Genomic DNA, 144179 nt, shown 5'->3' with positions numbered 1-144179 from the left:
AAATGATTTTCTTTCCAATAGCAAATGAATTGACTCTTTTGTGTGCCTTTCTCTCAAAAGAAAAAACATCTAACAATTTTTTAAGTGACTTGGATTTTTTTCCCCCTTTGAGTCATATACTTTTAGTAGAAAATGCTCTGTTTTCCTCTAATAGTATATTAAGCCTTTTGATGTCTGATTTTTTTTTCCAATGAGGGTGAGGAGGAAGGCAGGCCAGCCTTGGGCAGGGTCCCAGAGGCTGGGAGGACAAGAGGAAGGTCTTTACTCACAGCAGTTGGGAGGGGATAAAGCCAGAGGGTGCGTGTAAAACTCTACCGGGGAGGTGTGGCAGGGGTTAATTATTAATCTGGAGAAGCAAAATCTTGTCATCAAGTCCAAGGGGCAAATTCAGAGCCAAAAACAGAAGATGAAGTCAGAGATCAGGAACTCAGTAAACTCAAGTACATTGATTAAGGAAGGTATGAGGTGAAAGAGTCCAGCACAGAATGAAATAGACTGAGCCCCAGAGTTCACCCCCCCCCCCCCCCCCCCCGTTATGAGCTAAGCCTGGGTCAGGTTTAGTCAAGACATGACAGCAGCAGCCCAATGGGATCCAGTCTCTAGTGCTCAATGAATACTTTTCAGGCAAGAATGATTTATTGATTAATCAACAATACATGTGAAGAATATATAAGAGTTAGTAGAATATGCATACGGCCAGCATTTAACAGCTTTCTTGAAGAGAGGCAGAAGGGGGAACAAAGTGTGAATGTGGACATTTAAAATTCACTAACACTTCAGACACAGTGGTTTACTCTAGACTTTCTCTTGCCACCAAAGACAGCATCTAACCTAGTCATTTCAAGAGTTTCAACTGTTGTTTAGAAATAAGAGGTTCTTATTCCAAAATGAAGAAAAATCTAGTATCTCTCTTTTTTTTTTTTGTAACAATTATTATTCTTCCTGCTTCCGAGCCCCCGAGTTTAGAACTCAGAAGGGAATGAGTCAGGGTTAGTTCCACAGTCCTCATCTGTAACAAGGGCTATAAAATCTTATGCCTGAGTCTGAATCAGCTGATCTGGCTGAGGGAGCATCTCCAGCCCTTGGTAACTGAGGTTGTGTAGAAGAGCCACATCCACACATGTTCACGTGAACAGAGCACGCCCTTCATGTGGTACTTGGACCAGCCACAGTGCATCACCTGAGAGTTCACTGGAAAGTAGACTGGCAGGCATGGGGAGACACCACAGGCCATCTGAATGACATCTCATTACCATGGCTCTGAAACAGGCTCCGCAAACCACAAACAATAGATGGGAGACTCTCCTCCGGGCAAGTCAGTCAGAAATCGCTCTGCGTTTACCCACAGTTTTATTCAGCTCTCCCATATCTCAATGGATTCATCTTATAGCCAATCACATATATTTTTTAAGAACCCAAGAGAAAAAAGAAACATCTCAAAGTGCCCTATTACTAAAAGGTCTGAGGAATTTCTTTCCTAAATGGCCACAACTTTATCATCAGGAGCAGTAGCCTCAGCTAAGGAACATTAGTATCCATCCAGATTTTTGGCCATCGTTGTGGCAAGAAGTTTATCACAATTAAACAACAGCTGGCCGGAGTTTCCTGGTGGTTCGGTGGCTTAAGAATCCAGTTTCGCCACGGCTCTGGCTCAGGTTGCAGCTGTGGCATGAGTTTGATCCCTGGCCCAGGAACCTCCACATGCCAAGGGCCCAGGCAAGAAAGAAAAGAAAAGAAAGATCCCCTCCTTTTCTAAGAAAACGATTTCGCCATTAATTTTCACGACGCGAATAGACTGCCTCTGCCGAACACTTCGATCCCCGGAATAGAGAGACGAAGAGACGAGACGAGAGAGGAAAGATATGAGAAGTGTAAAGGACAGGACAGGAAGGAACGGAAGTGACAGTGACGGAACGGAAGGAACCGGAAGAAATGTGCAAGAGGAAAGAAAGTTAAAGTAACTAGTGTATAAGGACAAAGAAAGCTAAGCACAAGAAAGAAAGGAAACGAGGCGACACAAGAAAGCATCCCCTAAATGATGTCTTCTCAAGCAGAGAGAAAGAAGTAAGAAAGACAAGTAAAGACTAGCTAGAAAGAAAAGAGGAGAAAGAAAGATCCATGACCTTCAAGCAACCACAAAGTATCAGAAATCACCAACAACGTTCACATGAAAGACAGGAGAAGAGGAATACAGAAAAGTATATAACAGCCAAAATCTTAACTCTATCATAGCACCAAGTAGAGTAATGAAAAGAAGACTAATCGAGCGAAGAAAGCTGTGTAGAGAAGAAGATTTAGGATAAGATTCAGCTAAGAAATGAGTTACGAGAGAAGAATTCAAAGAAAGAATTAAACTAAGATCTTCAAAGACAAGAGAAAGAAAACAGAAAGAGATATTAGCAGAAAGATAAGAAAGGAAAGAAGAGGAGTATAAAGAAATGGAAAGAGTTTTCGTTTAGTCACGACTCTCCAGAAGAGTAATATTAAGACAAGAAAATAGAAAAAAGAAGGAATACAGAGAATTATAAGCTGCATGAAGAAGATAACTGAAAAGAAACAGAAAGAATAGAAAGAAAAGAAAAGAACGGAGATAGCGACATCCAGGAGAAGAAAAGAATTTCACTCCAAGAAAGATCAGGAACACTTGAAGAAAGGAATTAGAAAGAAAGAAAGTAGAAGAAGTAGAGAAAGTAAGAAAAGATGTAGGAAAGAAGAAAGATTAGAACGAACAGAATGAAAGAATAGAATAGAAAAGATCCTAAGAAAGGAGAAAAGAAAAGAACAAGAAAAGAGATACGAAGATAGAAAAGAAGGAAAGGGAAAACTAGGAGAAAAGAGAAAGAAAAAGAAGAAGAAAAGAAAAGAAAGAAAGAAAAAAGAAAAAGAAAGAGAAGAAAGCAGAAAGAAAGAAAGAAAGAAAGAAAGAAAGAGAAAGAAAGAAAGAAAGAGAAAGAAGGAAAGAAAGAGATTATAGTTGGCAGTGGGGAAATAGGCACCAGGGAAAACAGGGAAACTCTCTTATCTGGTTCATAGCCTGAAAGCAGAGGCAGGAAGTTCTACTGACTTTAAACACAGAAAGATACAGTAACCTGACCTAGTGACATTCATATTTCCTGCTTCCTCCTACACGTATTAGTGAATTATGACAGAATTTAACTCCTTTAGCTGAGAACTATTTCCTTCCTTGTTGTGCCACCTCACTTCATGGTCAGTTTTAGGGACAGGAAAGGCAATGATTTCTCAATGGAACACCACTACTTCGCATATTAACAAAAAATATTTTTCAAGCACCTGTCTGCACAAGGCAATGGAATAAAGATTCCATTCCACAAGTTAAATCTCTTCCCTGTGCAGCTTTTCTAAGCACCCACGATCTATTTCAGACCACAAATTATACGTCCCTTCAAACAGAGCCATTTTCATTTTTGTTGTCAAGGATGAGACCACAGCAAACAATAGTGTCTGAGGTAACAGTTTTTCTGGCAGGAGCTTGTCCCTGATTATTACCTCTGCACTCTGGGGAATAAAGGATCTCACAGGCTTAGGAGGGGACATTAGCTTAAACAGGAGGAGAGCAATAAAGAGGATAAGGGATTTGAGCACAAGGTGATAAAGCCTAGGAACAGATGGCTCGATGAAGAACGCTAAAGAGGGTTTAAGATATTGATCTGTATGCTGCTTTCCACGTTCTTCACCAAAGCTAGAAAAATTATTACCATACTTTTAGGAGTTTAGCCTGAATGTCATTATATGGCAGGAATTGTAAAGACATAAATATAACTGTTTGAGAACAAATATCTCAATAAGTGGCCATAACTGCAGCTTTCGTTTTAGAGTGGACTGTATTCCAGGCACAGAAAACTAAAGGATTGATGATGATTTTCTCACTTAATCCCCTCACCCTCTCTTCTTTTAACCCTAGGTTTCAGTGAAGTTTAATAAAACACCGTGCCTGAGCTGAGTTGCAGAAAGTCCAGCATATGATCGACCTCAGGAAGGACTGACTAGAACCAAGGACTCACATGTCTCCAGGATTCTCTACAGCCCTTGTCACAAATGAGTTCTTTCTACATTTCAGCCTCATTTGCTTCCAGCACAGACTGGCTTCTTTCACACAAGAGGGAATAACAACTCCAGAGCCTCACAGCTCACAGTGCTCACCACCAGAGAAGACGTGAGACCAGCTTTCTCTGTGCAAGTTTTCAAAATCTGGAAGAAGGTCTCTGATTGGACCACAGTGGGTCAGGTGCCCATTGTCAGACCAACCACTTATGGCTATTGTGGATGGTGAAACATTGGGTCAAGTGTCCAGCCCTAGACAGATGTATGTGGCCAACGACTTGGAGTCGTATAAGGACATGGAAGCCTCCATAAGAATTACCTGATTGGAGAAGGAGATGTGGTCATAGGCTGTGCTCATACTTGGAACAAAACAGTAATGGGGAAGCAGAGCGGGGAGAGACTTAGAGGGATGCAAAGGACTCTGGAGAGCTCTGGAGCAAGAGTGGCCTTGAGTGAGGCCTCGAGTGAGAGCCTTCCAGTGCTCCCCAAGGAAGAAGCACATGTCCCCTTCTTTAGAACATTTCCTAGACTTTGCACACAACATTTCTGCTTATATCATTGGCTAAAACGTGGTCACATGACCACATCCGGCTGCCAAGAAAAGTAATAAAGGTATTTTTATTCTGAGTGGCCATTTGCCAAGTTAAAAGGAGAGATTCTGGGAGTTCCTGTTGTGACTCAGTGGTAACAAACCCAACTAGTATTCACGAGGACACGGGTTTGATCCCTGGCCTTGCTCAGTGGGTTAAGGATCCAGCATTGCCGTGAGCTGTGGTGTAGAGCAAAGATGCGACTTGGATCTGGCATTGCTGTGGCTGTGGCGTAGGCCAGTAGCTACAGCTCTGATTTGACCCCTAGCCTGGGAACTTCCATACGCCACAGATGCGGCCCTAAAAAGACAAAAAAAAAATTTTAATAAAAAAGAAAATAAAATGAGAGATTCTTTTCTTTCTTTTTTCTTTTTTTTTGTTTTTTTTTGTTGTTGTTGTTTTTTTGCCTTTTCTAGGGCTGCTCCCGTGGCATATGGAGGTTCCCAGGCTGAGGGTCTAATCAGAGTTGTTGCCGCCAGCCTACACCAAAGCCACAGCAACTCGGGATCCAAGCCTCATCTGCAACCTACACCACAGCTCACAGCAACTTTGGATCCTTAACCCACCAAGCAAGGCCAGGGGGATCGAACCCACAACCTCATGGTTCCTAGTCAAATTCGTTAACCATTGCGCCATGACGGGAACTCAGAGAGATTTTTTTTTTACTAAGGAAGATCACCAAGAATAACTGAAGGAAACCAGCAATATATGTCAAAGGCCATGAAATGAACATTTACTATTTTGTCTGACTATCCCAGTGCTTATCTTTTTGGGAAATATTTCCTCTCCAACTGCAACCATGCAATTTTGGAGGGACTTGCCCACAACAGTATTCCACTTCCCTGGCCGCAGAGATGACCTCATGATACAAGTTTTTTCAAACATAACATCCCCATCCACCTTGACCTCAATAATGAGCACAAAGATGACACATAACCCATAAATTTCCCCTATCAGAGCCCCTCCCTGGGATTTTCTAGCTGGATTTTTCTTAGGTTGTGAGGTCATAAGGATAGAGGCTCAGGGCTACTTAAGGCTATGTTTGAAATATTGTGACGGCAACTTAAAAGATTAAAGCCAACACACACAGAGAAGCAGAGGTGAAAAGTGAAGAGAAAGAAACAAGGAGCCCCTGGATGACATCCGAGCTCTTGGAGCCAGTTAGTTATGAGAACAACTTGACTCCTGCCCTTTCTTCAGTTTGGCAATCCAAGCCAATACCTCCCCCTTTCTTGCTTAAGTTCATCCCATTTGGGTTTTTTTAAATTTGGGATCAAAGGTGTACTTATATTTGGAGTTCCCGTCGTAGCTCAGCAGTAACGTACCTGACTAGTATCCATGAGGACGTGGGTTCGACCTCTGGTGGGTTAAGGATCCAGGGTTGCCATGAGCTGTGGTGTAGGGCGCAGACAAGACTCGGATCCCACATTGCTGTGGCTGTGGTGTAGGCCAGCAGCTGCAGATCTGATTCTACCTCTAGCCTGGGAACTTCATATGCTGCGGATGTCGTCCTAAAAAAATAAAAAAATAAATTTAAAAAAGGATATTTATATTTAAATTTTATTTAAATTTAAAATATTTTAAAATTCGCAATTTCTAGACAAAGGTATATTGTACAGCTCCCTGGAAAGGAGCTTGGCAGTACCACACTCACTGCTACAGGTGTTTGCTCTCTCTCAAAGAGCTCACTGCAAAATAATTTTTCATAAAAGTGAAAATCCTCTTCAGAATTCTTTTGATTAGTGAGAACAGGTATTAATGTAGGTCTTTTGTAAAAGCAAAACGGTGTATTACACTTTTCAAAAGCGAGGGACACTTGTAATCCATACTCCTAATCTTGGATCAGTCAATTCTAAAAGCTGATGCCAACGTCAAATTTAAAATGTAAAATTAACTTTTAGAAACCTCTTCTCTAATTCCTTCCATCACTATGCCAAACTTTCGCCACCATATTCCCTTTATAATCATTATCTTGCTCCTTCTCAAAAGATGATCTAGACCCTACTTCACAGAGAAATTTGAAACCTGGGTGTAAGTGGGAAGGCATTTCCTTAACCCCCAGGCCCTACATTTATAGACCTACCGACTGAAGTGGAACCATCCTTATCTTACACAAGTTTCGGATAAAAGCCTGTGGAGGAAATGCTGCTTCTAGTCAACGTTAATCCCCCAATCTCTGCCCCAGTTACTATGAGTTACCATCCCCCAGCCCCCTCAGGGAATTTATGCCATTAATATTCCATTTCTTTTCCACCTGGATATTTTTCATTTCGCTTTCTCTCTTGGATCCCTCCATACAGCCCATATCACTCTTAGCTTTAAACAACAAAGCAAAAAACAGTCCCATAAAACATTAGCTAGATCCAACATTCTCCCTCACAGCCAAGCTTTTTTTTTCCCCCCCTTTGGCCACCCTAGAGGCATACAGAAGTTCCCAGGCCAGGGATGGAACCCTCCCACCCCACCGTACCAGTGACCCAAGCTGCTGCAGTGACAATGCCAGATCCTTAACAACTGTACCACCGGAGAACTCCACAACAAAGCTTCTTGAAGTGTATACCACACCTCCTGTCTTACTTCAACTCCCCGTAGCTTTTCAACCCACTTAAGTTTGGCTTACCTTCCTACAAGTTCATCGAAACTGCTTTATAAAAAGGTCACCAGTATCTGCAGCACCTGTAATTGTCACATTTTTAATGCTTACTGTTATTTATTTATGAATTCCTTTTCTTCATTGACTATAGTGGTTACTGCACATTTATAATTATTACATTATATAGATTTAGTTCATTTGATTAGATTATTATTTTAAATATTTCATTTCTGGGGTGAAAGGATTTTTATTTCATTTTTGAAGTGGTTGCTACTTGTTTAGAGAAACTATTTATTATATTTGTATGCTGATCTTTTCAGGCTGCTCTGATTGGTTTCAACAGTTTGCCCATTTATTTTCTTGTCTATGTAGATCATCATGCCATCTTCGAGTAAAAACAATTTTCTTTTTACAGTCTGTATACTTCTTATTGTTCTCACATGAGCATATTGATTTGCCTTCTGATAAATGTTGAATAGTAGTGATGAATTCCCTGGTCTGGAGATTCATCCAAGGTTGCACTATTAAGTATAATGTCTGCATATACATTAAGAACTCCTTATAGGAGTTACTGTGTGGCTCAGTGAATTAAGGATCCAGTGCTGTCAGTGCAGTGGCTCAGGTCATTGCTGTGGCACAGGTTGGATCCCCTGGCCCCAGAACTTCCACATGCTGCTGGCGTAGCCAAGAAAAGAATTTTTCTCTCTATTCCTTTTTTTTTTTTTTTTTTTTGCTAGGAATTTTTATTCTTTATTCAGGAATGGATGTTGAATTTATCAAATCCCTTTTATCCACCTACTGAAGTGATCTTTCCCCCTTCTGTATATTAATCTAGTGTACTGTATTTAAAGACTTTTTTTTTTTTGGTCTTTTTTGCCATTTTTTGGGCCACTCCCTCGGCATATGGAGTTTCCCAGGCTAGGGGTTGAACTGGAGCTGCAGCCGCAGGCCTACACCGGAGCCACAGCAACGTGGGATCCGAACTGCGTCTGTGACCCACACCACACCTCACAGCAACACCGGATCCTTAATCCACTAAACAAGGCCAGGGATCGAACCCGCAACCTCATGGTTCCTAGTCGGATTCATTAACCACTGCGCCACGACGGGAACTCCTTACAGACTTTCTAATATTGAACCATTCTCTAAACCTGGAATAAATCCTACTTGGTCATGATGGAGTATTCTTTTACTACATTATTGATTTTGTTTGCTAAGTTTTAAGATTTTGCACCTGTATTAATAAGAATGGCCTGTATAGTATTTTCTGGTGCTTATTTGTATATTTTTGATATCCTGACTTGGCCAGGTTATAAAGTAAGGGGAAGCATTTTCTTTCTTTTTCTGTGCTTTTAACCTAGGCTAAGTTATAATTATTTCTCTTTCTTCAGTTTTGGAATGTAAGCTCAGTGAGAGCAAGAGCTGGGCTTGTCTCATCGTTTGCAGTATTCGCAGTACCTAGAATAATGCTTAACGCCTGGCAGGGGCTCAAAAATAATTAGGTAAATGAAGCTCTCCCTGCAAAGCTAATGGATAGCATGGTGACTATAGCTAACAATACTATATCATGTGCTTGAAAATTGCTGAGAGAATAGACCTTATGTGTTCTCTTCTCACACACACATAAATGGTAATTACGTGACATGCTGGAGTTGTTAACAAACATTTTACAACATACAAGTGTACCAAATCATCGCCCTATACTCCTTAAACTTACATAATGTTATATGTCAATTATATCCCAACAAAGCTGGAAAAATGTAATAAAGCTCCTTTCCACTTCAATCTCTCAAGAGACATAGCATCTTTTGACTGTACTGATCATTTTCTGGTACCTCCTAATCTCCCTAAGTTGTAAACTTCTTATATGATTTTTAATTGTATACTTGATTGTGCCTTGAAAAGGGGAAATCTAATGAATATTTTTTTAAATACATTGATGAACACTTAAGTGATATGGAAGGGCACTGCAACACTGTTTTTTGTTTTGTTTTGTTTTTTGTTTTGTTTTTTGTGTTTTAGGCCCACAGGTGCAGCACATGGAAGTTCCCAGGCTAGGGGTCGAATCAGAGCTACAGCTGCCGGCCTACGCCACAGCCACAACAGTGTCAGGTCCAAGCCACGTCTGTGACCTACATCACAGCTCGTGGCAATGCTGGATCCCTGACCCACTGAGTGAAGCCACAGATTAAATCCGAGTCCTCATGGATACTAGTTGTATTCATTTCCACTGCCCCACAACGGGAACTCCCAACACTGAATTTTAGATGAGATACATGGGCAGGCCCAAACAAAACTTTTCTTCAGTGACAGCTACTCACATTGCATTCCTCACTAACCTGGTCTTGCTCTTTCTTGCTCAATGTTCCTCTGCTGTCCCGCAGAGCCTGTTACTGACGTGCTTTCCTTTCCACCACCATAAAATATACCTGTCCTATTTTTTATTTCCTCAGGGCCTATGGTTTCAGCCAGCAAATCAAACTAATTTTCATTAATAGAGAACAGTAACTGAAGAAGCCAAAAGGAGCACAGGCTTAGGCAATAAAGATGCACTCTTAATAAAACATCGTGCTTTTTCTGATTATAAAATACATATTTATCAGGGAAGAAATTCACCAAAATAAAATAAAATAAAAATCACACCAAAAAATCCCCGAGAAGTCATGAGTTTTTTTGTGTGTTAATGTAGCACAGCAGTTAAGAGCCCAGACTCTACTGCCTAAGCTTGAATCCCACCTCTACAACTTTCTAGCTGTGTGACCTTGAGCAGATTGCCTAATCTCTCTGTGCTTCAACATTATCATCTGTAAAATGGGAATGGTGACAGAATCTATTTTTGATCTGAAGATTAAATGAATTAACATACAGAAGGTGTTCAAAACAATCCCTGGCACATAGTAAGGTCTCCGTAAGTGTCCGCTATTATTGTTTTGGCAAATATCCTTCCAGACAGATAAGGCAAGGATATGTCTATAAAAACACATACTTTTAAAAATATTGGGGATTTCCCGTCGTGGCACAGCAGAAATGAATCTGACTAGGAGCCATGAGGTTGAGGGTTCAATCCCTGGCCTCACCCAGTGGGTTAAGGATCTGGCATTGCCATCAGCTGTGGTGTAGGTTGCAGACGTGGCTCAGATCTGATGCTGTTGTGGCTGTAGTGTAGGCTGGAGCTGTAGCTCTGATTGGACTCCTAGCCTGAGAACCTCCATATGCTGCAGGTGAGGCCCTAAAAAGCAAAAAAATAAAATAAGTAAATAAATAATAGTTCCCATTGTGGCTCAGCGGGTTAAGAACCCAACATAGTGCCTGTGAGGACACGGAATCAATCCCTGGCTTTGCTCAGTGGGTTAAGGATCCAGCATTGCTGTGAGCTCTGGTGTAGGTTGAAGATACAACTCGGATCTGGACTTGCTGTGCGGTGGCATAGCTCCAATTTGACCCCTACCCTAGGAACTTCCATATGCCACAGATGCGGCCCTAAAAAAAAAAGTGCAAACCCTCTGAGTATAACACACTAGCATGTGGTAAGGACTGTGATAAATTGGAGAATTCATGCATCACCTGAAGCATTAAAGTTCAAATTATGAAGTAACACTATTATATCCGGCCAACAAAAGGTGAAGTTTCAATTCTGCCCATAGGTTTACCAGTTCGAGACAACCACTGTTGAAGAATATTAAAATGTGGAAAAATATTCATGGTATACTTCTCTTTTGCTTCTCAGGGCTGCACCCAAGGCATATGGAAGTTACCAGGCTAGGGGTCAAATTGGAGCTATGCCACCGCACAGCAAGTCCAGATCCGAGTTGCATCTTCAACCTACACCAGAGCTCACAGCAATGCTGGATCCTTAACCCACTGAGCAAGGCCAGGGATCAAACCCACATCTTCTTGGATACTAGTTGGGTACTTAACAGGAACTCCCAAGGCTTTGCACTTTTAGTTTACTAGCTAAGCTTTTTACACCCAGCATGATTTTTAATAGTTGCCTATTCTTTTACGCTATGACTAGGCCATACTTAAGTAGTTTCTACTGTTAAACATATAACTTGTTTCTCACTACTATAAACAATGCTGTAAAGAACATCCATAAATACAAATCTTTTTTATACATTCTTGTCTCTTTTCCTGAGAAAAATCTTCTAAAAAATAGAGATGCTGGGTTAAAGATTGAATATTTTCAAGATTTTTAATACATATTGCTAAATTGCCTGACCAAAAAAATCATACCACTTTACATTTCCACTGGCTTATTTCCTTGTGCAGTTACTGATACTGCCCAGAAAAGGTCTACTAAACAATTATAAGCCTCTTTTAAATATGGCCTTTTGAGGAAAAAATTCTTTTTTTCCTCCAGGCATCTAATCTCATTCTTTTCCTTGCTGTCCAGACCACCAAGTGAAATGGTCAGGAGAAGATAAGAATCTTAGCTATGTCCTTAAATGATATCAACATTACCCAACTGTCTCTCTGTGCCTCCAAGAACTTGCCAGTGGTAAATAATAGGAGTAAGGTATGGAATATCGTTAGTCTCTCCTAACCTCCATCATTAGGGTATAAAATTAACATCAGTTTAATTTTTACTGTAATTGTTAATAGCAGCTATCATCTACTGCACACTTTATTATGTTTGGGTGCCATAATAAGCTCTTTACTTTCATTAATCCTCACAGTAGCCCAGGAGATAAGTATTATTATAAGTATTAAAACAGATAAAACCAAGGGTCACACAGGTTAAATAAACCCATTTCAAGTTACATGATCATTAGTGGCAAAGCCAGAATTCAAGCCTCGACTAGCCTAACTTCAAAACCACAATACTAAAATGTCTCTAAAGCATACGGCATATTGTTATTAACAGTAAATCTCTTTCGTTTAACACTTTTAATTTCTCAAGAGAAATTCTTTTTTTCTTTCCTTTTTCTTTTCCTTTTTTTGCCTGCACCTGCAGCATGTGGAAGTCCCTGGGTCAAGGCTCAAATTGACCCAAGCCGGGAGTTCCCGTCATGGCTCAGTGGTTAACGAATGCAACTAGGAACCATGAGGTTGCAGGTTCGATCCCTGGCCTTGCTCAGTGGGTTAAGGATCTGGCGTTGCCGTGAGCTGTGGTGTAGGTTGCAGATGCGGCTTGGATCTGGCTGTGGCTGTGGCTGCAACTCCAATTAGACCCCTAGCCTGTGAACCTCCATACGCTGTAGGTGCAGCACTAGAAAAGACAAAAAGACAAAAAAAAAAAAAGTCAAATTGACCCAAGCCACCGCAGTGACAACATCAAATCCTTCCTTAACCCACTGCATCAGAAAAGAACTCCTCAAAAGTATTTCACGGCATTCCCATCATGGCTCAGTGGAAATGAATCTGACTAGCATCCATGAGGACACAGGTTCTATCCCTGGCCTTGCTCAGTGGGTTAAGGATATGGCATTGCCATGAGCTGTGGTGTAAGTCACAGACATGGCGAAGATCCCGTGTTGCTGTGCCTGGTGGTGTAGGCTGGCAGCTACAGCTCCGATTCGACCCCTAGCCTGGGAACCTCCGTATGCCTCGGGTGCAGCCCTAAAATGACCAAATAAATAAATAAATAAATAAATAAAAAGATTTTACATACGTATTTTGGTGCTGATGATTTTAAATCTGTGGAACATAACGAAGAGGCATTCTGATCAATTCACAGATTAGGTAACTGAGGCCGTTACAAGAAACACATCTCACATGGCCACTGCTCTCCATTAAGATCATAACCAGTACTGTACTTGCATTAGAACTTAAAAATTACTCACATGAGCACTTTGAGTTAGGTGTACATGACAGCCCCATACATCTCCCACACACTTAGGCTTCTCCTAGCTGTAGGAGGAATGCCAGTTACAGAATTATGACAGCAGTTCTGGCCTACTCCAAACCATCCTCATTCAGCAAGTTTGTTCTTTTTCTGTTCTCCGCTGACAGAGCTACTTTAAAAAAAGAAATAATTTTTGCAAACATTTGAGGCAGCTCAGCCCTCTGGCATTTAGCATAATAGGACTCTGCCAGAATAATCTAGAAATCTGTTTTCCAATGCTTGTATAAAAGTTCTGGAGTTTTTTATGATTAAGTTTTGGGGGTTGTTATGGCATAAGATTAGGCCAAAAATGTAAATATAAACGTAGGCCCTGACTTGCCCAAAATAGTATATTTTGAATACGAGTTTTATTTTATATTTATTTAGGGGCTTAAAAAAAAAAGTCAATATGGGAGTTCCTACTGTGGCACAGTGGGTTAAGAACTCGACTGCAGAGACTCAGGTCACTGCAGAGGTACAGGTTCGATCCCTGGCCTGGCACAGGTTGAAGGATCCAGCACTGCCACAGCTGTGGTTTGGAGTCAGTCCCTGGCCCTGGAACTTCCATATGACAAGGGTGCGGCCATTAAAAAAAAAAAGTCAATATGGGAGTTCCTGGTGGCCTAGCAATTAAGGACTCAGCATTTTGACTGCTGTGGCTCAGGTTACTACAGTGACTTGGGTTTGATCCCTGGCCCCAGGAACCTCCACGTGCTAGGGGCATGGCAAAAGATAAAAATCTATATGATTTAGAGCACTAACTAAGTTCACTGCATACTTAATTTTAGCAGCTTTCTTCATAAGATCGATGCACAATAAAATGTCATATTAAGCCTCTGTTTCAATGTTCTCAATCTTTTCGATCTCAGGAACCCCCCCCCCTTTTTTTTTCTTTTGTCTTTTTGCCTTTTCTAGGGCCTCTTCCTGCGGAACATAGGGGTTCCCAGGCTAGGGGACTAATCAGAGCTATAGCCACAGGCCTACACCACAGCTCACAGCAACGCTGGATCCTCAACCCACTGAGCAAGGCCAGGGATCAAACCTGCAACCTCATAGTTCTTAGTCGCATTCGTTAACCACTGCGCCACAACGGGAACGCCAGGAACCCCTTATACTGAAAAATTATTGAGGACCCCAAGAGTTTTTTTTATAATGTGGGTTATAGCTATTGACTTTTACCATATTAAAAATTAAAACCCAGATATGTTTAAACCATTTATTAATTCATTTTAATATAAACCCATTATATGTTAATAAAATAAACCCATTATATGTTAACGTAGGTAAACATGTTTTAAGAAAAACAACTACATTTTCCAAAATAAAAAAATTAGTAAGAGGATGGCATTATTTTATATTTTTGCAAATCTCTTCAATATGTGACTTAAGGCATCTGGATTCTCCCTCATATCTGTTTCTGCATTCAATTTGTAGTGATATGTTATTTTAAAAGGTTGAAATATTTGAAGAAAATTCAACCTTACACAGACACATAGTTAGAAAAAGAGGGAATATTTCAGGGGCTTCTTCAAATAATTGTGGATATCCTTCTTTGACACTACACCAACACTCAACAAATAGTGCTTTCAAAAGGTTAGTTGCTATATGGAATATGAAAGCATATCAATGAACTTTTCTACATTAAAACCTATTACTCTATCATGCACTTTGAAGAGGTAGTTTACCCACGCTTATTTTGTAACATCATGCATTGGTCATGGACTTCATGTGTGGCTCTCAACATCACACATTGGTCATTTGAAAAATATTGGGCCACTGAATTACCCAGGTCTTCCAAATGTTATCAAACTTCATTGTATAATATGAAAATATTACATTTGTGAATGTGATCTCATTGGAAAACATTTAAGTTCTGGGAAGCAGTTAAGTTCACAGTGGCAGATTCAACCTTCCCAAAATTCCTATATTTGTTTGAAAGCCCAGATTTTATTATTGGCACAAATCTGATCAATTGTTTTTCTTGAAGTGATAGGCTCACTTTGCTCATTTTTGAGAAAACACCTGCCATTTGCCCATCCCTCAATATCCATAGATTGTCAGTCATTATTTCAAGTAAAAATGGTATGCCATGACCAAAAAAGTGGCTAGTTCAAGCCACAATTCAAACAATCACACAAATACTTTCCCACAAAACAACCTTCATACCTTGGTATACAGCAAGAGTGCTTATGTGCACTTATTTCATCACCTAGCACACAAAAAACACATTTAATGAAAATAATTTTTCCTGCTTCATCAAGAACAGTCTTAAGTGAAACTGGCCTTTCTTGTTTGCTTGCTTGCTTTCTCTCTTCCTTCTTCCCTCCTTTCTCTCCCTACCTCATTCCTTTCCTTCTTTCCTTCCACCCTTCTTTTTTTCTTCTTTCTTTCCTTCCTTCTCCCTTCCTTCCTTTCTTCCTTTTATCACTCTTCTTTCCTTCTTTCTTTCCTCCTCTCCTCCCCTCCCCACTCTTTCTTTCTGTAAGTTCCAGGCAGTGAAGTATACAATGACTACTAGCATACGGTTTGGTGCCACTGTTTAATTTGTGCTAAGGGACTAGCAGTTTTATCAACCATTGCTTTTACAATATCAATGCAATATCAACAGGGGGAGGCATATTACATCAAAAATTTTTCTGACAGTTGCTTAACCCTGCAACTACTATAGCCACTAATATACTGTACCACTACAGTAATCACCAACTACTATACTCAGCAATATTCTTTCTATCTTAAGGTCAGCTGATTAGCAACCTTAATTCTGTCTGCATTCTTAATGCCCCTAGGCCATCTAACATGATATATTATTCATAAATTCCAAGGATTCTGATCCTAATGTGAACATCTTTTGAGAGGGGGGCATTTTTCGGCTTACCATTGTTAGTTCCACCCATACTTGAGTTAACATCTCATAGACAGGCAGGCACCATAGCACAACACCACTATTATATGACCCTTATGTGCTTTGTAATTTCCCAGTGTTCGCTCTTTGTGACTCCCTAAAGTGGTTCATAATAAAAATTTTTAAGTGAAAAAGACCTAGGAGGAGAGATTAATTGGGTATACAGTATTCAAGTCCAGAGCTAGGCTTGGAAAAGATTGAGCCCAATGGTGTTACATCCGGGAAGAAAAGGGCAAGACCAAAAAAATCCCCAAGACCAGCCTCAAAGAACAGAACACAGCGTAGAGGTGTGGATGTTAGGTGTGCCCTCACTTACAAAACACAGTGATGTTTTGGAGTTCCCGTCATGGTTCAGTGGTTAACGGATCCGACTAGGTACCATGAGGTTGCTGGTTCGATTCCTGGCCTTGCTCAGTGGGTTAAGGATCTGGCGTTGCCGTGAGCTGTGGTGTACGTCGCAGACTCGGCTCGGATCCCGCATTGCTGTGGCTGTGGTGTAGGCCGGCGGCTACAGCTCTGATTAGACCCCTAGCCTGGGAACCTCCATATGCCTTGGGAGCAGCCCAAGAAATGGCAAAAAGACCAAAAAAAAAAAAAATACAGTGACATTTAGAACATCTAATGTCCTCTTACATAGAACTGCCAACTGCCTGGATTCTGGTCTCTAGAAAAGAGAAAAGCAACATGCCAACCATATCCCTAGCACAAGAGTTACCGTATATGTGTTTCTACTATCTCCCTTAGGTTTAAGTCTTTTTTTACGGTTGCAATAGTAGTAGGCACTCAATTAATATTACCACCGTGTGCCAAGGACAGTACTGGGTAGGAGTTTAATTCTCCTCTTCACAATGAACTTGCAGCGTAGCTAACAATATCTTCATTGGACAGATGGGGACACTTGTCCAGGGAGTCAAGCCACACAACTGGTGAAGCTTAGATTGAAATGCTGGTTGCTTTGGGGTCAAAGTCAGTTTCTCTTCATGACATCACACCGCCTCCTTCATTAAATATCTTTACCTGCTCCTTGATCACAAATTGTTCTTTTGTGAGAATTTGCCATGGTATTATGTTCTTTATCATAACTTTTGATTTGTGTGTTTATCTTTTCTTTTTTCTTTTTTTTTCTTTCTTTTCTTTTTTCTTTTTTTTTCTTTTTTTTTTTTTTTTGGCTTTTTAGGGCCGTACTTGTGGCATATGGAGGCTCCCAGGCTAGGGGTCAAATTGGAGCTACAGCTGTTAGCCTACACCACAGCCACAGCAACGCAGGATCTGAGCCACATCTGTGACCTACACCACAGCTCACAGCAACACCAGATCCTTAAACCACTGAGCGAGGCCAGGGATCAAAACTGCAACCTCATGGTTCCTAGTCGTATTCTTTCCCCTGCACCACAATGAGAACTCCCTTATTATTTACTTATTTATTTATTTATTTAGGGCCACTCCTGTGGCATATGGAAGTTCCTAGGCTAGGGATTGAATTGGAGCTGCAGTTGCCAGACTACATCATAGCCACAGCAACATCGGATCCAGGCTACATCTTTCAACCTATACCACAGCTTGTGGCAACACAGAATCCTGAACCCACTGAGCAAGGCCAGGGATCAAACCTGCATCCTCATGGATACTAGTCATATTCTTAATCTATTGAGTCACAACAGAAACTCCTCATCATGACTTTTATGACTCTTCCATAATCCAAGAAGTTAAGCCATATTATGTAACCAATCATTTTTCCATTGTTGAAAATTTTGTGATAATAAATAAAGTTATGGTGAATGTAAGTAAAACTTATTTTAATGGAATAATCCACAAGGGAATGAATCCAGAAAGATATATTATGAAATTAAGATACACTTTAAAGTTGATTTTCATATAGATTAAAATCATTAATCTTACTTAACAAAAACAAATATTTGCCCCACACAATTTATAAACACCTAAAAAACTGAATCATTTGAGCTCATGTATGTCTTTAATTCATTTCTAGAATTAAATTATTCATCAAGTAAGATTTAAACTGAATCTACATAAATATTCTATTGTCCAAACCTTTAAAAGTAATGGCTAACTGCTCTTCTACTGTTCATATTTATCCTAGAGACACAAAATAATTTTTAAATTAGGTATTTTCGGAGTTCCCGTCATGGCGCAGTAGTGGTTAACGAATCCGACTAGGAACCATGAGGTTGCGGGTTCGATCCCTGCCCTTGCTCAGTGGGTTAAGGATCCGGCGCTGCCGTGAGCTGTGGTGTAGGTTGCAGACATGGCTCGGATCCTGCGTTGCTGTGGCTCTGGCGTAGGCCGGTGGCTACAGCTCCGATTTGACCCCTAGCCTGGGAACCTCCATATGCCACAGGAGCGGCCCAAGAAATAGCAAAAAGACAAAAAAAAAAAAAAAAAAAAGACAAAAAAAACTGGGGGGAGAAAGAAGTAAAACATACATTAAAAAAAATAAATAAATTAGGTATTTTCTTTATTTGGGGATATTTTCAAGCACATATGAGAAAATAAGAGCTAGCAAAAATTAGATCAATTGCAAAAGAACAAAGGGTGGGGGAAAATGTATACATGTAAGAATAACTTGATCCCCATGCTGTACAGTGGGAGAAAATAAAATTAAAAAAATACAAAAAAAATACAAACATACATGCAAACATAAAAAAAAAATAGATCAGATATGGTCCAGTCAACTCAATATTTTATTTCATGAAAGTGATACTAGAGATCATTTCCTAAGAATGTATGCTCGCTGTCCTTAATAGGTCTCAAAATGTTCAATAAGTAACACAAAATATCACACCCACTCGTTTTTAAAACAAAAGCGGGTTATCTCATTGCTTATTTTTTAATAGGAAGCGTAAAAGGACTGTCTATAGATGGTGGATTCAACACAAGTGTTACCTTGTATAAATCCCACTAAAATGGCAATAAAGACATATGTCTTTAGGAACAAATAGAATGAGAGAAAAGATAACAGCAATAAAATCTTGAAAGTTTAAGCTTGTGGTCCTTCACCTAAGAATTCTCCTAAATCAGATATTACTATTTCTGTGATTATGTCCCCTTTTCTTTCCCAATGTGTATTTTGTATTTCTCTCCTTCTCCACCTTTTATCAGACTTGCCAAAGGCTTGTTGGTCTTTCAAAGAATCAGTTTTTGGAATACAATCAGGCATATTGTTTGTTATTTGTTTTCAACCTCATTATCCCTTTAATTCCATCCTTCTGCTTTTTTTAAGGGTTGTTGTTCATGAGCTCAGTAAGAATTATAATCATTATAACACTTCCGGATGATACTGAAAGCCTGTTTCTTCATCATCAGGGATTCAAATACATTTGATGATTTAATACAACGTACACAAAAATTGCTCAGAGTAAATAAAATCACACAGTTATATTTTTTCAGATTTAAGAGTTGTTAAAGGTTTAGCTTAGATCATATTTCTGCATATATATATGATGGCTAAGCCTATCCTAAGAGCTAAAAACACAAAACTCTTAACAAAATCGGATGTGTAATGACCAGATAAACTCACTCATTGCTTACCTGGAAGTCAAGGAAATGTGGCAAAGAAAACTATTTGTAACAATTCAGTGTTACAATCTATCTATTAAAAAACTCATCTACTCCTTCCATCTTTATACAGGTGAAAAATAAGAATTTAAAATGTAAAGCAGAGGCAAGACGTATTAACCTGTGAAGATATATCTTCAATTATGTGTCTTTAGGAGCCCCCACCATGGTGCAATGGGTTATGAAAGTGTCTCTGCAGTGACAGGAACACAATTTCCATCCCCGGCCAGTGCAGTGGGTTAAGGATCTGGTGTTGATGCAGCTGTGGCATCAGTCTCTGCCTGGGAACTCCATATGCTGCAGGTCGGCCAAAAAAGAAGAAAAAAAAATGTGACTTTAAATTGATAGAAAAAAGGAAACAGCATTAAAATAGATAAGTTATACATCACTATATTTATGCAGTAGCTGTAGCCCTAAACATAAAATTAACCAGCAGTGCCAAGGGCATGAGTATTAGTATCAAGAATTATTATATCCAGATTCAAGTTCTAGTTGAAAATAAGATAACATTTGTTATTGAACTAAGCCTTTAAAATCAGAAATATTATTCAATAGCCACATGCAAGAGTTGAGGGAAATTTGGGGGGAAGCGGGACCAAAAAAAGCACTGAGAAAGAACTTATTTTCTAGAGAACTCCGCCAATATTAGAATTAAATGTTTTAATTAGATAGCAATTTATTTGCTTTCTTGTAACATGGCATCTTCTCTTGTTTGTGTTTTTACAGTTTTGCATATATTAAACAACAAAAACAAGCCAATTTTATATTTTATATGATCAGTATATTATAGCATTAGGATCAGACCAATAGGAGTACCTGCTGTGGTGCAGTGGGTTAAAGGATCCAGCGTTGCTGCAGCTGCATCCCAGATTCAGTCCCTGGCCCAGGAACTTCCATATGCCATGGGTGCAGCCATTTAAAAAAAAAAAAATCAGATTAATAATACAAACCCAAATACTTATTCTTCAAGTAAGTATTTGGGTATGCTGATTTTTTAAACTCCCTACAATATTACAGCGAGTTCTAGAAAATATTAAAATGTGAACAAAAGCCTTTATCTTACAGAAGGTATAAACATCAATTATAAAGAAGAGATACAAACCTTTTTTAGTTAAAATATAATTAACGTGATTACAAAAACATTTCCAATAAAGCAGAGGCAATAATTATATTGCTTGTAGTTCTATTTAGAGTTCATTGAACAATTAAAAACAACTTCAAAAAGAAATACAAAGACAAATCCCTATTATAGAAATGAAATAAATACAAGCTATGTTTAACCCTTGGATATTGATGCAGTATTTGCTTTTCCCCAATCTAAGCTTAATTCCTATGGCATATACAGGGTGGATTGGAAAAGTAAGAAGCTAAAAATTGGCTATTGCAGAGTTCCTGGTGTGTGGCATATGAATCATATAGTAACAATAGAGTTGAAAGGGAAAGGCATTTTGTTTGTTTGTTTCTTTGTTTTGCGTTTCAGGGCTACACTTGCGGCACATGGAGGTTCCCAGGTTAGGCCTCCAATAGGAGCTGCAGCCGCCGGCCTATTCCACAGCCACAGCAAGGCGGGATATGAGCCAAGCCTGCAATTTACACCACAGCTCACGGCAGTGCCAGATCCTTAACCCACTGAGTGAGGCCAGGAATTGAACCCGAAACCTCATGGTTCCTAGTCAGATTCGTTTCCACTGCACTATTACAGGAACTGCAGGGAAAGGCAGTTTTCCACGACAAAACTGGCTTTTCCTCCAGTCTTCTCCATCTCAGTTAACGGCAGCTTCACCCTGCTGTTCATTCAGGCTACAAAACCTGCTATCTTTCCCTGTCTTATATATCCTTCATCCAAACCACCTAATACTGTCACAGTCTCCAGAATCCAACCACTTCCCCACCATCTCCATCTCCTAACTAAGACCTCCCACCTCTCACCTGGATTATTGTAAATGCTCCTATCTAGTCTCCCTGCTTTTTGCCTTTGCTCTCTGCAGTTTATTCTCAACTCAGCAGCCAGATCAACCCCCTCCTTAAAGCTCTCCAGTGACTTCTCATCTCATCCAAAATAAAAGTCAATGCCCTCCCAATAGGGTTGAGCTTTCCCCAAGTTTCTGTCTTTCACCCTCATTGCCTCAAAGTACAGCTACTTTGCTCTTTTATGAACAGATGACTCCCACCACAGGGGTTTTGCAAAACTGCTCTTCCTTTGACCTGAAAGGTTTTTTACTTGGGTACCACATGGCTTATTCCTTCCACTTCGTTGAGGCTTGTGCTCGATGTCCACTTCTCAGTGAATGATTCCCTGACCACCGTATTTATAACTACGAACTTTATATGCCACAATACACCTTTATCCTCCTTCTTTTTTTTTTTTTGTCTTTTGTCTTTTTTTGTTGTTGTTGTTGCTATTTCTTGGGCCGCTCCCGCGGCTTATGGAGGTTCCCAGGCTAGGGGTTGAATCAGAGCTGTAGCCACCGGCCTACGCCACAGCCACAGCAACGCAGGATCCGAGCCGCGTCTGCAACCTACACCACAGCTCACGGCAACGCCGGATCATTAACCCACTGAGCAAGGGCAGGGACCGAACCCGCAACCTCATGGTTCCTAGTGGATTCGTTAACCACTGCACCACGACGGGAACTCCTATCCTCCTTCTTTAAACCTGTTTTGTTTTTCTCTATAGAATTTATCACCATTTAATTACCATAAATTTTACTTATTTTGTTTATCCAATTATCCTCTCTAGACTGTAAACTCCTTGAGATGAGGAATTTCTATCTGCTTTGTTCAATGCTTTATTTCCATAGCTAGCACATAGTAGGTATTCAAAAAATGCTTGTTGAAAGATAGAATACACTCTCCATATACTCCAGTAACCAGTGTTGAGAATTAGATGCTTACTATATAGGTGACTCAGAAAATTTCTGCTAAGAACCACACAGAAAAATGACTTTATGGAAGTTAAATGTTATTAAATTTAGATGTTTTAACTCAATTAAAAATGCTAGCAGCATTAAACATCCACATAAAAATTAGACCACCATTCCTTTTACCTCTTCCCTATATTAAGTCTTAATGCCATTACTTTACTTCCAGAAAAGAATTATTCCTAAATATCCTGCAGGAGCTAGCAAAAGAATTTTAATAGAGATACTCTGCCCCTACATTTATTCAGTCTTCCCTCAAAAAGTTGATGCAATCCACGCCCCCTCCAACAAGAGTTTAAGAGGGATATACCCTTTTTCTTGCCCCACTTAAGGAAATACTTTAACCAAAATTTAAGAAAACAAGAATAAATTATCTCCAGAAACCTATGTAAAGAGAGAAAATGTTCTAAGAATGTCAAAAACAGCAACTAGAGAGTCTCATACTAAGTGAAGTAAGTCAGAAAGAGAAAGACAAATACCATGCTATATCACTTAGATGTGGAAACTAAAATATGGCATGTTATGATGGAGCATGACGGAGGATACTGTGACAGAAAGAAAGTATATGTGTGTGTATGTGTGTCTGGGTCACTTTGCTGTATAGTAGAAAATTGACAGAACATTGTAAACCAGCTATAATGGAAAAAATAAAAATCATTTAAAAAATAAAAATAGGAGTTCCCGTTGTGGCGCAGTGGTTAACGAATCCGACTAGGAACCATGAGGTTGCAGGTTCAATCCCTGCCCTTGCTCAGTGGGTTAACGATCCGGCGTTGCCGTGAGCTGTGGTGTAGGTTGCAGACGCGGCTCGGATCCCTCGTTGCTGTGGCTCTGGTGCTCTGGTGTAGGCCGGTGGCTACAGCTCCGATTGGACCCCTAGCCTGGGAATCTCCATGCCGCGGGAGCGGCCCAAGACCAAGAAATAGAAAAGACCAAAAAATAAATAAATAAATAAATAAATAAATAAATAAATAAATAAATAAATAAATAAAAATATGGCACAAATGAACCTATCTACAAAATAGAAACAGACTCAGAGACTTGTGGTTGACAAGAAGGAGGTGGGGGAGGGAGAGGGACGGACTGGGAGTTTGAGTTCAGTAAAGGCAAACTACTACATTTAGAATGGATAAGCAATTGAGGTCCTACTGTATAGCACAGGGAACTATATCTAGTCTCTTGGTACAGACCAAGAGATGGATAATAACATATAAAAGGGATGTATATATATATGTAGGACTGGGTTACTTTGCTGTATAGCAGAAATTCGCAATTATAAATCAACTACACTTTTTAAAAAAAGTATTTGCAAAAAACATCAGACAAATGACTCTATTTCCATGGCTAGTACATAGTAGGTGTTCAATAAATGGTTGTTGATAGAACTAATACCCTTCACAAGTCCTCTAGTAACCAGTGTTGAGAACTAGATGCCTTATGCCATTTTGGGGCCTCCATACCAGTGCTAAAGCATGACGCCATTAGATTTGTATTAATATTTCGCTCCCAGCAATTGAAGAAGACATACAATATGAAGATATAAAACAATGATTTCCATACGCAAAAGATTTATGAACTGAGGTTTTCTAGTTCATTTCCTTCATTTGAAAGACAAAGGCCTGGTGAGCTTAAATCATCTCTGAAACTCATCTAGACATTAGAAATGAAACATATTGTAAATCAGATCACCTGGCTCCAATTCAGTATTCTTTTCATTCTATCATAGTACTCTCTAAACTTGAGTGTTCCTCTGACCAGGAATTCTATAGCATTTGAGTTTAAATTACTACATCATAACTAAAAAGTCTAATTTCCCAATATTATGCCCAAATTAAGTTGTGGTGTATCTAGTTGTTGCTATATTCTTTCAATAATATCTAGAAATTAAAAGAAAAAAAACAATTTCACTATTCATTGCACATTTCATGCCATGAACAGAGGAAACTGTCACTTGCAGTATAGTATTCTGGTATAAACCTGGATTCCGCTGTTCACATCTCCACGTTCAAATCCCAATTTTGTCACTTAGCAGAAATCTTAGTCTCTCTAAGCTTCAGTTTTCTCATTTTTAAAAAGAGGGTAGGCATTTCCTCATGGCTCAGCAGGTTCAGGATCTGGTGTTATCACTGCTATGGCGTGGGTTAGATCCCTGGCCCAGGAACTTCCGCATACTGTGAGCATGGTCAAAAATAAACAAAATATAAAAAGAGAGTAACAACACCACTTATGCCATTGAGTTGTGAGAATGATGCATGGAAAGTATTCAGCACATGGCCTAAAACATACATATTCATATTGACATATCAAAGATCACTTGCAATCTAGATATGAATAGAACTTATAATCAGATTCCCATCTTTCAGATTTTAGACTTTATATTTATTAAACTAATCTCCTAAATTGAATGCTTGATGATTTGAAACTTAATTAGCAATTAGTTTTACCTAGTGCCTTAAGAAATTAAAAAATTTATACAGTGGTTAATTCATGCAACAATTCAGTAAGGTTTAAAGCCAAAACAGATTAAACTGAACATTAAAGCATTTTGTAGTCTATTTTGGCCCAAAACAATGCATTTTCCCTCATTTGTGTAACCAATACTCAGTGTACCATCACCCAACGTTACAAAAAGCCTGTTACTCATACCTTCTTGGTGGTTCAAGGGCGCCCTCTGGCTGAGTGCTAAAAAAAATTCAAAGCTAATTTTTTTTAAGCCCATGATTTTAAGTAAAATTCTTCATCAACAATTCTGTGAAGGTAATTCTTTCATTAATCACTGCTAGTAGATTGTCACAGAAGACAAATGTCATTTGTTAGTGCCAGAATGCTCAGGTCTTATATCCCTGCAATTTACCAAGCAATTGGAAAGATAACTCATGCTATTTTCCCCAGAATTCATTTCACATCATTCAAAAAAACTGTTGGCATGAATTACCTAGATAAGTATATTGATCTCTTTGTTTCTTCTGTCCATGCAAAACTCTATACTTTATTTAACATGCCATTGTATCACTTTGCCTAGTAATGAGTATCACCAACATTAAACATTTATTGGGTATCTCTTTGTACTGCATTAGGTGAAAAGGATAGAGAAAAAAAAATTCTCTATCCTCAAAGAAACGACAACTTATTTTCTTAAAAAAGGATGTGAACAAAGAAATATAGGGTAAGATGCCCACTGGAAAAGAATATGCTTCTCTCAATTTGCTCCTTTCTGTGTTACCTCAGGAAAGTTATTTAACTTGTCTTAACCTCAGTTTATCTGTAATAGGGAGACGACACTCACCTCAAAGAAAAGCTGCAAAAGTCAACTGAGATATTTGTAAAATATTCAATATATAGTAAAAGCTCAGTAAAAGGTGGTTGTTTTTATTTGTTGATATTAAGAGAAGTCATATATAACAGCATCCTACATTAAATTTCATTTGCTTCAAATAGAAAGTTGTATAAATGAAATATTTTGTATCACTTTTTTCTTTATAGTGAAGAAAAATAAGTGCTCCTGATCAAATGCTTGGTCAAGACAATATCGAGTCATTTCCAAAGGAATTATTTCATTATTAAAAAAATAAGGAGTTCCCATTGTGGCTCAGCAGTAACAAATAACTCCTAAATAAAAAATTAAGGAGTTCCTGTTGTGGCTCAGCAGTAACAAATCTGACTAGTATTCATGAGGACAAGGGTTCGATCCCTAGCCTCACTCAGTGGGTTAAGGATCCAGCATTGCTGTGAGCTGTGGTGTAGGATGGCAGCTGCAGCTCCGATTGGACCCCTAACCTGGGAATTTCCATATGCCAAGGGTATGGCCCTAAAAAGCAAAAAAAAAAAAAAAAAGAAATACAATTAAGACTCCCTTACTACTAATGAAATTTAGGAAATTTAGGAAAATGTATTTTCTGGTACTTACTTCATATGGCTTGTCTATTCTTTTGAAATATCTAAATTGTTAAAAAAAATTGCATTGCATTTTATAGTAATCCGCAATGCTCACACAAAAGCAGCCCATGAACAGAATCATGATCATAAAAGTGATCTTAGTAATTTCTAGTTCATTTTTTGTTCTTTTTAGAAATAAGAACTTATTATGAATCTCCTTAACATCACAAAGCACTTTTTTATTTTTATTTATTTATATTTTTATTTTTTAGGGCCACACCCACAGCATATGGAAGTTCCCAGGTCAAATTGGAGTTGTAGCTGCAGGCCTACCTACGCCACAGCCACAGCAACTCAGGATCCGAGCTGTATCTGCAACCTACACCATAGCTCATGGCAATGCCAGATCCTTAATCTACTGAACCCGAGTCCTCAGGGATACTAGTCAGGTTCGTTGCTGCTGAGCCACAACAGTAATTCCTTTTTATTTTTTTAAATAAATTTTATTGGAGTATAGTTGACTTAGAAAGTTGTGTTAGGGAGTTCCCACTGTGGTACAATTGGTTAAGGATCTGGCATTGCCACAGCTCAGATTCAATCTCAGGCCCAGGAACTTCCATATGCTTTCGGGTTCGGCCGAAATAGAGAAAAAAAGAAAATAGAAAGTTGTGTTAGTTTCAGGTGTACAGCAAGGTAAATCAGTTATACAAATAAAAGAATCCTCTTTAGATTCTTTTCCCATATAGGTTATTACACAGAATTGAGTAGATTACCTTGTGCTATATAGTAGGTCATTGTTACCTATCTATTTTATACATAGTAGTGTGTATATGTCAATCCCAACCACCTAATTTATCCCTTCTGCCCCCTCATTTCCCTCTTGGTAACCATAAATTCAGTTTCAAAAATCTTCGAGTCTGTTTTTGTTTTGTAAATTCTTTTGTATCATTTTTGGTTAGAGTCCGCATATTGGTGATCTCAGATGATATTTCATTTCTCTTCACTTACTTTACTTAGGATGATAATTTCTAGGTCCATCTATGTTGCTGAAAATGGCATTATCTCATTCTTTTATGGCTGAATAATATTCCATTGTATATGTGTACCACATCTTTATCCAATCCTCTGTTGGTGGACATTTAGGTTGCTTCCATGTCTTGGTTATTGTAAATAGCTCTGCAGTGAACATTGGGGTGCATGTATCTTTTCAAATTATGGTTTTCTCCAGATATATGCCAAGGATTGGGACTGCTGGATCATATGATAGTTCTATATTTAGTTTTTGAAGGACCCTCCAAATTGTTCTCCATAGTGGTTGCACCAGCTTACATTCCCAACATTGTGGAAGGATTCCCTTTTCTCCACACCCTCTCCAGCATTTGTTGTTTGTAGACTTAATAATGATGGCCATTCTGACTGACTGATGTGAGCTGGTACCTCATTGTAGTTTTGATCTGCATTTCTCTATTAGCAATGTTGAACATCTTTCATGTGTTTTTTTGGCCACCTGTATGTCTTTAAAAATCACTTTTAATTCATCCCGTGACTTTTAAGGAGAACAAGCACAAAAAATTTTTTTATTCAGTTTCTACGTGGGGCAACATAAATAGTAGAACTAAACACAGTAAAAAATATTCACCAAGAAAGAAAAAAAAAAAAACGAGCTGGAGTTCCCATCGTGGCTCAGTGGTTAGCGAACCTGACTAGCATCCATAAGGACACAGGTTCGATCCCTGGCCTCGCTGAGTGGGTTAAGGATCCAGCATTGCCATGAGCTGTGGTGTAGGTCGAAGATGTGGCTCGGATATGGCATTGCTGTGGCTCTGGCTTAGGCCAGTGGCTACAGTGCCAATTGGACCTCTAGCCTGGGAACCTCCATATGCTGCAGGTGCAGCCCTGAAAAGACAAAAAGACCAAAAAAAGAAAAAAGAAAAAAAGAAAACAATAGCTAAAGCTAGCTAGGCTAATGACTACACGTACTGTCTCACTTAATTCTCACACTAACCTGATCTAGGCGCTATTTTCTCCATTTACAAGTGGGAAAACCAAGTCACTAATTGGTTATGTAACTTAGCAGAGTCCTGCAGTTAGTACAACTAGCAGAATCAAATTCAGGCCACCTGATTTGAAAACCTGCAATCTCAATCTCTATATACATTTCTATTACTTTAAAGTAATTTTCTTAACTACCCATGAGTCTGACATAAATAAATGAATGTATAAATAAATGGGGGGGGGAGAGGATAGTTCTTTTTTTTAACAGAAGAATTCCAAATAATAACTATAGAAGGAATGAGGGAAATAATTACTATTAGGTAAATACCAATTGTTGCAGGCAAGAACCATCAGTGGATTCTAGTCAAAATTAACACGCACATGGTAAGAAATAGGATATTTGAAACTCATTGGGGCATCTCTTCATATGATATTTATTAATTACAAAGAGAAAAGTTGTACATTTACAGTGGAGAAACCCAGCAGATACCACCTAAACAAAGCAACCAAAGTTAACATCACAGCCAGAAAGGTAGAATCACTGTAATTACCGAATGTACAAAACCCTCTATGCAAATATTTTTTTACTTAATGATTTAAAGCTCTTCAATGCTTTCACTATCGTAAAGTTTGGTACCAAACTATCAACTATGACAAAAACAACAAAATTCTGTTTGATTCGCAGTGGGTAGACACTAAGTCTCTGAAATCACTTGATGCATTTTTCCTAAGTTTTGTCTTCGTAAAAACTTTATGCTTTAAAAAATTATGATGGAGAAGGCCAGATATTCCCATTAACAACTCTTAATATTGTCTAATAATGCAAGATAAAGTTATTATGTAAATTATATTTGAAAGCTATAGTTTACAAATTCTGAAATTCTATTTTAAAATATTGTCGTCAAAGGGGACTAAAATATGCCATATGTTAAAAAAAAAAGTTGAAAGGTATGTGTACCTTTAGATTTCAAATACTTAAAGCTGATCTTTATTTTATTATTTTTTTTTTTGTCTTTTTGCCATTTCTTGGGCCGCTCCCGCAGCATATGGAGGTTCCCAGGCTAGGGGTCGAATCGGAGCTGTAGCCACCGGCCTACACCAGAGCCACAGAAACGCAGGATCCGAGCCGCGTCTGCAACCTACACCACAGCTCACGCACCGCAACGCCGGATCTTTTAACCCACTAAGCAAGGGCAGGGATTGAACCTGCAACCTCATAGGTTCCTAGTCGCATTCGTTAACCACTGTGCCACGACGAGAATTCCTCAATCCTATTTTTAGATGTATGGGAACACAGAAGAAGTTCTTAATCTTGAGACATTTTAATTTTTTTTTTTTCTTGCTGCACCCATGGCATATGGAAATTCCCAGGCCAAGGATGAAACCTGTGCATCAGCAGTGACCCAAGCAGGCTGCAGGGGCAACACTGGATTCTTAATCTACTCTGCCACAGCAGGAACTCCTAAAACGGCTTCTTTTCATTTTCTTCAGAAACGAAATAGGCTGCCAAACTTCAGGACCATCACAGCATCCATTAAATATATACCAAATATTTGGTACAAAATGCTTACATTCCATTAAACATTGTATCTTATCCACATATAAAATAACACTGCCACTGACATCAGTGGAATTTCATGGGCAATGGAATGAGTCAGTAAGTCTTTTCAAAATAGGCATTTTCCTCCTCCTCTAAAATGTTATAATTGTCCAAATATAAATAAAGGCTGCAGTTTCCATGAATTACTAACAGACTGACTAATGTCTTAAAAAATCACAAAGTCCATGGACAAGACTTTGTCACCTTGTTCTTTCTAAAAAAATGCTTAAAATGGAAAAAAATCTGAAGTCCAAATTATATGTAAGAAAAAATAAAAACCAAGTAATATATAAGGATAAAAATGAATTTTCAAACTTTGGTAACTTACAGGACTCGCAGTTACTTCATTTTTCATTAGCATTGGTTTGCTGTATTCTATAGTGTAAATAATATATTTAAAATAAAATATTTCATATATTTAAATTTTCAAATAACATTTTAAATTAATAATAGAGTTTTCAGATGACATTAGATTTTTCTCAAATGTTTACATTTAAAGATTAACATTTGCTTTTTTTTTTTGTCTTTTTGTCATTTCTTGGGCTGCTCCTGTGGCATATGGAGGTTCCCAGGCTAGAGGTCTAATCAGAGCTGTAGCCGCCGGCCTACACCACAGCCACAGCAACGTGTGATCCAAGCCGAATCTGCGACGTACACCACAGCTCACAGCAACGCTGGATCCTTAACCCGCTGAGCAAGGCCAGGGATTGAACCCACAACCTCATGGTTCCTAGTCGGATTCGTTAACCACTGAGCCACGACGGGAACTCCACACATTTGCATTTTAATATAATTTTCCTTCCAAAAATGTATCTCAAAAATAGAAGACGAAAAAAAAAGCCCAAAGGGAAGTCTTATTTAGGTGTTAGAAAAATTGAAAAGGAAAGAAAATAAGCACATTTTCACAATTTCAGAGGTGACAAAAATCTATGGTATTTCAAATGATTTTCCACCGCTCAAAGTATTTGAAAATTGTATACAAAGTTTTATAAAGTACTCTTAACAACCAGATTCATGTTAATGTGTTCTGTGCCTAGTTTTAATTGTATACTTCATATGCTGTAATGAAAGAATATCTATTTGGTGGAGTTCTTTTGCGGTGCAGCAGATTAAGGATCTAGCTGTGGCCCGGTTGTATACCTGGCCCAGGAACTTTAATATGCCCGGGATGCAGCCAAAAATAAATAAAAGTCAGTAAATAAATTTATTCACCAATGATTTTTTGTAAAGAATATTGATTTGTTAATGTTGAACCTATTAATTAAAACTATGACCCCCAACAAATACTGGTCACTTTGTGTGTGTGCGTGTGCTTTTATGATAAAGACAAAACTCCTTATATTCACTGGCAACTATAGTCTGATTCCTTGCAATTGTTTCTTGTTCCTGATTTTATAATTCCCCAAGGAAATGGTGAGGAACATTAACTTTTACCCTCCTTTTCCAGAAATAGTATGATGAGGAGAAGACCTGAGGGGTATAAACACAAATGCAAACATTTGGAAGTTGATGGCTTTAAGATTCATCTTGTTGCTACGTTTTTGTCGTTTCTTAAATCAAAATCTTGAGGTTTTTTTTTTAAATCCCCACGCTAGTTTACTTTAGCCCCACCAAATACATGCCCCCTACCCATTTTTGACCTTGTTAACTCCGCTCCTGCCCGCAGTTTCAGCGTCGCAGGTCCACAGCACCCCGCGCGAGCTGAAAACCCCGGAGTCCAATCGCCCAAGGGGCCGAAAACTGGGTGGCTTTGGGCTCCGGGGGATCCAAGGCCTGCGAATTCCGGCCACAGACCTCAGCTCCGGGCCCTTCTGGGCGAACGGAGGCGGCTCCCAGAACATCCCTAAAGGGCGTTTCCTTTGTTCATTTCCTCAACAATATCAACTCAATTTCTGATGCCCCTCAGCCTTTGGAAAACCAGTTCAGGTCTCACTTATCAGGGCTGTGTCCTCACCTTGTTAAGGACCCAAAGAAGCCGGGAAAGGTTAACCTCGGCCACTATTTGGCAAACGCGGCGTGAGATTTACCAAATGCCTTCCCTCCGAGTTCCGAGCATCCGCCTGGAGCCTAAGGCCACCTCCCTTCTTTCCATCCTTCACTGCCACCCAAGAAAGCTTTAATGGCAAATAGAGACCTCGGCCACGTTCTGCTATTCTTGCCTCCGAGCCAGCCCTACGCCAAGTTCCTCTACACCGCGAGGCGCCACCCTCTCCCCAAGCAGGCAGGAGGGGCGTCAGGCCACTGCCGGGGCACCCCGGGCCCAGGGCCGGGAGTGGCCTGAGAGCCCAGGCTTTAAACACCTCCGGGCGGGAGGTGTGTCGAGAATCACGTCCGGGCCGGGCGGCTCAGGGTGTCTCAGGCAAATTCTTCCATCCAGCGAGGAGGCTGGGTCCTTGGGACCGCGTAGCGGAACTACAACTCCCAGGACCTCTGCTGCCCGGACTTCCGGAAACCAAAGCCGGACTGGGAGGAAGCCGCAGAGACCCGGCCAAGAGGCGGGGGGTTAATCTAGCAAGAAAAAAGGGGGGCGGGAAGGGCTATAGGGCTAACCTGTCAATTCGCCACCATGAACGTAGTTTTTGCTGTGAAGCAGTACATTTCCAAAATGATAGAGGACAGCGGACCGGGTATGAAAGTACTTCTCATGGATAAGGAGACGGTGAGTTTGCTTTTGCTCAGTATTTGTGAAAGAAGCCTCCCTCCTTTTTAATAGCTGGTCCCATTCCACTGTAGGATTTAGTATTTAATTAAAGATTTGTAAGTCAGGGTCAGTTCAGTGTGGAACTGAAAGGTTGCATAAACCTTGCTTAGAAGGTTTTCGGTCTGAATGGCTCTAACCACTGCCAGAGATTCTTCTTATACTCAGAACAATTTATTGGAATCAGAAATCCTTTTCTAAATGCCTCTGCCAAGAAATAATATATGAGAGAGAGCACTTGGAAGACTTTGGAATGATCCTGTTATTTCCACTCACTGTTGTGTTTTTAGAGGAAAGCTGTTAGGACTCAAACTTAGATGACAGGGTATTATTTGTTGGTCACAGATTTTTTTAAACTTTTTAGGGTGATGGCAAATTTTTTATTTGGAAATTTATGGGTCGTCTGTATTCAGAGAGAGCACTTCATTTTGGTACATTACTTATGATTTTAGATGCTCTGTAAATTTATTACGTATGTTAGTATTTAAGTTATCCAAGTAAGTATTAAATGAAAAAAAAATTTAAGTCTTAGGTATTGCTGCTTGTTTTTATTATCCTGGACTAGCAAAATATTAGTTAATGCTTTTTCTTTACAGACTGGCATCGTGAGTATGGTATACACACAATCGGAAATTCTCCAGAAGGAAGTGTACCTTTTTGAACGCATTGATTCTCAAAATCTAGAGATCATGAAACACCTCAAGGCAATTTGTTTTCTTCGACCTACGAAGGTACTACATAAACTGAGCTGCCATCTGGCTAGGCAAATACCAGCACACTATCATCTGAAAGTATTATGAAGGCAAAATAAATTTGTATTATCATCATTTGTGGCATCATAATTATCCTGGTTTATCAGAATTATAACCATGACTCTCTCCACATTCCTTACAGCCAGATGTCTTTTAGGTTCTCAGCTACTTCCAAAGTCACTAACTACCTTAACAGAGACCCAGACCACTTTATTTCTGGATTAACCGCCATACATATGCCACTAAACAAAAATGCCGTTGAATCTTACATACTTAGTGGCTGCAGTCTTTATCATTTTATTCACATCTATACTCAGGAAGCTCTAATGGCTCAATTTTACCTCCATGATTAAATCTATATTTAGTATCTTCCTTTAGCTGGTCTTTTCTGCCCTTATGTATCCAACTTCCTGTACCTTACCTCTGCTCTCCTCCACTGCAGCCAGGTAGGCCTTTTTATCATCCTTCTACATGTTCATTCCTGTCCTCTATTTATTTTCATCCCCTAATTAAAGGTTCTTTAGCCATCAGTCAGTTTTCGTCCATTATCTTCTAAATCTCACTTGAGTCCTCCTTTTAAAATGCTTTACTGTTTCAGTCTTATTTTGTATATTCTCTTGCTTTATATTCATGTTCTTCCAACTCCAGTGTATTCTTTTACTATGCTTGTACATTATGCACTTTCCAAAATACAAATCTAACCATGTCACCACACTTGAAATCCTCAAATGATTTCTCATTGCTTTTATGATAAAGACAAAACTCCTTAAGTGTGGCCTGCAAGGCCTAGTGTGGTATAGTTCCTACCATTTCTACAGCGTAATTTCAAATCATTCCCCCTTTTGCTCTTAGCCACACATTAATCCTTCAGTGTACTATATTCCATCATGCCACAGCATCTTTGCACTTGCTCTTCTCTTTGCCTGGAACTTCTTCACTTCCTCAAGCAATCTTTCCTGGTCTCGCTGACCAGGTCAAACCCTCCTCTTATAAGCACTTACTGCTCCATCTTCCCCTCCCTGTCACTTGTTATGATTGACGTCTCATATGCTTTGTATGATTAATTAATACGTCTCACCTACCAGCAGTAAGCTCCAGGAGGACAGAGATGGTGTTCATTTTTTCACACTGTTATGTCCCCAGTGCCTGCCACATAGTGGATACTCAGTAGATAGTTCTTGGAGTTCCCGTCATGGCATAGCAGAAACGAATCTGACTAGGAACCATGAGGTTGTGGGTTCAATCCCTGGCCTTGCTCAGTGGGTTAAGGATCTGGTGTTGCCGTGAGATGTGGTTGCAGATGCGCCTCGGGTCTGGCGTTGCTGTGGCATAGGCCCACAGCTACAGCTCAGGTTCGACCCCTAGCCTTGGAACTTCCCTATGCTGAGGGTGCGGCCCTAAAAAAGAAAAAAATACATAACTTTTTTTTTTTTGTCTTTTTAAGGGCCGCACCCGTGGCATATGGAGGTTCCCAGGCCAGGGGTCCAATCGGAGCTACAGCTTACAGCTGCCAGCCTACACCACAGCCACACCAGTGCCAGATCTGGGCCACACAGACCTACACCATAGCTTATGGCAACGCCGGATCCTTAACCCACTGAGCAGGGCCAGGGATTGAACCCACAACCTCATGTTTCCTAGTCGTATTCGTTTCTGCTGCGCCACAACAGGAACTCCAAAAAAAAATTGTTCTTGAATTAACGAATACATTAATTCTGTTACAATAGTTTCCGATTGTTTCAAATTAGTCATGGGAAATTTTGGTTCTGAGAGGAATCTTAGAGATTGTCTCATCCATCATTTTCCAACATTTTTAATCAGAGAACCTCTTTCACATATATATATGTGTGTATATATATACTCTTGTACTCAATATGTTCTTAAAAACAATTTTTCTTTAAGATTATATTATGAAGTTAATTTCTAATGTATTTTTTAATCTATATTACAGTTTTTAAAGCCTTTTTCCCATTTAACGAGCAATGTACAATGCTTATGTTACATTGCTTTTAATTCTGTAAGGAAATTATGATTTTTTAACATTCAAAAATGATATTTTATTTATAGTTTGGGGACCAACTTTATACTGAAATGTAACCATATGTTATAGTGTCACAAATAGATAAAACTTGCATTATGACATTATTTAATTGGAATTCTTATGTTTCGACCATATGAAAATCAACTGGTTTTTAGTTTTTGATTTTGTATTTTATTAAACTAATGTACTTATACAAATACTTTACAAACATTACAGTTGTGCAGTCTTACTAAGCTAAAAGCTCAAGTGAATATAATTAACTTCTTTTGAATGTTGGTTTTTATTTTTGATTATTTATTTATTTATTTATTTAGTGGTCTTTTTGTCTTTTTAGGGCCGCACTACGGCATATGGAGGTTCCCAGGCTAAGGGTCAGATGCGAGCACAAAAACACGGGATCCGTGTTTGTGACCTACACCACAGCTCACAGGAACAGTGTGTCCTTAGCCCACTGAGCGAGGCCAGGGATCGAACCTGCGTCCTCATGAATGCTGGTTGGGTTCGTTAACCACCGAGCTACGACAGGAACTCCTGAATGTTGGTTTTTAAAGGAGTAGACACACTTTGATATTCTATATAAGAATTTTAATCAGATGAATACAATTTATAGACAAACAGCTTGAGGCAAAAATTGCAGAATTATTATCAATTTTGTGTTGCACTACAACATCTGTGTTCTCTCTCTCTCTCTCTCTCTCTCTCTCTCTCTCTCTCTCTATATATATATATATATATATATATATATGTATTTTTTTTCTTTTGTAGCCATCCCATGGCGTGTGGAGTGCTCAGGGCAGGGATCAGATCCGAGCCACAGTTGCAACCTACACTACAGTGGCAACACTGGATCCTTAACCCACTGTGCCAGTCTGGGATCGAACCTGCATCCCAGTGCTCCAGAGATGCCGCCAATCCCATTGTGCCACAGTGGGAACTCCTCTGTCCTCTCTATTTTTTAATCTTAATTTGGTCAAGGCAGTTCAGCTAGCTAATATTATAGGTATATGCTTTCTGATCATTATATTTAATGTATCTCTTCTTTATCCCCAGCTCTCACCCTTCCCAACATGCACACACATAATCTAGACCTCAGCACACAGGAGACTCTCAGTAAATACTTAAATATATCAATGGATTATTTATTACTTTTTCACCTAAGCAATTCTCCTCATATTTTGTTTGTTTGTTTTTTCTTTTTTTCTAGGAGAATGTGGATTATTTGATTCAGGAGCTCCGAAGACCCAAATATAGTATATATTTTATTTGTAAGTATGTTATTTCGCCTAATCAATCATGAAACTATATCCTAACTAATATGTTTTATTGGGTACTTCATATCTTAAATAATTGCATTGCATCCATCACTATAAGAATCTTTTTTTTTTTTTTTGGTCCTTTCAAAATGTTAAAAGTGTTGGACCAACATTCTATTTCAGAGAGCTAAATGTGATTTCCATTCGTCATTGATTGCTTAGGTTAAAAAAATTAAAAAAGATTTTTTTTTTCTTTTTAGGGCTGCACCTGCAGCATATGGGAGTTCCTAAGCTAGGGGCCAAATGCAAGCTGCAGCTGCAGGCCTACACCACAACCACAGCAACACCAGATCTGAATCACATCTGCGACCTATGCTGCAGCTTGTGGCAATGCTGGATCCTTAACCCACTGAGTGAGGCCAGGGATCAAACCCACATCCTCATGAATACTAGTTGGGTTCTTAAGCTGCTGAGCCACAATAAGAACTCCAAAAAATTTTGAGGTTTTACTTTGCCTTTCAAGATTCTTTGTAATTCAGAAGTTGTAAGTAGGGAGTTCCCTGGTGGCCTAGAAGGTTGAGGATCTAGTGTTATCACTGCTGTGGCTTAGGTCACTACAATGGGTTTAATCCCTGGCCCGGGAACTTTTGCATGTCATGGGTGCAGCTGAAAACAAAAAAAGCAAATAAAAACACAGTTGTAAGTAGCCAAATTTTACATCCTACCTTTGCAGAAAAAAATATATATATATACTTACTCCTATTTTATACTTTTATGAACTGAGGCACAGAAGCTGATTTATTTGGAAGAAGGATACACTTGAGTTTGTTGGAAAAGCAGAGATTTACCTTACATACCAGATGAAAACATTCTACTTCTCTTTGCTCCTTTATGTAATACTTGAAAGTACAAGTCACCAGGTAGATAACTTGTGTATAATTTTGGGGGCAAGGGGAGGAGGAGTGGAAGCCTAGGATAAACTAGGTTTGTGAATACTATACAATTGATAGATTTTTTTTGATGTAATAGATTCTGCTTTGGCAGTTATATCTGTTCTCCTCTAGATGTCACTATTTATCTTTTTAGCATTAGTATAGTTTATTTGGTACAATTTTCAAAACCAAGGATAAAACTCAATAATCAGTATGTAGGGCATTTGAGAAGTTTTAAAGCTTACTCGAAGGCTTTGGAGTTTCAGAGTTTAGACTGTAGTCTAAGACATGCATACTTTCTTCAGCATATACAATTTAATAATGGTACCAAAAGTTAACATTTGTCATAATGTTAGAAGACATTGTATTATAAAAACTCTCCCATATATATTTTTAATTTTTTTTTCTTTTTTAGGGCTGCAGGTGTGGCATATGGAAGTTCCCAGGTTAGGGGTTGAATTGGAGCTGCATCTGCCAGGCACAGGCACAACCACAGCAATGAGGGATCCAAGCCATGTCTGTGACCTACACCACAGCTCAGGGCAGCTCACTGAGCAAGGCCAGAGATTGAGCCCAAATCCTCATGGATACTAGTTGTGTTGGTTACCGCTGAGCCACGATGGGAACTCCCTCATGTATTATTTTATTTGCCCTTAAAACAACCCCAAGAGGGAGTTCCCATTGTGGCTCAGCAGTAACAAACTCAATTAGTATCCATGAGGATGCTGGTTTGATCCCTGGTCTCACTCAGTGGGTTAAGGATCCAGTGTTGCCATGAGCTGTGGTGTAGGTTGCAGATGGCGGCTTGGATCTGGTGTTGCCGTGGCTGTGGCTAGGCTAACAGGTGCAGCTCCAATAGCCCCCTAGCCTGGGAACTTCCGTATGCCACGGGTGCAGCCCTAAAAAGACAAAAAGGAAAAAAGAAAAAAAAAAAACCCAAAAGGTAAAAGAAAATTTTATTAGTTTCTGTCATGCCACTTTTGTTTTTATTTTATTTTTGGCTAATAATCACACGTTTTCTTTTTTAATTAAACTTTTTCTTTTGAGATAATTTTAGCTTCACATATAGGAAATAATGCATAGATCCTGTATATCATTTACCCAGTTTCCCCCAGTATAATGTCTTACATAACTGTAGTACAATATCACCAGGGCACTGACATTGATACAGTCAGGGTACAGAACATTTCCTTCTCCATAAGGATCCCTCAGCCTTTTACAGTCACATCTACTTCCCTCCCACCCCAGCCTCCTTAGTAACCCCTGCCAAACACTAATAAGTTATCTATTTCTATAATTTTGTTATTTCAGGAATGTTATAAATGGAATCATATGGTATATAACCTTTTGGGATTGGCTTTTTTCGATTAGCATAGTTCTCTAGAGATTCATCCAGGTTGTTGTGTATATCAAATAGTTCATTCCTTTTTATTACTGAGTAGTATTCCATTTTCTGGATATATCACAGTTTGTTTAACCATTCGCCTGTTGAAGAACATCTGAGTTGTTTCTAGTTTGGGCTAATACAAAAAAGTTGTTGTAAATATTCATGTACAGGTTTGTGTGAACATAAATCTTCACTTCTCTGTAGTAAATAATTTCCAGGGCAGTTTCTGGGTCACATGGTCATGGCATGTTTAATGTTTTAAGAAACTGCTAAGTGTTTTCTGGCATGACTATGCCATTTTACATTTCTACTAGCAGTGTACAGGTGATCCAATTTATAGCCTCACAAGCATTTGGCGTTGTCCCTGTTTTTTATTTTGGCCATTCTAATCTATGTCTAGTCATTCCAGTATTTTTTAGTCTGGTTGTAAGCTAGATACTTAGGATAAGAAAGTACACAAACTTTGTATTCAGTGGCACACACAGCACAATGGGATAAGAACCCAACGAGTATCCATGAGGATGCGGGTTCAATCCCTGGCCTCACTCAGTGGGTTAAGGGTCCAGCATTGCCGCAAGTTGCAAGCTGTGGTATAAGTCCCAGATGAAGCTCAAATCTTGTATTGCTGTGGCTGTGGTGTAGGCTGGCAGCTGCAGCTCCAATTATACCCCTAGACTGGGAACCTCCATACGCTATAGGTGCAGCCCTAAAAAGAAAAAATGTATATGTGTGTGTGTATATATACACACATACATACACACACACACACAAAGACATAAAATACATATGTATATGTATATATGCACACACAAATGTATATGTATACACACATATGTAAATGTATATATACCACACACACATATACACACAGAGATTGATTCCCCATGGTGGACATCTAACAGAATCACTCTTGCTGAGTCTTTCAGCTAAAAATTGAGTAGATGATGAGATGAAAGACTCCTTTTTCCTCTGAAGAGAGTTCTTTGATGCAGTGGTTGAGATTAATAATGAAAATAAATCGAATACTTACTCTTCTGATTCTAAAGATTTTTTTTTTTCTTTTTGCTATTTTTTTGGGCCACTCCCGTGGCATATGGAGGTTCCCAGGCTAGCTGTCTAATCGGAGCTGTAGCCACCAGCCTATGCCAGAGCCACAGCAACGCGGGATCCGAGCCGCGTCTGCGACCTACACCACAGCTCACGGCAACGCCGGATCCTTAACCCACTGAGCCAGGGCAGGGACCGAACCCGCAATCTCATGGTTCCTAGTCGGATTCGTTAACCACTGCACCACAATGGGAACTCCTGATTCTAAAGATTTTTGATTTGGGTTGTAAGTCTGTGAAGTTGAAGAAAAAAATTGTGTATGTTAAAATAGTTAGCACTGAAGCCTAGGAAAAATATACTTAAAATTTCTTAAGTGGAGCAATTAATTTCACAATTTTATTTGATTGAAATAAACTAAAATGAGTTTAATGTATAGTGATTTTATTCATTACAGACTTTTGGCACAATTTGTATTGGCACTAAACTGGCCTTCCACTCATATAATTTTTAAATAGTTTTATTTTTGTATAAAGTCTACTAAATATCTTGTATAACTGGCTCTTCCTTCCCTTTTTTTTTTAAAAAAAAAACCTTTTTATCATGCAATTTTTTAAATAGGTACAAAAGTAGACTGAATAGTTTAATAAATCCCAACATATCCATCCTCCAATTTCTACAATTACTGTACATGGTCAATCTTGTTTTAGCTATACTGCAATCTACTCCCCCAGCAATATTATATTGAAGAAAATCTAACTCATCGTATGATTTCATCCATAAATATTTCCATGTGCATCTCTAAAAGATAAGGACTCATTTTTTTAAAATACCATTATTATGTCCAAATAATGAAAAATAATTCCTATTTATTCAAATATTCATGAGTTCCCATTGTGGCTCCTCATGTTGAGAACCTGATACAATGTCTATGAGGATGCGAGTTTGATCCCTGGCCTCACTCAGTGGGTTAAGGATCCAACATTGCAACAAGCTGCACATAGGTCACAGATGCAACTTGTATCCAGCGTTGTTATGGCTATGGTGTAGGCCTGCAGCTGCAGCTCTGATTTGACCCCTGACCCAGGAACTTCCTTCCCTGCCTCCTGGCAGGTACGGAGGTAAAAAGAAAAACATAATGATTCACTGTTCAAATTTCAAATTCTTTCATGCATTTTCCCCTCCTACTGTTTGTTTGAATCAGAGTCATAGTAAGGTCCACACATTGCTATTTGTTGATAGTTTTTTAAGTTTTTTTAATCTTCTATAGATCCTCTTTTCCCTCACTTCCATGCAGTCTGTTTATTGAAGAAACTACATTGTTCTGTTAAAGTTTCCCACAGCCTGGATCTTGCTGATTGCATCCGCATGGGATAGTTTCACATATTCTTTGCAATTTAAAATGTTCCTCTGGAAGTTGACATCGAGGCTTAGTGGTTAATGAATCTGACTAGGAACCATGAGGTTGCGGGTTCGATCCCTGGCCTCCCTCCATGGGTTAAGGATCTGACATTGCCCTGAGCTGTGGTGTAGGTTGCAGACGCGGCTTGGATCTGGTGTTGCTGTGGCTGTGGTGTAGGCCAGCGGCTACAGCTCCAATTTGACCCCTAACCTGGGAACCTCCATATGCTGCGAGTGCAGCCCTGGAAAAGACAAAAAAATAAAAATAAATAAATAAATAAAATGTTCCTCTGTCTTCTAGTTCCTGTAAATTGGTGCTTGGATATAGAGGCTTAATTAGATTCAGATTTGATTTCTTTTTGGCAAGAATATTTCACAGGTAGTGTTGTGCTTCAGTCCATCCATTGACTCATCAGGGGTTGAAAAAAAATGATGATGTTTTAACTCTATCATTATCATTCCTTTATTTTTTAGCTGGAATATTTACATAAAGAGGAATTTCTCCTTATCTACTATTTGGTTGTCTGGTGGTACAGTATGCATGTAAAAGAATAAAAGCTTACTTCTTTCTCAATATTTGCTGTTTTCAATATAATGATTTGGTTCCCTAGCATCTTCCAATGCTTACAAGCTTACAATGGTGGTTCCTTTTTTTTTTTTTTAAGTATTATTAATTTACAAATTTAAACGTATTTGTGCCATTCATTTCAATTTGAAGGTGTTCCACTTTGACATACACCCCAATGTATGCTAAACTTCACTTAGTCATTAGACATTAACTCTCAGGCCCAATTATGCCTAACTGCAGCAGAGATGATCTCCTTTGAGTCAACCACAACTTATATGTCTGTTTCAGATTTCAGTAACGTGATCAGCAAGAGTGATGTGAAGTCATTAGCTGAAGCTGATGAACAGGAAGTTGTGGCTGAGGTTCAGGTAAACATATTGGTCCTCTAACAGCTCTTACACTGGCTCTTTCTTAAGATTTGGGTCTAAAAGTGAGGAAGGTGCTGTCTCATAAGAAGGAAGGCTATTGATCAGACATGATAAATATGCATTGCACCAGACTCTACTCATATTTAAAAGTTTGGAGGAGATATCAAATTGGATGGAAACAGAATTAAAGGAATCAGTGCGAATAAGGAGACTAGAATGGTACTGGATTGGTAGGGAGGGCTTCACAGGGTTGGGGACCAAGTCAGATGTGTCTTAAGCTAGTTTTATGAGTTATACTGTAAGAATGTTCATCTTCACAGTCATAGTCTCTGTCTGATTGGGAGAGAACAGGAAGTAAAGGATGTGAATGAGGTTTGTTTAAATTCAATTTGTGATTACATTGCTTTGGGAAGTAATAAGCAGATTTGTCATTAGGTTAAAACTTAGAAACTCCTAAATATTTATTCTGCGTGCCATGTAATATATCACATGAGAACATTCCATGCTACCTTTTCCTTCTTTAAACACTTTAGTGTTCTCAAATACATTTATCACAAGTGTTTGAATACATTTACCGCCTAAGTGAAGAATATTGTCTTCAGGGAAGCAAATAAATAAGCTTTGGATTTTGCAGAAGGATGTGCTAGGTGATAAATGAATAAAAAATTGACCTTTTAAAATTGCATTCTTCCTCATGAGAATGCACTGGACAACAAAGCTCTTATTTATCTGAGTGCAATATTGTATATCCTATAACAATGTTTTATTTTTACTAATAGATAAGTGTGCATAGACAGCTCCTTAAATATAATATGTATATTTTTATACATACTTACCAACTTTCAATTTTGGGGTTGTTGTTTTGTTGGGGGTTTTTTGAATTTTTTATTTTATTTATTTATTGCCACACTTGCAGCATATGGAAGTTCTGGGCCAGGGATCCAATCTAAGCCTCAGCTGTGATCTAACACAGCTACAGCAACTCTGGATTCTTAGCCCATTGCATTGTGCCAGGGATCAAAGCTATGCCACCACAGAGACAACATGGGAGCCTTAACCTGCTTCGCCACAGCAGGAACTCTTCGTTTTGGGTTTTTTTTAAAAAAAGATTATTACTGCTCCTATTTTATAATTATCTTATTAATTCCCTCACATTGACTATTGTTACTTAGTTGTTGGTCAGTTTTTCTATTTCTTTCACACCTGAATTTTCTCAAAATTGATTGTATCACATAGTGTTATATATGAAAAATATTGCACAATACAGTTGGGAGTTTATAGAATGACTGACTGATCTTGGTGCTTTATTTGCAGGAATTTTATGGTGATTATATTGCTGTGAATCCTCATTTGTTTTCCCTCAATATTTTGGGTTGCTGCCAGGTAGGGAAAGAAAGGGTTTTATGTATGTATGTATGTATGTATCAGGTGGGAGTTAATTAAGCAAATAATTGAACTTGTAAGAAAAAATTCAAATATTTTCTCTAAGTACATGTTTTTAACAAAAAGGGTCGAAATTGGGATCCAGCCCAGCTATCCAGAACAACTCAAGGACTGACAGCTCTCCTTTTATCTCTGAAGAAATGTCCCATGATTCGTTACCAGCTTTTATCTGAGGCAGCAAAGAGACTTGCAGAATGTGTTAAGGTATGGCATTCTCTATCCCTGTTCCAAAACATCAAGATCATTCATCTCCTTATCATATCTCAGAAACTAAAGAAATATTTTTTTCTATATCCAAGGAGAGGATGTGTCAGGGTTACTGGCAAAGAGGTAGGTATTTGTAGTTCAAGACTAAAGGCAACAAATTAGAGATAAGATGCTTAGGTTTAACCCAAGAAACATTTGCAAGCTACTTAACTTCTTTTAATCCAATTAAACCACTTATAAAATAGAGTTTCAAAATCTAACCTATTAATAGGATGCTGCTAAATTTGTCAAGCTTTTGAACACTTTTATGGAAGGCCTATGAAAGTACAAAAAACTTGTTAAATGTGGTTTTTATTTTTAAATTATTTTTATTTATTTACTTATTTAGTCTTTTTGTCTTTTTAGGACCACACCCGTGGCATATGGAGGTTTCCAGGCTAGAGGTCTAATTGGAGCTGTAGCTGCCGGCTTACACCACAGCCACAGCAATGCCAGATCCAAGCCTCATCTGTGACCTACACCACCGCTCACGGCAATGCCAGATCCTTAACCCACTGAAGGAGGCCAGGGATGGAACCCGCAACCTCATGGTTCCCAGTTGGATTTGTTTCCGCTGCGCCACACAAGAACTCCCTAAATGTGGTTTTTAATGTATTAATTTCCTATTTATAGCCTCTCTTTCTGCTACTAATTGGTTGACCAAACCATCTTTCTCTTACCCACAGCAAGTGATAACTAAAGAGTATGAACTGTTTGAATTCCGGCGGACTGAGGTTCCTCCATTGCTACTGATTTTAGATCGCTGCGATGATGCCATCACCCCATTGCTAAACCAGGTGCAGAACCCCTTGTTAGCATAATAGAAGGATGATTTCAAGTGGTATTCATCAAGATGCAGATGTGGAAATGAACAGTATAGTCCATTTATTTGCCTGCTTATTTTCAGCTATTCTTTTTTTTTTTTTTTTTTTGCCTGTATTTCCTAGTGTTTTGGTATCTATGTTCTTCCAGCCACAGTTATCTTCAGCTCTTTCTTCTGCCTCATCCTTCCTGTCCCTTTCTGCCACCACTCCTAATTAAGACAACTTCTGGGTTTTGTATATTCTACTTTTCCGGTGTCTGTCTGTTCTTTTCCATTTATATTGCTGTTACCTTGGTGTGCCTAATCTCTTATAGGAATCCTTAAATAGTCATTTACTTGATTCCACACTTTTAATTTTTTCCCACTCTTATGTATCTCATGGACACAATGTTGTTAACTTACTTTTACCAAAGCACAGCTCTGATCCTCTTGCTTCTGGCTTAAAAATCTTAATTGGTTCCCATTTGCCTACTGGATTAAATACAGACTTCTGAACTTGACATCCATGAGCCTTCACAGTATGGGCCCAACCTTATATAAAACCTACAGCTTACTACTGAGGCAGATATGCCCTGTGACTTCCTGCCATCATTTAGTTATGTTATAACCTCTGTCTGAACTCTGGAATGTTTGGAATACCTTCTCTTCCCATCTTCACCTCTCAAAATTCTTAGCCTTTAAAGCCACTTGAAACATCTCCCTGGAGACTTTATTCTTTTGTCAGACATGTTCTTTTTTCCCTAAAATTACTGTAGAACTCTGTGTCCCTCTTATGTCTCATGCTGAATTTTCTAAAACCATTGTTTTCACACTCTCCTAGGTTATACATTCCTTTGAGGCAGATTGTCTTACTAGTGTTTGTTCTTCAAATACAAGCACAGTGCCTTACACTTTCTAGATACTTTTTTAATAGTGACTTTGGCTTTGTAGGGAAGCACAATCTATATTTCAATTCTTTCCCAGCTTATAATAATGTTAATGCTAGGGGAAATCTGTGGCTATGGAATACAAATTCTCTATGATATAGCTTTCTATTCGTAAAATGCAAAGTAACATAACTTTACATGTTTTATATGTTACATATATATTTATTACATATTTATATATACTTTATTAATATAACTAAAGACACTTTGATAATATAAAGAGTAGAAAAAAAAATAATTGCCTATAATTCTGTTTCCCCAAAAAAATAGTCATTTATTCAGCAAATTTCACTGAGGACCTATTACATACCAGGTACTTTTTTAAGTGCTGGAGATGAAAGATTAAAAGATAGAGCCTCAGCTCCCAAAGAGCTCATGATCCAATGAGGAGGGAATAGACAGATAATTTTAATTACAAAGTATGTGCTAATGGCAAAAGCATGCACAGGGTGCTGTGTGTGGAAGCATAAAACATTTTGTCGTACTTAATTTTAAGTGCTTTAATGAAATTTGCTTTGGATTCATTTGGCAAATATTTTAGGAAATAAAGTACCTTCTTTTATAATCTCCTAAGTTATTTTAATAAGTCTAGATTGCTTAAGTATACATAAATAAATATTTCTAGCATTTAGACTTAGATTTAGAGGGTCATTTGCTGGAAAAATTCACTTAGTATGGTCTAATGGGCCTATAACTAAAAGTAACCCGTTCTCCATAAAAGGTGAGAAGGCAATATTTGAGGTTTCTCCTTCCCAGTTTTACCAAATAAGTTCACATTTTTTAAGCCTGTGAACCAGTCCTTCTTGCAGTGCATACTAAACAAAAATATAAAATAAGAAGGATTCAGAGGCAAGCTTCTGAATATGTGTGTTTTGATCAACTCACAAGGTTTTTTCAGATAATATTAGTGTTCCCAGGATAAATATAGCACCACTCAGATCTGCAAGAATATACTTCTCATGCTGCAGAAAACCACAGAAGCGTACAGGAAATGGTACAGCTTGTAACTGCAGTACCAATATAGCCCTATCTGTGAAGCCAAAAATATACTCTTAATTCACAGGCAAAAAGTGGAGCTAATGATAGATCTAATTTGTTTTCTATCAGGAATATTAATCTTGCTGCCCTCCTTCCAGAAGTGTGAAATCTGAAAGTATTTTCTCTTTTGGATGTTTAACCAATTAAAATGACAATCTTATCGCTTAGCATAGCACAAAGTATTAATAAAATTTGAATTAAATAGAGAGCCTCCATGTAAAGAAGACTATCGGTTTTGTTTGTTTTCCTGAATTTTTACTATTTCCATGTTTTGTCAGTTCCCAATTTTTTTTTGTCATAACTCTTTATTTAGTGGACATATCAGGCCATGGTCCATGAACTACTGGGCATAAACAACAATCGGATTGATCTTTCCAGAGTGCCAGGGATCAGTAAAGACTTGAGAGAGGTGGTCCTATCTGCAGAAAACGATGAATTCTATGCTAACGTAAGTGGTTTAAATTTTTTTTTGTTCCTTTTAGTTGTTTTTATGTAAGGAAATTAATATTGATTTGTTAGAATGAGAGCAGGTATGGGATTTCATGTGGAAGGATGATAGAGGCATCCTATCAAGTGCATCTCAGGGGAAGGCAGAAGACTTTTTTCTGACCCTTTAACAATCATTTTTTCATAAAAACCACAAACTTTGTTTTGTGCTTTTAAAATTAGAACCCAGCTTATTTACTCCCCTCCTATCCATAGCCCTTTGTGAGAATAGTAATGGTGTTCATCCCCAGTGTCCTGACCAGTATCCAGATTTGGTAATTATAATGGAATTTTCTTGCCCTTTGCTTCTAACTGTATTCAAGATTCTTTTTCACTTCTCCTTTTAAATTGTCTGAAAGTCAGACAAGGTGATAGAACTGTTGCCAACTTCCTTTTTCACAGAATATGTACCTGAACTTTGCTGAGATTGGTAGCAACATAAAGAATCTCATGGAAGACTTTCAGAAGAAGAAACCAAAAGAACAGCAAAAACTAGAATCAATAGCAGACATGAAGGTAAATTGAACATGTACGTGGATGACTAACATACAAGACTTTGGAACTATTCATGTAAGCAACATTTCTGGAATTTTCTGGGTCTGATTTCTGCCTTGATTCATTTTGTTTTCTTTGAGATTATTTTCTATAATATTTCTCTTTAGGAAACAATATAGTGAAGACTTCATAATAAACTATGTACATCTTTCCATTCTTCAGTTATATTTGGACGATTAAAAGACTCAGTCTACTGACATATACCAGTTCCTCTCTTCTTAAGCATAACAAAGTGCCACGTGATTGAAAGTTTTAGATGCCTTAGTCTGGGCAGAAGAACAATTCCTGCTCCCCCCGCCCCTTCTTCATACGTGCCTATCCTCAGCCAAGAAATAACAGAAACCCCAATGATGTTTCTCCCTTGGCAGGCCTTTGTGGAGAACTACCCACAGTTCAAGAAGATGTCTGGGACTGTATCAAAGCACGTAACGGTGGTTGGAGAGCTGTCTCGATTGGTCAGTGAGCGGAATCTGCTGGAGGTTTCGGAGGTTGAGCAAGAATTGGCCTGTCAAAATGACCATTCTAGTGCTCTCCAGGTATCTATTCAGTCCAATTTGATGAGCACCTACTATGTGTAAGGCACTGTACCAGGCAGAGCAAGAGATACAAAGGCAAGTAATCCTTCTTCACCAACATGGAATTTACAGTCCCTAACAAGGAGTTGAGACAAGGACACAAATTAGTATCAAGATAGATATGTGATAAGAGGCACAGGAGTAGAGAAATATGCAGTCCCAAAGGGTTCAGGCAGTAAATCCAGTATTTGGGAAGGCAGTCTAGTCCACTAGAAAGAATAGTAGACTAAAATCAGAAGATCTGGATTTTAGTGTTTGGTTTGCCACTACTGACTTTGTGACCAGGAGCTGTTGGCTTAATCTCTGAGCCAGTTTCCCTGTTTGTAAAATAGGTATAGTGATACTTATCTTACAGAGTTATTAGGAAGCTTTTAAAGATATATATTAACTTTTCAAGATACATATTAAAATACATTATCTAGGTGTTTTATTATTGAGCAAACATGTTTATTCCACAAACATGTGAATGCCCGCTACATATACATAGTACTATGAGGATCTAGAAGTACAAAGATGAGCACAATTCCATCCTTTTCCTCAAAGAATTGATGTTACAGTAGAGGAGAAAGAAATTGAAATCAGAAATTATAATACATGCAGTGAGTGCTATACTAGAGGTATTACAAAGTGATAGAGAAATATAGAGGAAGGACAGCTGTTTTCCCTAAGGATGACGCTTCTTAGAGAAGATGACATTAGATGCATCAGCTAGAGAAAAGGAAGGAAATTCTCAGCAAGGAGAATGCGGGTGTGGAGATATGAGGGAAAAAAATGAAGGAGACAGAGAATAATTCAGTGTAGCCAGTGTGGAATACAGGATGAGGTGTGGACTTCGATAAACCAGAAAGACAGATCGAGGCCTGGCTATCACCATTGAAAGGAGAATGGGCTTTAATCTTAAAATGATGGGCGCTACCAGAGAATTTTAGAAAAAGTGACATAATCAGACCCTGCCCTCATGAAGTATTGTTGAAGAGATAAAACTAAAGCTTGAGTAATAGTTAGGCAGTGTCTCAAGATCATTTAAGTTACATCAAAATTGTGGTGCTGACTGTAAGACTTGAAGTTATTAAGACAGTTTCTTAGAGAAGGTGATATTAAGATGGACCATAAATAATGAATAGAATCTGGAGGAGGATTTCAGCAAAGCAAAGATACAGAAGTATGCAGAAAATAATAAATAATATGACCATTTGAGAGTGGGTGTGAAAGAGAAATAGGAGATAAAACTGAATTGGTAAATGGAACCAGTTTGTGTAGAAGTTTGTAAAAGCAATTTGTACTTACTGAGATAGAGAGATCCAGTGTAGGTGTAGGGTCTCATAGAGAAAGAAAGTTGATATGGTGAAAGCAGTATTTTAGGAAATTTAATGTAGTAAAGATGCTTTGGAAGTGAAAAATCTAAAGACATAGAAGCTAGGAGACTCAGTGATAGTAATAAAAATGTACAGTAAGGACAAATATGAGAGACATTTCTAAGAGAAAATAACATTTTTTTGCTGCTGTGGGTTTGGGTTTTTTGGTCTTTTTTTGGCTTTTTAGGGCTACACCCGTGGCATATGGAGGTTCCCAGGCCAGGGGTTGAATCAGAGCTGTAGCTGCTGGCCTATGCCACAGCCACAGCAATGCCAGAGTCAAGCTGAGTCTACGACCTATACCACAGCTCCTGGCAACGCCGGATCCTTAACTCACTGAGCAAGGCCAGGGATCGAACCCTCATCCTCATGGATCCTAGTCAGGCTCTTTAACCACTGAGCTATGACAGGAACTCCAAGAACATAACAATTTAGTGACATATTGGATATGAGAATAATAAGACAGAACAAATCAGAGATAATTCCAAAGAAATGACAAAATGTGGTTCCACTGACAATAAACACCTTGGGAATGAGAGTCCTTTGAGAAGTAGCTGTTTCTAAGCTACTTATTTTAAGAGGCATATTTTCTTATTAATAGGACCCCACATTTTAAAACTTAGTTTCTTTCTTTCCTTGTTGAAATTCTACTTTATAAAACAAAGTCAGCATGTTATAGTGGAAACAACACAGGTTTTGGAGCCAGACTGCCCCAGCGTATAGTCTGCCTCTGTATATCAAAGTTTCTTTGTGAGAACTACTTATTTTGCCCAAGCCTCAGGAATAATGATTTCAAACTTTTAAATTGTTATCGGGATTTAATGATATATAAAATGCTTCGCATGTCATATGTGCTTTATTGGTTTCCTTCCTCCAAGCATAATTTTTTAAAGATAAGGTGTAACCAAAAGAAGAAAAGTATTTCTGTCAACATTTTATTCCTTTTGGCTGCGCCTTCAAGCATGTGGAAGTCCCAAGCCAGGGACTGAACCTGCACCACTGCAGTGACAATGTTAACCTGGTACACCCCAAGGAACTCCTTGTCAACATTTTTTATCTCTGTTCTTAAATCTCCACGAAGAACTTCTAGGCTCTTTTTTTTTTTTTTTTTTGTCTTTTGTCTGTTTAGGGCCGCACCCGTGGCATGTGGAGGTTCCCAGGCTAGGGGTCCAATCCGAGCTACAGCTGCCAGCCTACACCATAGCCACAGCAACACCAGATCTGAGCCACGTCTGCGACCTACACCACAGCTCACGGCAACACCAGGTCCACTGAGCGAGGCTAGGGATGGAACCTGCAACCTCATGGTTCCTAGTCGGATTCGTTTCCACTATGCCACGGCAGGAACTCCAGTTAATTGTATTAAATTCTAATTCTTAAATAGATAAGTATTTGCTGAAAAAGGTATATAGTAAAAACTGAGTCTGTTAGTAGTTTCACTTGCATCCTTGCAGTTAGTCTGTGTGTATGCAAGCCTGTATGAGTGTGTACATCTCTCTTTTTTAAAATTCAGATGATACCATACTATACACACAGTTCTGCATTTTGCTTTTTCAGTTAACTAGGTATCTCAGAGACTTCCAGCCAGAACCTAGACATCATTCTATTAAATCACAAAATGGTATTCCTTTCTAAAGATACATCACAATCTATTTAACTTGGCCAACTTAACTTTATGAGAGCTCTGAATCCTAATCACTAGATCACCAGGGATTGGCCAACTTTTTTTTTTTTTTTAATTTTATTATTTTTTTAATTTTTTTTTACAAAATAAAATACATATATTTAAACACAGTTACATCCACACAGATTATTATATCATGGATCTTAAGAAACAGATTAAGTGACTCCCTCTGGAGAAGTGGAATGGAAAATATGCTGAGACAAATAGGAAATTTATTCTATATTTTATCCCATTTTGTATGGCTTTCATCTTTACGATTTAGTATTATCTATTACATTTCAATTTTTCTTTAAAAATTAGCATTATATTAAAATTGTGTATATTATGCAACTAAAATTTATAAAGAAGAAAGCCTTATATACCATTAAATATTTTATATAGCATAATAAAAAGCATAACCTAACTGGTAAGAATAACAAAAATAATACACCCTCTGAAAATAAGTAAAATATAAAATGCATAAATTGGTTAAAAAACAGTGTAACTGTATAAATATGTCCTCACAATTTGTTACATCCTATTGATTCTTCAATAAAGGCATTATACCATTCTAGGTGATGTGATAAACAAGACATTATAGACTTTACATTGTACCATGGAGAGAAATGGTTATTAATAATACAATTGTAGAACTATATTATTTAATTGTTCAGTTGCATTATTTAATTATAATTATCATAAATTCTTTGATGGAGAGGAAATCAGAATCAGTTCTAAGAAGACTTCAACATTCCAAGAATGATGTCAAATGACCCCCTTCATGGTGGATTATGCACTTATTTACTATGAGATGTATTTCTTCTTCAGAGATTCCTTGTTTGTGTATCAACTGTAGATTTTTGGTTTGCAGTTATTCTGAAGTTTTGATATAAGAGTCTATGTGTATATGTGATTGTCTTAAGTCGTTGTTCTCTTTATTGCAAGTTCATCTCCAGTGTCCTGCATTTGTACCCACCTCTTCTCATGATTTCTGATTTTGGTGGTATAATTGTGCATGGGTGATTTCGTATCTTTACTGTATATATACCTTTACTGGTGAGCCTTGTCATTTGTGGCATTTTTGTTTCCTGTTGCTGTCTTTTCTTTTCTGCCTAGAGAAGTTCCTTTAGTATTTGTTGTAAGGCTGGTTTAGTGTTGCTGAATTCTCTCAACTCTCGCCTATCTGTGAAGGTTTTGATTTCTCCTTCAAATCTGAATGAGAGCCTTTCTGGGTAAAGTAATCTTGGTTGGAGGTTTTTTCCTTTCATCATGTGAAGTATATCATGCCACTCCCTTCTGGCCTGCAGAGTTTCTGCTGAAAAATCTGCTGATAACCTAATTGGGGTTCCCTTGTATGTTATTTGGTTTTTTTTCTCTAGCTGCTTTCAAGATTTTCTCTTTAATTTTGGTTAGTTTGATTAATATGTGTCTCAGTGTATTCCTCCTTGGGTTTATTTTATATGATACTCGTTGTGCTTCCTGGATTTGAGTGGGTGGTTCCTTTCCCATGTTAGGGAAGTTTTTGGCTATTATCTCTTGGAATATTTTTTCTGTCCGCTTCTCTCTCTCTTCTCCTTCTGGTACCCCTATAATACGGATGTTGCATTTCACATTGTCCCAGAGTTCTCTGAGACTCTTCATTTGTTTTCAATCTTTTTTCTCTTTTCTGTTCTGCATCCGTAATTTCCATTAATCTGTCCTCCACCTTGCTTATTCATTCTTCTGCCTCCTGTATTCTGCTTTTAGCTGCCTCTGAATTTTTTATTTCAGTTATTGTATTTTGCATCTCTTCTTGTTTAAGTTTTGTATCTTGTATCTCTTTGGTCAGTGTTATCCATTCATTGCCTCCCGTTTATTTCCAATGTCTTGCATCATCTTCGGCATCAACAGTCTAAAGTCTTTTTCCTGGAGGCTGAGAATCTCCTCATCGCTTAGCTGATTTTCTGGGGTTTTTCCTTTCTCCCTCATCTGAGTTATAGTTCTCTGTCTTTTCATTTTTATAGGTTTTTGGTGTGGTGACCTTTTTACAGATAATAGAGTTGTAGCCTCTTTTACTTCTGGTGTCTACCCCCCTTGTGGCTGAAGTCTGTATGGGGGCTTGCTGTAGGCTTTCTGTTGGGAGGGGCTGATGCTTGCCCACTGGTAGGTGGAGCTGATTCTAATCCCTCTGGTGGGTGGGGCTTAGTCTCTGGATGGGATTAGAGGCAGCTGTGTGCCTGAGGGGTCTTTAGGTAGCCTGTTTACTGAGGGGCAGCTGTGATCCCACCTGGATTGTTGTTTGCCCTGGGGCTTCCCAGCACTGACTGATGGGTGGGGCCAGATTTTCCCAAAATGGCCACCTCCAGAGAAAGGCAGCTGCTGAATATTCCCTAGAGCTTTGCCTTCAATGTCCTTCCCTCACAACAAGCCACGTTCGCCCCTGTTTTCCCAGGATGTCCTCCAAGAACTGCAGTCAGGTTTGACCCAGATTCCCATGGAGACCTCGCTCTGCCCTGGGATCCAGTGCACGTGAAAGTCCATGTGTACCTTTTAAGAATGGGGTCTCCATTTCCCCCTGTCCTGTGGAGCTCTTGCGCACAAGCCCCACTGGCATTCAATGCCAGATGCTCCAGGGGCTCTTTCTCCCAGTGCCAGATCCCCGCACATGAGGGTTTGATGCGGGGCTCAGAACTCTCACTCCTGTAGGTGAGTCTATCTCTCTGAACCAGTTAGTTTGCAGTCTGTGGAGCTTCCCACCTGGGAGGTATGGGTTGTTTATACAAGGAAATCGCCCTTCCTACCTTTTGATGTGGCCTCCTCTTTTTCTTCTGGAGTAGGGTATCTTTTTTAAGGTTTCCGGTCCATTTGGGTGGGGATTGCTCAGCTTTTAGTTGTGAATTTTGTTGTTTTTAGGAGAGAAGTTGAGCTCCAGTCCTTCTATTCCCCCGTCTTAATCCTCTCTCCTGGCCAACTGATTTTAAACAACACTACTAACAGCTTAAAGTTGGTTTGTGGGCCTAACATAGTATTCCTTTGAAAACTTTTTATTTTTATCAATAAAATTAATTTTCTTCTCTTTAAATAAAAACAGAATTGTATCCTGTGACTCAATTTAAATTTCCTTTTGTTTCTGTATCATTTTATTTTTCCCTTTGAAACAATAGAACCAAACAATCACTAGCCAATTTTAGTATCTTTAGTTGTATCTCTCTACCATCTGGAAAGCAGTTAGAAAAGGTTACTGTAATTCCTTGCCTGAAGTCTTATTTTTTTGTTTACTTTTAAAGAAAAATAGATACTTTAAAATATGAATCCCATTTGTGATCCACTTTTATATTTTTAAAAATTATCTTTTGAAAGTTTTCTTGCTTGTGATGTCAGGGTGGTTACAATGAACACTTGATTTGGACTCTCCCACCATAAAGGGTTTCTTTGGCAACATGATTTAAATAGTCTATAAAGAGAACTTTTGTTTAATAATGAGTAGATGCCAGGGGCCTGACCCCTAGATGGGTTATAGCATTCCTTGGCTTGACCTTAGATGATAATACGTCATGAAGCAATGAATTGGTTTTTGAGTAAAGATGAGGTTTCCTTTACTGAATAGTAACTGTATCATGGTGAGAGAAAAAAAGCTCATATATTGCTAAAAAGAAACCAATAAATTGCTGCCACTTCCAACCAGTTATTCTACAGGCTAACAAAAATTTGACTTAGAAGAATTTCACTAAACCCAAACTGTAGTGAAACTGTCATTGAAATATGTGCATAGCGCTGGAAAAAAACTCTTTTGATTAGCAAGATATTTTTCCTGTGCTATAAAGAGAAAAATCTTTAGAAAGTAAACAGTTTCTCCCCCTTTTATTGTCATATCATAGCTCTTCATTTGAAAGGAAGATATAGTCTATTTTATATCTCTCTTTCCTGACCTTGGGTAAAAGATCTCAAATCATCCCACTAATAACACATAGTAAGGACAATAAATACTTGTTAGAAAAATGAAGATAAAGAGGTCTGTTTGAAGCAGTATAAGACAGTGGCTAAGAGCTTGAATCTTGGCTGGCTTGGCTTTGAAAATGATTCTTAACTACTCCAAGTCTTACTTAGTCTTTTGTCTGTAAAATGGGGGGAAATATCAGTACTTGCCACAAAGATATTTGTGAGGGTGCAATGAGCTTATACATGTAAAGCACTTAATATGGTAAATGGTACTTGTTAATATTTAACTGTCATTATTTTTTTCATTTTTTAAAGTTTTATTGAAGTATAGTTCATTTACAATGTTGTGATAATTTCTGATGTACACAATGTGATTCAGTTATATGTATACATATATCTGTTCTTTTTCAGGTTCTTTCCCCATACAGGTTATCATAGAATATTGAGTAAAATTCTCTGCACTATACATCAGGTCCCTGTTGACCATCCATCCATTCCAATACAATAGTGTGCATATATGCCAGTCCCAGACCCCCAATCCATCCCTTTCTCCCACCCTTCCTCTTTGGTAACCTTAAGTTTGTTTTTGAAGTCTGTGAGCCTTTTTCTGTTTTGTAAGTAAGTTCATTTGTATCATTTTTTTTAGTTTCCACATATAAGTGACATCATGTAATATTTTTCTTTCTCTGTCTGACTTCATTTAATATGATAATCTCTAGGTCCATTCATGTTGCTGAAAATGGCATTATTTCATGCTTTTTTATGGTTGAGTTATATTCCATTGTATATTTGTACCACATCTTTTTTTTTTTTTGTACCACATCTTCTTTATCCATTAATATTTTAGGCTGCTTCCATGTCTTGGTTATTGTAAATCATTCTGCAGTGAACACTGAGGTGCATGTCTCTTTTCAGCCTTTGGTTTTCTCCAGATATATGCCCAGGAATGGGATTGCTGGGTTTTTTTTGAAGAAACTCCATCCTGTTTTCCATAGTAGTTGTACCAATTTACATTCCCACCAATAGTGTAGGAGGGTTGACTCTTTTTAATATTATTATTTGATAGTACATAGTACATTCCTTCTCTCTCTCTCTCCCCTTTTTTTTTTTTTTTTGCTTTTTAGGGCTGCACCCCGCGGCACGTGGAGGTGCCCAGGATCAGGGTCGAATCAGAACTACAGCCACAGCAACTCAGGAACTGAGCCGAGTCTGCAAACTACACCACAGCTCACAGCAACGCCAGATCCAGACACTTAACCCACTGAGTGAGGCCAGGGATCAAACCTGCAGCCTCATGGTTCCTAGTCAGATTCGTTTCCATTGCGCCACAATGGGAACTCCCACAGACAGTAATTCTTAAAGCTACAAAACCAGCTACTTCTTACAGGAAACATTTCTGTAAGATTTTCATCTTTTTTTCTTAACATGTTGGTAAAATTTCCTCTTTAAAGAGGAAATTTGCCCCCAATCTCTTCTAAATATTAACTTGCTAGGAAAACTACATATCAACCAATATGCCTTCTATATTGTTCCCATATTTACAAATCTCATAGAGCTAAAATGTGTTAAGGAAACATACTTTATAGCAGAAAGGGCGTACTTGTTTTATCCTTCTTTGCCCCAATGGCTATGAAGGCACTGGGGACAGGAACTCTCTAAATCATCTCTCTAACTCCCCAGTGCCTGGCATAGTGCCCTCTGCTTAGAGAGTGATCAAAAAGTATTTGCTAGCTCTAATTAATTTGTTCTGCTGCATAATAAATATATATCTATGCTACAGGGAAGTCCCTTAATGTGAGGATTGACAAAACCTAAACATGATGTTGTCTAGCTTTGCCATCAGTACCTGCCCTCCTAAAATCATAAATATTCAATTTAGAGATTATATTATTCATATCTCTGTAAGCCATGTGGAAACGTTGTTACATAGATGCTTCTCGGAGATTAAGCCCAATCTTCCTATGTCAAATTTTACCAACTTGCCTCCATTTCACTGGTCAATCACTAACGCTGAAAGAAGGCAGTAGTTTTACAAGTCAGCTGGTAGTTCTCTTGTGTCCTATATTGATTGAAGTGGTGGAAATAGTATGTGTTCCTTATTTCAGCAAGGAAATTGCAGCCTTTCCTCCATGAGACCCTGGACCATCTCAATCAAAGGAAAGAAAAGAGTAAATATCCATGGTTAAATTCATTTTTGTCCTAAAGCAATTACAGTGAGAATTTATTTTCTTTTTTTATCATTTATTTATGTATATTTTTTCTACTCTACAACATGGTGACCCAGTTATACATACATGTATACATTCTTTTTTCTCACATTATGTGTTCCATCATAAGTGACTAGACAGAGTTCCCAGTGCTACACAGCAGGATCCTATTGCTAATCCATCCTGAAGGCAACATTCTGCATCTATTTACCCCAAGCTCCCAGTCCCTCCCATTCCCTCTCCTCCCCCCTTGGCAACCACAAGTCTATTCTCCACATTCATGATTTTCTTTTCTGTGGAAAGTTTCCTTTGTGCCGTATATTAGATTCCAGATATAAGTGATATTGTATGGTATTAGTCTTTCTGTTTCTGACTTACTTCACTCAGGATGAGAGTCTCTGGTTCCATCCATGTTGCTGCAAATGGCATTAGTTCATTCTTTTTTATGGCTGAGTAGTATTCCATTGTGTATGTATACCACATCTTCCTAATCCAATCATCTATCAGTGGACATTTGGGTTGATTCCATATCTTGGCTATTGTGAATAGTGCTGCAGTGAACATGAGGGTGCATGTGTCTTTTTTAAGTAGAGTTTTGTCCAGATATATGCCCAAGAGTGGGATTGCTGGGTCTTATGGTAGTTCTATGTATAGATTTCTAAGATACCTCCATACTGTTCTCCATAGTGGTTGTACCAGTTTACATTCCCACCACCAGTGCAGGAGGGTTCCCTTTTCTCCACACCCCTTCCAGCATTTGTTATTTGTGGATAAAAATGATGGCCATTCTGACTGGTGTGAGGTGGTATCTCATGGTAATTTTGATTTGCATTTCTCTAATAATCAGTGATGTTGAGCATTGTTTCAACTGCTTGTTGGCCATCTGTATATCTTCTTTGGAGAAATGTCTATTCAAGTCCTTTGCCCATCTTTCAATTGGGTTGTTGGCTTTTTTGCTGTTGAGTTGTATAAGTTGTTTGTATATTTTAGAGATTAAGCCCTTGTCAGTGGCATCATTTGAAACTATTTTCTCCCATTCTGTAAGTTGTCTTTGTTTTCTTTTTGGTTTCCTTTGCTGTGCAAAAGCTTGTCAGTTTGATTAGATCCCTTCTTATCTCAGGCAAGAGGCATTTAATTTTTGTTATTGAAACAGTTGCTAAACCTATGACCTGTACATTGCCATACTAGTAATCTTAGTCATATGTATCTTAGGTGTATCACTGCCATTCAGTAATGGTTATAGCCAAGATATTATACATCAACCATGTGAAGAGAGGATAAATATCAGTTCTATTTTTCTTCAGAATGTAAAGAGGCTCCTGCAGAACCCCAAAGTGACAGAGTTTGATGCTGCCCGCCTGGTAATGCTTTATGCTCTACATTATGAGCGACACAGCAGCAATAGCCTACCAGGATTAATGATGGACCTCAGGAATAAAGGCGTTTCTGAGAAGTATCGAAAGGTAACCAGATATGTATATTAATCCCATCAAATGGGAACCAACACTGTTCTTACATACTTAGCTCTGACAAATGATGCCATACTATCTTTATTCACAGAAATGTATAATTCTGTATTCTCATGTCTTCATTTATTTAATAAAGTTATTTTCTTCCTGTCATCCAAGCACTAAGAGTTTGTTTCTCTCTCTTTTTTAAAGCTTGTGTCTGCAGTTGTTGAATATGGTGGTAAACGGGTCAGAGGAAGCGACCTCTTCAGCCCCAAAGATGCTGTGGCTATTACCAAACAGTTCCTCAAAGGATTGAAGGTATGACATCGCTATGCTTTCCTAAAGGAAAGACAGTCGAAGCCCCTAAGGCTGAGAGTGAATGAATATGATCTTCAGAGTAACTTCAGGATCGCTGCAGGTTTAGTACTATGTCAATTAAATGAAATTAAAGCGGACATCCTCTTGAAAGTTTTTTCTTTAAATACTTCCTGTATTAGAGCAGCATCAGCATTGGCCCACATATCTGAGAAGGGAATTACGAGATATTTCCAGAAAATAATCAAGAGTAAAATGGCAGACAGTTCTGTTAGTTGTAGCTATTTTACTCCATTTGTTTACAATTTAAAATTTGTAAGGTGGTTTTTCTTTGAAGGAAATTAAAGATGAAGCAAACAATTGTAGATCTTTTAAAAACACTCACCTGTTGTCTTAAAATGGTCAAAAATTAGTTTTAATCTGCTAGCCTTTCTTACATTTCCTAAAAATTTTCCATTTTCCTGAGTGTTTTTAGTCTCCTTTTCTGTGTGCTCCTTCCTTTTATTTGCTCTACCTATCATACAGTATTTTCACAAAAGGATGAGAGCCAATGAAGATATGATAAAGGATTTAAGCAATTCCATTTTAAAATTCTTTTATAACAGCTAGCCTTAAAGTACAAAGTATTTTAATGAGATTGGTGTATTTCTAATTGATGAAAATAATTAATTCTAAAATTCTCCTAAAATTCCTGCTTGACTCTATCCCATAAAGTCTCTGTTGAGTGCATGTCCTTTTCTGATATGAGTATCATTAACTAGTACATGTCAAGTTTCCAAAAAATGACATAAGAACCATTTCCCTCTGTCTTAGGGAGTAGAAAATGTATATACTCAGCATCAACCTTTCTTACATGAGACCTTGGACCATCTCATCAAAGGAAAGCTTAAGGAAAACCTATATCCTTATCTAGGCCCCAGCACACTCAGAGACAGGTAAGATAACAAAGATATTAATAATAAAAATCAGAAAGACTAAGAAAATGGGAAACTTAGGGTAATATAAGGGACTACAACTAAGGTTATATCATTCTATTTGTCCTTCCGCAGTTGTTTCAGTTCTAAGATTCTTTCGGTGTTTCATGTGTCAGAGTTAGATTTAAATTCACCTGTTAACCTTGAAGCATCATTTCTTTTGGAATAAAGAAACCGTTGTTTTAGAGCTCCCCTCCCCCCCAACTTGTGTTCTGTCCTTTAATATCAGACCAGTTTCCTTATGCCATTTAAGGTTCAGTTCCATGGAATCTAGCATTTGGACTTTCAAACATTAAAGCCAAAAATAGATTTGCTGCTTGATTGCCATCCAGAGCAGGTTGTTACTATTTTTGGTGAGGACTGGACTTTGCGAAATGTGGCCAGCATAAAAACTGAGACCTAATTAACAAAGGCTATTCGTTACATGGGAGAAAAGGATGGCTTTCTTTTTAAGTATTAACTAAAGAAAACAATTAATTGTCACTATAGTCCAATGGTTTGTTAGTGTTAATAAAAACAAAATTTGTCCAGAGCAATTGTGTAGGCCAGGCTTACTGTTTTGTTTTTTGGTTTTTTTTTTTTTTGGCCTCACCTGCAGCATATGAACATTTTATATACACACAAATTCTACCCAGTTATAAATTATATTCTTGTGTATTTTTTATTGGGACCCATTATAAAGAGCCTAATATATATGGCTGAATCCTGTTGGATAGATTGATATGAGCATTGTTATGGGTAGTGAAATTCTTCTATTTTTTCATCTAATCATAATCTAAGAGCCTTGGAAGACTAGTGTTATATAAATATAAGGAATTTTCTGAGAAAAAAAAATTTTTTTAATTAGATTTTTTTTTGTCTTTTTTTTTTTGTTGTTGTTGTTGTTGTTGATATTTCTTGGGCCGCTCCCGCGGCATATGGAGGTTCCCAGGCTAGGGGTTGAATCGGAGCTGTAGCCACCGGCCCATGCCAGAGCCACAGCAACGCGGGATCTGAGCCGCGTCTGCAACCTACACCACAGCTCACGGCAACGCCAGATCGTTAACCCACTGAGCAAGGGCAGGGACCGAACCCGCAACCCCATGGTTCCTAGTCGGATTCGCCAACCGCTGCGCCACGACGGGAACTCCAGAAAAATGTTTTTTGAGGTACATAAATAACTCTTTTACAATAAAAATATTTTTTTCACTTTTTTCCCTTTTTTAAAAAAAACCTGGTAATTTGGTAACAGAACAGAAAAAAATATTTTTAAAAACCCAAGATTGAGAGGTATCCAAGCTGCATCTGCGACCTACACTACAGCTCACAGCAATGCCGGACCCTTAACCCACTGAGCAAGGCCAGAGATCAAACCCGCATCCTCATGGATACTAGTTGGGCCCATTATCACTGAGCTACAATGGGAACTCCTCTTATGAACTTCATATTAAGAATTATTGAACAAGAAATTAGCCACTTATTGCTAAAGGGGCATAATAGAAGAGTGTATTGTGGATGATTAGTTCATGACAGGAAACCTTTCTAATTTGGGTAATTCATTTCTAAACAAAGCTCAAAATGATGCTTTTCCAGCAAAATGAACATTCATCAGTTTTGGCATCTGTTAGCTTTGGGCACTATTATCTAAACATACATATAGTTAATAATTCAGTTGCTTCATCCTACTATATAAAAAATATTTATTGAGTGCCTTTAATATGTCAAGAACTGTTGTAAATCGTGGGGAAACAGAAATAACAGGAAAGACAGGTACCTGCCCTTGAGGGACTTACATGAAGAAGACAGACAGTAAGCTAGCAGACAAATAAAGAATATAATTTGAATGAGGTAAGTGCTACTGAGGAAATAAGTAGAGTAATAAGCTACGAAGTAACTTTGTAGAGGTAGGGAGGGGTACTTTATGTAGAGAGAACCTCTCTCTAAAGAAGTGATATTTAAGATGAGATTTGAATTACAAGAAAGAACCAATCACATAATGATTAGGAGGAAAAGCATCACAAGAAGAGGGAACACCAGAACAGAGTTCTTGAAGAAAGAGAACTTGGCAAGTTCTTGGAACAGAAAGAAGTCCAGTATGGCTGGAGTATGGAGAGTAAGGAGGAAATAAGAAGTTGAGAAGATAAGTAGGTCTGGATCCCATAGAGTCTTATAGGCCCTGGTAAAGAGGTTTTTAAAAGTTTTTAAATATCATAGGAAGCCATTAAAGAGCTTTAAGCATGTAAGTGACATGAACTGAATTATGTATTAAAAGTCGCTTTGTTGGGAGAATGGATTATTGAAGGCAAAATTAGAAGCAGAAAGTCTACCTAGCAGGTGGCTGCAGTAGTCCAGGTAAGAATGAAACTGGTTTGGATAAGGAGGCTGGGAGAGAAGGCAGAATCAATAGACTTATTTAATGAAGTATATTGAAGAAGAGAGAAGGTAAGAGAGAAGTCAAGAATAACTCTCAGGTTTGTGGGGGAGATCAAGAGTTCTGTTGTTAAGTTACAGATGCCTATTAGATAAGCAAGTGGAAATGTTAGATACCAAATTGGGAGTCAATAAGATTTTGGTGATTTAAAGCTATGGGAATTTTAAATCTTAGGGAGAGAGCATAGAAAAAGAAAAGGAGAGCCCAGGACCAAGCACTGAGTAGAGGATGTGGAGTCAGCAATGGAGACTGAGAAAGAGATAGCAAAGATAAGAGGAAAACCAGAAAAGCATGGTGTCCTAAGGACCAGGGAGCTAGTGGTACCCTGAGACCAATCTTCTGAGAGATTTATAAAAAAAAAAAAAGAAAAGAAAAGGTGAAAACAGTGAGGAATCCATCAGATTTGACAACATGGAGATCTTTGATGACCTTATTCCCATTCCACTGAGTTTGGAAGCCAAATTAGAGAGGGTTGCAGATACAAGATAAAAAGCGTCATGTATATGACACTTTTTTAGAAGTTTTTCAAGAAGGGTTAGAGAAATGGGTTGGTGGCTAGAAGAGACTGTGAGCTCAGGGGAAAGAGAGATTCTAGAGCATATCTGTAATCTGATGAGAATTATCTTAGAGAAGGAGAAATAGATAATGCAGAAGAGAAGGAGGAAGAGCTGCAGAAGTGAAGTCTTTAGGGGACCCAGAGCACAAGCAGAGGAGACTCATAGGAGCAGAGTTACTTCTTTCACTATGACAGTTTGACGGTGAGAACACAGGGGCTGTCTTGTCTGATTGCCTCCATATTCTCAGTAAAATATGGTGTCAGGTTATCAGCTAAGGTAGGGGGTAAAAAGAGAAAACATTGTGAAATTGTTGACTTGTAGGCAAGGAATACAATTTTCTAGGGAAATGTAAGTAGGACTTCTAGGATCGAGTGCCCATTGGAGTTTTGTGGTCATTAATTTAAAATACAGCCCATGAACCTACCTGTGTGGTTTTTCTCTAGCAACTTTTAGCTGCATTATCTTAAATGAGGAAAAGGCGAATAGCAGGTGCAACTGGGATTTGGGGAAATTAAAAAGGGAGGAGGATATTGGATAGTGAAAAAAGTACTGTTGAGTGAATTGGAAGTATTGATAAGGTCAGAGAATTATTACAGTAGAGATATTAGCGTTAGTGAATTAAAAATTGAGGTGTTATTAAAGAAAGGGGTCTTGAATTCAAGATTTCGTATTGTAGACACTTGTAATGAAAAAGTGTATGTTATAACCATGGACGTTGGTGGTTGTGAGGGATGGAAGAACAGATCATTGCGGGTGTGGAGAGAGGATGTGAGATGAGTAATCCACATGGATGTTAAAGTAACTGAAAATCTTGAAAAGAGCAGGAGTGAAAAGGAGGACAGTAAACCAGAGCTAACATCTTCAGGGAATAAGAGAGTGACCAGGAAAGGAGGTCAGGAAAAAGCAGTGCAACTATATCATGAGCTTCAAAGATAGTGGAAAGTTTGAAGAAGGCAGAGAAGTGGTTGTGAAACTATAGTAGAGGGCACAGAAGATACCTACGCCACATCCTGACCCTGCTTAACAGAAAAAAGACTGCAGGGGACTTGAAAAGACCTACTAAACAATTCACTTCTTAGAGTTTTCCATGTAGATACACTTGCACAAGTACACAGAGACATGTACAAAAGGATATTTACCAAAATATTACTTGTAATGGTGAAAAAAATGGAAACAAGCTAAATATTTATCAGTAGAGAACTGGTTACCTCGATTACAGTACAATACTATGCATTCTTCTTAAGAAATGGCATAACTCTTCATGAGGCAGTATCAAAACTTTCTAAGATACATTAGATAGAAAATCAAAATGCTATAATATCCCTTTTGTGTAAAAAAAAAACTGTATAAGTGTAAATGTGGTTGTGTACATATGTGTATATAAATAAGTCTATGCTTGATTATACAAATATACATAATATTATATATATGCAAGCACATATGTTTATGTATACAGGAAATATTTCTGAAAGAATAAACAAGAAATTATTAATAATAGTTGTCTCTGGATATTGAGACAGTAGTTAGTGTATACATATCTATCCTTCCCACTAGGTGTTGAATTAAGTATTATAATCTGAAATTAAGAAATTTTGTTAATATTTGGGTTTTTCACAGTATTTAACACAGTGCTTTACAAATAAGCGTATTTGTCAGATTTCTTATGTAGGCATCTGTAGTAGTTAATATGACAAAATTTACAGTTGGAAACTAGAGAACAAATTTGGTTAATGTTACCAAAAAATTTAGATTTTTTGCAGTTTGCCTACACATTTTGGCTCTGTATCCACTTGGCCCCACCCTCAGCTCTAAGTCAATGTCTTCACCCTGGATCATTATCTTGTCTTTTTACCTTTTCTAGGGCCGCTCCCATGGCATATGAGGATGCCAGGCTATGGGTCTAATCGGAGCTGTAGCCGCCGGCCTGCGCCAGAGCCACACCAACACAGGATCTGAGCCATGTCTGCAAACTACACCACAGCTCACGGCAACACCGGATCCTTAACCCACTGAGCAAGGGCAGGGACCAAACCCACAACCTCATGGTTCCTAGTCGGATTCATTAACCACTGAGCCACAACAGGAACTCCTGGGTCATTATCTTAAAGTCACTGATTTTAGTCATTTTTGTGGTAGCTTAAGTCTCATCACAATAGAACTTCTTGGTTTTGTTGTTATTGTAATATGAAAAAATATTAAAGGAGATCTGACAAAAGCACACCTTTGCAAAACCATGAACAATTGTAGAAATGTTTTAGTCTTTAGCTTTAAACTAGTGGTTAACCTGTTTGACCATATAGCTATCTCCTCAAATTGGGTTTGATCTTTCTCCACAGATGGGACTCCCACATATCCTATTTATCAGGCTAATTTTTTGTTGTTGTTGCTCTTGCTCCAGAATTGCTTCTTTTTTTGTTGTTGTTGTTGTTGTTGCTATTTCTTGGGCCGCTCCCACAGCATATGGAGGTTCCCAGGCTAGGGGTCCAATCGGAGCTGCAGCCACCGGCCTACGCCAGAGCCACAGCAACTCGGGATCCGAGCCGCGTTTGCAACCTACACCACAGCTCACGGCAACGCCGGATCATTAACCCACTGAGCAAGGGCAGGGACCGAACCCGCAACCTCATGGTTCCTAGTGGATTCGTTAACCACTGCGCCACGACGGGAACTCCCTAGAATTGCTTCTTATCCCTGATAAAAACAAGCAGCTTAAACATGTGGTGAAAAAATGGAGCTATCTGGTCATACATTCCAGAATTAGTTCAAAAAGGAAGTACTCTTTCTTTCACATTTACACAAATTTAGTAGAATCTTGTTATTTTTATTTCTTTAAAAGCAGCAGCCCTGGAGTTCCTGTTGTGGCTCAGTGGGTTAAGAACCTGATACAGTGTCCATGAGGATGTGGGTCCGATCCCTAGCTTCACTCAGTGGATGAAGGATCTGGCATTGCCACAGGCTTCAGTGTGTAGGTTGCACATACAGCTTGGATCTGGTGTTGCCCTGGCTGAGGGGTAGGCCAGCAGCTCAGCTCTGATTCAGCCCCTAACCTGGGAATTTCCATATGTTGTGGGTGCAGCCATAAAAAGATTAAAAACAAAAAACAAACAAACAAACAGCAGCAGTCTTTTCTCATTGGCCTTTTTCCCTGTAGTCAGTGCTCATATGATCTTTGACTATAAGTACTACATTCAAAAATTTGAATTTCACCCATAAGTGTAACAATCCAAAAAGTAGATAAAATATTGTCTCTTAAAAGTTTGTTTTCTGCTTAATTTAATGATTAGTGATTAAAGTAATGATTTCCAGAAATACTGTATGTGAAAAAAATTTTGTTTATTTTTCTAATAAGATATAAATTGGGTTGGGTTCTCAAGGTGTCCTTGTATATCTATATACAGCATGAACAGGCTGCTGTTTTTTAATACTTGCTATCTTCATTAATTAATGCTTTTGGTTGCTATGGTAAGTTACAGAGCACAGGAAGATGTATACAAGGAGTTGAACTTGTATATTCCACTTAGCTTCAACCATCACATAACAGTGATTTGCTGTGTGTTTTACTGTTGGCCTCACCAGAACATCTGCTTTAAAAATTCACCAGGGAAAGGAATGAAAAGGAAAAATGTCAGGGATTTTTTTTTTTCATTGATGTTCCTCCTTAAGCCATCCTGACTAAGTAGTAGGACGCTCAGAAAAACATTTATTAATGTTTTCAAAACCAAATGTGACATAGTCATTCTTGGTTACACAACTATTTCAAGCTCTAAGAGCTTATCCCTATATGTAAGCTTTGTCCTCACATTAATATAACCTACACCCACAGTTACCACCCATGACATTTTCTTCCCTCTCCAGCAATACGAAAACACTCTGGCACCCTGAAATTATCATACTAAAGGACAGTGTTCTCTGGCTATGCTGAAACCTGCTTGAATTTATTCCTTCCCAGTTCTTGCCTTTCTTTTCCATAAGAGACAGATGTATTCTCAAGGTAGGCGATAGGCAGAGGGCAACTGTAGAAAAGCAACATCATTTTCTAGGATGAGCCTCAGTATTCTGCTCAGCTGCTTTTTAAATTGACTTATCAGATCAGGAGTTCAAAAAGAACATGTTACTGTTTAGTTCCTCTAAGCAGTCACTGTCCCCTGATCAGGGAAAAACTGCCTTCCCTTCTTCTCAATAATCTGTGTAATTCCTAAGTATTTACTAAAGATAAACTACATAATGGGGCTCAGGCTAGATTTATCCCCCAACATAAAGAGCACTGCATATGGAAACTTAATGTAAAAAATACTCATTTTCTGGCAAATACTCACTTCGGTTTTGAGGATTTTATTATTTATGAATACTATCAGAGCCTTCTTTTCCTCCTGTTTTCCACCTGGGTTGGCCCTAGATAGTTACAACTCCGCATTTAATCACTGACCAAATACTGAAGAGTCCACATTTTTTGTGTCTTCTATATCCTGTCCCTCCCCTCCCCTCCCCTCCCCTCCTGGTTTTTCTTTAGTTCTAACTTTCACATCTTCCCAGAAGTCTTACAGTAGCCTTTTGTTCTCCAGATTTTCCCACCAGCAACCTTCGGTTCATTCTTAAATAGCTGCCAAAATTGTCCTTCAAAAAAGCAAATTTGATCATGGTAACATGTTACTGTTTAGTTCCTCTAAGCAGTCACTGTTCCCCTTATCAGGGAGAAACCGCCTTCCCTTCTTCTCAATAATCTGTGTAATTCATGAATAAAACCCTTCAGTGATTTCCCCCCATGGCCTATAAGGTCCAAGATTCTCCCATTCTTTCTTTCACTATATCTGTAACTTATACGCTTAACTCCAGCCATAAAAGAGGAGTTAGGATGGCTCCAAAGTTTTTGTCCTAAGCAAATGAAAGGATAGATTGGCCATTGCTTAAGATGGGGAAAGCTATATGTGGAACAAGCTTTGGGGAGATGATTAGCGATTTGAACATGTTGAATTCAGCAATAAACTAAACAGCCAAGAAGAAGTATCAAATAGGCATTTAAATCCAGCATTTAGGAGAGAGGTCTGGGCTGGAGATAGAGATTTGGGAGTCGTCAGCAGAAAAATGTATTTAAAACCACAAAACTGAGTGAGGTCTTCTAGGGAAGTGCAGTTCAATAGAAATTTCTACAATGATGGAAACTGTATATATTCATGCTACCTATTAAGGTGGTTACCACCTACATTTGACTGTTCAATACTTAAAATATGGCTGGTTGCACTATAGAACTGAATTTTTTATTTTATTTTAATTAATGTAAATTTAAATAGCCATATGTGGCTAGTGGCTACTACATCAGACAGAGCAGATCTAGGGAGTAAGTGTAGATCAGGGAGAAAGACCGATGACTGGGTTCTGGACACTCCACCATTAAGAGGTCAGGGAGATAAGGTGAGACCATCAAGGGGCACTTGTCCATCACTTAAGATGGGGAAAGCTCTATGTGAAAAAGTGTCAACTAATGAGGTAAGAAGAAAAGCAAAAGAATGTGATATCCTGAAAACCAAATGAAGGAAATGTATTGAGGAGGAGCAAGTGATCAACTTAGTCTAGAAGGACCCCAAAAACCTTGATAATTCGTACATTGTATTGACAGGAGAAATAGGCACTTTCCTGAATTGCTGGTGGAATGACATCTGTGGAGCAACTTGACGATACTACCAAAGTTTAAAATGCGCAATATGCCCATACAACTACGTATAAAGTGCTTCCATTTGTGTGTGTGTGTATATATATATATATATATATATACACATGTAATATGTATATTATATATTAAATATATATAATATGCATGTATCTTACAATATAAATATGTATGTAAATACTACTATAAACATAGGTAGTATCTCTGAAATGCTATGCCTAAGAGATTAATAGTGTTTGCCTTTTTTGTTTTTTTTACCATATGCCCTTTTGTATTTTATATCATGCGCAAACATTTATCTAATCAAAAATAGTATATTTTGGGGGTACCTGTCGTGCCTCAGTGGGGACGAATCTGACTACCATCCATGAGGACGCAGGTTCGATCCCTGGCCTTGCTTAGTGGGTTGGAGATCCGGCGTTGCCACGGGCTGTGGTGTAGGTCACAGACGTGGCTCGGATCCTGCATTGCTGTGGCTGTGGTGTAGGCCGGCAGCCACAGCTCCAACTCAACCCCTAGCCTGGGAACCTCCATGTGCCGCTGGTGTGGCCCTAAGAAGACAAAGGAAAAAGAAAAAAAAAGCGTATTTTAAAATAACAGAAAATGATCGTAGGAATTCCCATCATGGCTCAGCAGAAACAAATCTGACTAGCATCCATGAGGACGCAGGTTCGATCCCTGGCCTTGCTCAGTGGGTTAAAGATCTGGTGTTGCTGTGAACTGTGGTATAGGTCAGATCTGGCGTTGCTGTGGCTATGATGTAGTCCAGAAGCTACAGCTCCAATTCAACCCTTAGTCTGGGACCCTCTATATGCTGCAGGTGTGGCCCTAAAAATACAAAAAAAAAAAAAAAAGAATGTAGAATATATAGCAGTATGTAACACTTAGAGCATTGTGGTGCTAAAATACATTGTTTCAGGCGGGTAGTCTTTGATGAAGCTCATTTTGTCTTAAAAGTAACTTTAGCATTTCAAAACCATAATTTTAAGTCCCAAGTTCATATAAAAATGTCATAATTGACTCTACCAAATCAATTGCAGAATAACCACCCCATCATCATTGGGAGCCTTTATTCTCCATCTCTGCAATTCATATTATTCAAACATTTTTAAATAGCCACAAAATATATGATTCTGTTTTTGTGAAGTCCAACAAGAACAAATACTTTCTCAATCAGTGATTCCTTTAAGGTGTTTTAGGAAGATGGCAACACAAAGGAAAAGTAGGGGTTTTTTTCCCTCATGATTTATATATAAGCATTACATCATTTGATTTAAAATGTTTCTACTTAGTTTTGTGCTGTGATCTCCAAAATGGATGCTTCTGCTTGATGTCATTTTAAATAATGTCCAGTAAGTGATTTAACAAAATTATTTGCCTGCTAAGATTAAGTAATTTTTATCATCTCTTGATTGCATGAGAAACTAACAGTTTTGAAATAATATGATCTTCCTTTTGTTGATATCCACAGAAGGATCTAATAGGAGGGCCACTCACTTTCGTTATGAAGCCATTTTGATAAAGACTGAAACACAGTAAAACTATGCAGTGTGACTTAAATGACGCTAGTGACTGAGCTGATGTGTCAGCATGTCCAGTATCAAAACTACACCCACGGGTTTTTTGTTTTGTTTCCATGGTTTCTTTTTCTTAGTTTATCAAAGGATTGAGGAACAAAGATTTTAAGAGGAGGTGGAGTTCCTAGAAATGCCATTAATTTTTGTGTCCCATTCTTTTTTTTGCACTCAAAATATTAAATGTTTCTAGTTCCTGTGTTACGGGGACATCCAAATATACCAGTATTTTCTGAAATATTTTGAGGTCCTTGGACAGAGGCTATTGTAATGACACTGTACTAAGTATTTGACAAAGGGCTTATACATGAAAGGAGATGTGTAGTACAAGCATAAATTACTGCTATATTGGTATCATGTCACAGTGAAGTACTCTTCAGCCTCTTGAATATAAAAGAATATTTCTACATTTGGTTCCAGCAAACACTATTGTGCTATTCTGAAATCCACAGCACAGAAATTATAAGACATCCGCTCATAAACAGAAAGCAAATCACTATTCAGCATTTCCTGCTCTGTTTCCTGCCAATTTCAGATAATTAAAACTTTTTTTAAACCTTTTATTCTATTCTGCTTTAATTCTGCTTCCTTTACCAAAAAAGAAAGATTCAGAAATTAAAAACTGTATGTATAATAGTAACAACAAATCTTTGCCTTTTCCCCCCTCATCCTATGATATTAACTATCTTCATTATTGCAGACCTCAGGATATCATTGTGTTTATAATTGGAGGAGCCACCTATGAAGAGGCTCTCACAGTTTATAACTTGAACCGTACCACTCCTGGAGTGAGGATTGTCCTGGGAGGAACTACAGTGCACAACGCAAAAAGGTAAGGGAGAACATTCAGCCCCATAACTCTGTCCCCCTTTCCCAGAGAGGAAGGCTTAAATTCCCTTTATGTGGGAAAAGTAAGGTCAATACTACTGCTGTAGATCAAAATGCATCAGTTCTGGAGTTCCCACTGTGGCTCAGCAGTGATGAACCCAACTAGTATTCATGAGGATGTGGGTTCGATCCCTGGCCTTGCTTATTGGGTTAAGGATCCCACACTGCTGTGGCTATGGTGTAGGCCGGCAGCTGCAGCTCCAATTTGACCCTTAGCCTGGGAACTTCTATATGCCATGGCTGTGACCCTGAAAAGCAAACAAAAAACAAAATGTGGCAGTTGATGGAATAATTTAGAGTTTGTTTGAGATGAAGGAGCATAAATTACCTTAAACACCTGGAGGGTGAGGACCAACCTGCACTATTAACAATTTTGTTTCCTATGTACCAGACTGGCACTTTAAAGGTACCTAAACATAATAGTATTGAATTCTGTGAGTTCTTGTTTTGTCAGTTAATTACAGTCATTAAATAAATATTTAGTAATAGGAATAGAAAAATGAATAAGATAAAGATCCTACCTCAAGTAAGTCATTGTCTATTAGGAAAGATAGAACATAAAAAATAACAAGTGCCTGAAAAGGGGGATAAAAGAGCCATGGATTCTCAGAATGACTAAGAGAAATTAGCAGATGTTTTGTGGAGAAGATAGTGTATAAGCTGAGACTTGAGGAGAAAATGGACATGTGGCGGGAAAGCACATTCTAGGCAGATTTAACCACATGAATAATTTATAGAAAACTATAGGCAACATAACACAGGAAAAAAATAGCAAGTAGTCAATTAGCTAGAATGTATGTAATAAGTGAGAAGGTTGGTTGAATGCTGTAGAAGGCCTTGAATTCCATGCCGAAGAATTTCTTTCTACTTTCTTGTGTAGTAAATAAGGAATCATTGAAAGTTTTTAAGCAATAAAATTATAAGAAGGCCACAGTATTTTAGGAATATTAATTTGGATGCTAAGGGTAGGAAAGACAGAGGAAGAGGGAACTAGAGACCCATTGCATGATAGTTGAATTTAATGATTGGGGATCCTGAGAGATCCATGCTAAGCCATGTATCCATGGATACATGGAGGGTATTAGAGGTGTTTGTGTACTTTTTCACTTTGTATTGTTATCTGCCTCATAGTACATTCTGTTTTATAACCTGCATTTGCAGTCTATTTCTTTTATGAATTGCCAGTTCATATTCTGTACAAGAATTTTATCCGTATAATTAAGGATGTTGACTGCTTATCTGTTACATATTTTGCAAATAAAATTTTCCTCTATTTGATTTTTTAATAGTTATTTCCCCAATACAATTTTTTTTTTGCTACTGTACAGCATGGTGACCCATGCAGTTACACATACATGTACATATTCTATTTTCGCACATTATCATGCCCCATCATAAGTGACTAGACATAGTTCCCAGTGCTACACAGCAGGATCTCATTGCTAATATCTGATATTTTTATTTTATATTATTCACAGTGTTTTGTTGCAGAAAACTTTACTTTTATGTAGTCAAACCTACCAGTGATTTCTGCCTTTGATGTCATGCCTAGAAAGTTCTTTCCCAGCCAAGATTATATAAATACTAACCTGTATTTTTTTCCATTATTTTTAGGACTTGTATTTAAAATTATATATTTATAATCTGTCAGAATTTTATTTTGGTGTAAACTATGCAGTAGAATTTCCTTTTATGCAGAAATATTGCATATATATACATACTTCCTTACATGCAGAAAAGTATACAAATGGTAAGCAGACAGCTCAATGAAATAGTGCAAAGCGAGTGCATCTATGTAACCACAACACAGATCAAATAATAGCACCTCTAGAAGCCTACCTTATGCCTCATGTCCCCTCTTTCACACAATCCCACACTAAATAATAGCTATTATGACTTCCATTGTTTTGTATATATTTGTTTTGTTGGTTTTTGTTTGTTTGTTTGTTTTGCTTTTTAGGGCCCCATCTACAGCATATGGATGTTCCCAGGCTGGGGGTCAAATTGGAGCTGCAGCTACCAGCCTACAGCACAGCCACAGCCACAGCAACGTGGGATTCAAGCCATGTCTGTGACTTACACCGCAGCTCACGGCAACATGGAATCCTTAACCCACTAAGCAAGGCAAGGGATAGAACCTGCATCCTCATGGATACTAGTCAGGTTCATTACTGCTGAGCCACAACAGGAACTCCATGACTTCCACTATTATAGACTAGTTTTACTTGTTTGTAAAAGATACTTGTTGAATGAAGAAGCAGAGTTTAAAATTAATCCAGTTCTGCCTTTCTCACAAATAGATGCTTCGAAGGATCTCTAAGCACCTTCCTCCCAATTTACAGGCCATTATTGTGCAGCATTTTGGTACCACTTTGTTTTTATGATCCCCAAATTAATCATTATTATTTTTAATAGTCAGTATTTGTTTAGATTTACTCATATATTTGCCTCCCCCTTACCCTTTTATCCTGGTCCTTCTTTCTTTTTTTAAATTTTATTGGTGTATAGTTGATTTACAATGTTGTATTAAGTTTCAGGTGTACTGCAAAGTAAAAACAGTTATACATATATCATATACCCATTCTTTTTCAAATTCTTTTCCCATATAGGTTATTACAGAGTACTGAGTAGATTTCCCTGTGCTATACAGTAGGTCCTTGTTACTTATTTATTTTATATGTAGTAGTGTGTATATGTTAATCCCAACTTCCTAATTTATCTCTCCTCCCAGCGTTTCCCCCTCTGGTAACCATAAATTTGTTTGTAAAATCTTGGAGTCTGTTTCTGTTTTGTAAATAAGTTCTTTTGTATCTTTTTTTTTTTTTTTGGCCTCAAGTTTCTTCAGCTTGTGCTATTTTAAAAAAATTTTATTGTGGTATAGTTGATTTATAATGTTGTATTAGCTTTAGGTTTATAGCAAAGTGAATCAGTTATCCATGTAGATATATCTATTCTTTTTCCCCTTATAGATGATTACAGAACATTGAGTAGGACCTCCCCCCCATCCCATACAGTAGGTTCCTGTCAGTTATCTACCCCTATATAGTAGCGTGCAGGTGCCAACCCCATCCTCCCAATTCATCCCTTCCCACCTCAGTTTCCCCTTTGTAACCCTAGGTTTGACCTCAAAATATTTGAATCTGTTTCTGTCCTATAAACAAGTTCTTTTGTATTATTTTTATTAGATTCTACATATAAGAGATATTATATGATATTTGTCTTTCTCTTCCTGGCTTACTTCACTTAATACGGTAATCTGTAGGTCTATCTATGTTGCTGCAAATGGCATTATTTCATTTTTATGGCTGAGTAATATTCCATTGTGTATATATGTGCCATTTCTTTCTATCCAATCCTCCGTCAGTGGACATTTAGGTTGTTTCCATGTTTTGGCTATTGTAAATTATCATTTTCATTAGAGTCCACCTATAAGTGATATCACATGACATTTGTCTTTCCATCTGACTTGCTTCACTTAACAGGATAATCTCTAGGCACACCCATGTTGCTACAAATGCTATTATTTCCTTATTTTTTATGGCTAATATTCCATTGTATAGATGTACCTCATCTTTATCCATTCTTCTGTTGATGGACATTTAGGTTGCTTCCATGTCTCGGCTAATGTAAATAGTAGTATAGTGAACACTGGGGTTCTTTTGAAATTATGGTTTTCTCCAGATATATGCCCATGAGTGGGATTGCTGGATCATATGGTAGTTCTGTATTTAGTTTTTTAAGGAACCTGGCCCTTCTTTCTCATCCAATTTTCTTCTTACTAAATAACATCTTTTAGTAGTTCTTTCAGATACTGGTCAACCTGATGTTTTTATCTAAAAAAAAATCTCTTAGTTTAGCTAAGTTTAGAATTTCAGGCTGAGAGGTTTTGTTTTTTTTTTTTTTTAGCAATTAGAAATCAGAAGACAGTGGAATACTATTTTCCACTTGAGGCCAAAAAAAAAAAAAAAGATACTATTAAGTCTACTCTCAATATAATTGGTTTTTGTTTGTAGGCAATATTTTCTTCTCTGGCTCTTTTTAAGATTATCTTTTTGTCTTTGGTGTTCCTATTTCAGTATTATGTATCTATATGTAGATTTATTTTTATTTATGTTACTTTGTATGAAAGTACATATTTGGCATATTTTCTGGAAATTTTCTAGTTCCTGTTTCCTTGAATATTGCACCTTTCCCACTTCTTTTTTCTTATTCTAGAACTCCTATGGGCTGTGTGTTAGTCATTCATCTGTTTTTAATGTCTCTTAACCTCTTATCCACCTGTTATTTCTCTGTGCTACCTTCTGTGTAATTTCTTTTATGTTAGTATTTCAGTTAAGTAATTCTCTCTTCAGCTATGTCTAATCTGTGTTTAATTTGCCCATTCAGTTTTTAACTTTAAAGATAATATTTTTATGCCTATAACTTCTATTTGCTTCTTTTTCAAATTTGCTTGATTTTTTTTTTTTGTTAATTTCTTTTCTTCTTGTGTTTTCAAATTGTTCTTTAACCACATTAATTCTATAATCTGAAGTGCTTGGAGGTCTAATTCTGCTGTTGTGTCTGCTGACATTAGCTCATTATGGCTCATTTCTGCATGTGTTCTATAATTTTGGATTATGAGTTATCTTAAGGTTTTACCTATGGGACTCCTGAGAGGCCTAAGTTGAAGAAATATCTCTTCTGCATAGTTTTCTTTCATTTAGGCCAGGTACCCAAAGAGATTATCAGTTCAGAACTTTTTTTTTTTTTTTTGTCTTTTTGCCTTTTCTAGGGCTACTCCCGCAGCATGTGGAGGTTCCTAGGCTAGGGGTCGAATTGGAGCTGTAGCCGCCGGCCTACGCCACAGCCACAGCAACTCGGGATCCGAGCTGCATCTGCAACCCACACCACAGCGCACGGCAACGCTGGATCCTTAATCCACTGAGCAAGGGCAGGGACCAAACCCGCAACCTCATGGTTCCTAGTCGGATTCGTTAACCACTGCACCACGACGGGAATTCCAGAACTTTTTTTTAATGTTAATTTCTATACTAAAGGGTTCCTGAACCAGGCCTATACTGGTTTATTTCAGGTTTCCTTGTGATCTCCCTGTGCAGATAGATTTTTGTTTTTCTAGTCCCTATTTTCAGTGAGGGCCTCTGAATTATGAAAGAGTCTTCATTCTAAATCCTTTTCTTACTGAGGCCTAAGCCCTGGCTCCTGACCGTCTTTGGCTATTAGAATACAGTTTAAAACTAAACATCTCTGTTTTAATGTTTTCAATAATTTAGATATAAAGATTAGAAAATATTTTTATATATTTCTTTTCTTTGCAATTTAGTCATATTGCATACAAACAAAACTGCATATATTTTCAGATCTGCTTGGCTAATTAATAGTACTGTGAATAAAACTGCATTTTACTGTTAAAGGGGGGGAAATCTAAACATCTAGATTTTTCCTCAAATTGGTACCCAGATCCTGAGAAAATAACCTTTAATGCAAAATTAAGAAAAGAAGGCAGCTTTTGCGAAAGTTTTAGACAAGACTCTTCCAACTAGCCAGCTCAGTATTTCTTTGTCTGACCTAATAATATGTTAAGTGTTACTCCAAATTGCATTTGAGCAGATATCCTTAGCAATAGAAGGTTTAATAAAATCTTGACGGGGAGTTCCCATTGTGACCGAGCAGTTAACGAAACCAACTAGTAACCATGAGGATGTGGGTTCAATCCCTGGCCTCATTCAGTGGGTTAAGGATCCAGCATTGCCGTGAGCTGTGGTGTAGGTTGCAGATGCGGCTTGGATCTGGAGTTGCTGTGGCTAAGGCATAGGTGAGCAGCAGCAGCTCAAATTTGACCCCAGCCTGGGAACTTCTGTTTGCCACATGTGCAGCCCTAAAAAGACAAAAACAAAAAAACAAAAAACAAAACTTGACTGGGATTGTTTACTAGCCCCTGAACAATGAAACTTTTAGGAAGAGGGAGTTGCTATGGTAATTGTCAACCTAGAAAAAATATAATGTTTGCAATATATAAATGTTCTAAAATCTGTTTTATAATTTACTTTCATAAATATATAGCCTGCAGCAATAAGTAAATAGTGAGATTTATCATTGTCAGTAAGAAGATAGTGGAATTTGTATTTCAGAGACAATTATTATAAAGGCTTAAGTAATTGAAAGCAACAGTTTCAGCTTTTAGAAAAAAGGCTCAATTTTCATGATGAGTGTGGACTACCTTGGGTATTACTAGACTATTGAGTAATTAAGAGTTCACAGCTCTTAAAAAAAAAAAAAGAGGAGTTCCCGTCGTGGCGCAGTGGTTAACGAACCCGACTAGGAACCATGAGGTTGCGGGTTCGATCCCTGGCCTTGCTCAGTGGGTTAACGATCCGGCATTGCCTTGAGCTGTGGTGTAGGTTGCAGACACGGCTCAGATCCTGCGTTGCTGTGGCTCTGGCGTAGGCTGGTGGCTATAGCTCCCATTCGACCCCTAGCCTGGGAACCTCCATATGCCGAGAGAACGGCCCAAGAAAATGGCAAAAAGACAAAAAAAAAAAAAAAATGGGTTCACAGCTCTTAATACATATTGAAATTCTAGATTATCAGTAAATAAAAAGGTTAATATTTTTCTAAAAAATCAGTTTTAGGGGTTCCTATCATAACACAGCAGAAACGAATCTAACTGGGAACCATGAGGCTGCGGGTTCAATCCCTGGCCTTGCTCAGTGGGTTAAGGATCCAACATTGGGGTGGGCTGTGGTGTAGGCCAGCAGCTGTAGCTCCAATTGGACCCCTAGCCTGGGACCCTCCATATGCTGCAGGTGTGGCCCTAAAAAGCAAAAAAAAAAAAAAAAAAAATCCATTTTATACCTAGATACAGTAGGGCTGATATGAGCTAGCAGTAAAAACCTTGATATGGGGGAAGAAGTTGAGCAGTTTGTTTCTGTGAACTGTTAGGGTTTAATTTAATTTTTGTGGGAGTCTGCTTATGCAATTTCCTTTTAATACACAGATTATTTCTTAAGGAAAAGTTGAAAGGAGTAAGTGACGAAGACACAGCCTTAACCTCAAAGCTCTAAGCATGGAAGTATTATTTTGTGACTATGGCCACCAGGAAACAGTGTATACCTTTAGATGTGCTATGATGAGTGGCCTCCTCTTTTTATATCTTGTAGTTGGGATATTACTTGCTGATACAGAAGCTACTATCTTTCCAGAGTGGGAAATGCCTGTTACAGGGTATTTCTGGAATACAGGACATTTAATTTCCCTGATCTATTCAAGAAAATTTTAGATTACTACAGATTTATTTTGCAGTCAGATTCCAGCACTACCACTTATTTATGATTTGGAGCAAGCTACTTAATGTAATAGGTAGACGTGTCAAAACTGATCTCCTGCATCTTAGAATATTACACATAGCTCTCGTGTAGCTGTTTTAACAACCTTCATCCTTGGATACATTATGTTTCTAAATACATTGAGATTGCCTTTACTGTAAATTGTAACAAAATCTTAGTTTTAAACATAACCAAAAAGTAACAAATAACAAAAAGAAGAAGAAGAAGAAAAGGGGGAGTTCCCTGGTGGCCTAGCAAGTTGAGGATATAGCATTGTCACCACTATGGCTCGGGTCGCTGCTGTTCTTCAAGTTCCATTCCTGGCCTGGAAACATCTGCATGCCCCAGGTGCAGCCAAAAACTAATAAAATAAAATAAAAAACAATTCTTTTCTCCCCTCCCTGGAGTATTTCCAGAAATGAATGTAACTTTTGGTGAGAGGATAGGGCCTGTGCATAAGTAAGGTAAGTTTTAAGCCAGAAGGTACATGAAGATATATGTCCTTTAGACTTTTTTTTTTTCTTTTTACGGCCACATCTGTGGCATATGGAAGTTTCCCGGACCAGGGGTCAAATTGGAGCTGCAGCTACAACCTACACCACAGCCACAGCAAAACCAGATCTGAGCCTCATCTGTGATCTACATGGCAGCTTGTGGCAATGCCAGATCCTTAACCCACTGAGCAAGGCCAGGGACTGAACCTGCATCCTCACCTGCATCCTTTAACTGTCAGGTTTAATTCAGGTCCTTAACCTACTAAGCCACAACAGAAACTCCTGTCCTTAGATTTTAAAAAGAAATATACATAAGTTGAATCCGAAATTCAACTTGCCATTCCAAGTTCGAATTTAAGAACTTACATACCTCTCTTAAGTATCTTATTTCCTTAAAACAATTCTTTTGTGACAATATTTTTTAGTGATTAAAGCACTGCTCACAGTGAAGCAGAGTTCTACAGGCCTTTCATAGTTATATGATTTGTTTCTATAGGACCTGCTCTGATTAGGCGTAATCATAATTATCTTTGTTTAGATTCAAACACTATTTAAAATAGAAGGTGTGTGCTTGCTGCTAAGACACCAAGGAACTTTGCAGAAGCTAATTATCTCCTTAGCAACATTCTTAATAAAACTGCCTTCTGAACAAAGAGAGAGAGTCAATATTTTCTTCTCTCTCCATAGACATATAAAGTTTACTACGAATTCCGTATCACCTTCCCCTCTTTTATACATAATGAAATATAAAGAAATAAAGATAGTAACTGATCACAAGAACCTCTTTAAAGGCGTAATTTTCAGCCCTTTTTGAAATCAGAGAAGCTTCCCTGAAAAAGGATCTAGGTAATGGATTCAGCAGTGATCTAAACACATGCATGTGTTTGGCCTAAGCAATTAGTCCATATGTCTCTAAGGGTCCATGCAGGTTTGCAGTATGCAGACTGTCTCAGTATTTGCCCTTCTTATGGAAGTACTTCCCCCAGACCTTACTACTTCCCTCTTCATTTGTCTGTTATAATGGCCCAATAGACCTCAACTGGGGGCGGAGAATAAATCAAATTTCAATTTCTAGAATTATATATGACATGAATCTCTGTATATCACCACGAGCATTTTTAACAAAATCTATGTGAAAGTCAAAAGTCATATTGCCCTAGTTATGTGTTCTAGAATAGATATACATTTATTGAACAAATGAGAACAGCAAAAGTTCAATGGTTCACTCATTCAGCAAATATTTACTGAATATTGGGATACCTCTGTGAATAAAAGCAAAGATCCTGATCCTCATGAAGCTTACATTTTAATGTAGAAAGAGACAGAAATAAACAATAACACATATATTTTATAGTCATCAGGAGATGATAACTTCTATGGGGGGACAAAAGGGCAGAGCAAGGTAAAGGGGAATCGGTCGTGCATGGAGGCAGTAGGGGTAAATCACACTGCTCAGTATGGTGTCAGAAAAGACCTCATTAAGAAAATGAGATTTGGGCAGACTTGGAGGAGGTGAGGGAATGAGCCAAACAGATGCCAGGAAGAACATCTCAGTTACATCAGGGCAGTGTCCTAAGGCAGGATCATGCAGAGTATTCAAGGAGACTGGAGAGCCTGGATAGCAGTCAGAGGGGTATCAGGTACCTGGTGGTGGAAGGCCTTACAGACTGTTTTGAGGACTGATTTTCACGATGAGTTAGAGAGCACTGCAGGACTTTAGGAGCTTAACAGTTTTATTGAGATAAAATTCATATACCATATAATTCACCCGTTAAAGTGTACAATTCAGTGTTTTTTGGTATGTTCACATTTATGTGCAACCACCACCACAGTAAACTTTGTAACATATTCATCACTTCCAAAAGAATCCCCCCAGGCCATAGAAAAAAGACCAAAAACAAAAAACAAACAAACAAAAAACAAGAATCCCCCCAGCCCTAAGCAACCCCTAGTTCACTTTCTGTCTCTATAGATTTTCCTGTTCTAGACATTTCATATAAATGGAATCATATATAGTTTTTTGTGAGTGGCTTCTTAATGTAATATTTTCAAAGTTCATCCATGTTGTAGCTTCTATCAATACTTCTTTCCTTTTTACAGATGAATGATATTTCATTATATGCATATACAATATTTTGTTTGTCCACTTGTCAGTGAGAGACATTTGAATTGTTTCCATCTTTTGGCTATTATGAATAATGCTACTATAAGCATTTACGTACAAGTTTTTATGTGTATTATAGAGTTGGGACAGAACCATGACATCTGACTTCTTATATTTTAGCAGGATCACCCTGGCTATGAAAGCTAATGTGAATTATGAGAAGTATTAATTATCTTAAGTGTTCAGAATGAACATGGGTTATTATAAAAATGCAAATTCCTAGACATATAAGAATGAGCTATACACATTATTTATTCTCATATAGAAGACCCAGTCATTATTCTAGCTATATTTCTGAATACATGTTCATGATCCTACCTTGCAAATAAATGATTTGTGTTTGTGTTTTGAGCTGGCTTGCCTTATCAGTTCATCACTCAGTTGAGATTAAAGAGTTCTGGTCCTTGCTGGCAGCAGTTGACATGTTGGGTTAGCTGTGTGAGCTGTGAGGCCAAGAACTAGATCCATATGGATGGAATTGTTATCCCGATAGAAGAAATCCCTCTGTCTTCTCAGAATATAGGACGGAAGTGGAAGAGAAGAGGCAGCTAAGGTGAATGTTAGTCAGTAGTGCTGCCAACATTGCCTGAGCCCCGCCTGAACTGTGGGTGAAGTGAGCACTTTGGTCTTTCCCAGTAGTCAGTTCAGTACTTTCTTAAGACTTTTGATAAGGAGGAAAGTGACCCTCCATCAACAATCCTCTTATTGCCAGATTCACTTTCAAATCAGTAATAAGGGATCCAGCTTAGTCACTGCTGTGGTTCAGGTCACTGCTGTGGCACAGGTTCATCCCTTCAGCATGCCAAGGGTACGGCAAAAACAAAAACAAATCAGTAATAAGGACTACACATAGTAGGTTCTCTATAATACTACTGGATTCAGTTAAACCCTCCTTAACTATAAACCTGCACAATAATTAATGGTCTCCTTTTTCAATTATTTTCTCTGTAACTAGCAAAGACAGATGAAGAAAAATATGCTTCCCTCCCCAAAGTAATTCATGCTCATTGTACTAAAAAAATGAAATATTAAAGTCAAAATCATTCACCATACCACACAATTCAGAGCTAACCACTGTTAATATTTTGGTGTATTTTCTCCTAATTTTTTTTCTTTACCTGGAGGTTTTTGAGTTTTGTGTGTGTTATGTTTTATTTTTGACATAATTAGGATCATGTTACACTGTCTATAAAGTTTTGTACTTGTTTTACTCACTTTTAATTATATTGAGAACATTTTACTATGTTATTAAATTATTTAAAATAATTCTAATGGCTCAATAATTTCAATTTTAAGGATGTCTCTGTTTAACCATTACTATTCAACATTTAGATTGTTTATAATTTTTTCCTTGATATAATTACTGCAGTGGGGCATTCCCTTTGTGGCTCAGAGGTTAACAAACCCAACTAGTATCCATAAGGTTGTGGGTTCGATCTGGATCCGGCGTTGCCGTGAGCTGTGGTGTAGGTCGAAGAGGTGGCCTGGGATCACAGAGTATTGCTGTGGCTGTGGCACAGGCTGGCAGCTGTAGCTCTGATTCAGCTCCTGGCCTAGGAGCCTCCATATGCCATGCGTGCAGCCCTAAAAAGCAAAAATAAATGAATAAATAAATACTGCAGTAACCATCTTGTGTATTGATAAACGCTTGTCCTATCTCTAAATTCACTGAAGCAGTCTCAAATATTTCTAGTAGAAGCATAAATCCTTAACTTTTCTGGAAAGCAGTTTGACATTACGTTCTCAAAGGTATGGGGTTGACTTCATGGCTCCTGTTGAGGTTTTTTTAGTTTCTTGATTTTTAAGAAGGCCTGATTCAGGTGGTGGAAATGTTCCATATTTTGATTGAGGAAATGGTTACATGATGATATATGTTTGCCAAAATCATCAGGTGATATCCTTGAAATTGGTACATTTTACTGCCTATGAATTATATCTCAATTTTTAAAGTTAAAATTTAAAAAACCCCAAAGCACTGTGGTACCAAACTGACACTTTTTCCTTTACATAATCAGAAAGATAAAAAGATAATTTAAAAAGGAGTAATTTTCTCACTATGTATTTCATTGTTATTTAGTGCCATGCCCTAGAACCGCCAGGTGTTATGAGCATATGATTTGAGAAACACTGATCCATAGCAACTCCTAAGAGGGGATTATGACAATACTAAGTAAAATTTAGGAATTCCCATTGTGGCTCAGTTGGTTAAGGACCCGGTGTTGCTGCAAGCTGCAGTCTAGGCCACAGATGTTACTCAGATCCAGTGTTCCTGTGGCTGTGCATAGGCCTGCAGCTGCATCTCCGATTCAACCCTTAGTCCAGGAACTTCCATATGCTGCAGGTATGGACATAAAAAGAAAAAAAAGAAGTAAAATTTACTTAGCACAAACTATGTGTTAGATACTTTTTTAATCTTTATTGCTGTCCAGAAAGGTAGCCACTAGCCTCTGTAACTATTGAGCGCTTGAAGTGTGGCTAGTCTAGTTTGAGGTTTCCTACTCAAATGTATTTTAAGTATAAAATACATACTGTATTTTAAAGACTTAGTACACAAAAAATGTAAAATATTTCGTTGATAATTTTTAAGGTGATAATTTTATATCTATATATGGGTTAAATTAATTTTACCTATTTCTTTTTACCTTTTTAATGTGGTTACTAGAAGATGTAAAAGTACATAGCCACTCACATTTGTGACTTGCTGTTACATTTCTATTGATAGTGCTGCTTTATTCATTAAATTTTTCCTTAATTCTCATGATAACCCAATGAGGTAGTTATTTTCAATATTATCATCAACCTTAATTTTCAGATGAGGAAATCAAAAACTTAGAGCATTTAAGCACTTTGTCCAAAGTCATAGAGCTAGTAAGTGGCAAAGCTGGAATTGAACTTAGTTTGTCTCCATTCTGGGCACCTAAGCACTCAGTTAATCTCTTGCTTATAAATATCACATATGAGATAGGCAAAATATGTTTTTACTAAATGGGCAAATGTGAAGCTCTCTGCCTACTAAAAATATTATAAACCAAAGCAGGGAAAAAATAGTACAAAAGTAAGGAATAACTTAGTTATTTAGTTTTAAGATTTTTGTCATTCAAAGATAATTAAGAATGAGATTTAAGACAGTGTTGCTCTTTGGATTAAAAATGACTAACTTAATTAACTTGTAGCAGCTGTTAGTTTCATTACTACCTGAGATGATGCCTAAGTGTTGGTAATAACATAATTCTAACAAAATCGGGACATTAATGTTTTGTAGAGAGTACAGTGTGAGGCTTAGAAAACAGTTGGCATTTTGAATTTCTGCAAATAGATTTGAAGCTGGGAGGGGGCTGATTCATACTATCAGAGGCACTCTATAGATTTCTACCTAAACAAGTAACACTAGAAACTTGGACCTTCTCCTGTAACCACTAGTTGGTTCAATCTCTGAATTATTTACTGAAAAATTAGGATCCTGTGACAGAATTTGCATTTTAAAGGAGGAATCCAGAGGACACTTATTCATTTGTGGATATTTCAGAATCAGTTTTGACAACTGTTATAGCCATCACCATCTTTGTAGAGATTTTTGGGAGAGTTTACTTTTCTCATATAACCAAAGTGTTAAGACACCATTGCCAAGAGCTGTGGTGGAGTGTATCACCTATCACTGAGTGCTATCATTTATTGAGTGCTGTTATGTGTAAGGTTCTGTGCAAGGTGTTAGAAAGATGAAGACATATTCTATATCATTTCTCAATGTCTAAATGAAAAAATAGACATATAAATGAATAACTCTGATAAGATGCTTTAAAAAAAAAGTAAATTTAACCCAAGATTCAAATCTAGGTGTGTCCCCCAACTCCAGTTGAAACATATTTCTTAATTAAAAATATCTTTTTTTTTTTTTTTGTCTTTTTGGGGCCACACTCATGGCATATGGAGGTTCCCAGGCTAGGGGTCTAATCGGAGCTGTAGCTGCCAGCCTACACCACAGCCACAGCAACACAGGATCCGAGCCTCATCTGTGACCCATACTACAGCTCATGGCAACGCCAGATCCTTAACCCACTGAGCAAGGCCAGGGATTGAACCTGCATCCTCATGGATACTAGTCAGATTTGTTTCCACTGAGCCACAACAGGAACTTCTAAAAATACCTTTTTGTTACAAAATCAGTACATAATACTCGTCGGAAAAAAACTTAACACAGCTAAGCAAAAAAATAATAATAAAAAAATACCCACACTGCCATCATAACACCATTGGAAATGTCCCCATCTTGATATATAGCCTCTTAGATATTTTTCTATTAATATATACACATATATGTTTAGTTAAAGTGGAATATACTATACATGTACTTTTAATGAAAATACTTACAGATTCATTTTAATGACTGAGTAGCATTCTATCATCTTATTGTGCCACAGCTTGTTTAACCAATGCTCAGTTTTTTGTTCACTCGACAAATATTTACTGAGCACTTATACTTTCCAAGAGCTATCTTGAGACTCGATATATAGTGGTGAACAAAACAAACGTTATTTGATATTCACTGCTTATAATTTTTCACTCTTAAACAGCGTATAACAAACACCATTTTATCTACACCTTTACACACCTGTCCATTTGTTCACTTGGAATAATAGTAATTGGGCATATACTATATGCCAGACAATCTGCTGACTTGATTACACATGTTATCTCATTCAATCTTCATAATCCACAAGGGAATGCTGTAGTCCCAGTTTTCAAGTGAAGAAACTAGAACATGGAGGAATTAAGTAGTTTGCCTTGGGGCATATAGCAAGGGGGTGCAAAGCTGGAATTCAGATTCAAATTTGTGTGATCCTAAATTCCATGCACTGCTAGCAATATTGAGATGAAATTACTGCATCAGATTGTATAGACACTTTTAAGATGCTTACATTACTAATTTGACAGGTAGAGAAGTTTTATGTTTATACCTACATACCATGCCCTTCCAACCTTGAGTTCACTGCTCCTGAATCTTAAAAATAAACAAATTTAAAAATCATCAGTTTTTTTTTTTTTTTTGGTCTTTTTAGGGCCTCACCCACGGCATATAGAGGTTCCCAGGCTGGGGGTTGAATGGAGCTGTAGCTGCTGGCCTCCACCACAGCCACAGCAATGTGGGATCTAAGCTGCATCTGTGACCTACAGCACAGCTCACAGCAATGCCGGCTCCTTAATCTACTGAGCGAGGCCAGGGATTGAACCTGCATCCTCCTGGTTACTAGTCAGATTCATTTTCCACTGAGCCATGACAAGAACTCCTAGAAGTCATCAATTTGTATGGAGAAAGTTGGTTAAAAAACAGTCAACTTCAACCCCAGTGCAGAGAAAGAAAAAAGAAACAGATAAACAGTGTGAAGCTAAAAGAAGAGACCAGCAAATGAGAGAGTCAGAAACAGAAACGGAGTCAAAGAGGTAGATGCTGTCTGGTTTCAAAGCAGCCTCCAGTTCCAGATTCCACCCGTTATGAGGCACTGATCTCCTTACACTAGTTCAGTGATAGACTCCACCCCACCCCCATGTCACTGAGTACACTTTTTTCTTTTGCTTAAGCTAATTTGAGTGGGTTTCTGTTTCTTACAGCCAGAAGGTTGCATTTTAGGAAAATATTATCTTACACAAGTTTATAGTATATGCCTTTTTGTATAGCATGTAAGACCCTATCCAGTATTTGCATACTTGTTTCAATATTTGTTGGTTTAGACAATAATAACATTTTAAATAGAAGGAAAAGCTCAAAAAATGCTAATAACTCTGTGTAGTGACACACAAGTAACTCATTTACTTCTTTATTCCCTGTATTATCTACATTTTAATATTTTTTAATAATGAGAAAAAATATTAAGATGTTCTACACATTTTTAAAAGTCAATTCGATGCCACTTGGGATTATTAGTAATGAAGTATCTGGTTGATTATCCTCTGCACAGCCCTGCAAAACTGTGTTGCCTCCCCCAACTGAATGATGCATCCTTCCAGACATAAGTTCTTTCACCAGGATTATCATTAGGACTTCTGACTTGAATGAGACCTGTTATTTATAAATCACCTTTTGGTACTCTTTGGTCTTTTAAGAGGCAGTGTAGCATAGCAATTAAGAGCCAGGGCTCTAATGCCAGAGTACTTTTTTTTTTCTTTCTTTGTCTTTTCTAGGGCTGCTCCCGCGGCATATGGAGGTTCCCAGGCTAGGGGTCTAATTGGAACTGTAGCCGCCGGCCTGCACCACAGCCACAGCCACAGCAACTCAGGATCCTTAACCCCATGATCAAGGCCAGGGATTGAACCCACAATCTCATGGTTCCTAGTCGGATTTATTAACCACTGAGCCATGACGGGAACTCCCAGACTACTTTTTAATTTTTTTTTTTTTTTGTCTTTTTGCCGTTTCTTGGGCTGCTCCCATGGCATATGGAGGTTCCCAGGCTAGGGGTCTAATCAGAGCTGTAGCTGCCGGCCTCTACCAGAGCCACAGCAATGCAGGATCCGAGCCGCGTCTGCGACCTACACCACAGCTCACAGCAATGCCAGATCCTTAACCCACTAAGCAAGGCCAGGGATCGAACCCGCAACCTCATGGTTCCTAGTCGGATTCGTTAACCACTGAGCCACGATGGGAACTCCCCAGGCTACTTTTTTAAATCCCGGTTTTGTCATATGTCCATTTGTCTGCCTTAGACAAATTATTTAACTTTTTGTGCCTCAGTTTTCTCAATTATAAAATGGAGGTAATAATAGCTCCTTATATCATTGTTATGACTATTGGATGATATATATATAAAATTATTAGAAGAGAATCTGGCATAGGGTAAGCACTTAATATGTGTCATTGCTGCTGGTGTTATTACTATTATGTTTGTGGGAAATAAAGTATAAAAGACTTTTGATATTCATCATCACCTCTGTCATCACTCATACTTCCAAATCACTTCTTTTGAAAACCCTTATTTTAACATAATTCAAGTACAGAATTATAGGGGGTTTCTGTCGTGGCTCATTGGTAATGCATCTAACTAGTACCCATGAGGACGTGGATTCATTCCCTGGCCTCACTCAGTGGGTTAAGGATCTGGCATTGCCATGAGCTGTGGCGTAGCTCACAGACAAGGCTTGGATCCTGCATTGCTGTGGCTGTGGTGTAGGCCAGCAGCTACAGCTCGGATTTGACCCCTAGCCTGGGAAATTCCATATGCTGTGGGTGTGGCCCTAAAAAGCCAAAAAAAAAAAAAAAAGAGAGAGAGAGAGCAGAATTATATTATTATCCCAAGGAGGAATATACTGAGGCAGTGATAAAATGACTGTGAAGGTAGTTAATTGCTAGATGACTTGTGATCTGTAGAGAAAAAGCTTTAGTAGCTTGATCTCCATTTGTGCTCACACAGAGTTCCCCTTTGAAACCTCCAGACTCAGTACCTCTGCAATTAATAGACTTGCATATAGTCTTCAACATCCATGCTTGCTGCAGTTAGATTATTTGGAGCTTTGTTTCTTGTTGGGTTTGGGGGATGGAGGGATTTTTTTGTTGTTTTGGGCTTGGGGGTTTGTTGTTGTTGTTGTTTTTGGTTTTGGTATGGAGGTCACCATCCTACTCCTATAGTTGTGCTTGCTCTGACAAATTGCAGTCTTGAATGTTCCCAGGTAAGAAAGTACATCCATAGCTCTCTTTATTCTCAGATGATAACCTCCTTTCATACCCCTATGTAACTGATACTGTAGGCAGATCAGTCTTTGAGGAGTCCATCTTTTGCCCTGTGACTGATGAATCCTTTCTCCTCACATGATACTCTGATAAATGATACATGCACAGTGCTGGATACATGCAGAATCCTATTGGTTGCTTTTTTGTCCTATTTCTTCATGGGGCAGAGGAAGCAAGGCCAAAGACTCCTATTTATTTGCTTTGTTTTGCTTTGCTTTTTGTTTTTTTTTTCATAAATCAGATGTATTGTACTAAGGTGAGAACTGGGAAGGAGTAGCTACATTCCTCTTTTTTTGGTTTTTTTGGCCGCACTCATGGCATGCAGAATTGAGATCAAACCCACACCACAGCAGTGGTACCAGATCCTTAACCCACTGAGCCACCAGGGAACTCCAATATTTTAATAGGCAATTATATTGTTTGTAAGAAAGTGTCATAGAGTAAAGTAACCTCAATGGAATTATACACACACACACACACACACACACACACACACACACACACATATATATATTTGGCTTTTTAGGCCCACACCCACAGCATATGGAAATTCCCAGGCTGAGGGTCAAATAGGAGCTGTAGCCACTGGCCTATGCCACAGCCACTGCAATGCCAGATCCAAGCCACATCTGTGACCTACACCACAGCTCAAGGCAATGCCAGATCCTTAACCCACTAGTAACCCCATGGATACTAGTCAGGCTTTCGGCCACTGAACCACAATGGGAACTCCTATTCTTTTTTTTTTTTTTTTTGTCTTTTTGCTATTTCTTTGGGCCGCTCCCGTGGCATATGGAGGTTCCCAGGCTAGGGGTCAAATCGGAGCTGTAGCCATCGGCCTACGCCAGAGCCACAGCAACGCGGGATCCGAGCCGCATCTGCAACCTACACCACAGCTCACGGCAACGCCAGATCATTAACCCACTGAGCAAGGGCAGGGACCAAACCCGCAACCTCATGGTTCCTAGTCGGATTCGTTAACCACTGCGCCACGACGGGAACTCCGGAACTCCTATTCTTAATTCAGTGTTTCCTAAGTTCTGTTCTATAGAAAATTTGTTTCTGGAGATATTGATAATCCATTTAAAAAGCGTTCTTAGGAGTTCCCATTGTGGCTCAGCAGAAACAAATCGGACGCAGATTCTATCCCTGGCCTCGCTCAGTGGGTTAAGGATCTGGCATTGCCATGAGCTGTGGTATAGATCACAGATGCAGCTCAGATCTGGCGTTGCTGTGGCTGTGGCATAGGCCCCCTAGCCTGGGAACTTCCATATGCCATGGATGTGGCCCTAAAAAGACAAAAAAAGGGGGGGGAGGTGTTTCTCAGCCAACTAAGTTTGGAAAATCACAATATTGTTCTCCCAGAAAGGAGAATTTCTCATGTTTATGTTAAAGGTTGTAAGAAACCTCAGAGTATAGAAATTGTTTAGAGTATAGAAGCTTTTTTTAAAATTATATCTTACTAGGGTTTTATTAAAGAATATATGTAGCAGAGTTCCCATCATGGTGCAGCGGAAACAAATCCAACTAGGAACCGTGGTTGCAGGTTTGATCCCTGGCCTCACTCAGTGAGCTAAGGATCTGGCATTTCTGTGAGCTGTGGCGTGGGCCGGTAGCTATAGCTCTGATTAGACCTCTAGTCTGGGAACCTCCATGTGCCGCGGGTGCGGCCCTAAAAAACAAAAACAAAAATATAATAATGTATGTAGCATATAAGTTAGAAAACATAATAACATAATGGGCACCTTTGGGTCCTTCACCTAAAAACTAGAAAATTGACAATAACATGAATCTATCTGTGTGTTCCACTCCAATTATACCCCTGTCTCCCTACAACAAGTGAGCTCTGTCTTAAATTTTGTGTTAAATTCTCTTGCTTTGATGAGTTGTATTTTTATCACAAATCTATATATTTCTAAACAATGCATTGCTTACTTTTGCTTATTTTTGAGCTTAATAAAAAAATTATCATACTTTTTTCACTCAACATGCTTCGAAGATTCATCTGCATTGTTGCACATTACCTTGTTCATTCGTTTTTTCATTGCTATTACCATTGTGTGAACACACCAGAGCTTGCCTTTCCATTCACCTGTCCATAGACATTCAAGATGGGTTTTTGTCTTGTTTTGCTTACCATTACTATTACTTCTGTCAAAGAGCAACAAGAAAAAATGTGAGCCAAGAATATTGACAGAATGTTATGATTATATTGTTTGGGAGAAAGAGGATATTTAGTACATAGCTGTTTTATTTACATAAGGTTCTCTTCCAAAGCAGAGCCATTAAAATACAAAGAAAATAATGTGTCCCCATCTTTGATGATCTTACAGTCCAGATGGGGGACTCAAACAAGTCTGTATTTCTCAAATTAGGATATGATTAGTCCCAGGGACACACAAAGGCACAAAATAAACATGACACATCTTTCGGAGTGTCTGTTTTCTTAGAATTGTGGGGGATGTTGAGGGATAGACTTAAATAATTAACTGGTAAATGCCTTGTCAAAAATATGTTTATGTTAAAATTTGAAAGGTCCTTTTATGAAGAATAACAAAATTGTTATGTATTTTTAAAACAAAATCCCGGATTTCAAAAAAAGATATAAGCTAGTAAACCAATTTGGACTATACTCTCAGGACTCATAAATTCATTCTCTTCTGTAGTTAGGGGTTCTTAGGTACAAGAATTTGAGAAGTGTTAATATATGTAAGTTAAATAAAATGTGTCCAAAATAGAAATAACTAATTCTGGCAGAGTAATCAGGAAATGCTTCACAGTAGAGATAGCATTTGGGCTAGACCTTAAAGGATAAGTTAGATTTCAGAATTCTCCTGTGGTGCATCGGGTTAAGGATGCAGTGTTGTCACTGCAACAGCCTGGGTTGCTACTCTAGCTCCAGTTTGATCCCTGACCCAGTAACGTTCACATGCCACAGGTGTGGCAAAAAAAAAAAAAAAAAGTTGGATTTCCATAAGAAGAAAGTGCAGTCAGGGCTGAGGAGACAGCGTAATTGAGGACAGGAGGTGGTGGGGAAAGGTACAGTGCATTTGAGAAAGAATGAGTTCTTGGAGTTCCCATTGCGGCTCAGCCCATAAGGAAACCAAATAGTGTCCATAAGGATGCAGGTTTGATCCCTGACCTCACTCAGTGAGTTAAGGATCTGGCATTGCCGTCAACTATGGTTATAGGTTGCAGATGCAGCTGGGATCCTGTGTTGCTGTGGTTGTGGCTTAGGCCGGCAACTGCAATTCAACCCTAACCTGGGAACTTCCATGTGCTGTAGGTGTGGCCCTAAAAAGCAAAAAAAGAAAAAGAATGAATGAGTTATTTATAGGTAAAGTATACATCCAGTGAGGAGCAGGATGATCTCCGTGTATGAGATTCCTAGCATTTTCAGACATAGACATTGAATGCCAACCATTTTCCTTACTCCTGATAAAATTGCTGTTGGATATTTAGGAAAAGTTTAGCACGGTAAACTAACATTTTCCTGAGGTCTTAACTTCTTTAAAAAATATGAATCAGATTAATATATTCATTCAGAAAATACTTAATTCAACATCTACTTTAGACTAAGGATGCACAGATCAAGAAACTGTTACTCGAGATGTACATTAACTACTAAGAGAAGTCATTGGAAGAGAACTTCGGCAGCACCCACTACCACTGCTACCCTCTGCCATCTGTTCCAGCACAGTGGTGAATGGTCCTGGCTGAGCCCAGCCCTCCCTCTTGGGCACTAGATGCCATCCCCTCACCTACTCCGGGACACCACTCCTGGAGGTATGGTGTCCTCTCAATCCTGAATCAGTTTTTCCCACCCTATTGGATCATTCATAGAAACATGCTAGTTTTTTTCCCCCATCTTTTTTTTTAATAATGATTTTTTTCCCATTATAGCTGGTTTACAGTGTTCTGTCAATTTTCTACTGTACAGCAAGGTGACCCAGTCACACATACATATATGCATTCTTTTTTCTCACATTATCATGCTCCATCATAAGTGACTAGATATATTTCCCAGTGCTATACAGCAGGATCTCATTGCTTATCCATTCCAAAGGCAATAGTTTGCCTCTAATAACCCCAAATTCCCAGTCTATCCTCCTTCCCCCACCCCGCCTTGGCAACTACAAGTCTGTTCTCCAAGTCCATGAGTTTCTTTTCTGTGGAAAGGTTTATTTGTGCTGTATATTAGATTCCAGATATAAGTGATATCATATGGTATTTGTCTTTCTTTTTCTGGCTTCACTTAGCATGAGTCTCTGGTTCCATCCATGTTGCTGCAAATGGCATTATTTTGTTCTTTTTTATGGCTGAGTAGTATTCCATTGTGTATATATACCACATCTTCTTAATACATTCATTTGTCGATGGACATTTAGGTTGTTTCCATGTCTTGGCTATTTTGAATAGTGCTGCAATGAACATACAGGTACATGTGTCTTTTTCAAGGAAAGTTTTGTCCAGATATATGCCTAAGAGTGGGATTTCTGTGTCATATGGTAGTTCTATATTTAGTTTTCTGAGATGCCTCCATACAGTTTTCCATAGTGGTTGTACCAATTTACATTCCCAACAACAGTGTAGAAGTTTCCCTTTTCTCCATACCCTCTCCAGCATTTGTTATTTGTGGACTTATTAATTTTTTTTCCCACTGTACAGCAAGGGGATCAAGTTATCCTTACATGTATACATTACAATTACATTTTTTCCCCACCCTTTGTTCTGTTGCAACATGAGTATCTAGACAAAGTTCTCAATGCTATTCATCAGGATCTCCTTGTAAATCTATTCTAAGTTGTGTCTGATAAGCCCAAGCTCCCGATCCCTCCCACTCCCTCCCCCTCCCATCAGGCAGCCACAAGTCTTTTCTCCAAGTCCATGATTTTCTTTTCTGAGGAGATGTTCATTTGTGCTGGATATTAGATTCCAGTTATAAGTGATATCATATGGTATTTGTCTTTGTCTTCCTGGCTCATTTCACTCAGTATGAGAGTCTCTAGTTCCATCCATGTTGCTGCAAATGGCATTATGTCATTCTTTTTGATGGCTGAGTAGGATCCCATTGTGTATATATACCACATCTTCCGAAACCAATCCTCTGTCAATGGACATTTGGGTTGTTTCCATGTCCTGGCTATTGTGAATAGTGCTGCAATGAACATGAGGGTGCATGTGTCTCTTTTAAGTAGAGTTTTGTCCGGATAGATGCCCAAGAGTGGGATTGCGGGGTCATATGGAAGTTCTATGTATAGATTTCTAAGGTATCTCCAAACTGTTCTCCATAGTGGCTGTACCAGTTTACATTCCCACCACCAGTGCAGGAGGGTTCCCTTTTCTCCACAGCTCCTCCAGCACTTGTTATTTGTGGATTTATTAATGATGGCCATTCTGACTGGTGTGAGGTGGTACCTCATAGTAGTTTTGATTTGCATTTCTCTAATAATCAGTGATGTTGAGCATTTTTTCATGTGCTTGTTGGCCATCTGTATATCTTCTTTGGAGAAATATCTATTCAGGACTTTTGCCCATTTTTCCACTGGGTTGTTAGCTTTTTTGCTGTTGAGTTGTATAAGCTGTTTGTATATTTTAGAGATTAAGCCCTTGTTGGTGGCATCATTTGAAACTATTTTCTCCCATTCTGTAAGGTTTTTTTTTTTTGTCTTTTTTCTATTTCTTTGAGCCGCTCCCGCGGCATATGGAGGTTCCCAGGCGAGGGGTCGAATCCCACAGCAACGCAGGATCCGAGCCGTGTCTGCAACCTACACCACAGCTCACGGCAGTGCCGGATAATTAACCCACTGAGCAAGGGCAGGGACCGAACCCGCAACCTCATGGTTTCTAGTCAGATTCGTTAACCACTGTGCCACGACGGGAACTCCCCATTCTGTAAGTTTTTTTTTTATGGTTTCCTTTGCTGTGCAAAAGCTTATCAGTTTGATTAGAGTCCATTGGTTTTATTTTTTCTTTTATAAGTCTGTTGCCTTGGGAGACTGACCTGAGAAAACATTCATAAGGTTGATGTCAGAGAATATTTTGCCTATGTTCTTTTCTAGGTGTTTGATGGTGTCTCACCTTATGTTTAAGTCTTTAAGCCATTTTGAGTTTATTTTTGTGCATGGCATGAGGGAGTGTTCCAGTTTCACTGATTTAAATGCAGCTGTCCAGTTTTCCCAGCACCACTTGCTGAAAAGACTGTCTTTTTCCCATTTTATACTCTTGCCTCCTTTGTCGCAGATTAATTGTCTGTAGGTGTCTGGGTTTATTTCTGGGTTCTCTATTCTCTTCCATTGGTCTGTCTGTCTGTTTTGGTACCAGTACCACACTGTCTTGATTACTGTGGCTTTGTAATATTGCCCGAAGTCTGGAAGAGTTATGCCTCCTGCTTGGTTTTTGTTCCTCAGGATTGCTTTGGCAATTCTGGGTCTTTTGTGGTTCCACATAAATTTTTGGTTCCCCATCTTTAAAAATTTTCTATTAGGCTCAGTGTGGTTCAGTAGGCTAAGGATCCAGAATTGTCACTGCAGTGCCTGGGGTCGCTATGGCAAGGGTTCGATCCCTGGCACAGGAACTTCCGCAAGACATAGGTACAGCCAAAAAAAAAAAAAAAAAAAACCCCTATTAACCTCCCCTCTCTTTCCATGTTCTATACTATTTCTCTGTTCTCTTTAATAGAAAAATTGTTTGACAGTTGTTTATACTCACTATCTCTTCTCCTTACATGTTCTCCTAAACCCCTATCTTCTTTTAAACCTTACCCCTTCTCTTAAGCCACTCCATTTGGGCTTTCACACCTGTCACTCCCCAAAATTGCTTTTATTGTGGTTCCTGGGACCATCACATTGCTAAACTCAGTCAGCTTTTAATACTCACGTTACTTACATATCAGCAGCATTTGACACAGTTGATCAGTTCCTTCCCTTTTAAAGACTTTTATCACTTAGCTTCCAGAAACCATACTCTCCTGGTCCTCCTACTTCGCCTGCCGTTCCTTCTCTGTCTCTTTTGATCATTTCTCCTATTTTTGGAATCCTGGGAACTTTGTCCTTGGACTACCTCTCTTCTTCTCTGTCTACACCTCACACCTATCCAATCTCATGGGTTTAAATTTTATCCTAATGACTCCCAGATTTATACCTCTAGTCCAGAGTTTTTCAACCTCAGCACTGTTGATATTTGGGGACAGATAATTTTTTGTTGTGGGGAACTTGCCTGCCCATTGTAGGATGTTCAGTAACATGCCTGGCCTCTACACACTAGATGCCAGTAGCACTCCAGCAGTTATGGCACCCAAAAACCTTTCCAAACATTGCCAGATGTCCCCTGGGGATAAAATCACAACTCTTCCCATTGAAAACCACTATTTTTAGTCTGAGCTTCTCTCCCAAACTCCAGATTTATATATCCAGCTGTCTACTTGACACTTCTACTTGAATGTCTAATAAACATCCATGTCTAACAGTGATCAAACCAAGCTTCTGATATTTCTTCCTAAGCATAATCCTTCCTCAGGGATTTCCTGTTGTAGCTCAGCAGAAATGAATCTGATTAGTATCCATGAGGATGTGGGTTCGATCCCTGGCCTCGATCAGTGGGTCAGAGATCTGGCGTTGCCGTGAGCTGTGATGTATGTGGCAAACACAGCTCAGATCCTGCATTGCTGTGGCTGTGGTGTAGGCCAGCAGCTGTGCTTTGATTTGACCCCCAGCCTGGGAACTTCCATATGCCGTGGGTATAGCTCTAAAGAATAGCAAAAACAAACAAAAAACAACATAATCTTCCCTCAGACTTCCCATCTCAGTTAATGGTATATCCATTCTTCTAGTTGCTTAGACCAAAAACCTTGTTGTCATCCTGATTCCCCTTTTTCTCACCTACATCGTGACTCATTAGAAAATCTTGTGATCCTTCCCTTCAAAATATGTCCAGAATCTGATGCCTTCTCACCATTACTGCCCTGGTCTATGCTACCACCACTTCCCATCTGGATTATTATGACTGCCTTACCCTTAGCCACTATATAGTCTGTCCTCAACATAGCAGTAGAACAGTCTTATGAAAATACATAATTCAGGGCAAGTCGCATCTCTGCACAAAACCCTCCAGGTGTTTCTCATCTTGCTCAAAATAAAAAGTCAAATCCAGAGTTCTCTTGTGGTGCAGCAAGTTAAGGATCCAGCGTTGTCACAACAACAGCTTGGGTCATTGCTGTGACACAGATTCCATCCCTGGCCCAGGAACATCTGCATGCCACAGGCAGGTCTCGCCCCCACCACCCCTCTGCCCCCCACCGCCAAAAAAAAAAAATTCAAAATCCTTGCAATAACCTATCAGACCTTACGTGATCTCATCTTCACACACCCCCCATCCCCTTCCTTATCCTCTCTAATCTCATCTCATACTACCCAACACCTTATTAGTCGGGTAGTAAGGCCTTGGACCCCTCGCTCTTACTCCTTCCCCAGATATATCTTTTATTGCCTTATTCATGTCTTGGTTCAAATGTCACTTTCTCAGTGAGGCTTTCCATGACCACTAGATTTAAAATCTCATGCCACCATCATCATCTTTAACTGTCCTTCAAACATGTCTTATTTTTCTCCATAGCATTTTCTTCACTTAACACTCTACAGAGAGGCAATGTAGCATCACGGTGAAGAAGACAAACTCCAAAGCCAGATTGTCTGGGTTTGCATCCCAGATCTGTTGCTTTCAGGATGTAAGACCTTGACTTCCCTGTACCTCAATTTCTTTGTAAAGTAGAATAGTTTCTATCTCATTGGAATAGTACTTCACATGTAGCAAGTGATAGGTGTTCACCATTATTATTGTTGTTGTTATTACTATCAATTATTAATATCAATATTATACTTATCAATTTTTCTCATCTTCCCGCCTCCCCCAGTGGCATATAAATTCCATGAGAGTAGAATTCTTTTACTTTGCTTATTGCTATATTCACAGCTTCTGAAACAGTACCTGGTACACAGTAGATACTTAATAAATATTTGATTAAATTGTTATCTCTAGAAAGTCTGATGAGGAGAAGAGGCAAGGAAGACTTAAGCTTCATGTGTACTATTTAAAACTTTTACAAAAAGAATGTATTCATATATTATTTGTGCCATCAAAAAACTCATAGCCTTACATGGAAAATAGACATGTAAACAAAAAAAATTCCTAGACCAGTGACAGTGTGAGAGAGTTGTTATATATATATATATATATATATATATATATATATATATATATATATATATATATATATATAATTTGTCCTTTTAGGGCCGCACCAGCAGCATATGGAGGTTCCAGCCTAGGGGTCTAATCGGAGCTGCAGCCACCAGCCTACAGCACAGCCACAGCAATGCCAGACCCAAGCCGCCTCTGCGGCCTACACCACAGCCCAGGGCAACGCCAGATCCGTAACCCACTGAGCGAGGCCAGAAATCAAACCCGGTTCCTAGTCAGATTCCTTTCTGCTGCGCCACGACAGGAACTCCAGTTATATTTTTAAAGATGCATCATACCGCTAGATAAAATGTGAGAGGGATAGGACAGCTTTTTGGCAGAGGAAGGGGGGGCAAAGACGTATGAAACATAGTAGCTTTGTAAACTGTAATCGGTATTTTCAACTATTAATAGCTTCATCCCATCCTTCTTTCTCACCCACTCCTGTATTCCAGCATCTCCAGCTATAATTTGGCTATAATTAGAAGCTTATTACTCCATTAAGGCAAATATGTTGGGGGTTTTCTCATTATTTTCCTGAAAATCTTTTTCTATTTTCCTGCTCCCCAGAAATTCCATTCACTTTTTTCATTGTACTGCTTTTCAAATTCGATTCTAAATTCCTTTGGTTTCTTTGGTATAACAAACTCACACATAATTTCTATCTGTGGAGTATAGTGAAAAAAGAGGAAGAGATGAATGAAAGAAAGAAAGGAAGGGAGAGAGGGAGGGAAGGAAGGAAAAGGAAGAAAGAAAGGTAGATAAATGTTTTGTCATATAGCTTTGTTTGGGAACCCAGTTGTTCAGCTCAATTTTTATTTATTTATTTATTTTTTGCTTTTTAGGGCCACTCTCAGGGCATCTGGAAGTTCCCAGGCTGGGGGTCAAATCAAAGCTGCAGCTGCCGGCCATCGCCACAACCACAGCAATGCAAGATCTGAGCTGCATCTGCGACCTACACCACTGCTCACAGCAACACTTGATCTTAACCCACTGAGCAAGGTCAGGGATTGAACCCACATCCTAATAGATACTAGTCAGGTTCATTACCTCTGAGCCACAATGGGAACTCCTCAAATATTTCAGTCATTAAAATTTAAAATCTTGTCTCCAGTCCCTTACCAGAACTTAAAAGTGAAGAAACTTGCTTTTTAATGTGAGATGCAACTTTTTGAGGTTGACTTTTTGAAATCAAGGTTTTTTTCTGCCCACTTTCCTTCTCTCCATAGAGCTGGGAAATCACCCTGGATGACAGCACAAACCAAGACAAGCAATAGCGTTACCCCACTAGGTTGGCTCCTGGTACCGTCTCTGTTTACACCATGTTGACACTGCATTGTGATTGTGAATCTCTCTGACTGAGAGCCCCTTAAAGTTAGGAGTCATAGCAAGTGTTTATTTGTACACATGATTCAGTGCCTACCACATAATGGGTGCTCAGTAAACACTGTTAAACTGAACTGAACTGAACTGAATTATAGTACCATAGGGGAAGGGAGTTTTTGAGTTTGCTTTTTAAGTAAGACTGATTTAAAACAAATCTAGAAAAGAAAAATCATTTTTTGTTGTTTTTAAAGGTCTAAATTTGGGGAGCAGATACCAATATGTTAATCACCCATAATTTTTAAAGCATTCTGCAGTGACTCATCCAAGTCCCCAAATAGATACTTTTTAAAAAGCCACAATGGCCCTAGGAAACAAAATTAGGCCTGGCAAATATAAATAGTGTTTTCTCTTTGCAGTCAAGAATGTGGGGTCTTGTTGATACACAGAGGAGGATTTTTAAATATAATTTCAATAAAGTTACTCCTTTCCTTTGTACACGTAGCAGAGTCTCACGTGAAGCAAACATCATCTGATAAATTCCTATAGGGTTTCCCAGCATATTTGTTTCACATTCTTACTAAAAGTCACGAATCAAAGACTTCTTGTGTCATCGTTCAAAAAAAAAAGCAAAGCTGCCTCATGTCCTGACACTGGTTTTGTGACCTCTGAGTGTCTCCAGTGCAACTGGCCAAAGAGCCAGGCTAGACAGAGGTGCCGGCATGAACAGAGGTGTTCAGTAGAGGACCAGATGAATTTAGCTTCTACTCTTTTACCTTTTCTTCTTTTGCAAAGGAGTTTGGAATTTAAATTTTCTAAGCCCAGAATCTTTCAGGTCTTAAACTGCAAAACAGAGGTAATAAGAAGGTACCTGGTCATTTCTCCAACCCTTTGTTTGCTATAGATCTGTATCCTGAGAGTGAGTCCTGTCTACTTAGAAGTACTGCTCCCCAAACTCCTATGTTATAGAGAAGACTCTCTTGCCACTGGGTAGCTATTTTCATTAATTCGCTTATTCAATACACCTTTATTGGGGACCCACTAGGTGTCAGCTCTGTGCTAAACCCCGGAAGTCCAAGACGAATGTCTTAGTCCCACCCTAAGGACTCACAGCCTATTTTGGCAACAATAACATAGAGAGTACCTAGTTAATAATAATATGGTGCTAAAATTGCACTAGAGCAAAGTGATAATAATGATGGGGGTGATTAGTTCAGCAGGGAGCAGTTTGGGAAGGCTTCACAGAAAAGGTGGCTTTTAATCCTCAGCTTTAGAGGATAAAAAGGATTTCATCAGACAAAGAAGGGCTAGTCTATCATTTCAGACAAAGGACATAATAAGAGCAAAAGCATAAAGGTACGAAAGCTCAGGACACATTTAGGGAACAGTGACTGTTTGGGCACGGAAGGCACATAGGCTACCTGGTTGATGGGAGATGGAACAAGACAAGTGAGAGTATTGTCTTGTGCTGAAAGGCATGGGTTCTAGAGCTGGTTTTGTATCCCAGTTAAGCCACTCACTAGCGGGTGTAACCTTAGCAAGTCACTTAACCTCTCTACTGCTTGGTTTCTTCATTGTTTCTTTGACTGCACTCACAGCATTCAGGAATTCTGGGGCCAGGCATCGAACCCAAACCACAGTAGTAACGATGCCAGATCGTTAAGCCACTGCACCACCAAGGGAACTCTTTTTAATGGAAGAATAGCATATATACATTTACTACATATATATGTACACACACTCACACCCGGTTTAAAACAGTTCTCAGAACAAAATAAATCTGAGTCTTAGTTATTATTAGGCCACATTATGAAAGGTCTTGAATTTTAATCTGTAGATTATTCTGTAAGCAAAAGAAAGGTTTTAAAGCAGAAGAAAGTAGGCAATAGGATATAATCTGTATTTTTAGAAAATTGGTACCCCTTTGGAGAGTAGATTGGATGAAGAGGAGATTAGAGGCACAAGTTCTGAGTCAGTTTCAAGAGTATAGATGAGAGGTGTGGATACAAAACGGTTCTGAGTTAATGTAGGAGCCTTGCCCTTAAAAATTCTGGTTTCCTGGAGTTCCTGTAGTTGCTCAGCAGGTTAGGAACACAACAGTACCTCTGTGAGGATGGGGGTTCAAACCCTGGCCTGGCTCATTGGGTCAAGGATCTGGTGTTGCCACAAGCTGTGGCATAGGTCGCAGATGTGGCTCAGTTATTATTCCTGTGGCTGTGGCATAGGCCGGTAGCTGCAGTTCCAACTGGACCCCTAGCCTGGGGACTTCCATAAGCCGCAGGTGTGGGGCCGTAAAAAGAAAAAAAAAAAATCTGAGTTCCTGACTAGAAATTTAAAATTTGAACTATTATGTTAACAGCTCTTACAAGTTTAATACTAAAAAACACAATGAGAACTCTGGGGAGGAGCACAAAGGGGCTCTCCTTCTAGTCTGGATGTTTTAGTGCTCAACTAATGCTTCTATTCTGTACCCAGATATCGGACCAGTGTTTCTTGCATCTCATTCTTTTTTTTTTTTTTTTTGGTCTTTTTGCCTTTTCTAAGGCCGCTTCCGCGGCATATAGAGGTTCCCAGGCTAGGGGTCTAATCGGAGCCATAGCCACCGGCCTACGCCAGAGCCACAGCAACACGGGATCAGAGCCGCGTCTGCAACCTACACCACAGCTCACGGCAACGCCGGATCGTTAACCCTCTGAGCAAGGGCAGGGATCGAAACCCGCAACCTCATGATTCCTAGTCGTATTTGTTACCACTGCGCCACGACGGGAACTCCTTGCATCTCATTCTTAATATCCCTTCATCTAGTTAGATGTCCTGAGCAAGATATTCTATTTTAGAGATGCCTTTTCCTCTTTTTTTTTTCCTTGGATTAACCTCAAATCTACTGCTCAGTTTCTTAGAGGAAGTTCTGGCTTCTGGACTGCACAGCCGAAGCAAGGAGAGCTCTCAAGTCACATCAAGGTCAGCAAGCAGAAGATGAAATGGCGATGGAGAGGTGAGCAGAATGGCGCAACTTCCTCTCTTGCGGGGCCGCAGGCTTTCTCCACTGACCAGAGCTGTTGGAAAAGAGGCTTGGGTTTTGTGCTTATTGATATAACCCATCTCCAGGTAGTCTGCTGATTCCTGAACTGTTGTCACAGACATCAAGACTCCAGAGGGATGAGCTGAGAATAAGTCCGAGCCCATCCCAACCCACTTTTCTCATAGTTTCTTTATCAAATAAGTATTCCTTGTATTTGATAGCACAATCACTTTAGTATCTGATGAATTTTGTTGGGATCTTACTTGAGAAAAGGGTCATCAGAGCTTAGAGGAGTTTTAAAAAGTAAAAATTAGATGTACATGCTATAAACTCTCTCTTCTCTTGACCCCTTTTACTTTTCACTAACCACATTCCCATGCAACTCATTTCTGAAAACTCATCATATTTCTGTAAGAAACACCTAAAAATTGTTTGTCCCTAAACTGCAATTCTCTGTGGTACTGAGAAACTATGTATAGCTACAATAAAAATCCACTTTGTGAAAAGATACAGGTGATTTGTTTTTGTTTCTTTGTAGTTAATAATTATTTATGGAAATTCATGAGATGAGGCATGAGCTGGCTTTACACCAAACATAAAGAAGGCATTGCCGCTACTCAAAGGATAAAGTATGTCAAGGCAAATAATAAATTCTGGTGTCAACTTCACTTCTCTTGAAAGTGATAATGTCATTAATTCCAGGAAATTATGACATCCTCAAATCACAGCACAATTCCTCCCTTGTGCTCTGTGATATATTATTTATTTATTTATTTATTTATTTATTGTCTTTTGTCTTTTTAGGGCTGCACCCTCAGCATATGGAGGTTCCTAGGCTAGGGGTCCAATTGGAGCTGTAGCTTCCAGCCTATGCCACAGCCACAGCAATGCCAGATCTGAGCTGCGTCTGTGACCTACATCACAGCGCACAGCAACACCGGATCCTTAACCCACTGAGCAAGGCCAGGAATCGAACCCACAACCTCATGGTTCCTATTTGGATTTGTTTCTGCTGCACCACAACGGGAACTCCTCTGTGATATATTTTTTAAACTTTTATGTTGATAAACATTCTCTGGCATCAGATAGCCTGGGCTCAAATTTATGTTACAGTTATGTGGCTCAGTTTCCTCATCTATAAAGTAAAAAGCTACCTTCCTCATAGGATTGTTAAGGACCAAATGAGATTAGAGAATACATTCTAAGCACTTAGAACACTGTCTGGTATATAGTAAATACTCAATGAAATTTAACTAGTAACAGTAGATAATACTGGTTCCTGTCTCCAAGTTGGGGATATTAAAATCACTACATAAAATGATTGGATTCCTCTCAACCTCCCACTACATTAATCAGCAGTTCAAGAAGAATGAAAGGTCATCAGATCCATCTCCTTTTCCTCCATTCCTCTCATCTCTCAGCCATTGTTTTCTTTACCTTAGCTCATGTGAAAGAAGCCCTGAGGCAAAGAGCTAAAGTCTAATTTCATTTTTTTTTTCTTTTTTGGGTCCTTTGGGTACATTTTTTTTTTTATGATAATAAGACAGCCTTCACCTAGGAAGATAAGTTCTAAAATGCATTATTTTACAAACTACATAGTCTTTTCAGATGAACAGGAACCTCCTTTCTCCAAGCAGGATTACCTGTGCCTCCCTTTCTCTCTCTTTTTTTTTTTTTTCAGGGCTGTACTCGCAGCATATGGAGGTTCCCAGGCTAGAGGTCTAATCAGAGCTATAGCCGCCAGCCTATGACAGAGCCACAGCAACACTGGATCCGAGCCACGTCTGCGACCTACACCACAGCTCACAGCAACTCTGGATCCTTAAGCCACTGAGCAAGGCCAGGGATTGAACCTGCAACCTCGTGGTTCCTAGTCGGATTTGTTTCCAATGCGCCACGAAGGGAAATCCTTTCTTGGCAAGGTAACTCTTTGCAATAAGAATAGAAGCAAACAACAACAACAACAACAACAAAAGACAAAAAAAAAAAAAGAAAGAAAAAAGAAAAAAAAAAAGGGAGTTCCCGTCGTGGCGCAGTGGTTAACGAATCCGACTAGGAACCATGAGGTTGCGGGTTCGGTCCCTGGCCTTGCTCAGTGGGTTAACGATCCGGCTTTGCCGTGAGCTGTGGTGTAGGTTGCAGACGCGGCTCGGATCCCGTGTTGCTGTGGCTCTGGCGTAGGCCGGTGGCTACAGCTCCGATTCAACCCCTAGCCTGGGAACCTCCATATGCCGTGGGAGCGGCCCAAGAAATAGCAACAACAACAACAACAACAATAACAACAACAAAAGACAAAAAAAAAAAAAGAAGAAGAATAGAAGCAGACTTTTCTTATATCATTCTCCTCCTTATTCACCTGTTTCCATTGTGCCTACTCAGCTGACAATATCAAAAACTCTAAGAAGTGAGCCTTACCTTTAGATGTTTGATGCCAGAGGTGGCACTTCTCTATTAAGGATCAAAGATTCACGTTTTTATTTAATATTTACAGAGCTGATTATATTATTACTAGCCCTTTAATTTTCCCCTTAAAAACTTCATTTTAATTAAGGTCTCATATGCTTTTTTTTTTTAATGGCCTCATTCATGTTATATATAAGTTCCCAGGGATTGAATCTGAGCCACAGCTGTGGCAACACTGGATCCTTTAACCCCTTGCGCCAAGCTGGGGATCAAACCTGAGCCTCCACAGTGAACTGAGCCACTGTGCCAATGCAGCAACTCCCTCATATGCTTTTTTTTTTTGTCTTTTTGCTTTTTCTAGGGCCGCTCCCACGGCATATGGAGGTTCCCAGGCTAGGGGTCTAATCGGAGCTGTAGCCGCTGGCCTACACCAGAGCCACAGCAATGCAGGATCCGAGCAGCATCTGTGACCTACACCACAGCTCACGGCAACGCCAGATCCTTAACCCGCTGAGCAAGGGCAGGGATCGAACCCGAAACCTCATGGTTCCTAGTCGGGTTCCTTAACCACTGCGCCACGACAGGAACTCCCTCATATGCTTTTTCTTAGGATTCCATAGATTGAAATGCCCTAGTCAAAATTTCTATGTCCCATTTACTCTACAAAAGCCAAGGTAGCTTATTTTTAGCTAAATAGCTGTTTGGATAACAGTTTCTGCCCATTAAATGTACAGGCAGAAATTCACAAGTCCTTACCTATGATGGCTCCCTTCTTCCTCCCTTAAGTGGAGCTAGTTATAAAATAGTCAATTTAAGAATAAAGCTACTGGAGTTCCTATTGTGGCACAGCAGAAGCAAATCCAACTAGTAGTATCCATGAGGATTCGGATTCGATCCCTGGCCTCACTCAGTGGATTGGGGATTCGGCATTGCCATGAGCTGTAGTAGAGGTTGCAGATGAGGCTCGGATCCCAAGTTGCTGTGGCTCTGGCGTAGGCCAGCAGCTGTGGCTGTGATTTGACCCCTAGCCTGGGAACCTCCATATGCTACAAGTGCGGCCCTAAAAAGCAAAAAAAGAATAAAGCTACTAAAAGTGTGTCTTATCCATGGTGATGCAGTTAGGGAGGTAACCCCATCATGAGTACCCTCAATATCTTATCTCCACCAAAGAATGAAACTGGCTTGAGTTATTTTTGTGGTTTTTGTGTGTAGTAATGTCAAGCTTACTGAGGAGACAGTGCCATGAAAATATGAAAGGAACTCATAAGTTCTTACTCTGAGATATTTCACTTAAAAATTAGTGTTTGGAAATAGTCCCAGTTCAAGTGCCATGAGGTTCACCTGGTGGAGAGAAGTCACCCCGAAGAACAGGCCAGGGGATGAGTATGGCGTATGGAAAGAGGTGAGTAACAGGACAAAGAGGGACAAAAGGAGAGAAGGTAGGGGCAGGGTGATAAGATGAGGCAGTGCAGCAATGCAGGTCAATGAGGGAAAAACCAGAAATTTATGTAATAGCTTCAGGAGCAAATAGGCAGGGAAGGTTCTCCAGCCTACATGCATCTGTTCTGGAATCTGAAAATTACTTTGGAGGGTTTTGATTTTTTAGCAGTCTCTCTGCCTGATGTTCCACAGAGCTCCAGCCCCTGCCTAATGCAGCACATACGACTTCAGAACCTTGCATACAGGACGTACTCAAATATTTGTTAACTAAAAGAAGGAAGACGGGACTAGTCATGAATTACTTTTTCCGCCACAAACCAGAACCTATTTAAACTATAAGTCTAAACCACTCCTATCTGCCTGGCCAACAAACCCGCAAAAGATAAAACAAGCTAGTTTCCTCACCAGTACACTAGAACATGTCACTTCCTCATCTATGAAGATCCCCTGGATTTTCTCATTCTTTTTAAATCACTTTTTAAATAGGGCAGGAAATAAGAGATGGTGTGGGAAGGAGAGAGGATGGTAGGAAGGGAAGAGGAGTGTGTGTGTGTGTGTGTGTGTGTGTGTGTGTGTGTGTGTGTGTACACATGAGGCCTAAACAGTAGAGTCTGGAAACCTGCATATTAATCTAGTTAGCCAGTAACTTGCTGTGTAAGCTTGGGCAAGTTGGTTGATTTGTCATGCCCTGTTTCCTCATTTTCCAAGTGGGAATAATATTTATTCTACACACCTCACAAGGTGGCACTAAAGATTTAAAGAAATGATACATAAGCATTTTGGAAGGATACATTTCTATTGCAGTCTAAAATAGAGGAATTAATTAGTATGGTAAATGAAAAGAGGAATATTATTGGATTAGGGGGAAAGGGAGGCTGGGAAAAAAGAAGCCCCCTCCTTCATTCGATATATACCAGTAAAGGCCAAGACCACTCCACTGCTCAAACCACAAATTTGGCCAACACTTTATCTTGAGATCTCTCCGCCAAAGGGGTTCTTCTTTTTCCTCTGCGCCTCTGTGCCAGGGATTTTTATTCATTTTGTAGTTACTGTGTGCCTACCATATGCCAGGCAATGTGCTTGTTAGTTTATTATTATTTAGTAATTAGCCCTAGAGGTCAATACTTATATTCTCAAAAGACTTTCACCGGTCATCTCATATACTCCCCTATCTTTCCTTGTTGATGGAATTGGCAGTTCATCTGTAATTACTTAATATGTAGAGGAACTGAGGCCCAAAGAAATTCGGTGACTTGACCAAAGGCCATGATGCAGTGATGAAACCAGTGTTCAAACCTAGGCTCCCTGATTCTCCTCTTCCCATTAAATAGGTATGGGGGGGTGTGAAGTTACCAAGATGTTGGGCTCTGAGGCAGATCTGGTGTAGGAGTGATCAGCCAAGGCCCCCCCACCCCCGTCAGCGCATCCTCTGGGCATTGCAGTGGACAGGATGGGATTTTTACATGTCAGTGCAGCAGGGAGAGATACGCAGGGAGTAGGAATTTTAAGCCTCACCTGAAATTTATATTTAAAGCCACTTGGTCTAACAGATTAGTGCTTTGCAGACAGAGAATTCTATTCCTGCCAGCACTTGAGAGTGTGTCTGCAAATCCCTCAGCCATTCTGAATCTCACTTTTCTGTCTCTGCAATGGAGATCCTATCTACCTCATACTTAGAGCTATTCTCCTAAGGCTCAAATAAGGCCCAAAGAAATGTGTATTAATATTAACTTCTCTCCCACGGAGTCCCCTACACGTCGGTACTCTCCGAAGCATAAAACTTTTCCCCAACAGTTGACCTGCCCAGACCACTACCTCTACCACCCAGGTGTGTGAATTCCAGATGCCAGTCCTGGGTAACGCGCCCTCCCAGCGGACGCTCTCGTTTTTGTTTTGGGTTCGGGAGGGAGATGATCTCAATCTGGGTTATCTCCGGTCTTCAGACACCTCCCGATTTCCCTATCATCCACTCCATCCGCCCCTGCCATCTCTCTGCTCTGCTCTGGTCGGCCAGGCTGTCTTTTCTGGCTCCACCTCTCGCTCCGGCCGTCGGTGCGAGTCTGGGTCTCCCTGCCCCTCCAGACGCCGATCTCCGGCGGGGTTTAGGTCTGTCTTCTTCACCCTCAGTGAGTCAGAAACAAAGGAGGGGGGGTGGGGGGAGCGCACTCTCTCCGGCTCGGCGATTCGCCCTTTATTCTGAACTCGCAACGTCAGCGGGCGGGTGGATGGAGCGGCGGGGCGCGGGCTGGGCCGCCCACAGCGTGCCGGGCCGGGGGAGCGGCCGGGCCGGACCGGGCGGGCGGGCGGCGGGGGCGCGCTCGGGGGCCCGGGCCGCGTGGGCGCCGGGATGGAGGGCGCCGAGGGGCGGGGAGCGGGCGTGCGTGTGTGTGCGAGCGCGAGGGAGGCCGGCCTTTAGTGTAACCGGAGCTACAAAGAAGGGGAGAGTCCGGGAGAGGGAGGGAGGAGCGGCGGCGGCGCCGGGGGCCTCTCCGCACCCTCCCCCTGGGCAGGAGCCCCCTCGAAGCGGCCTCGGCCCCCGACGCGGGGCCGCCCCTCGGCGCCCGCGCCCGCCCGACCGCCCGGAATGATGAAGAAGAACAATTCCACCAAGAGGGTGAGTGCGCCCGCCCGCTGCTGACTTTGTGCCCCGAGGACCCCGGCCCCGTCGGGGCCGCGGGCAGCCGGGTTGCGAGCTGGGGACGCCCCGTGCCAGCCCCCCGCCCAGCTCGGCCCGGCCTCCGGTCCCCTGGGCCTCGGCCTCGGCGCGCCTGGCCCCACGACGAGGCACCGGCGGGGGCTTTTGTTTGTTTACTTGGGCTGGGGGTTAACTTGGCTGAGTTTCTGCCCGACCCCCGGCCTCCCCCTCCCCGGGCAGCCGGCGGCTGCTGGCGTCGCGCTCTGCAGCGGCGAGGAGACAATGAGAAATAAAATAAAATGCCGTTAATCCTGGCGCCGCGAGGAGGGAGGCCGGGGGAGGGGGCGAGGGGCCCGGCGGAGACCCGAAAACCACCCCTTGGCTCCAGCCCGGCCGTCGCCCCTTCCCCCAGCAGTTCCAGTCGTTTATTTGGGAGAAGGAGGAGGGGAGCGATGGGGGAGAGAGTTCCTCGGAGTGAGAGGCTTTGAAGTGGGGAGCGATCGCGGGGCTCCCTGACTCCAGCTGCGGCAGGGCGACCGCGGGAAGGAGGGGACGGGGACTGGGGAGGGCGCGGGCAACAGCACAGGAGGAGGAAAAAGCTGTAATCACCTAATCGTGCGGTTCTCATTTGACCCGGGGGGCAGGGGCCTCAGGATGGAAACCATCAGTCTGCACCGCCTGAGAAGGTCGGCTGGGTCCGGAAATTCTGCGGGAAAGGGATTTTCAGGGAGATTTGGAAAAACCGCTATGTGGTGCTGAAAGGGGACCAGCTCTACATCTCTGAAAAGGAGGTAGGTGCCCTTTGCGGCTAACTGTCCCTATTTTCTCATAGTCCCCACTTTGTCTCTCCGCAGGGGGCTTACCTACTCCTCACCTCCCCCTTACTTCACCCGGTATTTTGTTCCAAAAGTGAGTTCAGCTGCCCGGTTTGTCTCTATCCCATCTTATCTGCAGAGAAAGGTCATCTTTAGTGAGAAGACCTGAGTTAGAATTAGCAGTTGAGTTTGCCTCTTAAAGATTTTTTCTTTGCAGACACTTTTCTGACAACCACTTATAACTCCCTCCCAAGATGTCCCAAAAGTTCCAAGTGTCCCTGCTGCCCCCTACCCTGCCCTGGTCTCTAGCTGAACTTAGGAATCTTTTTTCTTTGCTGTGTTTGCTGAAACACTCTGTTCAACTTATTCTCTACTCCTTCCTGTCCCCCCACGCCAACCTAGCTGGCCTCCCCTTTCCTGTCTCTCTCGCAGGGACGTATGCAACTCATATCAGCAGTAAAGTTGCCCTGAATCACAGAAAACACACATAGAACCCAGAGTCAGTCTCAGATGACCTCAAGTAGAGTATTTGTGAGTAGCAGACATTCTGTTGAAGCCAATGTCCCTAACCAGCATGTTCTCTCTTCCTCACCACTACTCCACTTAAAAAGAGAAGCAAAGGACTCATTCTCCATTCCTTCCCACCCAGCACCACCCTCACCCTCATTTATATCAGAAGGGGGAATGGGGGAGTTCCCATCGTGGCGCAGTGGTTAAGGAACCCGACTAGGAACCATGAGGTTGCGGGTTTGGTCCCTGCCCTTGCTCAGTGGGTTAACGATCCGGCGTTGCCGTGAGCTGTGGTGTAGGTTGCAGACGCGGCTCGGATCCCGAGTTGCTGTGGCTCTGGCATAGGCTGGTGGCTACAGCTCCGATTCGACCCCTAGCCTGGGAACCTCCATATGCCGCAGGAGCAGCCCAAGAAATAGCAACAACAACAACAAAAAGACAAAAAAAAAAAGAAGAAGAAGGGGGATTGGAGTTGTGAACCCCTGCATGTCTTTCTGTCTTTGGTTCTCTGAGAACCAAGTCCACCTTGGGTCAGAACCTGAGCCCACATATTGAATCCCAGACTCTTCTCCCTTTTAGCTCTAATTCTTAGGCTCAGTAACCCATAGGAATATTGAGAAACTGAAATTGCCCCTCCGTGGGTTAGAAGTCAGTCTGCAACTATGACAGCCTCACCTAGGAGACTGTCTCGAGTTCCCCTGGTAGGATGGCCTCCTCCTCTTTCTGTGTTCCCTCACCCAGGGCTAACTGGGAAGTCCTCCCTGAGTTCTAACCTCTTCTGCTTTCTGCATAGACTATATTTAGGTAAATAAATCCTTTTATGGTATTGAAACAGACACACTCTCAGTCCTAGAGAAAGTATTCATCTGAACAAAACATCTACCGAGGCAGCTAGGGAAGAACTAAGCTGTGCCAGGGCCAAAGAGATCCATCTTAAGGGTATTTAAACCTTGCTGTTTATACTAAGCTTGACAGGAGGGTTTATTTTTAAGGGTCACCGCTACCCAACCCCCAATCCTACACAGAGTTTTTCCACAATTTGCTGACTCTCAGGTTTTTTGTTTTTTGTTTTTTTAAGAAAGGCAAGTGTCAAAGTGTATCTCCTGTCTTCCCCGAACTTCATAATGGCAGGAAACTCTAGCGAGCAATCCGGGAGAGCTTCCCACACGTCAGTGGGGAACCATGAGAACAGGGCCAGGGTAGAAGGAGCAAGACATTTTTTTTCTTGTTTGTATTTGTCCAAAGAACAGAGTCTGGGGGCCAAAGAGCATGGTGGATACTTGTTTGTGGAGGAAGGGGTACTGAGACAGGGGAAAGGATGGAATGACCTCAGCCTAGGATGTCTGGTGTCCTGTGAGTCAGGAGCATCTGACTCGTCATGGGGCCAGCTGCCCCCTGCTGAGGAAGGCATAGGAAAAGAGGGAACAAGCCTATTGGAATGGCTCTTCTTTGGAGCCAGTTTCCATGCTACAGTGGCGTGGGTTAAAGGCGGAACTGAGTGAGGAGCATAGGCTTTATTCTGTCCACTTCCCAAAAGCTCCAGAGCCAATAGATTCAAGATTTTTTTTTTTCAGTGTAGTATAATGTTTGTAATTTACATGTTAATGCTACAAAATTCCTCACCCTCTCCCCCAGAATTTGCACCCGGCTTCTTGTGTTATTTCCCCTCAAAGGCAGGGTCTCCTGTAACTGCTGCCCCAAAGAAGGCCTTCTCTATTTGTTGGTAATAAGCATTTTCCTCACTCGCAGTCAAAGGACTGATGTATATGAACAGAAACCAGACCTCAGGGAGACCTTATGGTAAAAGAAATGGGGTTCAGGTCATCTTTTTTGGCAGGCATGGGAAAAATTCCTTTCTGTGGGCCAAGGACAAAGAATCAGGGGAAAAGAAGGACTGACTTTGGTGGGTGGTAATTATAAATGAAACTGTGGGAGTTGGATGGGCAAAAACAATACAGTGGGAGTTCCCGTCGTGGCTCAGTGGTTAACGAGTCCAACTAGGAACCATGAGGTTGTGGGTTCAATCCCTGGCCTTGCTCATTGGGTTAAGAATCCTTGCTCAGTGAGCTGTGGTGTAGGTTGCAGACACAGCTCGGATCCCGCGTCGATGTAGCTGTGGTGTAGGCCAGTGGCTACAGCTCCAATTAGACCCCTAGCCTGGGGACCTCCATATGCCGTAGGATTGGCCCTAGAAAAGGCAAAAAGACAAAAAAAAAAAAAGATACAGTGAAGAACTAGGTCCTTGGAGTTGTCCATCTTCCCTGTGCACTAGAATATGCTTGTCCCGCTGCTTGCCTCAGCCCATCTCCTTCCTTCCATGCCCTGTCAAGGGCTAAGCTCTGTCAGTGTCTCCTGCTCCTCAGAGTTCCTTATCAGTCGTGTGCAAGCCAGAATACCTCCCTTCCCTTCCCTCCCCTCCCCTAAGGAAAACAGAATAAGTAACTCTCTTCCCCTGGCTCTGTACACACACCCAACACTTTCCTCTCCAAGATTTCTGGCCTCTGCTGATAGTCTCAACCCTGAGGAAGGAGGGGGAGAGGAATGATGTATCACCCTGCATCCCTGCCCCATGTTTCTGGGAATTGTTCTGGAACATCCTTTGCCAGCATCTTGTCCACTTCCACCCACAATCCTTCAAGGCCTCTGGTCACTTCCTACCCCAAAGCCAGAGAGCCTGGGAGAGGGGAGAGCCCTGGAGGAGCCACACTGTGGGAAACAAACAGAGGTGGGTGTATGAGCAGCCATTTACCTGAATGGGCCTGTGTCAGTCCCCTGGGTTCAGCGGCAATTTGGAAGGATGGGCAGCTACAAGAGCAGAGATGAGCTGAGATGGAAGAGAGAACCACGTCCCCACTTTAAGGCTGATGAGAACCAGGCAGATAGATGAAGTCACCTCCACACACACAATTCCTATTTCAGAGCTTGGGAAGTGGGGGCCCCTGTGAAATAACTCCAGTCATGGAGGGTAGATGTCTTCCAGGGAATATATGAGGCTACCTTTGTCTGTTTGTTTAGTTCTGACAAGACAAGAACTGGTGGTTTTCATCTCTCATCCCAGGAAAACCTGAGCAGCTCATTCCCCAGCATCTTCCAGTCCCAGGCTCAACTAGCAGCGGGTGAAAGGGTTTGCTAATCACACACTGCTCCATCCAGGCCAGTGACAAATGCTTCTCTCCTCTTGCAAGCCAGGTCATGGCTTCAGAGGACAGGGCTATGGGAATGCCTTAGGGGAGAGGAGAAAAAACCCTGAGAGGTTTAAAGTGGACCTTGGCAGAAATCTTAGTGGAATTTGCTTTGTGGTGCCCAGAAAAAGCAGGTTGGGGTTGGAGGGTGTAGACAGAATTGTGGTCTCTGATTAAACATTCAGCAAGAGACTTAAAAGAGCCAAATGCTGGATAGAGCTGCTAAGGGTAGAATGGGGTGCAGGATCAATTCAAGCAGGAAAGACTCAGTTTAGACACAAGAAGGGACTTGTGGCAGTAAGGGGGCTTCAGCTCTCAAACTAAAATCATAGAAAGAGGTAGCAGAACACTTTTTTCCAAGTCTGAAATGTAGTCCTGCAGGGAGAATATAACTGTGTCTTTGCCTAGAGAGGTGGATGATTTAAGTAGCTTCTCAAGCCCCGGGAGCTAGGTTGGGTTGTCACTTCGGAAGGAGGAAGGAGGGGTAGGAACTGCAGGTGTATTTTTCACACTGTCTCAACAAACTCAACACAGGGGCTGCTCTTTCTATGGTGCTGAAGCTCCTGAAATGAAGGTGCTAGATGAGTCTCTTCCCAGTAGTATATGTTAGAGGAAGGTGCCAGGTGGGATAAGAAAGCAACAACGTAAATATTAGATGGCAAGGGGCACAGAGGCCGCCCTTCATTCCCTCCAGACATCGCTGATACCAGCCCTGCCTTTACCTCCTCCCTCTGGACACTCAAGGGCCATCCGGGTCTTGCTTACTTCAGGATGATAGGATTAAACTATTAGCCCCCGTATCTGTGTCCTTTGAAGGACAAAGTGGGGGGTCATAGTGAAGAGAGACCTCCTGGAACTCCAGACACGGTTGCTTGGCTGAGGGGAGTGGGGACCGGGGGTTTCCGTGGAAACCTGCCTGAGGGGTCAGGCCTCTGTGGGCCTCGGATAGAACAGTCTTTTCCCACCCCCTTCTCAGCCTTTTTCGGGTTCTCAAAACTGGTCTAAATTAACAACTTAGGGGAAGGGACTAAGTAGTTTTATCCTTATCACCTTACCTCCAACCCTCCCCTAGGTAAAAGATGAGAAAAATATTCAAGAAGTGTTTGACCTGAGTGACTATGAGAAGTGTGAAGAGCTCCGGAAATCCAAGAGCAGGAGCAAGAAGAACCATAGCAAGTTCACTCTTGCCCACTCCAAACAGCCCGGGAACACGGTCCGTTCCCCCTGCCACCTTGGCAACTGGATCATTGACGGGGCCCGGGGTGGGGGTGCTGGGGGGGCGCTGGGGAGAACACCTTCCCCTTTGGGATCTCTCAGCTCTCTTGGTGGAGATGCTGAATGATTGCTCTCCTGCCATGGCTTTTATCATTTAACCTGAGAATATTGTGGCCATTTCCTTCCATCCAGGCGAGCCAACCTTTAAACCGTCCTTCCACAAAGATCCTCTCTCTCTCCCTCTCTCTGTCTGTCTGCCTCTCTTTCTCTGTCTCTCTCTCCGTCTTTCTCTGTCTCTCTCGCTCTCTCACACACACACACCTCTCTTGGGTGACAGTCCCTTTTCCCTGTACCCTGGTTGAAATTTTTAATCTAATTTCCCTTGTCTGTGGGAACCCAGGGACATTCTGTTTCTTCAAACATTTAAAGATTTTGGAGTTCCCGTCATGGCTCAATGGAAACGAATCTGACTAGTATTCATGAGGATGCAGCTTCGATCCCTGGCCTTGCTCAGCGGGTTAAGGATCTGGCATGGCTGTGGTGTAGGCCGCAGCTACAGCTCCAATGTGACCCCTAGCCTGGGAACCTCCATATGCCACAGGTGCGGCCCTAAAAAAACAAACAAAAAAACATTTGCAGAGCTTTATTTTAGTATCTGTCCTTTACCTCCTCTGATTATCTCCAGGGCTGTATCAATATCCAGTACCCTTCTGAGATCCTCCTTGGTCATTTCTAAAACAACCTCCAAGCTCTGACATTTTGCAGGAATAGAGGTTGGTTTCCTTAAGTTACAGATGACTCCAGAAGTTGAATCTCTCTCCTGCCAGGAGCTTGGTTTAAGGGAATGAGATTATAATTTCTTATTTCTTCACTGTCAAGGTGAGGCCAACTCTAAAACCCTGGCTGAAACAAGAATCTTCTCCTCACAGGCACCCAACCTGATATTCCTGGCAGTCAGTCCAGAAGAGAAGGAATCATGGATCAATGCCCTCAACTCTGCCATCACCCGAGCCAAGAACCGCATCCTGGATGAGGTCAGGGGGCTAAACTGTGGGGAGGGGGACCCTGAGGCAGAAGGAGCAGCTGTGACTCCTAAAGAGAATGGTGTGGGCCCCCTTTACCAGTTCCCCACCAGCTCTGCTCCTTTTTTGGGGGTTTTTATGGCTGCACCCACAGCATGTGGAAGTTCCCAGGCTAAGGGTCTAATCAGGTGCACCTGCCAGCCTATGTCACAGCAACGCCAGATCCTTAACCCACTGTGGGAGGCCAGGGATCAAACCTGCACCCTCATGGATCCTAGTTGAGTTCATTACTGCTGAGCCACAACAGGAACTCCAGCTATGCTTCTTTATCTCCCATTTTCCTTCTGGCTTCTCTCTGAGTCTTTTCTGCCAGTTCCTCTTTTCTTGCTTCATGATGCCTGGGACAGCCCTGGTATAACCTAAGGAGCCCCTTCATGTCCAGTAAATCCCTTGCCCTTGGATTTGCTCAGAAGTAGTCCATGGGGTGGGATCACTTCCCAGACCAGGCATGTTCAGGCCTCAAGGGAAGCTGGCTTGGGACAGAGAGTCTCTGAAGAGCACCCATGACTGTGTGTATCTTCAGGTCACCGTTGAAGAGGACAGCTATCTCGCCCACCCCACTCGAGACAGGGCAAAAATCCAGCACTCCCGCCGCCCCCCAACCCGGGGACACCTGATGGCCGTGGTATGTAAGCCTGTGAGAAAGTAACAGTTGCTAAAGGGGACAGCCACCAGAGCTTTTTGTGATACCAAGGTCAAAGGCTAGGGAAGCCTGATCCGTCCAAACCAAAAATATTTATTCAGCACCTACGATGAATTCAAAAGCCCTGCCCTCAGTAAATGTGTCATCCTTTGAGGAAAATGAGATATACTCACAAGGAAAATGAAAAATAGAAGAGCTGAATACAGCAAAGGCAATATAAGCTCCTGTCTGGTGGCTAGCTCTCCTGACCGGTAACAGTGTCACACTTAGAGGAGCAAGGATTGGCTTTCACTTGTCTGAGTGCTAAGTGTCTAGGGGAAGAGGCAGATCAGGTGTGGTCGAAAGAATGTGGGCTTTGGAATCAGACAGTGCTGGGTTGGAACTCGCTTTGCAATGTACTCTCTGTGATTCCCCGAGCTGCTGTCTCCAGCTGGGCATGGGGAGTAACCACACCCACTTGACGGGCTGCTGTGAGGACCGATCGAAAAACAGCGTGTGTATCAGTACATACGAGGTGCTGAATACCCTTATCACTTTTTTTTTTAGTTATAGTATTCTGGAAATAAAATACGTTTTTTCTTTTTCTTTTTTTCTTTCTTTCTTTTTGTTGTTGTTGTTGTCCGCATTTGAGGCATGTGGAAGTTCCTCGGTCGAACGTATGCCACAGCAGTGGCAACAGCAGATCCTTAACCTGCTGCACTGTATGGGAATTTCCAGAATAAGTTTTCTTTGAAGGCAAGGGGTTCTGAGGTCCAAATAGCAGAGGGGTTGAAGTGTGTGGCTCAGAGGATAGAGATGGCAAAGGGCAGTTACCCTGCTGTGCCGGGCATCCTGTGTGTGCCAGGCCCGCCTGATGCTGAGAGTCCACCCGACGGAAGAAAAAGATGCTCTTGAGCAAGCTCGCAGTAAAGTGAAAAATATGGGAAACCAAGCAGGATTTAATAAAAAGAAACAAGTTCAAATCACTACCAAAGGAATACAAGATAGCACATAAAGTCAAGGGCTGTGTCAGGAGTCGCGGGGGGGGGCGGGGGGGGGGGGGGGGGGCTCCCTGAGCAGAGAAGCGAGCACAGCTTGCCTCGCTTTCAGGCAGTCAGCCCTGAAATGCCCACTGATGACCGTCTACCCCCTTCACTCCCGCCCTCTCCCTCCCTAGGCTTCGACGTCTACCTCGGATGGAATGCTGACCTTGGACCTGATCCAGGAGGAGGACCCTTCCCCTGAGGAATCAACCTCCTGTGCTGAGAGCTTTCGAGTCGACCTGGACAAGTCTGTGGCCCAGCTGGCAGGCAGCCGGCGGAGAGCAGACTCGGACCGCATCCAGCCCTCCGCGGACCGGGCAGGTGGCCTTCCCCGACGTTGGGAAAAGCCAGACAAAGGGGCCACCTATACCCCCCAGGCACCCAAGAAGTTGACTCCCACAGAAAAAGGCCGCTGTGCCTCCCTGGAGGAGATCCTGTCTCAGCGGGACGCTGCCCCGGCCCGTGCCCTCCAACTGCGGGCCGAGGACCCCCCAACCCCCATCCCACCCCACCCGGGGCAGCTGTCCCGGATCCAGGACCTGGTAGCAAGGAAACTGGAGAAGACTCAGGAGCTGCTGGCAGAGGTTCAGGGACTGGGAGATGGGAAGCGAAAAGCCAAGGACCCCCCTCGGTCTCCTCCCGATTCGGAATCAGAGCAGCTGCTGCTGGAGACGGAGCGGCTGCTGGGAGAGGCGTCATCAAATTGGAGCCAGGCGAAGAGGGTGCTGCAGGAAGTCAGGGAGCTGAGGGACCTGTACAGACAGATGGACCTGCAGACCCCAGACTCCCACCTCAGACAGACTACCCAGCACAGTCAGTACCGGAAGAGCCTGATGTGAAGAAAGGTGACAAGAGTCTGGAACTTGTGGGGCGGACAGATTTTTATCTCCAAGGGTTGCAGGATAAAGTTTTTTTATTTACCTCAGTCAAAAAAAACATAAACACAATCAAACTTGTTGCTCTTGCTGCTGCCCAGCTCCCCCTACAGCCCTCATTTCCAACATCCTTTCCTTCCATCTCCCATTCCATCTCTGAGACCTAAATTGCCTGAGTTTGGGGAGGAGGTGACCCCTAAGGTAGTATTAAGAAGCTTTCACCTGGATGAAGAAAGAGAGGGTAACGAAGGCACAGTCTGAGCATTTTACACCCACTCCCCTCTGAGGCACGGTGAGGAACACACTGCTGCTCCCAAGGACATATGTGGGCTCCTGAGTTTAGAGGGGGAGGGAAAGGGGCTTCTCCTGTGTCCCACTCCAAGTTTTCAATCTGAGGATGAAATTTCAGCTGCTCAGCTCTAGCTGTAGGGATGTGGGGGCCAGTGCCACCTGTCCACACACACAGAAGTGAAATTTATCCCAGCCCCAAGGAGGATTTGTGCAATTAAAATCCCCCATCAGACCCTGGCTTCTCACGCTTCTGATTGAGATCAAGCTGCGTGGCTTTCTTATTTGAGGTGTTCCTTCCCTTCATCTCTCTCACCCTCCCCAACACTGATGGATGGAATTGGTTTGGTCATTTGGCTGGGAGTGCCTAGCACAGGGGAACCAGGAACAGCCCACCCCACAGAAGAACCAAACTAAGAAGGAAACTGATTTGTGATGCAAGCTGGGCAGGATGAAGGGGAAAACCAAATATGTGCCCAGGTTCCTCTTTTGGCCAAGCGAGGATTTCCTGTAGCCTCTCGCTCTTTCTCAGACCTTGCTCCAACACGAATTAAGCCCCAGCTTTAGAAAAACATCATTATGCTCATACCACCACCTTCCTGACCACTTGTGGAGCTGCCAGGCTCCCCTGCTTTCTTGTCTGTGGTAGATATGGTAGGTACAACTCATTCTGTTTGCTTCTTTCCTCAGAAGTCTCTAAGAGCAACTTTAATAACAGTACAGTGTCCAGAGAAGAGTTGTGAAGGCAGGCGATGAATGCCTTTTGGAAAGAAGGTGACAGCCTGATGAATCAAGTATATGGGGATTAAAAAAAAAAACCCACTTTGAAATACAGTTGACCCTAGAATGACACTAGGGTTAATCCACCTGTAACTTACAGTCAGCTCTCCATATCCAAGTTTCCTCTGCATTTGAAAAGTCAATCAACTGTAGACTGTGTTGTATTTATTGAAAAAATATCCACCAATAAGTGGACCCGTGCAATTCAAACCTGTTGTTCACATGTCAACTGTAGACCCCTTGCTAGCTTCTTGCCCTCCTCCTTAGATCACTCACCTCCAAGACCCCAAACCTGGAGCTCCCCTAAAGCTGAGAGGGGAGAAGAGGAGAAGATGTAGACAAACTACATGTAGATTCTGGCCATGAGGTTGCCCTCATCGTGACATTCAGGAAGGTGAGGCAGGAGGGAGACACGGAAGATCCTTCGGACAAAACACAGACCCTCAATTGCCATTCTTCTGCTCTGACATAACTCCACAACCCACATAAACAAGATGAGGGAATCTCTCCGAGTTGAATGTCATAGGGAAGAGAGATTCTCATGCTCTTTCAGTTTCCACCACGTGCAATCATGAAGATTTTCCCTAGATCTAGCCTGTAGTTAACTAAATTATATGGATCCTTGAGTGAGGAGGGTGCCCTAGAGGGCCACCCACTTGTCATTCCCAGAGTCTCCTAGGGAGGGAGGGGAGGGAGCCTGGGTGTCCAGGCTTCTTGTCCTCCAAACAGGTTTCATTCACCTAAACTCTTAAGCAGAGCTACCCATTGTTACCAATATTGAGTCTAGGTTAAAATGATACTTTTTTTTTTATATGTCTTTCTTCTCTTTGTCACTCCCACATAATGAAGAAAAAGAAAAAAGCAAGAATGACATGTATATCCCGACATGCCAATTATCTGTGGCTCCCAGGGGAGCTAGAGGATGGAGGGAGACAGAAAAATAGGTGAGGGGAGCAGAAAAGAAAGCTCAGGGACCCTGGGAGATGGAGTTGGGTGCTGGGCTCCAGGCCACAAAGTGATAAAATGAGCTTTGGAACCAGATTTGGGTTCAAATGCTGACTTTTTAGGAGTTCCTGTCGTGGTGCAACAGAAGCAAATCCAACTAGGAGCCATGAGGTTGGGGGTTCAATCCCTGGCCTCACTCAGTGGGTTAAGGATCCAGCATTGCCATGAGTTCTGGTGTAGGTCACAGACATGGCTCAGATCTGATATTGCTGTGGTTGTGGCATAGGCCTGCAGCTGTAGCTCCAACTGGACCCCCAGCCTGGGAACCTCCATACACTGTGGGTGCAGCCCTAAAAAGCAAAAAAAAAAAAAAAAAAAATCTGACTTTTTAGTTATGAAGCCCTAAGCAAGGCACAAGATTTTCCAAGTGTCAGTTTTCTCATCTGCAAAATGGAAGCATAAAGACAGTGTATGGAAAATGCCTGCCAGTTGGTAAATAGCTGTTGTGGCAGCTGCTACTATTATTAGTTTGACTCATGGGCTATTAACAGTAGCCAGGTGGTGGGAGTACAGTTTGAATGAGGCCCAGGGCATGGTGTTATTCACTGTCACTGTGTTCTGGTACGCAAGCTGATCCGGTCCCTGGGTGTGCTCGTCCCAGGCATTGTGCTAAAGGCTAGAGACAGAAAGGAGGGAAAAGCTTGTTCTCCTGTCTTCAGAGCTTAGCACTAGAAAAACAGCTGAGAGTGCATCCTGGTGGTGGGCTGCCAGTGTGATCTCTGTCAGGGAAGCCTGAGCACAGGCACCATAGCTGGAAGCTGATAAGGCTGGAACTCTAGCTTTCCCCTCCTCCCAGACTGCTCTCCCTCACTCCCTCACTCCCATTTATTTACCTGCAGTGTTTCCCTTACTTCCTCCCAGTCACATGCTTTGGGGCAAATGGGTACTTTGGGTGGGGGATGTGGGGCAACGTGCTTCCTATACAGTTGCCAATAGACATTTTTCAGGAGATGTATTTTTCTTCTTTTCCCCTCTTCCAATATCTCTGCTATATTCTTCCCTTACACAAATGAACTGGAAAAGGGAGAATCTTTTAGGAGGCCCTGAGCCAAGAAGATGAGGAAATCCAGGACACAGAGTTGAAATGGGGTGAGAGGTAAAGAACCAAATGCCATTTCATATTTCAATGACATCTTCCTCAAACTTTTCCTGTTTTTCCCCCATTAAATTGTTAAGTAGAGGTTTGGGAAACAGGTTGAGGTACGGTCCTGATCTGCCTCCATTAGGAAGATGTCTGAGGTGCTGACCTGGAAAGCTGATGAGTTAATTTGCATGCTATTTCCACAGCACAGCTCTAGGTAGATTTTTAGAGTAAAAAGGAAAGAGGGGGGGGAAATCCATAAATTTCTCTAACTCCTGCTCCAGCCTTTATTCCTGCTCATGCCATGCTGACCCTATGGACACAGCGTTACCCCTTCCCTGTCCTCTCTCCCAGCCCCTCTGCCAACAGGAAACTCTACCTCATTCCCCCTCAAAAACAGTCCCAAAGACTCTCTCCCCTTTCTAAACCTCATTGTTGAGGGGACCTAGCCCCGTTCTGCCACCCTCAGGCTCGGCTACAGCCCCCACCCCTCCCCACATCCTTCCTTTGCTGGGTTCGTTCCTTTTTCTGCTTTCTTCCTATCTCCCAGTCTCCCAACAACAGCAGCCAATCCCCAGCCTGCTCTAGAGCCACACCATATATGGAGAGGTTGGAAAGAAACCCGAGTAAATGCGGGAGCGAACGCACCACACACACACACACACACACACACACACACACACACACACACACACCAAGACTTTGAGCGCCTCTCTGCACGTGACCCTGTGTCTGTCTGTCTGTGTGTATAACACAAGTCCCACCGTTCCCTGCCCCTGGCTCACCCCACCCACAGAACAGGAACCTGTTTGCTATTCCCCACCTTTATTCATGCCCCCGAGACCATCAATCCAACCAGTTGCCTCTGACCTAGATTCTCTGCACTAATTACAATCCTAACGAGATCTAACAAACACCCAACTTCGCACAGCTGAGACCCTCGAGGTCAATTAGTGCAGCCCGACTCAGCTCAGGAAATGAGAGGTGGAGCCAGAATCTCCTGTGCTTGCCTCACCCCAACCCCAACCCCAACCCCAATCCCAACCCCAACCCCAGGCTGGGCTTGGAAGTAGGCTTGAGGAGAATGCAAAATTAGCAAAAACCAGTTTAAAAATAGAATCTTGGAGAGTTAAGAAGTGCAGGGAGAACTGTGTTAAGGTTGGGGAGCAATTGGAGAATACGGATTCCCAGCTCCTCCGAAGTTATCAGGAGGGAGAGGCTGACACAACTACAGAAACATAAGGCAGTTTTCATTTTTGTAAAGACAACATGGAGAAGAGTCACTCAGAGAAGAGCAGGTAGCATAGAACTCTCGATCTGCATCAGAGTTGCCAACTCTTACTCCTTCCTCCTCTTTGCTTCCTCCTTTGGACCAGTTGGGTTTATCTCCCCTGTCTTTCCTGCTGATTTGGAACAGCTCTGAAATTACCCCTTCTTTCAGAAATACTGGACTCTCATCATGGCTCACCAGTAACAAAACTGACCAGTATCCATGAGGACGTGGGTTTGATCCCTGGCCTCGCTCAGTGGGTTAAGGATCTGGCATTGCTGTGGCTGTGGTGTAGGCCAGCAGCTGCAGCTCCAATTCGGCCCCTAGCCTGGGAACTTCCATATGCCATGGGTGCAGCCCTAAAAAGACAGACACAAACAAACAAAGACAAAAAAAGAAAGAAAGAAAGAAAATACTAGTCTCAACCTCATTCTTGCTTTTCCTCTTCCAGATAGTAAAACCATGACAGCAAACAGCCCCTTCCTCCTGAGAAAGAAAAAAAAATCTAAAATAAAGGTTATCAGCTTAGGGTTAACAAAGTGTTGTCAGACACTTGGGATGATGCCTAAATTGCTAGATTAAGAAAGGGAAGTGGTAACAATGGGAATATAGTTGCTTTTGCAAAATTTTCCTACCTGGCAGCAAAATGCAACACAACAAAATGAAGATTGAGCAGGGCAATATGGCTTTGTCCCCAATTTGCTGGGTTCCTTTCTTTAGGTGACAAAACAAGGCAATAGCATGGTTTCCTGTCCTATTCTCTGCATGTAGGCCAGCTGTCCTAACCTCATCCTTAAGGCCTAAGGCTCTTAGAGGTGGGAGGGGAACAGGAAGGTAGTGGAATATTCTACACCTGAGTGGGGAGATAGACTTGGAGCCGCAGCAAGAGCAGAATGTTCCACTTCCCCCAGCCTCGTGCAGAGGGCTGCACGCTGCTAGCACCCTGCCTCCTCCACGGTCCACAGGAACATGGAGGGCAGAACGACTCACGTAAGCATCATGTTTGTGTGTTGATGATTCCCAATTTGTTTTCCTGGCCTAACTCCCCACTCTGGGATCAAGGCACTTAGAGCTAAGTACCTATTTGGCATCTTTTCTTGGGTGTCTAAAAGGCATCCTTTTCTTTCTTGTGATGAGAACTCTTAGGACCTATTAATGACTTTTAAAATATAATTTTTAAGGTTATTATACTCCATTTACAGTTACTACAAAATACTGGTTATATTCCCCATGTTGTACAATACATCTTTATACCCTATCTTACACCCAATAATTTGTACTGCCCACTCCCCCACCTCTCCACACTGGTAACCACTAGTTTGTTCTTTATGAGTTTGCTTCTTCTTTGTTACATTCCCTAGTTTGTTGTATTTTTTTAGATTCCACATATAAGTGATATTATACAGTATTTGTCTATCTGAATTTCAATTAGCAGGATGCCCTCCATGTCCATCCACGTTGTTGTAAATGGCAAATTTTTCATTCTTTTTTATGGCTGAGTAGTATTCCATTTTAATGGGCACCTTAAACTTATTGTGGTAGATTCTTAAATAATGGTACTCAGTGAATCAACCTCCCTACATACTCTTGCTTTGTGAGTTTACTGCCGGTCCCACTCAAGAGTCATTGCTGTTTCTCCAACTGCCATTCGAATCTGGGTTTGCTTGTAACTTGCTTTGGCCAATAGAACATGCTGTTGTGTAAGTTCCAAAGTTTAGGCCCTAAGAGGTCTTGCAGTTTCCTCTCTGGCCCTCTTAAAATTTAGCTTAACATATAAGAAAGTTGGCGGAGCATCTTTGGGATGTGAGAGCTCATGGAGAATGAGGCACTGAACCCACACAGAATCATCCCCACACCCAGACCTCTGGGCAAACACAAGCTAAAATGCAGCACCTCAGGCAAGACCAAAGACTGGCCTTCCAGTCAGTTCACAGAATTGTGAGAAATTAATAAAGCATTGTTGTCTTAGGCCACTAAGTTTTGGAGTGGTTTGTTATTCAGTACAAACTGAAACAGAAATTGGTACATGGAAGTGGGAACACTGCCATAACTAAAACCTAAAACTTGGGGCATTGGCACTGGGACCAGGGTGCAAACAGAGTCTAGAAGGGCAGCCAGGAGGCTATTAGTAGAGGCTGAATGAGCAGGGAGGAAATTGCTACTGGACGCTGGGAAAAGTGTCACCTGGGTTAAATAGTGGTGGAATCATTTATGAAACTGTCACCTACAGCTGAGAACATGCTGGATCTCATAAGGGAGGAAAGGAGCAAATACTAACACTTGGCATTGTCACAGCATAAGCAAGAGAGGATGCCATGGATTCAAGTTTGAGCGTACTAGATCAAGGGCACTAGAATATAATACTGGATGAGAAATAGTTTATTAATTTAGGGGTTAGGGTACTCTCTTGGGATACAGGGGTTACATTCCAGCAGGGACCCCAGAGATGTTCCAATGTGTTATCAGAGGGCTCCTAAAAGCCTGAAAAAAGTGATGTCCCACACTGAGCAAAGTGGAAATGCCTGAATTACCACATCAGACAGTGGAGAAAAGGATTAAAAAGCTTAGGGAGAGGGCATACTGGGATGGATCTATTATTTGAGGCCTGAAGACCCACCATCGGATTGTATTTCACAGAAAATCCAGCAGACACAGCATTCATCACAGCCATTAGGAGTGGTGACTCATGTCGGCAGACCAGGGATGAAGGTAGGAGAGGCAACCACAGAGCTGGGATCGTTGATAGACACAGAGATAATCAACCACCCCCCCATTGCCATCAACAGAGGCCAAGTGGCAACAGTAGAAACCAGGGGCTCACAATTATCTTAATGACGAGCAAGACTAATGGGCCAACCAAGAGGGTTTGACCCACAGAGATCTGAGCTGGTAATAGAACATAATATCCCTAGGGACAAAAAAGATGGGCACTGTTTAATATAGAAAAAGAATGCAACACTATATGAGCAGGAGGCTGAGCACTGTTGTCCCAATTTTTAAAAAATCATGATCCTTGATGAGAAACTGGAACCCTTGTGCACTGTTGGTAGGAATGTAAAGTGGTAAAGCTACTACGGAAAATAATGTAGCAGTTCCTCAAAGAAATCAAAATAGAATTACCATATGATCCATTGATCTCACTCCTGGTATATAGCAAAAAAAAAAAAAATGAAAGAAGGATGGAGTTCCCACCATGGCACGGTATGTCAAGAATCCGACTGCTGGAGTTCCTGTTGTGGCACAGTAGAAATGAATCCGATTAGAATCCATGAAGATGCAGGTTTGATCCCTAGCCTCACTCGAGGGGTCAGGGGATCCGGCATGGCTGTGGCTGTGGCGTAGGCTGGCAGCTCTAGCTCCTATTGGACCCCTAGCCTGGGAACTTCCATATGCTGCAGGTGCCCCAAAAAACAAAAAAAACAGAATCCGACTGCAGCAGTTTGGATCCCCCACCTGGTACGGTGGGTTAAAGGACCCAGAGTTACTGCAGCTTTGGCTCCAGTTACAGCTGCAGCTCAGATTCAGTCCCTGGCCTGGGAACTTCCAAATGCTGCAGGTATGAACATAAAAAGAAAGGGGAAAAAAAAGAATGAAAGCAGGGAGTTCCTGTTATGGCTCAGTGGAAAGGAACTCAACTAGGAGGATGCAGGTTCCATCCCTGGCCTCGCACAGTGGCTTAAGGATCCAGCATTGCCATGAGCTGTGGTGTAGGTCCAGACGCAGCTCGGATCTCGTGTTGCTGTGGCTGTGGTGTAGGCCGGCAGCTGTAGCTCCAATTTGACTCCTAGTCTGGGAACTTCCATAAGCCCCACCTGTGGCCCTAAAAAAAAAAAAAAAAAAAAAATGAAAAGCAGGATCTTGTAAGGATATTTGCACACCCATGTTCATAGCAGCATTATTAACGATGGGCCAGAGGTGAAAGTAACTCAAATGTCCAAGAATGGATGAATGGATAAGTAAAATATGGTATATTTATACAATGAAATATTAATCAGCCTTCAAAAAGGAAGCAAATCCTGTCAAATACCACAACATGGATGAAACTTGAGGACAGTATGCTAAGAAAGCCAGTCACAGAAAGACAAATGCTATATGCTCCCACTTATATGAAGTATCTAAAGTAGTCAAAGTCATAAAAACAGAAAGTAGAAGAGCAGTTACCAGGGACCCAAGGGAGGGGGAAATGGGTTGCCGTTTAATACATACACAGTTTCAATATTGCAAAATGTAAAATTTCTGGGTTGCACAACACTGTGAATGTGCTTAATGCTACTAAACTGTACTGGGTTTTTTGTTTGTTGGTTGGTTGGTTTTTTTAAGGGCTGCACTCACTGCATATGGAGGTTCCCAGGCTCAGGGTTGAATCGGAGCTGTAGCTACCAGCCTACACCACAGCCATAGCAATGCCAGATCCTTAATCCACTGAGCGACGCCAGGGATCAAACCTGCATCCTCATGGATGCTAGTCAGATTCGTTTCCGCTGAGCCACAATGGGAACTCCTAAACTGTACTGTTTAAAATTTTTACGATGATTTTACGTTTCCTACCGCAGCTAAAAATAAAAATAGTTTTTAAACACTTTTTTTTTAATTTTTTTGCTTTTTAGTGCCTATGGAGGTTCCCAGGCTAGGGGTCGAATCAGAGCTACAGCTGCCAGCCTACACCACAGCCACAGCAACACTGGATCTGAGCCGTGTCTGCGAACTACACCACAGCTCACAGCAATGCCAGATCCTCAACCCACTGAGCGAGGCCACAGATTGAACCTGCAACCTCATGGTTCCTAGTTGGATTCATTTCCTCTGCACCATGACGGAACTCCTAAACACTTTTTTAAAGTCATGATCCCCTGCCCAGCTCCTAGACCTGAAAGTGTTTTCAGAGCTGAAATCTCTTGTATGAAAACTGAGTCCCCAGGAGAAAGCAGCTTTCAATGTCACCGCAAGTATACACTGTAATTCCACCAGTCCTTCTCCCATAGGGACTTACAGACATTTACTTGGGAGGTTGGGGGGAGGCAGATATATGGCAGGATACAGCGTTGGTATTCAGAGACCTGAAATGTCATTGTGGACCCCCTCGGAAGTGATGGGACACGGGCCAGGTCCAAATGGTATCCTGGCTCAAGGCATCTTAAAGTGGGTCCACTGGGTCCATGGCCCAAGCTGGTGGTCATTTCTCCAGTCCCTGAATGTGTAACTGGGATTGATATATTCGGCAGTTGGAGAAGCCCCCCACATTGGGTCATTGATTTATGTGATAAGAGCTTTCACAGTGGAGAAGGGTGAATGGAAGCCTCTGAAACTGTACTCCTCTCCCACCCCTCCATTCCCCAGACAAGACAGTAAACAAAACACAGTATTTTTGTTTTGGAGGGAAGACAGAGATCAGCACCACGCTTAAGGATCTCAAGGATGCAGAGGCAGAGGTCCCTACCGTATCTCTGTTTAATTCACCACTCTGGCCCCTGCAGAAAACATACAGATCTTAAAGAATGATGCAGACTACTGCCAGTTCAGCTCAAGTCCTAATTGCAGCCACCATGCTAGATGTGGTCTCATTGCTAGAGCATACAAATGTGGCTTCAAGTGGCCACTGATATAGCAAATACATTCCTCTTTACCCCAATCAGGAAAGAAGTTCAGAAACAGCATTCAGGTGAACCGAACACCATTCATTTAGTTTTTCCCCCAGGCTGTGGTAACTCTCCCTGTCTATGTCATGGTATATCCAGAAAAGAGCTAGACCATCGGGACATCCCACAGAACATCACACTGATCCACTGTATCAGGGACATTATGTTGATTGGAGTAAATGAGCAAAAGGTGGCTACGACCTGGAACTCTTGGTAAGACACAAGTGATCAAGAGGGTGGGATATAAACTCTATGAAGATTCAGGGACCTCTCCCTTCGGTAAAGTCATTTGAGGTCCAGTGGCAGTGGTGTGCTAGGACATCTGTTTAGACAAAAGATAAACCGCTGCATCTTACATCCACAAAAAAGGAAACAATCCCTGGGAGGCTTCTTTGTTCTGGTAACAATATGTCAACCTTGAAGAATATTGCTCCAGCCCATATATTGGGGCACATAACAAAGTGTCAGCTTTTTTTTTTTTTTTTTTAGAAGAGCTTACGCTTTTATTTATCCTAAACTTGACTCTTGTCTAACTTTAGAAAGGAATTATTCTCTCATTGATCCAGCTATATTTTTGGAGTACCTACTATGTACTCCAAGCAATTCTAGAAGCTTGGAACACATAAGGACACAAAAGAAACAGCTCCAAGCCTTCCTGGAGTTTGTAGTCTAACAAGTAGAAGTATTTCCATGACCACTTCCTTGGCCCAAACCACCATCTCTCACCTGGACAAACAGGAATTCCTACTATCCTCTCTGCTTCCACTCTGACTCCCTTTCCATCCAGGTTCCACACAGCAGCCAGAATGACATTTTTTTAAAATGTAAGTTAGGGAGTTCCCGTTGTGGTACAGAGGAAACAAATCTGATTATCAACCATGAGAGTTTGGGTTCCATCCCTGGCCTCAATCAGTGGGTTAAGGATCCGGTGTAGGTCACAGACTCAGCTCAGATCCTAAGTTGCTATGGCTGTGGTGTAGGCCAGCAGCTGTAGCTCCAATTAGACCCCTAGCTTGGGAACCTCCATATGTCACGACTGCAGCCCTAAAAGGCCAAAAATTTAAAAATAAAAATAAAATGTAAGTTACATCATGCATGTTGCTCCCCAAGGCTGCAGCTTTGACGGGGCCTGAGGCAGGGATATTGAGTCTGATCAGCAAAAGGAAGTGGAACTGCTATGATGCTGGGCAAGACTATGCATGGAACTCAGGTATCCACTGGGCACCTCTTGGCACTCTGTGGCCTAAATGTGACATGAATGGCAAGCCCAGCCCAGCCCAGCCCAGCCAGTGAAGGGGGAGGGTATCAGGGCTCAGACCTCCTCAAGAAAAAGAGAGTGAGTTATACAACCAGGTGAGCCATCAGAACCAGCAGAGATGATAGTGGACTCATCGCCCACAGAGAGGAAGAGCGGAATTTAGAGTAGATAACCGAGCAAGGAGACAATAAGTTACAGGTTGTAGCCCCAAGACCAACCGCAGAAACAGCCTGTGGTTATCCCACGAACCTCCCTTCTTGATGTCCCTTTAGGAAAAGAGCTCACTGGAACCCTGGTGAGCTACCCCAGCTTCTCCTCTCCCCCCCAGCAGTGGATTTTTAAAGCAATTCATGTCACTTGCCTACGTAAACCACCCAAGCTTCACATCACTCTCAACATAAAAATCCCACCTCTTCTCCTTTATTATCTGACCCAGGCCCGCCCCCCACATTACACTGCCTCAGTGCAGCCACATAGACCTCCTTTCTATTCTTCAAACACACTAACCTCTTTCCCATCTCAAGACATTTGCCCTGGAGTTCCCATCGTGGCTCAGTGGTTAATGAATTGACTAGCATCCATGAGGACACAGGTTTGATCCCTGGCCTCGATCAGTGGGTTAAGGATCTGGCGTTGCCATAAGCTGTCGTGTAGGTCGCAGAAGTGGCTCGCATCCTGTGTTGCTGTGGCTGTGGTGTAGGCCGGCGGCTACAGCTCCAATTGGACCCCTAGCCTGGGAACCTCCATGTGCTGAGGGTGAGGCCCTAAAAACACACACACACACCAAAAAAAAAAAAAAAAAGACCTTTGCCCTTCCTAGTCCTCCTGCCTGAAAAACATTCTAGTTCTCTTCCTTACAATCCTTTTTCAAATGTCAGCTCCTCTGAGAGCTCTTTATTGGCCACTCTGCCTCAAGAAGCAGCCCTTCTGATGGAACTGCTCCCTATCTTGTCCCTCCATTCGCTTCTCCCACAACAGTTCACGCAGTCTCATTATTTACTTCATGTTATTATCTCTCTCCCTGAGTATAATATTAGCCCCACAAGGGCACAGCCTTGATTTCTTCACTGTTATCTTCCCAGAGCTCTGCACACAACATAAACACAAAAATTGTTTGTGTAATAAATGAATAAAATGGTGCCAAACCCACCCACACTTCTGCCGTATTCATCCATTTAGTTCCACTGAAATAATATTAATATAGTTTGATGGCCTACGATAGTTTTTAAATAGCACATTCTTATTTGCTATTAATATCTTTTGTACGCATTATTTATTTATTTTGATCTTAAAGAATTAACCCTGTGAGGAAAACAGGGCAGAGATGACCCCTCAATTAAGGATTAAAAAAAAAAAAAACTGAAGCTGAGAGAACTAACCTGAGCTAGAAAGTGCCAAAATCTAAATCTAAAATCAGGTTTTGGGAAATGCAGTGATGTCTGACACCAACTTCCAATGTTAGGCCAGCGTTAGGCCAAACTTCACAGGTTATAGGCCTAGTCCTCCACAAAGCTGTCCTCACTTGAGATACCAGTCACAAGTTCAGGAATCCTACTACTCCCTCAAGTTTGAGACTTTGCTAGAAATACTTACAGAACTCAGGAGAACACTATACTTACAATTAAAGTTTTATTACCACAAAAGGATATAAATCAGAACCAACCAAAAGAAGAGACAGATGGGGTGGAATATGGGAGAGGCCCAAATATGAAGCTTCTGGTCATCTCCTGTGGCGTCGTGAATGGCATTACCTCCTCCTGGCTACAATGTATGCCAGCACTCAAGAGTGTTGCCAAGCAGAGACGCTTACCTGGGTCTCTGGCGTCCAGAGTTTATACTGAAGCTCAGTCACACACTGCCCACATGGCACACAGGCCCTCTGGAGGTCACATCTGACACGGCATGTCCCAAAGCTCCCACCACAAAATTGCCAGACTAGCCAGTGCCCAAACGCCCTAGGCCGACAAAAACTCTCCTATCAGGTAGGACATTTTAGGGGGTCCAGGGATTGCCTCCCAGTAGCTAAAAGCAAAGACCAGACCTCTCTTTGGATAAAGTTAATTCTTCAATATGTAGGGGAGTTTTACACTTCCTTTTTAAAAAAAGAATTCTAAGTCTAGTGCTCTAAACACACTGTTCTGTTTCATCTTGAATCTCTAAGTCTGACTTATGCTTCCTCTTTTAGAGTCTGCTTCAGGTCACATGTTGCCCTGGAAAACCAAGAGGGACGAGCAGACTAACAACCAATTATGGCCCCGAGGAAGCAAGAGGACAAGAAGTAAGCAAAGTCTTTATTATCAAACAAGAAATATGCCGTTTACAAAGGAAATTATTACAAATTCTCTCCCTCTCTTTTTTTTACATGATGTTGAAATAAGATCTAGCTAATGTATCTGTTAATAAGAAAAAGCCCAAAATAATGCTGGGCAATGACATCAAAGTAACATAATACTGTAATCTAGTTGACATTCTTTGATGATATACTACTACACTGCAGCCTGTAATTTCCTACAGATTAACATGCCAAGAAAATGCCAGTTACTTATTGGAATGTAAAATTCAGATGGTTTTTACTAATGTCGGGGGGTGGGGGGCACTTACACACATGGGTATGTGTGGCTTCTCTCTCCCACTCTTCACAAAACTCAATTGTGACCATTAACTTTTGAGGAAAAGTTGTCATCATGCTGTCATTAAAAACCATTATTGACTCCAAACTGCAAATTATATTTTGTCTTTGATTGTAACCATTTGTTTATTTAACTTTCCCTCAACTAGATAGGGAGCAGTTTACAAAGGTACTCAATAAATGTTTTTTAATGAAAGTCTACACAAGGTTATCTAGTTTAAATTTTTAAAAAAGAAAATTACACAGCCCAATAAAAGCATAATAACAATAATGAAAGTATAAAAAGGCATTGAAGTTGCTGACCGGAAAGCCAAGTTCCCGTTCTGGCTCTGCTTCTTATTTCTAGTTTGACCTAGGGCAGGTCTCAATTCCTAAGTCTATTTCCTCATCTGCAAAATGGAATTACTCAAAAATTTGCTCTACTCACCTCATAGGGTTATTGTCAAAATCAAATGAGTCCGTGGATTTTAAAGAATTTTGCGAACTGTAGGAGTTCCCACTGTGGCTTAGAGGGTTATGAACCCAACTAGCATCCATGAGGATGCGGGTTCGATCCCTGGCCTTGCTCAGTGGGTTAAGGATCCGGCATTGCCGAGAGCTGTGATGTAGGTCTCAGACATAGCTCAGATCTGATGCTGCTGTGCTGTGGCGTAGGCCAGCAATAGTAACTCCGATTCAACTGCTAGCCTGAGAACCTCCATATGCCGAAGGTATGGCCCTAAAAAAGGGGAGGGGGGAGTATTTTGCAATCTGTAAAATATCTTACTAATACTACTTTTTTTTTTTCAATGAGAAATTATTTTTTAAAGTGACACGTGTTTTACTGGGATATAAAATATGATTGGGGAAACAGACTCAAGAATCCAAGCCCTAGATAGATGGAGAGTAGGGAAGCTACCTCTCACCTCATCAGTCCTGTAGTAGTCCAGAGGGCCCTCTTCCTGCTCTCTATTTATCATCTATGTGTCTTCTCTCAGTTTCTTTATATCAATCTCTCTAAGCCTCAGTTACGCCATCTGTTACATGGGAATAAAACATGCCCCACTTACCCCAGATGGTTTGCTGGGAATTTCAAATTAAATCATTGTTGCTAAGGTCTCTTTGCCAGCCATAAAGTGCTATACAAATGTAAAGAAATCTAGAAGTATTTTCCTAAAGGTGATGAACCTTTTGGAATAATTTCAATTAAGCACAGAGCCTGAGGGTATGGGATGCTTACACTGGCAGGCACATCCCAGGAAAGAATGGAATGTGCTTCACTGTCTTGGGTTGGATTACATATTGCTTTGCAAACTCCATCCTGGCAAGGCCTTGCAAAAAAAAATAAAATGAAGCATTGGCCCTTTCACACCCGCTGGCTTATTAAATCTTCCCAACACCGAGCCAACCAGGAGTTATTATGCCCACTTTACTGATGGGAGAACTGAAGCTTGGAGAGGCTGAGACTTTCCCAAGATCATGCAACTGGGAAATGGCTGCGTCTGAAACTAACTCTTCCAACATCAAGAGGAGGAGAACAAAGTGTGCTTAAATAAAAAGAAGGAACTAGGAACTAGTGAGAGGTGGCCTTACAAAATGGCCCGATTCGCATTCCTCCCTAACACAACTTTCTATTCAAGCCATCAAACCTATCTTCTCTTTCACAAATACTTTATGTTTCTCACTATGGCTAGGAGGCCCAGAGAAACAACTGTGACAACAGTAGACTTAGGATACATTAGGATGACAGCCATGGATGGGCAAGAGGGTGTTTCTACTGGAGAAGAGTAGTGTTCACACCTGTGACAGCCTCCTCCCCTAAAAGATCTTTAAACAGTGAAGAAGTGACTAAGCCAGTTTCAATTCATCCTTGTTAGAAATGCCCAATTCTTAAGTCACAGAGACTCAAAAGTCTCCATAAACACAACTCTCCCACCTCCATCCTTATATCTACGTTCACGCTAAGGCTTAGGCAAGTCAAGAGTAGTTCCTCAGTCACAAAAATGCCAGGGGTCCATGTTTATGTATGACCCTTTTTTCACCGTCTAGAATTATTTCTTCATTAATTCATGTCTCTTCTCCTATGTGAAATCTAATTCAAACACCAAAAATTAGAGACAGCCCCAATGCTCATCAGTTTGGACACCAATTTAAATAAATTATAACACATTCATTCAGTGGACTATTAAACAATCATTAAAAAAAAAAAATGAAGCTGGAAGTTCCCATGTGGTGCAGTGGGTTAAGGATCCAGCATTGCCATAGCTATGGCACAGGTTGCAACTGCAGCACAGGTTAGATCTCTGGCCCAGGAACTTCCACATGGCAAAAGAAAAAAAAAAAAAAGAATCAAGCAGATATGGCGAAACTGCCACAATGTAAAGTTAAGTGAATCAGTAAAGGGAGGAGCAGGGTTTATGGCATGCTCCCATTTTTATAAAAAGAACAATATTAAATATTTTAATAAAAAGAATTATTTTTTTAGGTAAAAATATTAAAGGAGTTCTCTGGTGGCCTAGCACTTAAGGATCCGGCATTGTCACTGCTATGGCATGGGTTCTGGCCCTGGAAATATTTTATGCCTCGGGTGCAGCCAAAAAAAAAATGTGTGTGTGTATACATATTTAATTTAAACTTACAGTGGTACCAAAAAACATCTAGAAGAATACTCAAGAACTGTTAACAGTGGTTGACTCTGGTTAAGGAGACATGCTTTTCAATGTATATCTTCAGTACTGTTTGAATTTTGCCATGGCATGTATTACCCTTTCGAATAAAACGACTTTAAAAATGAACTCAAAATCTTTTTCCCTCAAAAGCTTTGTCCATCCTACTTCTGAACTAGCTCCTAAATCTGATCACCTCCCTCCCTCCCCCACCCTCCCACCCGGGCCCCCTCCTCTGCCCCAGACTAACTGCTAGGTTGCTTTGCACCTACAAACAAAAATGTAAAGGAGGAAGGTTGTTTTTTTTTTTTTTTTTACATAATTATCTTAAAAGAATAGCACCTGGTTATGCAGAATATTTAGTTGAATTGAAAGCTATTGAAAGGCACATTACAGTCACACCCACTTGCAAGCCATATCTTGAATTACAGAGTTGTTTGAAGGTCAATTTTTAGCTGTTTGCCTTAACCGCCAAAATTGCTATTCACAGTTCTGCCCCTACAGGTTCAGGCCATCAACCCTTCTCTCTTCAACTAGTGCAACATTCTTCTAATTAGCCTCACTAATTCCACTGTTTCTTATTCTCCCTCTCCTATAATCCAACTTCACACAGCAATCAGAGTGATCTAAAATTTAAATCTGATAGTCATATTCCCATTGCCCTTGAGTTAAAGTCTACTTTAACAGTTTACAAGTCCCTCTAGCTCTGGGTTCTTCAGCCTCATCCTCACCCTCCCCACCCCCCTTACTAGATGCCTCAGGGCCTGGCTCCCTGCTCTAAACCTCAGCCATGTTGCATGTGCACTGAACTTGCTGTTCCCTGAACCAGCAGCACTCTCTCTGGCTTCCAACTCTCAAATCTGCTACCTGCTCTTTGGGGAGCCTCCCCTCCCCATAACTTGACTGCAGAGCAGTGACTGAAATGTCTGTGCTGCTACAGGCTTTCCTCTCTGATATATATGATATGCTTCTCCTGTTGGAACAAGTATCCTTTCCATTGAAAGTAATAAATCTCCTGTGGAAGTAGCAGATGGTTAAGGTTGTTACTTTTGCTTTCAGCAACCCTCTTAAATGGGAAAGGAAACCTAGACTGTGAGAAAAGTTCAAATATTAAGGCCAAGAACTAATTCCTGGCAGCCTGGCAGAAGTTCCAGGGAGTGACTCAAGTTCTTTACATCAAGACCTCCACACGGGCCCCTTCTGCCATGGACTCAAAGTTCTAGCAATATAGCTTCATCCTCCAACATGTGATGACTAAGCTTAACTCAGAAATCTATGATTCACTTGGACTCCACTTCCCACCCCCCAACCTCCCAACCCTGATCAGCCTTCATTTTGATGTTTACCAAGCGAACTTCTTGTGTGTCCCGGCTCTAACAGAGAGCACATTTAAAGGCTTCATACCTGGACCGAAAAATGTAAACTTCTTCTTGTATGTCTCCCAACAATGCAGAACAGACACCATATTTTTCTGGTTCTTTTGTAATGTCCACACCATACCTATTCTTCAAAATCTGTCACACTTTGAGACCATACCAGTTAACAGTGAGCTCTCCCCATGTGCGATGGCAATGGATTATTCAATTTACACTTAATTATATCTTGTCTTCAATTGCTCTCTAACAACTACAGGCACTTTCAACAATAGTTGAATGGAAAAAATTCCAAACTGGGGATAAAAATATCTAGCTTCCAGTCAAGAGTCTGCCACCAACTCTGTGTAATCTTGAGCAAGTCACCTTTCTGGGCCTCAGTGCTCCCTGCAGAATAAGGGTGCACTGTTGATCTCTAAGGATCTTCCACAGTTTATGGGTCAATGACTCTGAGCACCTCAAAGTTCAAGACCACAGGCCACATCCTTTCTCAAGGCCAGACACATAATAGGAGCTCTATTAATACTTGAATGAAAACCATTGATGAAGAAGTCGCCCGGCCCCAGCCCTTCTATACAAAGCAACACGCTGCAGATCATTGTGTCTTCCCTGAAACACTCTCTTGATGTCTACAAGTGAGTTTACAACTTCAGTGATACAAATCTAATAACTTTTAATATCTTGTTCCACTGGAAAGTTATTCCTTAGCATAAACTTAAATTTCTCCAGATCAACCTTTAAGAAAACTGAGAACCATCAGCTTCAAATTTGCCTTATTTCCCCCACCCAAGGATTCCCTTTTTGCTGCAACACTTAAGTTCTCATTCAGAAAACAAATGCTAATGCTGGATCACTAATGGGTTAGGGTCTGCCCAGGCCCTACTGCCCAGACCCCCAGTGTTCCCAACGAAGCCAGCCAAGAGATTATGCGAATCATTGACTGACACCCAAAGGCAAAAGATAAATAAAACCAAACTCCATTTCAGGAATTTCACTTAGAAAACCAAGTATGAGGGCTGGGGACCACAACAACCAAAAAACAAAAACAAAAACAACCTCTAATTTTTTTACACTTTGGGGGATGTTGGGAGTGTAGAGTTCTTGAGAGCTGGTTTCCGAAGGGCACTGCATACCAGACAATGCAGTACAAGAGCCTCCCGGCTGTCGTGTCAATGAAGCCTTTCAGGCCCTCCACACTACTTCACTTGTTCCCCTAAAGTAGCGCTTTCTGGAAGCTAAACTCTCAGCTGGCAAGAACAGTGAACCCTGTGCCATTTGTCTATCAACTCCTTTAAAAAGAAAAACCTCCTGTACAGCTGTCTTGTTTTGCATTTTCTATTCTATACTTCAGTACACGTAATGACAAACAGAGGAGGCAAGGGGTTCTTTTAAAACTGTGAAGAAAGAAGAAATTTTTAAAAATGCCCAAAGGTCTCTGCTTCAGCTATGGGCAAAAGTTTGCAGCCCATGGAAACCAGCACCAATATAAATTTAAAAAAAAAAAGAAAAAGGAAAAAAAAGAACGTCAGTCCTGAGCCCTAGGAATCAACAAAAGGCATACTTCAGGTTTGGGGGTACAAAAAAAGGTACACAAACCATCCACCCTTTCAAAATCAAACAACATAGCTTTCCAGAATTTGAAGGCAAAAATCCTTTCACACATAAATTTTATCCCAAAAAAATACACTCTTAAAAAATCTTTTCATATATCATCTACTCTACTGGCACTATTGTAGGAAAAGAGTTGATGCAAACAATTCAGAGCAGTAAATATTCTCCAAAACCATTTTTACCACACTTACTATATCCTATACATTTCACAGAAAATATATCTTTGAAATTTTCGTTTTCTTTTTCTTTTTTTAATGGCTGCACCCTTCTCATATGGAAGTTCCTGGGCCAGGGATTCCAAGCCATAGTCCATGCCATAGCTGTAACAACACTGTATCTTTTAACCTCCTGCTCCAGGGATTGAATTTGTGCCTCAGGCTGCTGCAGTTGGATTCTTAATCCACTGCACCACAGCAGGAACCTATTCTTCTTAAAATAATTTCTTAGTAGAAAGAGTTTACACCATTTAACCCCATACCCACTGACAGCATAAGCAAACAGTTTAAAAGAGGGCCTTGGAGTCCCCATCCTGGCTCAGAGGTAACGAACCCAACTAGTATCCATGAAGATGCAGGTTCAATCCCTGGCCTCACTCAGTGGGTTAAGGATCCGGCACTGCTGTGAGCTGTGGTGTAGCTATAGCTCTGATTCTACCCCTAGCCTGGGAACCTCCATATGCCTTGGGTGTGACCCTAAAAAGACAAAAAAAAATTAAAAAGTTAAAAAGAAAGAAAGAAACCTAATATTGTCTTAACATATCAAGAACTCAAATGAACTGATAAGAAAAATCTGAGAAAGTAAATAATATAAATAGGAAATAAATATAAACATGAGGAATTATTAATACTTAATAGTCATCATCAAAGAATTGATATTAAAACAATAAAATAATATTTTTGTCTCCCAACTCAGCAATTAAAAAAAAATGAGACTTCTTCAGTTGCGCTGACTGCTGTGAAGTGGGTCTCTCACATACTGATGGGGACAGCCCTTCCAGTAAGCAATGTGTCAAAATACATCAGGAAACTAAAAAATGGTACACTCTTTAGCTTGACAGGAGTTGGACCTAAGGAAAATTATTCTGAATACAAAAAAAGAGTTTGTTTACACAGATGGTCACTGAAACATCAATTGTGAAAAAAATGGAATAAATGTCTAATTTTAGGGCATGGCTGAACAAATTATGACACATCTCACTATTGTTAAGTAGGTGTTTTAAATGATATACATGAACATTTTAAAATTTTTATGATATAATTTTAAGAAAAAATATAAACAATTCTATTTCATGATCACAAGTATTTTTAACATATTTAAAAGATTTAGAAGGAAATATACATAAGTTGCTGTCTTTAGAATTATGGATTAATGTTTTTCTTTTTTTCATGTTTTCCAAATTTCCAAAGGGTCCTTTACAAAATGAGACAAAAGAAACGTAACTTTAAAACTTACTGTCTCTATTGATGCCAGTATGACTTCTAGGATGAATATGAAGCTACTTTTGAAAGAACTAGATATTTTAACTCAGAATCTATGAGGATCTCTCTCTCACTCTTGCTGCATTTCTGGAACCATGAATTTAGTACTTTGAGAGTTTAGCACTTTAGGACCATAGTTTAAAGTTTATACTAAATCTCTGTAGTAATATTACTTTCCCACGAGATTTGAAGCTTAATGAGAGCTGAGGTCATAAGGCTTTTATGTAGTGAACATACCTCCCCACTCCTCAGCTCTTCTGCACATAAACAGAACTTCCTGCTGATGACTGTTTGTTTCTCTAATTGGTAAAGAGCTAGTAACTAGAGTGCGGCTAACAAAATAATCAAATAAAATTAAGACCAGTTACTATAACTGACATGTAGTTACTACACACAATAAATTACTACTCTTGCCTATTAGGCAGACAAATAATTGTCAGATGACTAATTGAACCTCAATTCAAAATGTGTACAAAAAACTTCTTGGCCATTAAAATTAGTCCATTTGAGACCTGCTTTGCCGCTCTAGAGGACTTCATACTACCTCTGTATTTCTAAGGGCTTGCCCTGGTCTCATTGCTCCCACTACCTCCAAAATCATAAAATTTTTATTAATACCTCAGAGTTCCTGTCGTGGCACAGTGGTTATCGAATCCAACTAGGAACCATGAGGCTGTGGGTTCGATCACTGGCCTCGCCCAGTGGGTTAAGGATCCAGCGTTGCCCTGAGCTGTGGTGTAGGTTGCAGATGTGGCTCGGATCCTGCATTGCTGAGGCTCTGGCATAGACCTGGCAGCAACAGCTCCAATTCAACCTCTAGCCTGGGAACCTCCATATGCCGCAGGTGCAGCCCTAGAAAAGAAAAAAAAAAAAGACCAAAAAAAGGATTTTTACCAATACCTGTGAGTCACTGCATGACTTTGCTTTCTTTTCCTTTTTTTTTTTTTTTTTTTGCTTCTTAGTGCCACACGTGCAGCATATGGAAGTTCCCAGGCTAGGGACAGAACGGAACTCCAGCTGCCAGCCTATGCCACAGCCACAGCAACAGGGGATCCAAGCCACGTCTGCGACCTACATCACAGCTCACAGCAACACCAGATCCTTAACCCACTGAGCAAGGCCAGGGATCAAACCCACATCCTCATGGATCATAGTTGTGTTCGTTAACCGCGGAGCCAAGAAGAAAACTCCCTGCTCTTTTTTTTTAAGATTTTTATTTCTCTTATAGTTGATTTACAGTTTTCTGTCAATTTCTGCTGAACAGCAAAGTGACACAGTCACTTCTTTCTCTTGCGTGACTTTGCTTTCAAGGTTTAGATTCCCTCTTCCATTACTTAGAACTACACTGTCCAGGAGTTCCCATTGTGGCTCAGCAGTAAGGAACCCAACTAGTATCCATGAGGATGCAGGTTCGATCCCTGGCTTCACTCAGTGGATTAAGGATTTGGCATTGCTGTGAGCTGTGGTGTAGATTGCAGATTCGGTTGGGATCTGGCATTGCTGTGGCTGTGGCATAGGCCTGAAGCTGCAGCTCCAATTTGATCCCTAGCCTGGAAACTTCCATGTGCCACAAAACAAACAAAAATTTTTTTAAAAAGTAGCTACTAGGTAGATGTGTCTATTGAGCACTTGAAACCTGCCTCCTGCAAACTCAGATATGCTATAAGTATAAAGTACATACTACGTTTTAAAGACTTGGTATGAAAAAATAATGTAAAATATCTTGTTAATTTTTATATTAATTATATCTTGTTAATTAGGTTAAATAAAATATATTGCTAAAATTAATTTCACCAATTTTTAAAGTTTTTTTTAGGAGTCCCCGTCATGGAGCAGCGGAAACGAATCCGACTAGGAACCATGAGGTTGCCTCTCTCAGTGGATTAAGGATCTGTTGGCCTCACTCAGTGGATTAAGGATCTATTGTTACCATGGCTATGGCATAATCCTTAGCTGCAGCTCCAATTCAATCCCTAGCCCCGGAACTTCCTTATGTCTCAGGTGCAGTTGTAAAAAGAAAAAAAAAAAATGTTTTTAAACCTAGGTGAAGAGTTCCCTTGTGGTGCATCAGGTTAAGGATCCCACACTTTCACTATAGCAGCTCACTTCGCTGCTATGGCACAGGTTTGATCCCTGGCCCAGGAACTTCCACATGCTGCGGGTGCAGCCAAAAAATAAAAACCTAGATGAAAACAGGGGATATCTTGCATAATTCCAAATAGTCTTGTTTATTAAGTGATATATCATAAACATCCAAGTAATTCAATGAATTTCAAGCTTTAATTCAGATGGAGGGTGCTCTGTATATCCATTCACTTAACTACTAAATATTCTTTAAACATCTACTATGTCCTAGGCATTTTTACAAAGATAAACCAAAATAGACAAAAACTGCTGTCTTCATGCAGTTAACATTCTTATGGAGGGTAGTAAAACCAGTGATCAATACAATCAATATGAACTACTTGGGGTTTTTTAGATCACATATTATTGGATATTTAAAAGAGATCTTAAAAGCAAGCTCAAAAACTCTGGCCCATTATTTTCCTAGCCTTTTCCCCCATTCCTAGCACCCTCTCAAAAGAATGATAAAACTAATTAGTATTCTGTACCACTGTACCAATTAGTACCCACTCGGAGCTAGAGGGAAGGAAGCTATACAACAAAGATGTGTTTAAGCTCATTACTTAAACCAAATGAAAGCATAAGATTCAGAGAATTATTTTCATATTTGTTTCACAGTTTAGAAAATATACAACCCGATGCAACAGATTATAGGATTTTGCATTCTTTAACTTAGATTTAATTGATAAGACAGCAAAAAACGAGTATGTGCAACCTAGTAATTCCATTCTTACATGTATACACTAGAACAGAAATCAGCAAGCTTTTTCTATAAAGGGTCAGGTAGCAAGTATTTCATTCGTTGTGGCCATCCAATCTGTTGAAACTATTCACTGGACCTGAAAACAGCCATAGACGATATATAAACAAATGAGTATGGCTGTTCCAATAAAATTTTATTTACGGACACTAAAATTTGAGTTTTCATTAATTTGCACGTGTCGTAAAATATCTGTATTTTTTGTTTTTTAAAAAAACCATTCTTAGCTTCTGGATCATATAAACACAGGTGGAAAGACCTATGGACCAGGCCAAGTTTGCTGACTCCTGTCCTACAGAACTCACATACATACACAAAAGCAGCTGCATAAGAACACACAGAATATCACTACTTGGAATAGCACATCATTGGAAATAACCTAAATGTCTACAATAGGAGGGTGATAAATAAATATGGGTATAACTGGAGATATTTGTATCAACATGGATAAATCTTATGAACATAATGTTACAGGGAAAACACAAATTACAGAACACTTACGTGCCATTTATAGAAGGTGTTTAAATATGCAAAAATTATATGTTACTGTGCATATTTAACATATGCAATAAAAGCATTAAGAAATAGGTAGGGAAGTTCCCATTTCCCATTGTGGCTCAGTGGGTTAAGGACCTGACATAGTTTCCATGGGGATACAGGTTCGTTCCCTGGCCTCACACAGTAGGTTAAGGATCTGTTGTTGCCACAAGCTATGGCACAGGTCCCTCATGCAGCTCAGATCCAGTGTCACCGTGGCTGTGGTGTAGGCCTCAGCTGCAGCTCTGATTTGACCCCTAGCCCAGGAACTTCCATATGCCACTGGTGTTGCAGTTTATTTTTTTAATTTTTATTTATTTATTTTTTGTCTTTCCGTCTTTTTAGGGCTGCATCCACGGCACATGGAGGTTCCCAGGCTGGAGGTCTAATCGGAGCTGTAGCTGCCAGCCTATGCCACAGCCACAGCAATGCCAGATCCGAGCCACAGCTATGACCTACACCACAGCTCACGGCAACGCCGGATCCTTAACCCACTGAGCAAGGCCAGGGATCGAACTCTCAACCTCATGGTTCCTAGTCGGGTTTGTTTCCGTTGTGTCACAATGGGAACTCCATGTTGGCAGTTTAAAATAAAAGAAAGAGGAGTTCCCGTTGTAGTGCAGTGGAAACAAATCCAACTAGGAACCACAAGGTTTCGGGTTCAATTCCTGGCCTCACTCAGTGGGTTAAGGATCTGGCATTGCCATGAACTGTGGTGGAGGTCACAGACAGGGCTCGGATCTGACATTGCTGTGGCTGTGGTGTAGGCCAGCAGCTGTAGCTCCAATTCAACCCCTAGCTGGGAACCTCCATATGCCATGGGTGCGGCCCTAAAAAGCAAAAAAATGAAAATAAAAAATAATTTTTAAAAAGAAAGAAAAGAGAAATAGATGGGAATGTTAAACATCAAAGTCTGGCACCTATGCATGATGGCAGGACAGGATGCAGGGAGAGAAGGATGCAACTGGAGAAGTGTGCACTGAGGGTTTCAACTGGATTGGTTCATAAATATCCTTTTTTTTTTGGCCACACTCACAGCATGCAGACACTCTGCAGCCAGGGATTGAACCGACACCAATGGAGTAACCAGAGCCACTACAGTGACAAGTCCAGACTCTTAACCTGCTAAGCCACAAGGGAGCTCCCAA

The 144179-nt window shown here is 40.5% G+C and overlaps 2 protein-coding genes across 2 annotated transcripts; both read left to right on the top strand.

Moving 5' to 3' along the window:
* Window positions 1-31941: 31941 nt before the first annotated feature.
* VPS45 (vacuolar protein sorting 45 homolog) lies at window positions 31942-103244 on the top strand. The gene is made up of 15 exons (XM_047784776.1): window positions 31942-32598; window positions 33234-33368; window positions 36635-36695; window positions 42304-42383; window positions 43698-43766; window positions 43893-44030; window positions 44759-44869; window positions 47173-47307; window positions 47748-47861; window positions 48269-48436; window positions 58923-59081; window positions 59280-59387; window positions 60198-60319; window positions 71265-71396; window positions 102605-103244. Exons 1-15 carry the CDS (start codon window positions 32506-32508, stop codon window positions 102690-102692), a joined length of 1713 nt encoding a protein of 570 aa, XP_047640732.1. The 5' UTR covers window positions 31942-32505; the 3' UTR covers window positions 102693-103244.
* A 5588-nt stretch (window positions 103245-108832) lies between these two features.
* Window positions 108833-118628, top strand: PLEKHO1 (pleckstrin homology domain containing O1). The gene is made up of 6 exons (XM_047784775.1): window positions 108833-109191; window positions 109857-110003; window positions 114792-114932; window positions 115864-115968; window positions 116540-116641; window positions 117816-118628. The coding sequence occupies exons 1-6, from the start codon at window positions 109162-109164 to the stop codon at window positions 118518-118520; spliced, it is 1230 nt and encodes a 409-aa protein (XP_047640731.1). The 5' UTR covers window positions 108833-109161; the 3' UTR covers window positions 118521-118628.
* Window positions 118629-144179: the final 25551 nt, after the last annotated feature.

Source organism: Phacochoerus africanus, chromosome 6, assembly GCF_016906955.1.
Source record: "Phacochoerus africanus isolate WHEZ1 chromosome 6, ROS_Pafr_v1, whole genome shotgun sequence".
In the NCBI taxonomy this organism is placed as follows: domain Eukaryota; kingdom Metazoa; phylum Chordata; class Mammalia; order Artiodactyla; family Suidae; genus Phacochoerus; species Phacochoerus africanus.
Note: the sequence above shows the minus strand (reverse complement) of the source record. Positions and strands in the feature narration are given on the sequence as shown.

Bases quoted from the DNA above. Each gene is read 5' to 3' on its own strand.
- VPS45 (XM_047784776.1), top strand. From the start codon at position 32,506: ATGAACGTAGTTTTTGCTGTGAAGCAGTACATTTCCAAAATGATAGAG. The intron at 33,369-36,634 runs GTACTACATAAA...CTTTTTTTCTAG, and splicing joins GTTTTCTTCGACCTACGAAG to GAGAATGTGGATTATTTGAT. The intron at 44,870-47,172 runs GTGCAGAACCCC...CTCTTTATTTAG, and splicing joins TCACCCCATTGCTAAACCAG to TGGACATATCAGGCCATGGT.
- PLEKHO1 (XM_047784775.1), top strand. From the start codon at position 109,162: ATGATGAAGAAGAACAATTCCACCAAGAGG. The intron at 109,192-109,856 runs GTGAGTGCGCCC...CCCGGGGGGCAG, and splicing joins AGAACAATTCCACCAAGAGG to GGGCCTCAGGATGGAAACCA. The intron at 110,004-114,791 runs GTAGGTGCCCTT...ACCCTCCCCTAG, and splicing joins TCTACATCTCTGAAAAGGAG to GTAAAAGATGAGAAAAATAT.